Here is a 123,100-nt window from a genome sequence, read left to right on the forward strand (position 1 = left end):
ACAGAAATTTAATAAAGTTATCAAAGTTATATGCAGTCTGCACTGCATAAACTATAAATTAAATAGTTAATCCTTATTAAAGCTACAAAAGTTATTTAGTCAAGAGCAGTGAGTCATTTTCTCTGTTCCCTTTGTTCTTTAACTTTACTGACAGGAAGCTTTATTGGCTGCTGTCCCTTTAAGAGCCGACAGACACGCGGATCTCACCGTTTATATACTGTCTATGGATCTCGCCTCATTCTCTCACAACTCTTTTTGTTCATTTTAGACTTTATATAAATCATTTAAGATTGTTCTTATGAGGATAATCGACAAAACTGGCACTTTGGGATGTTTATTGTTAGTTCAAGCGCTTAAGAGAACTGGATTCTGGCGCCCTGTCTATGCATTGTGTGTGTGTGTGTGTGTGTGTGTGTGTACGTGTGTATGTGTCACATAAGGACAATCAGAGACAGCGCATTCTCTTTTGTCTTGCCGCGCTTGAAATGTTTAAAAGCATTTAAATGAATAAGAGCGTGATCATATAATGTAAAGCTAGCCAACGGATGGCAGAAAATACGGATGCTGCGTTAATTGCGTTAAATATTTTGACACATTAAACCAGACAAAAATTAATCGCATGCGTTAACGCGTTAACGTTGACAGCACTAATATATATATAAAATGGGGGAAAACTCATTAAATAAATGTTTTTTTCTTAAATACATGATGGACACAATTACTGCTACCCCTAGATAAGGTAATTCTTATGAGTACAATATTTTTGAAGTATATTCCCATTCATAATTATAAATTTGAGCAAACCAGGGTGATCATAATCATGAAATTATCCAGCCATGGCTTTCTGTTTCACAGGAATATAAATAGAAAGGCCAAATTCCCTTAATCATCCATCACAATGTGAAAAATCTAAGAATATATTTTTCTGATTTGCAGAAAAAGATAATTGAGCTTCACAAATCAGAAAGTGACTTTAAGAAAAGAGCTATGAAAATGAACAGAAAAAACACAAAACCAGCCTCACTGGGGTATATTTTTAGCAATAGCCAAAAAACATGGTATGGGTCAAAATTATTATTATATAAAAACTTTGCATTGCTAAGAACTTAATTTGGACAACTTTAAAGGTGAATTTGTCAATATTTCGATTTTTTTGAACCCTCAGATTCCAGATTTTACAAATAGTTGTATCTGAGTCAAATTCTGTCCTATCCTAACAAACCATACACCAAAGGAAAGGTTATTCAGCTTTCAAGTGATGTATAAATCTCAATTTCAAGAAATTGCCCCTTATGGCTGGTTTTGTGGTCCAGGGTCACAAATCATGCATCTGCATTGTCCTAATGCATGCTGAGGAGTAGAGTAAAAGACTCTCCAATGACCACAGCTTGCACAAATTGCACAGAATTGCACAAAATACTTAAGCCTCAGGGTCAGAAAACCTTAAAAATCAGTCAATCAATCAATCAATCAATCAATCAATCAAACAAACAGCATTTTGTTTGGGAGGGTTTCAAAAATAAATAAATAAATAAAAAATCTCATCCAGAAAATGTTTTCATCCAGAAACAATCCCCAGCATATTCAGTTGTCAGACATGACTTGAACTTGAACAGGACTGGCTTCTATGGTCAGATGTACCGGTAACTAAAATAATATGCTTTTTAGCTGCAAACACTCAGTATGGGTTTGGTGTACACAGGGATAAAAGTATCCCAGGTGTACAATGAAATATACTGCTGTATTTTTAATGTTGTGGGCCTAGTAGTGGAGTGAACTGAAGGGAAAGTAGCATGTCATGGAGCTGGGAATCTGAAGGGTCTGGAGTGTTTCTGGATGAAGGAATTGTCTGTTTACTTGTCAGGTGTTCTCTAACCACATCAGGCATTATAGGAGAAAACTCAGAGCTGTTATTTAGGCAAATGGAGGTTTCAAAAAGTACTTGGACAAATTGTGTCCAAAGTGTATTAGCAATAAAACATTTATTTCATAATGATATTTGCCCCCATTTAAAATTTTTATTCTCAAATTAATAAAATTGAATTTGTAAATTTGTAAAAACAATTCAGATTTACTTTCACCGCCTTATTTGATCATATTTAACATGGGTACCAACAATTCTGACCATGTGTGTGTGTTTGTGTGTGTATATATATATATATATAAGTAGTAAATAAATTGTGATAATAAATAAATGGAGATGTTAAAGCGCCTTGTAGGTATTTTATGAGTGAATCTGTTAAAATAGCCTAATGAAGAGACCATGAGCTACTCCCACAACTATGCCTACAGTGAAAAGTACTAATTACAACAAAGAGAAATATGAGCAATATGAAATTCCTAAAAAAGTCAGACAACAAAAGCAACAAAATAAAGGCAACATTTTGTAATTTATTTGTAGTTGTTAGCCAGCTAGCTAGCTAGTTAGTCTAATTAGCATGCCCATACCTTACATTTAAATTTTGTGCATACAGTGGAAAATTGCTTAAACTTAATTTAATTTTATGAATGCTAATTATAGTCCTAGTCATGGTCTTTTTCACATTTAGACACTTTTTGGTGAATTAAAAGCAAGCAGTAATGTAACTGAAATTAAAACAACATTACAAAAGCTTTCATTTATTTTAAGGAAAATAAAATACAATTTAAATAAGCAGTTAACTCAAGCAAAAACATTCCACGTTGTCAGTTTTGGCAGTTAAGATGTTCTAAAAAGGCTATTTCAAAATATAACATAAACGTCACGTGCAAATACACAGTCGTTAACTTGTGATTTTTAGAAAGTGAACAAAGAGATCGTCCTTTTATAAGGAAGCTGTCAATCACTTCAGTAAAGCGCAAACTTTCTTTTAGGCTGACAATGACAAATGAGGAAATTAGCTTGTGCCTTACACCAGACGCGAATGGCGCAGTGTGAAAAAACATTATAAGACTCAGTGTTGGGCTAGTTACTCAAAGAATGTAATATATTACTCATTAATAGTCACTCCTTTCAAAAGCAATATTGTTACTTTATGTATCACTTTTTGGCAACAGTAATTATAAAAAAGTTATTACAAACCCAATTCCAAATGGGACACTGTACAAATTGTGAATAAAAACAGAATGCAGTGATTTGGAAGTTTCAAATTTCAATATTTTATTCAGAATACAACATAGATGACATATCAAATGTTTAAACTGAGAAAATGTATCAAATTAAGGGAAAAATAAGTTTATTTTAAATTTCATGGCATCAACACATCTCAAAAAAGTTGGGACAAGGCCATGTTTACCACTGTGTGGCATCCTCTCTTCTTTTTATACCAGTCAGCAAACATCTGGGGACTGAGGAGACAAGTTGCTCAAGTTTAGGAAAAGGAATGTTGTCCCATTCTTGTCTAATACAGGCTTCTAGTTGCTCAACTGTCTTAGGTCTTCTTTGTCATTTCTTCCTTTTTATAATGCAGCAAATATTTTCTTTGGGTGAAAGATCTGGACTGCAGGCTGGCCATTTCTGTACCCGAATCCTTCTTCTACGCAGCCATGATGTTGTAATTGATGCAGTATGTGGTCTGGCATTGTCATTTTGGAAAATGCAAGGTCTTCCCTGAAAGAGACAACGTCTGGATGGGAGCATATATCGTTCTAGAACTTGGATATACCTTTCAGCATTGATGGTGCCTTTCCAGATGTGTAAGTTGCCCATGCCACACGCACTCATGCAATCCCATACCATCAGAGATGCAGGCTTCTGAACTGAGCGCTGATTACAACCCAACCCCATCCCAGTTTTCCAAAAAGAACTTAAAATTTTTATTCGTCTGACCACAGAACAGTTTTCCACTTTGCCACAGTCCATTTTAAATGAGACTTGGCCCAGAGAAAATGCATGCACTTCTGGATCATGTTTAGATATGGCTTCTTTTTTGACCTGTAGAGTTTTAGCCGGCAACGGCGAATGGCAAGATTGAATGTGTTCACCGACATTGTTTTCTGGAAGTATTCCTGAGCTCATGTTGTGATTTTCATTACAGTAGCATTCCTGTATGTGATGCAGTGTCGTCTAAGGGCCCGAAGATCACGTGCATCCAGTATGGTTTTCCAATTGTTCTAGATTCTCTGAATCTTTGGATGATATTATGCACATTATGCACTATAGATGATGATAACTTCAAACTCTTTGCAATTTTTCTCTGAGAAACTCCTTTCTGATATTGCTCCACTATTTTTCACCACAGCATTGGGGGAATTGGTGATCCTCTGCCCATCTTGACTTCTGAGAGACACTGCCACTCCGAGAGGCTTTTTTATACCCAGTCATGTTGCCAATTGACCTAATGAGTTGCAAATTGGTCCGCCAGCTGTTCCTTATATGTACATTTAACTTTTCCGGCCTCTTATTTCTACCTGTCCCAACTTTTTTGGAATGTGTAGCTCTGATGGAATCCAAAATGAGCCAATATTTGGCATGACATTTCTCACTTTCAACATTTGATATGTAATCTATATTCTATTGTGAATAAAATATAAGTTTATGAGATTAGTAAATTATTCCATTCCTTTTTTACACACAATTTGTACAGTGTTCCAACTTTTTTGGAATCGTTTTTTTACAAACACTCAATAGTGATTGATAGTGACATTCAAGTAGAAGTGTTGTATTAATCTCATTAATTTATCATGTGTAGCTTGAAGCTAATTGTAATTTCTCAGTTACCCACATACAATTATATTTCATTATGTATTTTATCAAATCACATAAGTTTGTAAGAAACTGTTTAATTTTCCAAAAAGATATTTAATTATAGTAATATAATGTACCACATGCTGATCAGATGGATGTGGGTGGGATGTGTGGGATTACAAATTTATAAAATGTTAAATCTAGGTTCCAGTGTAATAGCATATGAACTGAAAACGTTTTGATATACATTTTGAGGTAAATCAGGAAAATCAGGTGTCTGAGATAATGTCCTTTTGTCTTTGTGCTCTTCCTTGCCATCAAGTCATACTCCACATTCCATACCAGATGGGGGCAGCATGCCTCAATAAAGTGAATTGGTCTACTCTAGAGTAACAAATGAGAAACGGCATAGTCTCTATGCTCCGCCCCTACCTTCACAACAACAACCCTACAGCCATAGCCGAAGCCTAAGAGGAAGTTTTGCCTCCAGAGGAACGTTGGGTGATGTCAAGTGATTTTGAAACATGACATCTTCAAGCTACTCCCCTTCACCTTTACCAGTGAATATGTTCCTATTCGTTTTGTTCATATTACATTTTGAGTTGTATATACACATTTTTTTAATTAAATTAATTTGACAGACAGCTTTCTGTCAACATCATTGGTCAACATCAGACAGCTGATGTTGACCAAGCTAGCGCCAACCAACGTAACCAGAGCTGCCAACTCTCAAGCATTCACCGTGAGACACACGCAATTGACTCTTTTCACACACTTTCACGCCACACATCAATTTTCTCACGTACAGAAAAACCACGAAGCAAAGAGGACACGGAGACCAACAGACTAAGTTAGACAGAGCAGGTTAGTAATGATATAAAAAATGGGTAAGTTATAGCTAACGTTAGCTAATTATTAAACGCAGCTACGGTTAGCCATTGCTAACATTAGCACGTTTATCGAACAGCCTTCGATACATTTCTATGTTATAACTTCCCTGAAAAAAAATACACAAAAATAGAAAGCAAACTTCTAGCGAAAAAACTAACAGCATCTAACTTACCAATCCAAAAGAAATGTTGCAAGTTCGGTGTCGAACCTCATTTCTTTCAGGTCCATCAGTTGTCTCCAGCGATTGAAAGCAGTGCCGATGTTTACTCTGGTTCGGCTCCTTTTCTTATCGGATTTGATTTGTGATTCCGAGTGCGGTTGTTTCCCTGTAGCGGGTGGTGGTCTCTTGCCAAGGGCTTCAGTCATCCTTCCGCTCTCTTCCCTGAACTGAAATGAAGTAGTGGGCTGTACTTTCCACACGATTGACATCAGGTATAAGTACGCCCACAAGCCGTGCAAGTTATTCGTGTATTGCAGGTTGGCTGGTGGTTATGTTGCCCGCATACCGCCTCCCATGGCCGAAACTGGTATTACGACACCTGTCGGGCCGGGGCTAGTAATGCTAATGCTAATTGAGGTTGATATCTCTGCAGCACTATAACTTGAAATTTTTTTAATGACATCATCGCCATTATTTCTTCTCATTCTTTTGATGCGTGTAGGTCATTTTTTGGATATTTTTACCTAAATTTTTGCACATGGCACCTTTAAGGCACAGCTGTGCCTTTTGTCTTTTGTCTCCCTGTTATGTTTGTACTGGCTACTGTATACAGGCCACCAGGGCACCATACAGACTTTATTAAAGAGTTTGGTGATTTTACATCCGAGTTAGTTCTGGCTGCAGATAAAGTTTTAATAGTTGGTGATTTTAATATCCATGTTGATAATGAAAATGATGCATTGGGATCAGCATTTATAGACATTCTGAACTCTATTGGTGTTAGACAACACGTTTCAGGACCTACTCATTGTCGAAATCATACTCTAGATTTAATACTGTCACATGGAATTGATGTTGATGGTGTTGAAATTATTCAGCCAAGTGATGATATCTCAGATCATTATTTAGTTCTTTGCAAAATTCATATAGCCAAAATTGTAAATTCTACTTCTTGTTACAAGTATGGAAGAACCATCACTTCTAACACAAAAGACTGCTTTTTAAGTTATCTTCCTGATGTATCCAAATTCCTTAGCATATCCAAAACCTCAGAACAACTTGATGATGTAACAGAAACTATGGACTCTCTCTTTTCTAGCACTTTAAATAAAGTTGCTCCTTTACGCTTAAGGAAGGTTAAGGAAAACAGTTTGACACCATGGTATAATGAGCATACTCGCACCCTAAAGAGAGCAGCCCGAAAAATGGAGCGCAGCTGGAGGAAAACAAAACTAGAGGTATTTCGTATTGCTTGGCGGGAAAGTAACATATCCTACAGAAAAGCATTAAAAACTGCTAGATCCGATTACTTTTCTTCTCTTTTAGAAGAAAACAAACATAACCCCAGGTATTTATTCAATACAGTGGCTAAATTAACGAAAAATAAAGCCTCAACAAGTGTTGACATTTCCCAAAACCACAGCAGTAATGACTTTATGAACTACTTTACTTCTAAAATCGATACTATTAGAGATAAAATTGCAACCATTCAGCCGTCAGCTACAGTATCACATCAGACAGTGCACTATAGACCCCCTGAGGAACAGTTCCACTCATTCTGTACCATAGGAGAGGAAGAATTGTATAAACTTGTTAAATCATCTAAACCAACAACATGTATGTTAGACCCTATACCATCTAAGCTCCTGAAAGAGGTGCTTCCAGAAGTCATAGATCCTCTTCTGACTATTATTAATTCCTCATTGTCATTAGGACATGTCCCCAAAACCTTCAAACTGGCTGTTATTAAGCCTCTCATCAAAAAACCACAACTTGACCCCAAAGAACCAGTTAATTATAGACCAATCTCGAATCTCCCTTTTCTGTCCAAGATACTAGAAAAGGTGGTATCCACACAATTATATTCCTTCTTAGAGAAAAATGGTATATGTGAGGATTTCCAGTCAGGATTTAGACCGTATCATAGTACTGAGACTGCTCTTCTTAGAGTTACAAATGATCTGCTCTTATCATCTGTTCGTGGGTGTATCTCTCTATTAGTTTTATTGGATCTTAGTGCTGCGTTTGACACAATTGACCACAACATTCTTTTGCATAGACTTGAATACTTTGTTGGCATCAGTGGAAGTGCATTAGCATGGTTTAAATCGTACTTATATGACCGCCATCAGTTCGTAGCAGTGAATGAAGATGTATCCTATCGATCACAAGTGCAGTATGGAGTACCTCAAGGCTCAGTACTAGGGCCGCTAGTCTTCACGCTTTATATGTTACCCTTGGGAGATATCATCAGGAAACATGGTGTTAGCTTTCACTGTTATGCTGATGATACTCAGCTCTATATTTCTTCGCAGCCCGGTGAAACACACCAATTTGAAAAACTAATGGATTGCATAGTCGATATAAAAAACTGGATGACGAGTAATTTCTTACTGCTAAATTCTGAAAAAACAGAGGTGTTAATTATAGGACCTAAAAACTCTGCTTGTAATAACCTAGAACACTGTCTAAGACTTGATGGTTGCTCTGTCAATTCTTCATCATCAGTTAGGAACCTAGGTGTGCTACTTGATCGCAATCTTTCCTTAGAAAGCCACGTTTCTAGCATTTGTAAAACTGCATTTTTCCATCTCAAAAATATATCTAAATTACGGCCTATGCTCTCAATGTCAAATGCAGAAATGTTAATCCACGCATTTATGACCTCAAGGTTAGATTATTGTAATGCTTTATTGGGTGGTTGTTCTGCACGCTTAGTAAACAAACTACAGCTAGTCCAAAATGCAGCAGCAAGAGTTCTTACTAGAACCAGGAAGTATGACCATATTAGCCCGGTCCTGTCAACACTGCACTGGCTCCCTATCAAGCATCGCATAGATTTTAAAATATTGCTTATTACTTATAAAGCCCTGAATGGTTTAGCACCTCAGTATTTGAATGAGCTCCTTTTACATTATAATCCTCTACGTCCGCTACGTTCTCAAAACTCAGGCAATTTGATAATACCTAGAATATCAAAATCAACTGCAGGCGGCAGATCCTTTTCCTATTTGGCGCCCAAACTCTGGAATAACCTACCTAACATTGTTCGGGAGGCAGACACACTCTTGCAGTTTAAATCTAGATTAAAGACCCATCTCTTTAACCTGGCATACACATAACATACGAATATGCTTTTATTATCCAAATCCGTTAAAGGATTTTTAGGCTGCATTAATTAGGTAAACCGGAACCGGAAACACTTCCCATAACAACCTATGTACTTGCTACATCATTAGAAGAATGGCATCTACGCTAAGATTTGTCTGTTTCTCTCTTGTTCCGAGGTCACCGTGGCCACCAGATCCAGTCTGTGTCCAGATCAGAGGGTCACTGCAGTCACCCGGATCCAGTACGTATCCAGACCAGATGGTGGATCAGCACCTAGAAAGGACCTCTACATCCATGAAAGACAGCGGAGACCAGGACAACTAGAGCCCCAGATACAGATTCCCTGTGAAGACCTTGTCTCAGAGGAGCACCAGGACAAGACCACAGGAAACAGATGATTCTTCTGCACAATCTGACTTTGCTGCAGTCTGGAATTGAACTACTGGTTTCGTCTGGTCAGAGGAGAACTGGCCCCCCAACTGAGCCTGGTTTCTCCCAAGGTTTTTTTCTCCATTCTGTCACCGATGGAGTTTCGGTTCCTTGCCGCTGTCGCCTCTGGCTTGCTTAGTTGGGGACACTTCATCTACAGCGATATCGTTGACTTGATTGCAAATAAATGCACAGACACTATTTAACTGAACAGAGATGACATAACTGAATCCAATGATGAACTGCCTTTAACTATCATTTTTGCATTATTGACACTGTTTTCCTAATGAATGTTGTTCAGTTGCTTTGACGCAATGTATTTTGTTTAAAGCGCTATATAAATAAAGGTGACATTGACATTGACATTGACATTGATAATGTGAAGGTATCAGCTTACTGTCAGGCACCTCTGTATTTAAATGACACTGTTAAGCTGATGAGTTCAAGGCTGGGAAGATGCCAGTTACTGGCACTTTCCTGATTGCATTTGCATGCTTTGTTCAAAGTGTCTCCACCTCTACCGAATGGATCACTCCCACTTGAATGTATATAATCTACAATGTCTTAAGGACAAGTTAGACTTTTGATGACTGCAGCGCCACGCATAGCGTTCTCAATAAAGAATCCTGCTGAAGATTACCCAAGAGTCTCCTGGTCTTCGTTTCTGAGTTCTCAACAGGTGTAAAGCCAGAGTAAAGTAAAGCCACAAATTACACAACAGTGTTCAGATCATAATTTTTCCCCTGACAAAATCAATATAATGCAATATTTCTATCTGCTGAATGTAAGCTTTTTCATATTCCAAGCTTGCCTGCTGCACTGGAAACATCACATGCAAGTGCAAGTTGTGAAAATTACGAAAATAAATCTAGGAATTATTTGATTGTTGGATTTAAAATCAATGGGGTTGAGGCATCAAAAGCAACTAAGTAACTAAGCTGTTTTATGGGTGGTAACTGTACTATTATTACTGAAATCGTATTAGTAATTAGTTACACAACTAGTTACTGCAAAAAGTATTATTATTACAGTAACTAAGTTACTAGTAACTAGTTACTGCCTGAGACGAGTGGGGCAGGGACGAGAGCCGTGGGAACGGAGCGAGGCCGGTGGAGTGATTGGAAATCATCGACACCTGCGACACTCACCGGTCTCGAGTCCCATGGAGGAGATTGGAAGGATACAAAAGAGGAGCGACGACAGTGAAGGACAAGAGAGGACCAGGCCTGGATTTTATTTTGTGTTTTGCTTTTGTTTGTGCGCAGCAGTCGTCCACGAGGGGCTCTCATGCTGTTTTGTGTTTATTTTATTATTAAAGACTTTATTTGATTGTCCGCCGGTTCCCGTCTCCTTCTTCCCGATGATTATGAAGTTTTACATTATTACACTGCCCAACACTGACAGGACTTTATTGACAAAACACTATAGGATACTATAACAATATAGGGCTCAGTGATGCTGTCTACACTGGATATGGTGCAGTGCAGCACGATGCAACATGATGCAACACGAAAAATCCCTGACAGTAAACTGCAGCCTTGTTCTATTTATGAGGTACTGACACAAAGTTCAAATGATTAACAACGTCACTTCATTGCATCCAGTGCAGACAGACTTTAGCTGTTGCATGACAACGGTCACATACGGTGTAGTTACGGTGTTACAGTAATAGAAAACAAAACAAAACTTGAATATAAAGCACAGTCCAATGAATTAACTGTTACTGATTTTATGATAAGAGGTTTCTGGTATCCAGTAATGTTTTAGTCATTTAAGAGTCAGTTCATTCAGTCTAAAATAGTAATCTAGTTCATTATTTACATTTACATTTATTATTACATTATTACATTTTGCAGACGGCAATTATTCATTCTTATAAGGAGTAAGTTAGATGCTTATTTTATTGACATCTCAATAATAATAATAAGATTTTAATATATTATAAACATTAACATCATTGTCTGTAAAGCTCATTTGAAACAATGTGTATTATCAAAAGCCCTACACAAATAAAAAAAAAAAAGATTTGACTGCAAAAACAAAAAAGCAACATTTGGAAAAAATATGCCTCGTAACTAAAGACAGGATTATTGAAAATATGTAATTTGGTTGAGTTAACTGGTCTAAATTTTTGTTTAACTTCTAAAGTGGTCAACCACCTAAAAAAAAATAAAAAAATTAAGAACCACTCCTTTGATTGGTATATTAAAAGCTAGAAGCATTTCACCTAGCACTTACTGCAATAATTACAAGCTGGTTCTGAGAAATTAAAAGATTGGGAAAAAAAAGCAAAACTTCCTCTCACAAGTCCTTCTCTCCAGTAACAGAGCGCATATGGAAGAGCAAAGATCAGAATATCAGACAATGTATGACCTGCACAGAACAAAGCGTCTTCATGCAATCTGCTGTATCTTGTACAAAATTTAAGTACTGTGAGGTGCATGGCACACATGTTGATGGGTGTGACCAGATGAGAGGCAGAGGAAAAAAATTCAACAGGGGGAAAGTGTGGGGAGGGCTTAGTGGTGGTAGGTGGTGGGGGGGCGGGGTCAATGACTGTGGGCCTGAGCAAAAGGGGAGGGCACAGCACTCGTGAAAATATATTTAAGCTGCATCCACTGCAGGCCCTCAGTGTGAGCAGACATCTGATTCTAAAGTGCAGAGAAGAGAAACCTGGTCGGAGAATATTCTACAGTACTAAACTTCATTCTAAAGAGTTCTTCTCACATTTTTCTCCTGTCCCCTCATCTGACAAGTATTCAAGAGAGAAACACAGTCAGGATCGATCAGCGTCTTCCACAAAAGACAGACAACTCAAACTTTCTCCGCACATAATAACGAAGATGACAGCTACATCCTTGACTCTTTTGCTGCTACTCCTAGGTCAAACGATGGCTCAGAGTTCCTTCAAGAGAAACTTGGCAACACCCAAACCAGCAAAACCAGCACAATGCTGTGATGAGGTGCGCTCACTAAAGGTTCAGATGGCAAGTCTGAGCAGCATGCTGGAAGAAATGAGCAAGAAGCAGGACTCTGATCTTATGAAGGTTGTGCGGCAGATGATGGAGTTGGAAAAGCTTAACCAGCAGCACGAGGCCCGGGTCACAGAGGCCGAGAGCAAGTATTCAGAAATCTACAATAAGATCGAAATCATGCAGCTGCAGGCCGCCCAATCTGCTCCACAGCAGAGCACTTCAGGTGAGTCTTGACACACTCTCATAACTCAACATGTGCTGGTGAGCTTAGTTTCAAGCACACCCCATGTGTTACTCTACTTTCTGAACTCAGCAGGGTCACAGGCCACATATGCTGGCTGTTGACATACCTTAGAGCATCGATGGATGTCCTGTTAAGTCAGGGGATAGTGTAGACCATCTAAACCTAATGCCCACCTCATGTTTAAGGAAATATTAATGTAAATATGGTTTCAGTGATTATTCTAGCTATAGGTTCCTTGTATTTTTATTTCTTAGACATTTTTCTCAAACAATTACATGATTATTTATTGGGTAATTTCGAAAATTCAATCTTTAATCATGTTTTAACATGGAGGAAACAGCCCTCAACCTCTAGAACTAGGACAAAATTTACAGCAAAGTGTATCATACTGTAGCATGTGACAAGAAAATTAGGTTTTTTTTTTCATCTAAACAGAATTTAATGCAAGCACATGGAATTCTTCAAACGCACACATTTTAATTTAGGGAACCATTAATAAGGAGCTGTGAAATGTCTGGGCAGCAGTTAGAGGTAATCAGTAGGTAATAATCAGTATGTGCAGGAATGTCTGGCTTTACAACAGTTGTCAAGTCACAGCAGGTAATTTGTGATTCCTACTCTGAATACACAAGAACGATGGAGCATTTTTCCCCAAAACTACTTGGCTATTAATCTTTCAAACCAGAAAGAGATGTTAAATGAAGCAGGATGCAAAGCTGTACTTGAATATCCAATTTAGTCATTTGTCATGCAGTGTTTCCTTTTTCCCACTTCCAACCATGCAAACAGTGAGCCTTTGTAAGGAAAGTGCTAGCTGCACAGACACACATACTGTAGCTTAAAGCACACTGAAATGTCTTCTATTTGTGGATCCCACTAGGTTGAAATCCCTTGTTTTTCAAAAGCACCTGGCTTTAAAAACCTAAACAAAGAATTCTCTCTCCCTTAGATGCAATCTATGATTGTGCATCCCTTTACAACAAGAACTACAAAATTTCTGGAGAGTATAAACTACCAAAAGATGATTTCCTTGGAACACCTGAACTAAATGTAAGTCTGAATCTTCAAGAAGTTTTCAAACAAGAAGGGTGTTCAATTTGAAAAAAGATATGTCATGAATCCCCAGATGTTTTTGGTTTCTCCAGGTGTATTGTGACATGGAGAACAATGGTGGTGGCTGGACCGTCATTCAGAGACGCAAGATAGGACTGACAAGTTTCAACCGCGACTGGAAGCAGTACAAGAATGGTTTTGGTACAATCCGTGGTGACTTCTGGCTTGGCAATGAACAAATCTTCCGTCTAACCAGACAGCCAACAGTGCTGAGAATAGAGATGGAGGCAAGTATGCACATAAATGAAAGCAAAGTAGAATGTCTCAAAGAAATATGAATCCATAAATATTAAAGGTCAACATCGCTTAAAGCAAGCTTTCTTATATGACACAGTCTGTTTTTTTTTTTTTTTTTCTATTCTGGTAGGACTGGGAGGGTAAGACACGCTACGCCGAATATGGCTTCTTTACAGTGAGCAACGAGATGAACAGCTACAAGCTTTTCATTGCCAATTACAGTGGAAATGCTGGTGACTCTCTGCGTTATCACAATAATACCAACTTCAGCACTAAAGACAAAGACAATGACAAATGTGTGGACAATTGCGCAGAACTTCGCCAAGGTAAAACAAACTCCCACCACACAAGATTCTGTTGTTTTAATGAACTCTTTGACTTAACCTCACTGGGGTTCTTTCACAGGTGGATACTGGTACAACTGCTGCACTGACTCCAATCTAAATGGTGTGTTTCACCGCTATGGGTCACATACCAAGAATTCAAATGGCATCTCTTGGTACGGATGGCATGGACCAAACTACTCACTGAAACGCATGGAGATGAAAATCCGACCACAGAGCTTTGTACCATAAAGACTTGGCAAAACTCAATTTATGTCCCTGCTCACCACTAAACCTTGGCATCAACGAATCCACATTATCTAAAGCTTAAACTGGGCAAACTTTTTCAGGGGGAATGCATTTGTATAACAGAATGATAGGACTGAATATGTTTGATTGTAAATTGCATTTTATACATGGTATTTATCTCTTAAATATTTTATTTTCTTTAGCTTTTTCTAGAGGATTTTATGCACATGATCACTAAAAGACTAGACAAGACTAAGCAACAAGCTGATGTAAGCCATTCACATAAAATATACAATTACAAACAATTTGACAGTTCAGAGACATTATAGTACATTCACTGGTACAGAAAATTGAACTGTAAAATTTTTAATATTGGATGATTAATAAATTGTATAAAAAAATAAAAAATCCCTTTCTGTGTTACCTAAAAACTGTGTGTCTGCTTTATTACAAAAAGAACAAAAAGGAATTCACAATTAGTGGGAGTGACAAACACAAATAAACACAAAATACATACAACATACTAAAATCACATTGCCTCCAACTAGAAGTACTAGAAGTGCCATTCAAGAACAGCCACTCTATTTGCTTGACCACTTCATCAAGCAGTTGTTGCCTTGACTGTTGATCACAGAATTCATATGACCTTTGTCAAGATTGATTCATACAACTATTTAGTCCAGGTTATGCAGACAGCATCCATAGACTCCTAACAGACAACCACAAAATGAAAAAAAAGCAAAAACAAAAGTGACCAGCAAGGTTAAGATTATTCATAAAAAAATAACCATAAATATCAAACCATCACCTGAAAACATTAATAGAATAATTTCTTCCGATAATACACAAAACCTAGATTAACATGAACACACTCTATTTCATTTTAGCTAGTGCAGAATCTCTGTGCATTTTGGGAGGTCCAGTTAAGGTTATGCTTCCAGGAACTGTATGGCCTTACATGACCTTTCAGTGCATTGGAGGACTTCCTGTGTTCCCAACTGATTGACATCATTTGTTTCTCAAAGCTGTTCTTCATGTCATATTAGACCCGACATGAAACTCTAAAGCATAGGTGTTTGTCACTCAAGAGTCCCTTCAGAAACAGCCGAGCGAAAAAATATGTGCTAGTAAATGTACAAATCTTGTTCAACCGAAAGCACTAAACTTAAATTAAAACACACCAGAACAATAAGCAAATGTATATACTTAAAGTATATAAAATGATTTAATGGCACAAAAGTAAAAAAATGAACCATTAATAATTTGATTACTATTAGTAATGGTTTTAGAGGAAACTGTCATCATGTAATTACCCTCATGTCATTGCAGACCCTTTTGAGGTTATTTCTTGATCTTGGTATTTTTATTAAGGACCCCCCCCAACCCCCCAAAAAAGAAAGAAAAAGTCATCACAAATCACGAAAGACTAACAAATCAGTCTTTCTCTCTAACTTTCTCAGCATTTCTTAGCTTCTTTGTTCTTTACCACACAAAAGATTGTTCTTGTTTTATTATGATTAAACACAAACAAAACAATAACAGAAACAGAAAACAATCAGTACCAGACCCGAGGACTGGTTAAGTTGAAGTTCCATGAGAAAATGCCTTATTACTAATTCAGAGATGCATTATTTAGACAAAGGTGGAGCACATTCAGTAACAAACACAGACAAACACTGCTCAGAAACATATAGAAAAACACACAGAAACAATATAAAACAAAATTTAATCTACATGGACCACAAAGTTTTTTATTTTATTTTTAATAAATAATAATAATAATAAAATCACCAACAAATGTTTGTCTATCAGGAGGCACTAATTTAATATAAAGCATGTGCATGTGTGACAAAAAAATAAGCACTTTCATAACACTGGAATGGCACAGAGCCATGCAATGGCCACCTGTGTTCTGTTTCACACAGATATTCTTCATAGTTTGACGAGATAAAGGTTGTAAAGTAGATGTCCCTGGCAATTTATTCTGACCATGAAACGGCAATTACTCTAACCATTTCTGTGTGCAATATGAATTAGCCAGTGAGTGAGTCTCGGGTTTGCTGTCTGGGGGATTGGAAGATTCGTAAGATGCATAGTGTAAGGGTTAGACAGGAAGTCTATTTTCCACAATAACAAGCTTTTTGACTAGACAGCTGATCATTATTAATTCCATTCTGAAATGTACTGAGAGTTTACATTTGTGGATAATGCAAAGATAAATCAATTCTACCTATTCTACCTAACTAAATTAGCAGATGCTTTTCAAGCAATGTTTGTGTTTGTGAGTATTCAGAGTTTTCCAAAAAGATATTAGCTCAATCAAGCAAATTAACCCTCTGTAGTCGATTAACGCGTATACGCGTTGAGGCATTTTCTCCTGATAACCCCTAGTTCTAGTTTTCACATAACGTGTACATTTTACTAGTTAGACTTTTTCCGAACTATAATTCCTGACTAAATGATGCAAAAAATTCAGCTTTGAAAGTCAGCTTTGATTGTTCCTAATAAACTGTTTAACTGCACTTGCAAGTGAATATTACATTATTTTGTGGGATAATTAAATATATTCTAAATAAACTACAAACATAAAATTATATACATTCTTCTTTCTTGTAACTCTTCCCCCTCAGTCACACACCTGACGTAAAGGCTGATTATGCGGGCCTTAAATCATTATATTGTTTTCTGTGAGTTAGTAAACAAGATGATTTTCACATCATTTAAAAAGAAAAATTCTAGGATACAAGCTCCAGTTCTCAGAGGTCCCGGGAACCAATCAATGCTCTTTATGTGTTTTATGGCCTTATTCAAGTGATTTAACATTTTTAGTTTTTCACTAACCACTCACCCAGTTTGTGCTGATTACAGTGAGATTAGATTTTAGCCATTTAGATGTGTATAAGCAACTGAAAAAAGCACAAATGTCAGGGCATGACAAAACTTCTCTAGGCCCCAAAAATACCCTTAGACCTCAGAGGGTTAAAGTGCCCTAAAATGATTTTTTTTTTAAAGTGAGTAAAGTGACCTGAGACTAAAAATATCTCTTTAACCACCAATTGACAAAAGGGCAACCATCATAATTCTTTCCAAATTCAAGAAGAAATATAGCTGCAAGCAGCAATAACGGGGCCAAGCACTACAGAAGCAAGCTTCAGACGAACGGCAGGAATGAGAAATTAAAACCGTTTTAAGATTATTTTAGGCAAAATGGCTTGAAAACAATAAACACAACAACTAGTAATAGGATTTATTGGCTTATCACATGTAACCAATAGGTGGCGCTGTTACCAAATTAGTTTGGAATGGTCAGTGTGAGATGACAATGACACATACAAAGTTTGGTGCAAAAATGTCAAAGCTTTGCTGAGATACAGCCTCAAATGCATGTTGGCATCCTTCCAGCAAATTCGTTGATGCGCTAAATGAGAACCGTTTTGTATATCGACACGAAATCCATATCTTTTAGGTGGCTCAGTCTGAAGATGATATGATTCAATTTTGGTGAAAATTGGACCAACGGTTGATGAGGAGTTCGAAAAAGTAGGTTTTGACTTAAAGTCAAGATGGCGGACAGGAAGTTTGGCCAAATAAGGAAAACTTGGTATATATGATCTCGGCTTGATCCAAGGAATCTACTAAATCCAGCGACATTTCAATAGCCAGATTTATTCAAAAGTTATTAGCCTTTTTGGAAATTTTGTTATAACTTTTGCGCTGTTTCGAAATATTTTGAGTACCTTCAGGGGATGGTGTTGTTGGCACATTCTGAGTTTCGTAATATTACACCAATGCATTTGTTTAGTATAGCATTTTATTTCACAAAACTGTATTGAAGTCAATGGGAATTTCATGTTTTGTTCTGTTATAGCGCCACCAAGAGGCTCAGTCCCACCATTTTTTTAATGTGTCATCAGAATGAGCCCATACATATGTGTGTCAATTTTGGTGAAAATATCTCAATTCACTTCAGAGTTATAGACATTTATATGAAAAAACACGTAAAAAATTACTGACTCTTGACTTTGATTGAATTTTACTACCCCTTACTATCTATATTTTGGCATTTGGGCATTGGTATATGGCTATCGACCTATGTTTACGAACTTCTGACGGTGGTTTCGTCTCGATCAGACAAGCGGTTTCGAAGATATAGCCAAATGTTTTTTAAGCGCTAAATCACAACGCTACACAAACCGTAAGGCGAAACCTAGCATGTTTGGTATTGTAGGACTCGGTAAGGATTCAGGAGTCTAATTCGATGAGTCTCGTGAAAATAAGTCGAACACACCCAAAGTTATAAGCATTTAAAAAAAGATGATCACCCCTAGGTGGCGCTGTTTCAAAACTTCTCAAGCTCCTTCAGGACATTGTGCTGATGACCCATACCATGTTTCGTAACAATCCGTTGATGCGTTCTGAAAATACAGCATTTTAGCACAAAATTCAAAATGGCCGACAGTCAAAATGGCCAAAATGGTAAAATTGGATATCAGTTGACTCGGCATGTTGCCCTGCATCTAACAAGACCAATTATATGATTTTTGGACAAACTGTTTAGAAGTTATAAGCAAAAAGAGCAGTTTTTCATATCTCCGGACCAGTAGGTAGCGCTGCGCTGAAATGCAGCATGTATCCTCAGGTCATGCTTGTGATGACTTGTACCAAGTTTGGTCAGAATACGATAAATCGTTGCAGAGATACAGCCTTACGACTGTTTTTGTAAGCGCTACGTAAAATTTGTTTGAGCGTTTATCGAAAATTATTTGACGAATCAACTTGAATTCCATAACTTTTGGTCAGCACTGCCTGAAGATGATCTGGTTCAATTTTCGTGCAAATCGGACAAACCGTCTAGGACGAGTTCGAAAAAGTAGGTTTTTCAAAAAATTTAAAATGGCGGCCATGTTTTTATGACGGAAAATGACGTCATAGGGTGTAATCGAATCGTCATGAGCTCAGGGATCAGAGGAAAAAAGAATTTTGTTGATTGGCCTTACAGTTCAAAAGTTATTAGCAAAATAAAAGTGAAACTTTGGACAGTTGGTGGCGCTAGAGAGAATGACTTAGACACACCAAAATTGGTGTATTTAATGTTGGGACTGTCCTCTATCAGACTGTCAAACCAAAACAACTTTCCCACAATCGGTTTTATGGGCTGCCATAGACTCCCAGTCGGAAGAAGGAAGAATAATAATAAGAACGGGAACAAACACAATAGGGTCCTACGCACCTTCGGTGCTTGGCCCCTAAAAATAAGTTCACAGCTAACAAAGGCCTTTGCTAAGACTGAAGTGTGTTGAAGGGAAATACTGGAGAGGTGGAAGCAGCTGGGATGCATTGAAATTATCTTCAAGCACTCCTTAAGTCCTCTGGAATTAAAAACAGGTCCATAGGAGGCCCGAGCCAGATAATGAATAGATTAAAAGAGGAAGAAGTAAAATTAAAAGGTTGGGAAAAAGAAAAGGAAAAAAGGGACTCTGTAAGGCTGCTGTGTAAAATAAAAAGGTGTATGGAAACAATGACGAGAACAGACATCACTAAAACATTAGGATGAGCTCAGAATTGAAGATCAGTCCATCTTAGATTAGTTAAGACTTAGTCAAACATTCCTAACTATATGCTACTCCATAATAAACACGCTGTTCTAGTTTTGTAGAGCAGGTCAGGCCCAAACAGTGACTCAAAAGCAAATGAAATTAGGTTTTGCGTCATGCAATCCACTTGCATTACATGAACTTATAGTTTGATCTGAAGAAAGAGAGTAATATATTTCTAGGATGACATGAGGGTGACTAAATGAAAGAATTTTCACTTTTGGGTAGAGTATCCTTTAAAATATGGTTCATGGTTCAGCAGCCTTGACACTGAAGCACTGAAGAGCAGACGAGGAGGAAGCACCAGTGCCATTCAACACCATAAATTACACCCTTTTTTAAACTATGCACCATTAGCCATGCTACATTTATAACTGTTTGATTTTTTCGAATTAGTTTTCAATACAGTCATCAAATGTACATTTGCTTTTTTTTTTGTACTTCGATATGTTCTGCCCAGACTAATACATCAGGGAAACTGTGCTTATCAAGACATATCAATAAAAGATGCATCACTAAGCATCTTTTATTGTTTTTGGACATCTTAATTCTATTCTTGAAAAGCCATCAGATCAGATGAAACAGTTATTATTTTAAAACTTTGAACAGAACACACTAGCAAATGTCTCTGTAAAGGACATTACACCTAAACCGTTATGGGGGAAACAAGGGAAACAACTCAAATCCTAAAGCACATTCCAGAAAATCACAAACCACATTTAAAATGAAACCTGAAGACATTTCAAAACAAACAATCAATTCAGGAACAGTGGAGGAAACTTGAGACACTTCATGGTTTGGTGCTTAAAATGGCAAAATATGTGGGGTGCATACAGTGTAATTGGACCTTTTAAATATACAGTACAGCATGTAGGTGTCACGGAAACACCAGGCTCTCCCATTCATCAACAATCCCAATCACCGGAGTTCTGATCAACCCGCACCTGACCGTCATTTACTAATCTCCAGCACCACATTGTCTGGTCTCCATTGTGGAAAGGACTCATTGCTCATGCTAAGCAACTGACCTGAACTATCACTCCAAGTCTCCCGATCTCCTTTGTCTCTTCGTAGTGTTCCTGTGTTTGTGTGTTCCTACCATTTATCTACCGGCAATCCAATTCCCACCACCAGCTCCACCGCAAGCCTTCCATCATTCCACGCTCTACGATATCTGGTAACAGGACAGCTCAGCCATCAGTATCCTTGCTCACCTCAGTGACATACCTGCTTCTGCCATTTACCCAGATCTTTACAATAAACCTGTCTGTTTAATTCTAACCTGTCTGTGTCCAGAGTCTGTCTACTCATTACAGTAGGTGTGTGTATTTAAAAAATGAGGGCAGAGTCCATATTTCAATTTCTGCTTAATTTTCAGGACCTTGGGGTGACAAGCTTTGGAGACTAAAGCCCTATTGTTTGTTATTGTTTTTTTGTAACATATGAAAAGTATCATCTGCATTGATCCTTTGATGACACTGAATTTAGACAGCAACACTTCTAAGAGAAATTCATTGTCTGAAAAAAACCTAGAAGAGTTTATTCTTCTAGTTGTCTAGACAATTCCATTGTCATCTCTCAAGGGAAGTGGGCCCTAAGGAAAAACAGAAAAGCAAGACTTTAGATATAGAAGAGAAGAACCAATTAGAATAGTATATTTAACGGGCCAGAACGGAGCATCTAACCCAAAAAATGTTTATATAACATGAACTCTTTACTTCGCAGCTCTCTAAATTTACTGCCCATTTGCTATGTCACTACTGAAGGGTGTGAGCTCTATTTGTTGTGCTGGATAAAACTGAACAAATGCACCATTCATTCGGTCTTCAACAATGAGATCATACTAAATATGGAAAGAAATGTGATGTGAGCAGGAGAAGAATAAACTATAGTGCTCCATTAGGGTTTACTCATGCTGTAAAACCGAAATAATTACATTTATTAACATTAATGACTTCTCTGGATAGGATACAGATATTGAACCAGAGAAAATCAGTACATCTGAGTCTCAGATTTGTTTGTTTTTTCCACCATGAAGAAAAAAAATATATAAATCAAGTAGCAACCTTCATTTGCAAATGATATAAGCATTAAATAAGAGAGAGTAAACGTATGTTCTTTTTAGGATAGAAGTGTCCAAACTTGCAAAAACAAATTTAAAACCTAAATATAAAATGGAAACGTGTACATAATTTTGGTATTTTTTAAGCCTTTGCCCTCCTGGTTTGATTTGAATAAACTTAAAATTCTGACCTGATTATTGACCTGGCATTGTCAAATGTCTATAGACTTCATTACTGACCTTATCACTGTGCTCCATGGATTCTGCAAGATTAAGTGACCTCAAGATGTGTGACCTCAGCGATATCTTGAGATGTCAGAGCAAGCTCAATACTGAAAATTAGTTCATCCTGCTGATCTTCATTCTGACCAGCATGATAAAAAAGCAGCATTAACTACCTACAAGGAAGAGAGAACATACACACTAGGGGTGTCCCCAACTAAGGATTTTCATAGTTGAAACGGAATTTTCAGATCTTGCTGATATTCGACTAATAGTCGAATCATATGTTTGGGGGCGGGGCAAACTACATTGAGTCAAGTCAGACATTCGACAGTCATAATAACTGATGTTAACACACAGGGAAAATGTGTAACAAATGCCTCACAGATACAAACGGGGTAAATCACGTTTTTATGTTTTGATTAAAAGATAGTTAACACTAAACGTCAGAGTAACCCTAACAGTTCACAATTTTTACAGTAGTTATTAATGTTCTGCATTTCTGTTAAGAGTTGTGCGCGCTGAAGATGACCAAAAGAGTGAGCATTTGATAGCAAGTTTTTAATCAATGGGATTAAACTCATAATTTCATGTAGAATATGCTTTGTTATTTATACAACATAATGTTAATATTAGGACTTATAGGCTACAAAAAGAGCCCGAATGCAAATGAACGTGTCTGCGGGGCTCTGAATGAACTCCTTTTGTGGACGTGTTCTTCATGTGCAGAAACATGACAGCTAAACTCTAAAAATTCACAGTGTTTTATTATAATGGTGTTCTCATTATAATGGTATGTGTGTGACAGTCCAGTCATAGTTATTAATATTCTGCATTGTAGTTTGACCTGCTCGTGCTGTGTGCTGAAGAAATATCACCGTAGTGATACAATGAAGTGCTTGACTCAACCAAACGCATTTTATATCAGGTAAATAATATATCCACGATATACAACCCGAATTCCGGAAAAGTTGGGACGTTTTTTAAATTTTAATAAAATGAAAACTAAAAGACTTTCTAATCACATGAGCCAATATTTTATTCACAATAGAACATAGATAACATAGCAAATGTTTAAACTGAGAAAGTTTACAATTTTATGCACAAAATGAGCTCATTTCAATTTTGATTTCTGCTACAGGTCTCAAAATAGTTGGGACGGGGCATGTTTACCATGGTGTAGCATCTCCTTTTCTTTTCAAAACAGTTTGAAGACGTCTGGGCATTGAGGCTATGAGTTGCTGGAGTTTTGCTGTTGGAATTTGGTCCCATTCTTGCCTTATATAGATTTCCAGCTGCTGAAGAGTTCGTGGTCGTCTTTGACGTATTTTTCGTTTAATGATGCGCCAAATGTTCTCTATAGGTGAAAGATCTGGACTGCAGGCAGGCTCTTAGCACCCGGACTCTTCTACGATGAAGCCATGCTGTTGTTATAGCTGCAGTATGTGGTTTTGCATTGTCCTGCTGAAATAAACAAGGCCTTCCCTGAAATAGACGTTGTTTGGAGGGAAGCATATGTTGCTCTAAAACCTTTATATACCTTTCAGCATTCACAGAGCCTTCCAAAACATGCAAGCTGCCCATACCGTATGCACTTATGCACCCCCATACCATCAGAGATGCTGGCTTTTGAACTGAACGCTGATAACATGCTGGAAGGTCTCCCTCCTCTTTAGCCCGGAGGACACGGCGTCCGTGATTTCCAACAAGAATGTCAAATTTGGACTCGTCTGACCATAAAACACTATTCCACTTTGAAATAGTCCATTTTAAATGAGCCTTGGCCCACAGGACACGACGGCGCTTCTGGACCATGTTCATATATGGCTTCCTTTTTGCATGATAGAGCTTTAGTTGGCATCTGCTGATGGCACGGCGGTTTGTGTTTACCGACAGTGGTTTCTGAAAGTATTCCTGGGCCCATTTAGTAATGTCATTGACACAACCATGCCGATGAGTGATGCAGTGTCATCTGAGAGCCCGAAGACCACGGGCATCCAATAAAGGTCTCCGGCCTTGTCCCTTACGCACAGAGATTTCTCCAGTTTCTCTGAATCTTTTGATGATGTTATGCACTATAGATGATGAGATTTGCAAAGCCTTTGCAATTTGACGTTGAGGAACATTGTTTTTAAAGTTTTCCTCAATTTTTTTACGCAGACTTTCACAGATTGGAGAGCCTCTGCCCATCTTTACTTCTGAGAGACTCTGCTTCTCTAAGACAAAGCTTTTATAGCTAATCATGTTACAGACCTGATATCAATTAACTTAATTAATCACTAGATGTTCTCCCAGCTGAATCTTTTCAAAACTGCTTGCTTTTTTAGCCATTTGTTGCCCCCGTGCCAACTTTTTTGAGACCTGTAGCAGGCATTAAATTTTAAATGAGCTAATTAAGTGGATAAAAGTGTAAAATTTCTCAGTTTAAACATTTGCTACGTTATCTATGTTCTATTGTGAATAAAATATTGGCTCATGTGATTTGAAATTCTTTTAGTTTTCATTTTATTAAAATTTAAAAAACGTCCCAACTTTTCCGGAATTCGGGTTGTATATAAACCAGCTGAAATGTTTTGAAATCACTTGAACCCTACCTGATCGAAAAAATCCAGTCTCTGCCTGTGTCAGTTTGAGTCTTGGTAAAGTTTTAAATCCCTGCCACCAAGATGCTCCTCTGTCGGTCACGGATTAGGGAAAGTGAAACATAAATCCTCAGGGGTGGTTGCATTTATTCACGCACTTTAAAATATTTATTTGAAGCTTCTTTCTTTTCAGATTCTTATTGACGGCTTTATCATAATAGGCTGTATATTAACTTATTGGGAGAAAACCGCAAGTTCTATGTGAAATCAGACATTTGAGCTCCCCCATATAGTCAGAATGGCATAATCATCACAGCCCGCAAATATTTGACTGTTAGATTGGTAGTCGAATCAGGCTCCTCAAATCGAAGCAGTGAATCATCGACTATTTGGGGTCACCCCTAATACACACATAACTTTTTATTGCCCCACCACTAATACTGTTTGAACAACATTTAGCAAAGAATGCTGTACAGCTATTTAACTGGGATTCACCTTGCATTCTGTTGTCAGTATATCACTACAGATAAGAGTATATCAGTATATCACTACAGATAATGCCCCTTGAGTCATCAAGAGCAGTGAGTGATTTTCTTATTTTCTTTTGTTGTTTAAATAACATTGATGATACTATTGTCAAATGAGGACACTAAATTTCCAGCGATATCATTGACTTAATTTCACAGAAAATATTTAAACTGAGCTAAACTGGATGATGACATCACTGAATTCAATGATGCCTTTAACTGGAAAATGTAATGTTTACTATTGTCATTTTGCATTACTGACACATTATTTTCCTGTTTAATGGAGTCATGTAAAGCTGCTTTGACATAATCTGTATTGTTAACTATATAAATAAAGGTCACTTGACTTGACTAGACTGTGTTTATATGAGCTAAGGGGGACCTCGGATAGTCGAAGATTAGATGCTTCGATATGAGGAGACTGTGATTTGACAACTATTTTTAACGTGCGTGAATAAATCCAACCGCTATAGTTTTACTTTCCATAATCAGTGACTGACAGAGGAGTGTTTTTCTGTGAGGAACGGTGTGTTGTCATGTTACTGGATTGAAATATGCTGTCTGTACTCACAGCAGCTGTACTCTTTTTATTCATTATTTTCTCACAGCCCTTATTATGAATCTACCAAGATGGCGGCGCGTCCACACGCAGTGGCTGCTCTCTGTCCCAACAGAATGGTGTTTTCGTGTTTTTTGTTTTGTGAGTCGCAGTGTTTTTGTACGTCGTCATCGCGTCTACCTATCTGTAAGTGCACATACAGTCAAGAGTTTCTGCTCAATGTCGGCAAAACCGCATTTTAAAACTTAAACTCCGCGCACGCAGAACAGCTGCGGGATCTCGGTCTGCTACGGAGGCCTACACAATCACCGACCCCCACTACTGCCCCATCACCCACAGCGGAGGCGCCACAAGCGTTGTGAGAGGAAGCAGAAGAGGGGTAAGCGCAGAGGTATCCGGGCTAGGCTAACGGCTACCCACTGCTCTGCTTGTGCCTCAATAAATTATGTTTTATTAACAAGATTCGCGAGGAGCGCGTCAGATACTTAGCCTAATCAACACAGGTGGACCATAATCAAGTAATCAATCCCATAGTATAAATATCGCTGACTTACCTCTATCCATCGACGGTTTATCAGCATTTGGTCCGCATGAATATCACCATGCCGGCAGCCATATCACCCTGGAGCCCAAGACCGGTTTCCCACTGAAGCTAAGCAGGGCTGAGCCTGGTCAGTACCTGGATGGGAGACTGACTAATGAGAAAACTAGGTTGCTGCTGGAAGAGGTGCTAGTGAGGCCAGCAGGGGGTGCTCACCCTGTGGTCTGTGTGGGTCCTAGCGCCCCAGTGTAGTGATGGGGACACTATACTGTCAACAATCACCGTCCTTCGGATGAGACGTTAAACCGAGGTCCTGACTCTCTGTGGTCATTAAAAATCCCAAGAAGTCTTTCGAAAAGAGTAGAGGTGTGACCTCGGCATCCTGGCTAAATTCACCCATTGGCCTCTGACCATCATGGCCTCCTAACAATCCCCATATCCGCTGATTGGCTTCATCACTGTCTCCTCTCCACCAGTAAGCTGGTGTGTGGTGGGCGTTCTGGCGCACTATGGCTGCCGTCGCATCATCCAGGTGGATGCTGCACACTGTTGGTGGATGAGGAGATACCCCCTGACAATGTAAAGCGCTTTGAGTGCCTAGAAAAGCGCTATATAAATGTAATGAATTATTATTATTATTATTATTATTATGTCCCAAAACAGAGATTCCTCGTCCGAACACCCATCCAGTTCTTCTCCGGCCCAATCACCGCAGCCAGTCGGCTCTAAGGCCACCCCTACCTGGCGTGGCAACCAAATCGAGCCCCAGGCTCCAACCCACGGGCGGGGTATGACGCGAGCAGCCACTCGCCTCCCAAGACGCCAAGGCCTACCCTCGCCGCCTCCGGCGAGAACTGCCGACTCCCCCGCATTCTCCTACCGCTCGGCCAGGCCTACAATTCCGCCAATTGAAAAATGGACGGTGTCGAGTCTGAGGCAGGCCCTGTCCAAAACTGATGTCATACATTCAAGCAAGTTGAATAAGTCTGAACTTTACGACTTGTACTCAAACATTTCTCCCCAGTCAACCCCAATCTCAAAGAAAGGAAAAAAAGAAAGGAGTAACTCGAAATAAGCCTCACGGCACTCCACCATCCTCCGCCGCAAGGCCTAGCTCCCAGCGGCTATCAAGCCACAGCAACAGGCCATCAGCAAGCCTGGGCCGTGCCCCGAATCCTACCGCCGGGGTGCCCCCGATGTCAGCTACCCAGCCTTCCACCGCGGCTTCCATCCCAACAGCACAGGGGGCTGTAGCTCAAGGAGGCTCCTGGCCGCCTCCTCCACCCATCTCAGCCCCATCGCACGGAACTTTTAATCCAGACCTTGCAGCCCAGGCAAGCGCTTGGCCGAACTGGTCGGCAAATACAGCGCCGCCTCCCACTCCTTCCAGCTTCATGCCCGAGGCTCAAGCTAGCGCTTGGTCGAACAGGCTGTCGCATACTGCCCCACCTCCCGCTCCTCCCAGCTCCGAGCCCGTGGCTCACGCTAACGTTTGGCCGAACTGGCCGCCTAACACAGCCCCGCCTCTCACTCATCCCAGCTTCGGGCCCGCGGCCCAAGCAAATGCCTGGCCATACTGGCCGCCAAACACAGCCCCGCTGCCCGCTCCTTTCAATTCCAGGCCCGCGGCTCAAGCAAGTGCTTGGCCGCAATCGCTGCCAAACACAGCCCCGCCCCTAGTCACCGTCACCACCCTCCTCCAAGCAAAATCCCCCTATTCACTCTTCATGGCTACAATCCAAAACCCCTTTCATCTCGATTACTTTCCTTTTCCGAATTCACCATCGCATTCAACCATTTCACTGAGATAATCTGTTCAGCATTCCCTCACAGGCGACGCGAACTCAACGACTATTTGTCTATAATAGCCGAGCTTGTGTTGTCCTATGGAGGGGGCCACTTTTATACATATCACAAGCTTTTTTCCACTAAGTGTGCAATCCGAATCGCTCAGTGGAACCAGTGCCCTTATTGGGGAGCCCTCGACTCAGACTTGCACAGCCGCGTATTTCTAGGCTGTAGGAGCATTTCTTGTGCAGTCTGCAGGTCAGTGGCTCACTCCACCATAACCTGCCCACAAATAAATCCCGATGCACCCCAATACTCTGATAGTCCTCCGGCAAAATCCACCAGCTACATCCCAAGATCAGCGACTTCAGCAAACTCGCGTCCAGGCCAACCAGAAGCAGAAAACAGGCAGCTATGCAATGCTTTCAACAGCGGGAGATGCACCAGACAGCACTGCCGCTAACTACACACCTGCAAATTTTGTGGCTGTGCTCACACACACTTAGTTTGCCCCGTGTCTAAAGCCGTGAATAAAAAAGTCAAAAAAATTACCTATCGACTCCTGTGAATATCTTTCGCATGACCATCGATCTAGCACACCATCCCGACAAATAATTTACAAATTATCTCCTGTCTGGCCTCAGACATATTAGTTAACCTTATCAAAAAAGAAGTCGAGTCAGGCTTCATGATCGGGCCCTTCAATAAACCCCCCTTCAAAACGTTCAGAGTCAGCCCAATCGGAGTGGCTACTAGAAAATTTTCAGGTAAGAAACACTTAATAGTAGATCTGTCATCCCCACATAAATCCACAGTCCCGAGCATCAATAGTTTGATACCTCTCTACGAATTTTCGCTCAAATACCAAGACATAGATCAGGCAGTCAAACTGATTAAATTTGCGGGCGGAGGAGCCTGGCTTGCAAAAATAGACCACTTCTGTTCTCACTCCCCTGCCCTCATGCCTCTCCTTAGACGTCTAATATGGATCGCAGCATGCGACCAATTTATAATTATCGCGAAGCACGTTCCAGGTACAGTAAACCAAATAGCTGACTCCTTGTCTCGTTTTCTGTTTCAAAAATTCAGGATGCTGTCTCCAGAGGCAGACAAATTCCCTACTCCGGTTCCTCACTATTCAGAGTTAATATTCCCGTAACTCACCCTCTAAAACTACTTCCCGAAGCATCGCTCAACTCTATTCTCCAGGCAGTTTCTCCCAGAACCCTCCAGTCATACGTGACTGCGTGGAGATGCTTTAAGACATTTCACCTCACTTATAACATCCCTTTCCCGGATTTTTCCCTACTCTCTATCACCTCTTTAATTTCGTTTCTCAACGGTGTCAAAAGCTACCTTTGCGGAGTCCAGTTTTTTCACAAACTGATGACCGGCGCTCCCTCAACCGAAATAAACAATTTGCAAACCTCCCTTTTAATTAAAGGGATCCAGCGATCCCAGCCCACCCATCCAGACACTAGAAAACCCATAACGCTAGATATCCTCACAAATTGTATCCACACCCTCCGCACAAATTACCAAACCCTTAGCATTGCCCACATGCTCGACGCTGTGTTCATCCTAGCTTTTTTTCGGTTTTTTTAGGTGCTCGGAGCTTACGATCTCGTCTAATTTCAATCCGAAAATCAAACCTACTGTATCAGACCTAACTGTACTCGATGACGAAACGATCACTTTTTTAATCAAACAAAGCAAAACAGACCAAGCCAAGAAAGGGCATTTTATATATATTTTCAATCTCCCCTCCCCAATCCAGCCTTACCAAAGCTATATCAGAACAAATTAGTTTCACATAAAGAAAGCCAACCAAACCCTCATCGGCCACCAAAAAAAAAAAAAAAAAAAAAAAAGAAATTAAAAAAAAAAAATTCTTCCAGTCAGCGACACATACCTATTGAACACCAACGAGTACATCACAGCTAAAACAAATTTTCCCTGCAATGGCAAGACGTACCCATCCAATACCTGCAAATTGAGCTTTCGCTGAACACCAACGGGTGCTTTGCAGATAAAACAATCTTAATTTTCCCTCGGATGGTCGGAGAGACTACCCATCCGGTGTCGCAAATTAAAAAAAAAAAAAAAAAAACCTCCCACCGGATGTCAGCCATAGCCTTCCGGCCAGATAACCTTACCATTTCTATCCTATGGTCGAGGCTTCTCTCTTCCATGCTCTTCCAGCTCGAGCTCCCATCGGATGCTGACAAGAGCCTCCCGGCCAGACAACTTCACCTTTTCCATTCTGCGGCCAGCAAGGCTTACCCGTTTGTCGCCAAGAGCCCACACTCCATTCGGACGTAGGTGAAAGCCCCCGGCTACCTTTCTTGCCGTTCCGTCTTACGTACGGAGAGGTTTACCCATTCAATGCATGGAGTCAGGGCTCCCATTGGATGTAGGTGAGAGCCTCTCAGCTAGACAACTTTACCATTTCCGTCCTTTGGCCAGCAAGGCTTACCCGTTCGATGCCGGGAGCTAAGCTCCTATCGGATGTCGGTCAGAGCCTCCCGGCTAGACAACCTTTTCCGTCCTTCAGCCAGAGAGGCTTACCCGTTCGATGCCGGGAGCTAAGCTCCAATCGGACGTTGGTCAAAGCCTCCCGGCTAGACAACCTTACCTTTTCCATCCTTCGGCCAGCGAGGCTTACCCGTTCGATGCGAGTGCTCCCATCGGACGCTGACCGATCTACCAATATGCAAGCCATCCGATGCCGCAAGTATCAAACACACAAACAAACTCTCCTTCCATCCTACGCTCGTCGAGGCTCACCCGTCTCATGCCGTTAGTAGCGAACTCCCATAAGACGTTGACGAGAGCCTCACGGCCCCACAAACTTACCTTTTCCATTCTACGGCCTGCGAGGCTTACCCAGTCGATTCCGGGAACAGGAAATCCCCGTTGGATACTGGCGAGAGCCTCCGGACCACTTAATGTTACCTCTTCCATGTCACATCCGGAGAGGCTTACCCGTTCGATGCGTGTGCTCCCTTCGGACGCCGGCAAGAGCCTCCCGGTTAGACAACCTTACCTTTTCCATTTCTACGGTCAGCAAGGCTTACCCGTTCGATGTGTGTGCTCCCTTCGGATGCTGGCGAGAGCCTCCTGGCCAGACAACCTTTACCTTTCCATTATACAATTGGCGAGACTTAACCAGTTCGATGCGTGTGCTCCCTTCGGACATCGGTAAGAGTTTCCCGGCCACGCAACTTACCTTTCCATTTGACGGTAGGCGAGGCTTAACCGTCCGACGCTACGAGTCTTGACCTCTCTGCTTGACCAAATTCTGCAAAAAAAAAAAACCCTCTCAGCTATCCTCACATCTTTTAACCCCGCCTGGCGAGGCTTACCCATTCGATGTTCTGAGTATGATGGCCCATCGGATGCCGCGAGAGCCCTCCCAGACGTGTTTTCCTTTCCACTCTCCTCGTCCGACAAGGCTTCCCGTCTGATGCGTGCACTCCCTTCAGACGTCTGGCGAGAGTTCTCCCGGTCGGTTTCTATACTTGCCTTTAAATTGGTGGCTGTCCTCTTGCTCATTAGCTTTTTGGGGGGTACTCTAGGTTCGGGCCATTCCCGAGCTCAGAGCCCTTCCCCGGACAGCACGCCAAATATGCATACCATACCTCAGCTAATTATATGTAAGTGTGAACTCGTGAAATTATGTTTTATTAACAAGATTCGGGAGGAGCGCGTCAGATACTTAGCCTAATCAACACAGGTGGACCTGGTTGGGCTCTCTCATTTGAGACAAATCCAAATGTTTCCATATTGGTAATGTTGCCCATTTGAAGCTTAACTATTATTCATTAGGTAAAATAGGCTTTGCAGTTCACACGTGTTTCAGCATTGACGGAAAAAAGTCATAATGAGCAAAAATATGCCAAAGTGGACTGCTGCTCACACCGAATGCCACTGAATGGCTGCGCTGTTTCCAATGAATGAGTGTGAGGCACCAGTGCGTTCAAAAAGCTGAAACAGAAAATACAAAATTTTTGGTCACATTTAATTTCCCATTTCGCTCTGCATATGGAACCTGAAGATTTTCATTTTTTTTTTTACCAAGAACGAAATGAAATGAAAACATTTAGCTTTTAATCCGTGTATTTAAAAAAATAATATATACTGTATATATATTATATTAGGTGGCCTTAACTACTATGTACAATGTACTTATTGTGTTCATATTGTATTGTAAAAAACTTTTGCTGCTATTGAGGTGGGATACGGGTAAGGTAAGGGAGAGGGTTGGAGGTATGGGTAAGTTTAAGGGTGGGTTAAGGTGTAAGGTATGGGTCAACTGTGTAATTATAAATGTAATTACAGAAATTAAATACAGATGTAATTACATGTAGTTTTTTTAAACAATATAAGTACAATGTAAAAACATGTATGCACACAATAAGTACATTGTACTAAATTATTAATTAAAATGTAAGTACATAGTAGTTAAGGCCAATTAATATAAAGTGGGTCCACATTTAGTTATTTAGCAGACGCTTTTATCCAAAGCGACTTACAAATGAGGACAGTGGAAGCAATCAAAAACAACAAAAAGAGCAATGATACAACAATGAAACAACAATGATATATAAGCGCTATAACAAGTTTCAGTTAGCTAAAACACAGTACACATAGCAAGGGCTTTTAAATAATATAATAAATAAAAAGAAAACAGATAGAATAGAAAAAGAATAGAGCAGGCTAGTGTTAGAGGTCTTTACATACACACACACATATATATATATATATACTTGTGACGAGTGGGGCGGGGCCGAGGGACGTGGGAGCGAGGCCGGTGGAGTGATTGGAGATGAGCTACACCTGTTCGACCCACCGGTCTCGAGGCCCACGGAGGAGATGGAAGGATATAAAACTGGAGCAACGACAGTGAAGGACGAGAGAGGACCAGGCCTGGGCTTTATTTTAGGTTTTGGTTTTATTTTGTGCGCATCAGTTGTCCGTGAGGGGCTGGTGCGCTGTTTTGTGTTTATTTTGTAATTAAAGTTTCATTTTGATTGTCCGCCAGTTCCGCCGGTTCCTGTAACGGTTTTATCGTTACAGTGGTGCCGAAGCCCGGGAGAAGGAGGGACACGTTGCTGAAGATCCCTCGCCGCTGTGGTGAATCCGCGGTGCCATCGAGCAGGCGAGGAGTGTGCCGCCATGGACGCTCGAGGCGGTGGGCTGGAGTGAGTTGCCGGGGACGGGCGAGCTCGCTACCGGCCACCCGCAATGTGGAGGGGCGGCTGCCATCCGTGAGGGAGAGGAGGAGTCGGCGCCGTTCGCCAGGTGGCCGGAGCCTGCTGACAATCAGATGAAGGTTTTATCGTTACAGTGGTGCCGAAGCCCGGGAGAAGGAGGGACGCGCTGCCATCCGCCGGAACGGGGAGGAGCAGGGAACGGGGGACTCCTGCCGGCTGCCCAAAACCGGAGGAGCCGTCGCCGTCCACCGGGCGGTGGAGGAGTGTCGTGCCATCCGCCGAGGGCCATCCAGTGCCACCGCCAGGCACCGCGGAGGAGATCGCCCAGCTGGTGGAGGGCCGAGCAGCAGTGCGTCTGGGAACCGGAATTATATATATTTTTTCTCCTCTCTCCCCTCTCTCGTCTCTGTCGCTCCTCCTTCCATCTCCTTTTCTCTCGCCTTGTCCGTCCTACCCCCAGGTTCCCGCAGTTCCCCATGATTGGTCCCCCCCGGAGGGAGGGGGGGGGGGGTAGAGCGCAGTCTCGTGTGGTAACCCCCGGCCTGTGAGGGGCGATGGGGGTATGTGACGAGTGGGGCGGGCCGAGAGACCTGGGAACAGGAGCGACTTCTTCCCGATGATTACGAAGGTTTTATCGTTACAACCTGCCAATGAAGCATTGCCATAGTCCACCCTGGACAGAACAAGAGCTTGAACAAGGAGTTGTGCAGCATGTTTTGAAAGAAAGGGCCTGATCTTCTTGATGGACAGTTTTAGCAATGTGGTCTGAGAAAATTAGCTGATCATCAATCATTACTCCAAGGTTTCTGGCTGTGTTTGAAGGAGTTATGTTTAATGTGCTTAACTTGATGGTGAAATTGTGATGAAATGATGGGTTTGATGGAACCACAAGCCATTCTGTCTTGGCAAGGTTGAGTTTAAGGTGATGGTCCTTCATCCAGCAAGAAATGTCTGTTAGATAAGCTGTGATGCGAGCAGCTACCGTCGGACCATCAGGATGGAATGAGAGGTAGAGTTGAGTGTCATCAGCATTGCAGTGGTATGAAAAGCTATGTCTCTGAATGACAGAACCTAATGATGCCATGTAGACAGGGAAGAGAAGTGGTCCAAGAACTGAACCCTGAGGCACCCCAGTAGTTAGATGTTGTGACTTGGACACCTCACCTCTCCAAGATACTTTGATGGACCTATCTGATAGGTAAGACTCAAACCACTGGAGTGCGGTTACTGAGATGCCCTTTGTCAGTAGGGTTGACAGGAGGATCTGGTGGTTAACCATGTCAAAAGTAGCAGACAGATCAAGCAAGATAAGTATTGAAGATTTGAATTATGCTCTTGTCAGTCTTAGGGCTTCAACAACTAAGAGCAAGGTAGTCTCAGTTGAATGTCCACTTCTGAAGCCAGATTGGTTGCTGTCAAGGAGGTTGTTCTGTGTGAGAAAGACAGAAACTTGGTTGAAAACATCTGTTAATGATGTGAGTGAGTGCAGGTACAACTGCAGGAGAAATGGCTTGAAGGAGATGAGATGGAATAGGATCAAGTGGACAAGTAGTAGGATGATTAGAAAGGATGAGTTTGGAGACTTGTGCCTCAGAGAGTGAAGAGAAGGATGTGAATGAGTGTATGTTTGCTGGTGAGATGTGCTTGATGGATTGTGGTGTGGAAAACTGTGCACTGATGTTTTTAATTTTATTAATAGAAAAAGTGGCAAAGTCGTCAGCTATTAGAGATGATGCAGGAGGGGAAGGAGGAGGACAAAGGAGCGAGGAAAATGTTTTAAAAAGCATGCAAGATTTAGACGAATTGTTAATTTTGTTATGGTAGTATGTCCTTTTAGCAGTGGAGACATTAGCAGAGAAGGAAGAGAGGAGTGACTAATACACATTAAGCTCAGTAGTATTTTTTAAGTTGCACCAAACCCTTTCAGCAGCTCTAAGTTTAGAACAATGTTCGCATAGAACATCAGATAACCAATGGGCAGAAGGGGTGGTACAGGCTAGCCTGGAAGACAAGAGGAAAACAGTGTCTAAACAAGATGTAAGAGTGGAGCAGAAAGTCTCAGTAGCAATGTTAGTATTAAAATGTAGATATAAAATATCTGGCAGATAGTAGATAATTAAAGTTGAAAGCAGCTATGTAAGGGCCCTGGCACCCAGGATCAACAGCAAACGTTGGGCAACATACATTTAAAGTGGAAAATAGAGTAGGAATATGTAAAAGTCAGTTATATGTGGCAAACATCCTGCTGCCAACTGGTGGTGCTATGGTTTTAACTGCAATTTGGCATGTAAACATCTTCAGGCCAGGACTTTTAACTAACATGTGAAGCTTGGTGAAAACTGAACATGGGATGTGTTTGAGTTATGCTGGGTACACCCCAAAAGATAATCAGGCTGATTTTGGGCCGACTTCCCCCCTTCCGAAAATCCTAGCTATGTCCTGATTATCTTGATGGTTATACAGATTATTTTATCAGATTTTCCCTTATTGTGAGGTGTGTTAAGAGTGTCTGAACCTAATCGGTAGAACGTCGGAGCATATATATATATATATATATATATATATATATATATATATATATATATATATATATCAGTATGATTTTGTGACCATTGCTCACCTTGAGCTCACTCTGTAACTTGTACAGACCATGTCCCCGCCGTCTCCACAACTTTACCCAAAGCCTTTTCTTTTTTTCCCCATGAATATTCTGTAAAAATCATTCCAAACACTATCATTGCAATTTTTTCCTGCATATCGTACGCAATGCTTATTCTGATTTCCTGTATTCATTGAAAATCTTTGATTTCCTGGTTGAACATCTGTTTGTCACATCATGGCACACCACACAATATAGAAGCAAAACAGTTAAATCTAGGATTTTTTATCCTCATGTTTGTGGTCTATCACATTTTGAAAATCTTATAAGATGTAAAAAATATTTTGGTGTATACCCAGCATTAGTGTAAAGCATGGCATATTCTGTTGCCAACAGGTGGAGCTATAATTATAACTGAATATTTAGGTGTAGATGTCTTCAGGCCAGTAGGAGGTGCTATACAGGTGCTTTTCATATAATTAGAATATCATCAAAAAGTTGATTTAGCTAATTCCATTCAAAAAGTTGAACTTGTATATTATATTCATTCATTACACACAGACTGATATATTTCAAATATTTATTTCGTTAAATTATGATGATTATAACTGATAACTAAGGAAAATCCCAAATTCAGTATCTCAGAAAATTAGAATATTACTTAAGACCAATACAAAGAAAGGATTTTTAGAAATCTTGGCCAACTGAAAAGTATGAACATGAAAAGTATAAGCATGTACAGCACTCAATATTTAGTTGGGGGTCCTTTTGCGACATGGCATGGAGTCTGTCAGTCTGTGGCACTGCTCAGGTGTTATGAGAGCCCAGGTTGCTGTGCTAGTGGCCTTCAGGTCTTCTGCATTGTTGGTTCTGGCATATCACATCTTCTTCTTCACAATACCTATATAAGGCTAGGCTAGTTTGTTGGCCAAATAAGAACAGGAATACCATGGTCCTTAAACCAGGTACTGGTAGCTTTGGCACTGTGTACAGGTGCAAGTCCTGTTGGAAAAAGAAATCTGCATCTCCATAAAGTTGGTCAGCACCAGAAAGCATGAAGTGCTCTAAAACCTCCTGGTATATGGCTGCATTGACCTTGGACCTCAGAAAACATGGTGGACCACCACCAGCAGATGACATGGCTCCCCAAACCATCACTGACTGTGGAAACTTTACACTGTATCTCAAGCAACGTGGATTGTGTGCCTCTCCTCTCTTCTCTTCAGACTCTCGGACCCTGTTTTTTGAAGGAAATGCAAGTTGTTTCAGTTGTTTCTGTGATGTACTGAAATATAATTACAAGCACTTCATAGGTTTCAAAGGCTTTTATCGACAATTACATGACATTTATGCAAAGAGTCAGTATTTGCAAAGTTGGCCCTTCTTTTTCAGGACCTCTGCAATTCGACTGGGCATGCTCTCAATCAACTTCTGGGCCAAATCCTGACTGATAGCAACCCATTCTTTCATAATCACTTCTTGGAGTTTGTCAGAATTAGTGGGTTTTTGTTTGTCCACCCGCCCCTTGAGGATTGACCACAAGTTCTCAATGGGATTAAGATCTGGGGAGTTTCCAGGCCATGGACCCAAAATTTTAACATTCTGGTCCCCGAGCCACTTAGTTATCCCTTTTGCCTTATGGCACGGTGCTCCATCGTGCTGGAAAATGCATTGTTCTTCACCAAACTGTTGTTGGATTGTTGGAAGAAGTTGCTGTTGGAGGGTGTTTTGGTACCATTCTTTATTCATGGCTGTGTTTTTGGGCAGAATTGTGAGTGAGCCCACTCCCTTGGATGAGAAGCAACCCCACACATGAATGGTGTCAGGATGCTTTACTGTTGGCATGACACAGGACTGATGGTAGCGCTCACCTTTTCTTCTCCGGACAAGCCTTTCTCCAGATGCCCCAAACAATCGGAAAGGGGCTTCATCGGAGAATATGACTTTGCCCCAGTCCTCAGCAGTCCATTCACTATACTTTCTGCAGAAGATCAATCTTTTCCTGATGTTTTTTTTTGGAGATAAGTGGCTTCTTTGCTGCCCTTCTTGACACCAGGCCATCTTCCAAAAGTCTTCGCCTCACTGTGCGTGCAGATGCGCTCACACCTGCCTGCTGCCATTCCTGAGCAAGCTCTGCACTGGTGGCACTCCGATCCCGCAGCTGAATCCTCTTTAGGAGACGATCCTGGCGCTTGCTGGAATTTCTTGGACGCCCTGAAGCCTTCTTTACCTCTTTCTGAACCTCTTTCCTTGAAGTTCTTGATGATCCTATAAATTGTTGATTTAGGTGCAATCTTAGTAGCCACAATATCCTTGCCTGTGAAGCCATTTTTATGCAAGGCAATGATGGCTGCATGCGTTTCTTTGCAGGTCACCATGGTCAACAATGGAAGAACAATGATTTCAAGCATCACCCTCCTTTTAACATGTCATGTCTGCCATTCTAACCCAATCAGCCTGACATAATGATCTCCAGCCTTGTGCTCGTCAACATTCTCACCAACATTTGAGTTAACAAGACGATTACTGAAATGATCTCAGCAGGTCCTTTAATGACAGCAATGAAATGCAGTGGAAAGGTTTTTTGGGATTAAGTTAATTTTCATGGCAAAGAAGGACTATGCAATTCATCTGATCACTCTTCATAACATTCTGGAGTATATGCAAATTGCTATTATAAAAACTTAAGCAGCAACTTTTTTTCCAATTTCCAATATTTATGTAATTCTCAAAACCTTTGGCCACGACTGTATAACCGTGTACGATCATGTAGATGTCTTCAGCCCAGGACTCTAATCAAACATATGAAGTTTGAGGAAGATTGGACATTGTAATAATAATTATAATAATTCCTTACTTTTATATATAGCCCATTTCTGGACACTCAAAGTACTTTACATATAAGGGGGAATCTCTTCAACTACCATTAGTGTGCAGCATCCACCTGGATGATGCGACGGCAGTCATATTGCATCAGAATGACCACCATGCACCAGCTTATTGTTGGAGAGGAGACAGAGTGATAAAGCCAATCAGAAGATATGGGGATGGTTAGGAGGCCATGATGGTCGAAGGCCAATAGGCAAATTTGGCCAAGATGCCGGAGTTACACCCTTACTCTTTTTTGAAGGACATCCTGGGACTTTTTAGGGCCACAGAGAGACAGGACCTCGGTTTAACATTTCATCCCAGGAGGTCTCCCATCCAGGTAATGACCAGGCTCAAACCTGCTTAGCTTCAGTGGGCAACCAGTCTTGCTCTGCAGGGTGATATGGCTACTGCTGTATGCATTGTATGTATAACTTACAACAAGTTTCCTGTTTGGTGGAATTAATAGCATGTTGTAGCCCTTAGTAAGTGTTGCTAGCATGTTTAAGCATGTTTCTTCCATGTGTAGCACACAATGGCATATTTTACTGTATTGCTAATGGTGCACCACAGTGTTAAACATGTAACTTCCTGTTGACACAAGGTGGTTCTTTGACTATAACTGAATCTTGGCATGTCGATGTGCTCAGGCTAGGACTCTTATCAAACTTGTTAAATATGGGGCAGGCACTGCATGCCTGAGTTACAGCAACTTCCAGTTTCACTGCATTAATAACATGCTTTAGCACTTAGCTAAGTGTTGCTAGCATGTTTTAGTATGTTTCTAGCATGTTGACAGCCTATTTAACACTTGCTGACGCTTTTTAATATGTTCTTAGGTGTCCAAAACACCGTTAACATGACACTTCCTGTTGCCAGCAGGTGATGCTATGACTATAACTGAATATGGGCATAGGTATGTGTTCAGGACAGAACACCTATCAAACGTTTCTAGTTTGGGGCAGATGGGATATTGCTTGCCTGAGTTACAGCAACTTCCTCTTTTAATGTCGAAACATCAAACTTTGTCAGGCTGCCAGGGACATGCCCTTTGACAAAAACTCAAGATCTTCGCAATTTAACATCGCAAAGGCCTTATTATAACCCTCCTTGGGAGATGATCCAATTAAAACTGTAGGAGGAGATTGTCAAAGTACGAGAAAAAAAAAAAAAAAACAGTACAAAAATCATACAGTAAATTCAAAATATCGTACTTCCTGTTGGGTTTAAGATTTTGTACCAAGAGACTATGGACGAATTTTAAACGGAAGTGAGCATCCCTATGCACTACTCCCTTCGAAGGGCAGAGCCCTTGAAGTGTGTTCTTTGAAGTGTGCAGCATTCAGCACTGCACCAGTTGTTGCAAATAAATATTTCTTCTTATTATTATGAATCTATTTAAATATTTTCTAATTGTGTCTTATTTACTTAAGCTTTTTTCAAACTAAACTTACTTACACTACCATCTTGATATTTCTATTTGTGTATCTTCTGGAAGGGCCCATCACAAAGGGATTCAGTTGTTCACTTTCCTTTGGAACGTCCCTACAAATGGCATCCCCTTCCCAAAGTGTCCTTCAAGGGCACAAAAAAGCCATTTGGAATTTGCCTTGTGTGTACCGATTTTTGTACATTTACATTAAACATAGCTCAAGGCGCACTCTGTTGAATGTGTACCCCTAACAGATGTACATTTTCTCCAGTTTCGAAGCATGTGCTAAGTTTCATGAATTTTGGAGCATGTTTAGGCCCTTTGAAAATGCAATTCACTTAGAAGAAGGAGGAGGAGGAGAAAGAGAAGAAATAGTAGAAGAAGACGAAGAAGGAGGAGGAGGAGAAGAAGAAGAAGGAGAAGAAGAATGAGAAGAAGAAAATGTGTATATCAACAAAAACATTCAGACACATTTGTGTGTTTTATTTAAAAAAAGGAAGACAAAAGGCAAGCCACTCTAGCCTTGAGTCCACTCATGGGTGAATGTTAAATATTTGGGCAATAGATAGATGAGTAGATAGTGGAAAGACCTCTCAGACAACACCTGTGAATCATTATGATGTCTTCACAAATCACAGAGAACAGACAATGCCTTAAGCAGTGTGCCCACAGGACACATGAATATAATCTCTGTCTGAATAGGATGATTTATTGTGGTGGTGAAGACAGACGCAGCTATGGCTCAAATCAAACAAAACAGAAAAACAGGAGATCAATAAATATTCTGGGCTCGAATACATTGGTACTCCTACTGTAAAGAGGTTTCAAATTTTTTACAAACTTGAAACTTTCTTACAAAGTTGAAACTATGCTTATGAACAGTGTGATACTATTTCAATATTTCAAGATGTGATAAATGGGCTAATTCAACCAATACACCACAAAAAATAAGACTATATTTAAAGTACAATTTATATATATATATATATATATATATATATAAACATACACCCACACAACACACACACATACTATATTTTAGTTTGTATGTTGGGATCAGAACAGGATTGGGACATTCCTTTAATACCAAACTATTATTGGCATGTGCACATGTTTACCACAAACCCTCTAATATGTGAATGTGAAGTTACACGTCATTCTACAAACCTTCTGAAGAGCAGTTGTGCTGACGTGGAGTTTCTTCATTGGTCCCGATTCGACAGAGGGTCAGAGGGTGCTCTTTCTCTTCTTCCAAAGTATAGCCCTGAGCGAGACAAACACAGGTTAGCAAGACAACACACTCACAAATCAACATGTGTGCTCCGCTTGAAAAAGCATGCAGGCACCAGAAAAAAGGGCTCCAAAATATGTCAACACTTTCCAGAGACAGAATACATAAATAAGGTTAACAATAAAATTGGCAAGTTTTAAATAATTTTGTTACAGGATTTGTACAGAAACTGCTAAATTTAATTCCAGGACTTTCAGGGACTTTTCAGGGGTCATTACAATATAATATAAAACATTACAATATAACTTTTCTGTAATCTAAATAGCCTACGAGTCAACAGTTTTTGAACAGTAATAATTTTAATCTCTTCTGCTCACCAAGCCTGCATTTATTTGATCCAAAGTAAAGCAAAAGCAGTAATATTGTGAAATATTTTTACTATTTAAATAACTGTTTTCTATTTGAAAATATTTCAGCTTTGAAATCTCAAAAAATTACATTTCGAAATATATTCAAATAGAAAAGTTATTTTAAATAGGCTAGTAAAAATATTTCTACATTTTACTGTTTTGCTGTACTTTAGATCAAATAAGTGCAGGCTTGGTGAACAGAAGAGACTTCAAGCTTACTTTTCAAAAACTTTTTACTGGTAGTGGATACTACAGGAAACTTATTTTTTTCTCTAATTTCTAGCTTTTAAATGGCTTAGAAATCTATAATTGCTGGACAATAACAAATAATAATTATTTGTTTATATACTACAAGCACTTTTTTTATCACATAATATGGCAGAATAGTTTCTATACTGCATTAAATTCTGTGTCAATTAGCCCTGCATTCTTCATATACTTTATTTTAGGGGTGCTCCGATCACGATCGGCCGATCGTTATGCGCATCTCGTCAGTAAAGCCGGTTCTCTAATCAGCGGTAAATTCCATCAGGTGCGTGATTTCACATAGAGCAGCTGTTACTACACAGAGCCGTTGTTAACTGAGAAGATGCGCAAATAAACGCTGAAAATGAACGTGGATTTGCGCATCTTCTCAGTTAACAATGGCTCTGTGTAGTAACAGCTGCTCTATGTGAAATCACGCACCTGATGAAATTAACCGCTGATTAGAGAACCGGCTTTATTGACGAGATGCGCATTAATGATCGGCCGATCGTGATCGGAGCACCCCTACTTTATTTATCACCTGATGGAGATGACTTGAAAAACCATATATTGTCATAATCGTATGTTTATGTCCTCGTATTTTCAAAAGATTCTGTTTTTCTATGAAAACAACTGTTTTCATACAGTGAAAGCTGGATGCTTTTGTCCACATTAGGAAATTTCCTGGAATGACTTTCTGCGTGAGAGCGCCACCTGGCTTCGAGTATGAATGAAACACACACTGCACAAGTGTTTAGCGCTCTGTGATGTTGGTCATCTCGCCTTCTGGGTCCGAAAAAAAAAATATATCATGTCATGTGCAGACTATCCTGTCTCTTTAGACATTTAGATTTAGATTCAATCTAAATTTTTTTAACCAGCTCTTGAAAACCTCTATGCGAACACACTTGACCGAAAAAGTGCGGGAGACGAATTTCCCCCGCATAATCTACGCCCGTTTTCAAGGACTAAAATCTCAGAGATCTCACTTATCAAACAATATTGTTATTGTCTTTCAAATTGTAATAAACTAATAAAATGAATAAAATGTTATGCATGTCAAAAACAAAGAAAAGAAAAATTTGTTTTGAATGCCAAGAGGCCATGTGTTGAAGCAGGAAGTCTGGGTTCACTAGCAAAGAATGAGCGATGGTTCACAGAGGGGGCCAAATACAGGAAACTTAGGCAGGCTTCTCCATCAGAACACAAGAGGCGTTTGTTTCAGACTTACTCAAACATGACTGAATTGTCATCAGGGACCTAGTCTATGTGGAAAAAATATGATTTTGCACAAAAATAAATATGCATGCAGGCGTGGAGAGGGCGGGATGCTGACCTTGACGATTCGACAGATGAGAACATCGTAGCGCTGGTGATTGATGCAGTGTTTCAACATCACTTTGTTAGGGATAAAGATCTAGTACTGTGAAAGAGAAATAAGCTGACATATTCTTTAACATATGAATACTAATTTTCACTACACAGCCAAATTTTATTATGATATTAAACACACAACTTTATTAAAAAGTTAAATGTTAATATGACTACTAATGAATGAAATTGAAATTACATCAAGCCTTCAAGTACTTCTCAATTAAGAAAACACTGCTTCATGTGTTTTTTGTAACAAAAGCAAAAAGAAAAAGTCAGATATAACGTGTAGTGAATTAAGTCAGTACTTTATTGTAGACAAATTAGTATCAGGACTTCTTTTTATTTTAATATGAACTTGGTACAGGAGGAGCAAACGCATGAGGAGCAAAGCAAGCTTACTGGAATGATTATTTTGATTCCTTATGGTATAATAAAATGCTTTTGAGAGTTGGGAGTGAATGCGTGCACATGTGTGTACATGTGACTAAACCCCTTCAACTAGTAAATACACAAATAAAGTGTTGCTCCTCTAAACAGGAAACTGAAGATTGTGGCCTGCAGTGATCAAAGGATCAGAAATTGCATCTGGTGTTCATGATGCCCACATGCTGAGTGGTAATTCTAAGAGGGTTTTAGGAGGAACGGTAAAAGCAATGACCTCATCCTTCTCTCTGACTGGAAGCCTTTTTTGTGCATTACAGAGACACTAGGAAATCATTAGAGGTTACTTCAGAACATAAGTTCATGACATAAATTTTGGAAATTATGGCAAAAAAATAGTTTAATAGTTTTTTTTTAATGATTAAAAAATAAATTACAGATCACCCTCTACCAAAACAGCTAAATTATCAGATAATACTGCCTGATTTAAGCTTGTACCCTTTTGCCAAGCTGAAAAACCAGTGAGGACAGTGTGTCCATTGATGTGTTCCACAGCTCTGGAGTAAGGTCGAGAGTTCGCACAATCGGGTGAATAAATCTTGAGGCATAATCCGTGAAGTCCAAAGACTCAGTCAAGCGATCTAACGTCTCCAAAGCAACCCTAAACACCTAAATTAAAACAAAATGTGAATAAAAATTTTGAGGTGACAGACTAATAATATTGGCCAGTTCTAAAAGAACTAAGAAAAAATTATTTTAGAACTTTGAGTAAAATTTAATTGATGATCTAAAAAAAATATTTTACTTTGGTATATTAATATTAAAATATATATATAAAAATTGTAATTGGATGTTTTAAAACTCAGTTTCCCTAGAAACACATCTGCATAGTGTTACAGCCAGCAAACTATACATACAATACAATCCATGTCTAACTTTCTCTTTAAAAGTCTTTCTTTAACTCAGTTAAACACTTTATCAGTAAAACAATAGGGATCAAAAGGAGATTCTTGTCTGTAAAAAAAGGTTTCACTGAGAGTAATGAAGGGGTAACTTCTGGCTAAAGCCTCTGTGTTAATGTGATCATGTCTTCATAGATTCTAGGGTTAGCTGATTCGCATCTGTCCTTACCATGGCTGTGAAAACAATTTCACTACCTCCACTGACCTGTGCTTACTTTTCAAGTCAACATGAACTTAAATTTGAACCAGTTTACTTTCATATACAGTGCCCTCCATAAGTATTGGAACAGTAAAGAGAAAATTATTCTGTTTGCTGTGGAGTCAAGAAATCTGTAAATATGATTAAAAGATGAATATGAGACAAAACTACAGAATGTCACATTTTAGTATTGGGTTATATTACATTATAATCCTCCACGTCCACTGCGTTCTCAAAACTCAGGCAATTTGATAATACCTAGAATATCAATATCAACTGCGGGTGGCAGATCATTTTTCTATTTAGCGTCTAAACTCTGGAATAACCTACCTAACATTGTTCGGGAGGCAGACACACTCTTGCAGTTTAAATCTAGATTAAAGACCCATCTCTTTAACCTGGCTAACACATAACACACTAATACACTTTTAATATCCAAATCCATTAAAGGATTTTTAGGTTGTAAACCGAAACCGGGAACACTTCCCATAACACCTGATGTACTTGCTACATCATTAGAAGAATGTCATCTACTCTAATATTAGTCTTTTTCTCTCTTATTCCGAGATCACCGTAGCCACCAGATCCAGTCTGTATCCAGATCAGAGGGTCACTGCAGTAGGGCTGCACGATGTGTCGTTTAAGCATCGATATTGCGATGTACGAATCCACGATAGTCACATCGCAGGATGTGCGATGTAGGCTGTCGTAGTTGATCCGTTATTCATTAACTGTACGGGCCAGCTGATCCCCGGCCCTTGACGAATGTGATTTGCAGAGAGCGTGAGAGAGAGAGATCGAGAGCGAGAGCGCGCACACGAGAGAGAGAGCCCGCAAGAGAAAGAGCGTGCAAGAGAGCGCACGAGAGAAAGAGCGCGCAAGAAAGAGCGAGAGAGAGAGAGAGAGAGAGAGAGAGACAGAGCTCCGCCCCGCCCGCACGGTCACCGTCTTCAAACAACACGAGAGCTGTCTTGCTCTCTCTCCCTCGTGCATATTAATCAATTGACACGATGGTGTCGATGTTTAAATCATTTAAAATGAGAATGTAAGTGTGCTCACCCCATTTTTGTTTGTAAGAAAAAATTAGATTAGATTTCATAACGCAATACATATCGCAGAAAAATAAAATATCGCAATGTCATTTTTTCCCAATATCGTGCAGCCCTACACTGCAGTCACCCGGATCCAGTACGTATCCAGACCTGATGGTGGATTGGCACCTAGAAAGGACCTCTACAGCCCTGAAAGACAGAGGAGACTAGGACAACTAGAGCTCCAGATACAGATCCCCTGTAAAGACCTTGTCTCAGACGACCACCAGGACAAGATCACAGGAAACAGATGATTCTTCTGCACAATCTGACTTTGCTGCAGCCTGGAATTAAACTGAAGGTTTTGTCTAGTCGGAAAAGAACTGGTCCCCCGACTGAGCCTGGTTTTTCCCAAGGTTTTTTTCTTAATTCTGTCACCTATGGAGTTTTGGTTCCTTGCCGCTATTGCGTATAGCTTATTTAGTTGGGGACACTTCATTTACAGCGATATCATTGACTTTATTGCAAATGATTGCACAGATACTATTTAAACTGAACTGAGATGATGACATCACTGAATTCAGTTAACTGCCTTAACTGTCATTTTGCATTATTGACACACTGTTTTCCTAATTAATGTTGTTCAGTTGTTTTACCAGCTAAGAAGATCAGCACTTTCAGTTTCATCTCCCTATTAGATGTGAGCATAAGTATTGGAATAGTTGCCTCACAGGACTTACTAAGTCTTCAGCTGTGTCCTGTTGCATTAATTCATCAGATATTAAAAGCAGGGAATGTGTCTGGCCGGTGGAGTGATTGGAAATGAACGACACCTGCGACACTCACCGGTCTCGAGTCCCACGGAGGAGATTGGAAGGATACAAAAGAGGAGCGACAACAGTGAAGGACAAGTGAGGACCAGGCCTGGGTTTTATTTTGTGTTTGGTTTTTGTTTGTGTTTATTTTGTCATTAAAGTTGTTATTTGATTGTCCGCCAGTTCCCGCCTCCTTCTCCCGGGTGTCGGCACCAATGTAATAATATAAAACTTCATCTTCACGGGAAGAAGGCGGGAACCAGCGGACAATCAAATGAAAACTTTAATACCAAAATAAAGACAAAACAGCACGACAGCCCCTCACGGACGACTGTTACGCACAAACAAAAACCAAACACAAACTAAAATACAGGCCTGGTCCTCTATTGTCCTTCACTGTCGTCGCTCCTCTTTTGTATCCTTCCAATCTCCTCCGTGGGACGCGAGACCGGTGAGTGTAGCAGGTGTCGCTAATTCCCAATCACTCCACCGGCCTCACTCTGTTCCCATGGCTCTCAGCCCTGCCCCACTCGTCATACAGTTATATCCATTGCTTCTCCATTCTAAGTCTTGCATTCAATTATGCATTTTTATAAATGTAATTATTAATGGTTAATGAATGGTTTATTACTCTTGACCAATAGGTGGTGCTCTAACCAAATTGATGTGGCTTGGTCAGTGTGATGTGACAATGGCACATACAAAGTTTGGTGCAAATATATCAAAGTTTTGCAGAGATACAGCCTCAGATGCATTTTGGCATATTTCGATTCTTGATGCGCTAAACAAAAACTGTTTCATATATAAACACGAAATCCATAACTTTTTGGCAGCTTGGTCTGAAGATGATCTGAGTAAAATTTCGTGACAATTGGACTAACGGTATAGGAGGAGTTCGAAAAAGTAGGTTTTCAACATCAATCAAAATGGCGGAAAGGAAGTTTGGCCAATTTTGGCATAATTGGTACCGATGTTCTCAGTATGACCCAAAGAATATAAGCAGACCACTTTCATTCAGTTCAGTCAAGGACTTTATCAGGGCAAAGAAATGTAAAGTCTTAGATTGCCCAAATCAATCTCCAGATTTAAATCTGATTGAACATTAATTTTACAGACTGAAGAGGAGAATAAAGATGGAAACTCTACAAAATGTGATATTCTGTAGTTTTTTGCATATTCATATTTTAATCATATTTGCAAATGTCTTGACTCAACAGCAGTGAAAGCAATTTTGACTGTAAAGGTCCCTTTCTCCGTGATCCCATGTTTTAAACTTTAGTTAGTGTGTAATGTTGTTGTTAGAGTATAAATAATATCTGTAAAATTCTAAAGTTCAAAGTTCAATGCCAAGCGAGATATTTTATTTAACAGAATTCGCCTACAAAAAACGACCCGTTTGGACTACATCCCTCTAGTTCCTGCAGTAATGACGTCACTAAAACAGTTTTTTGACTAACCTCCACCCACATGAATTCACAAAAAGGGGGGCGTGGTCTTGTTGCGCTCCGACGGAGAAGAAGGAAGAGTTGCGTTTGAAGAGTGTGTTTGTTGCCACGTCGTCTAAACGCTGTTATTTTCATCTCGGAGTCCAATCACCTTTGTTTGGCCTCTCCAGGGACGCTGTACATGGAGATTAATGGTTACAATTTATGTTTAACTCGGTTTCCGAAAACTATAATCCACATGTAAAACTACGTGCAGCACATTTTGCTGTGGACAGCTTGCTGAGGACTACTTCCTGAATCTCAATCAGTTTTAATGCCGGATTCGCACAAAGATTATTCTTGAAAGATGGAGCAGTTCCCTCTTTGTCTGGAGAAGGGTGTTGTTTATGGACCACAACCAGTAAGTGTATTTTATTATTTAAGTTGGTGCGTTTAACAGTTTCTGTAACTTATTACACAAAGGGCAACGCTGTTTAGCTTTGTTAACTAGATAATAGGGCTGTGCAAAAAAACGAATGCGTTATTCATGCGCATCTCGTCAGTAAAAACGCTCCTGTGATTATAAGTAAATCTCCAGCACATGCTCCAGCCCACTTGCTTCTCAAAACTAGTCCAATCGCATTTCCAGGAGGGCAGCATGCTCTAAGCTGCTGTCGAATCACAACACAGGAACCGCTGGCACAATCAGAACTCGTTACGTATTTCTGAAGGAGGGACTTGATAGAACAAGGAAGTCATCAGCCCGTTTTTATTTTAGTGAAAACAGCGGTATACAAATAGGTGAATTGTGTGAAAAATACTGTTTTTTTTACACGCGAAACATGAACACGTTATATTGCACACAGTAAACACAATCAAAGCTTCAAAAAAAGCACGAAAAACGGGACCTTTAATGTTCCAATACTTATGTAGGGCACTGTGTATTCCTGATTTCATTGTTTCTGAGTTGTTCAATCACATTATTTCAAAACACACAAACAAACCTCTGAAAAACATTTTTTGAAAAGGAAAACAAATGGCCTTTTCACTGCTAATGTGCACTAACAGCAAAATAAAGTGCTTTGGAAAAGTGTTTGCCCCGTCTTCTGCTTTTGTGTGTATTTCTTACTGATTTCCAAAAGACAAAGGCAAACTAAAAAAAATAATAATAATGATATAATTATTTACTGAATCAAAAAGTTACAAGTTATATAATACCAACTGGTCCTGGGTGAAATCGTATCTGTCCCATAGCTACCAATTGCCAAATCTATGAATCTGCATTCAAAATTGGGTTCAGATGGACTAGACTCCACCAGGCCTGACTATTGCCAGCCCTGTTCATTATCTCCAGTTAGAAAAAAACCTTCAGAAAAGTTTTACCTTTCAAAATTCCTCCCAGAGCACAGTGATGACTCATCCAGGAAGTCAAAAAAGACTCGAGGACAGCATGGAAATAACTACATGCCTCTCTTGCATCAATAAAAGTCACTATCCAAACACTGGTCAAGAATGGCATCCCTGGAAGAGTGGTGAGGCGAAAACCATTACTAACCCATAAAAATATTAAGGCTTATCTGAATTTTGCCAAAACATACCTTGTTGACATCAAACATTTTGGAAGAATACTGTGTGAGTGAATGAAGTGAAAGAATGAAGAGTCAATTTTTCAAAACTGAGATTTATACATTGTCTGTCTGAAAGCTGAATAAATAAGCTTTTAAATAAATAAACATTTACTTATGTATGGTTTGTTAGAATAGGACAATATTTTGCCAAGATACAACTATTTGAAAATCTGGAATCTGAGGGTGCAAAAAATTGAAATATTGAGAAAATCGCCTTTAAAGCTTACCAAATAAAGTCCTTTGCAATGTATATTACTTTAAAATAATAATAATAATAATAATAATAATAATAATAATAAAAAGTTCGCTCACATTTTATTTTAGGGTCCAATTCACACTATAAACTAACCATTAACTATAACTTTTGCCTCAATTAACTCCTTATTTGATGCTTACTTATAGTTTATAAGGTAGTTGTTGAGTTTAGGGAATTGGGTAGGATTATGGATTATTAATATTTATTTTTTCCACACCACAATCAGTCAAGCTCATATCACCAGCAAACATACACTCATTTACATCCTTACGGCCTTGCTCTCAGTTGTTGAAGCTCTAAGACTGGCAAGAGCAGAATCAAAATCTTCAGTACTTATCCTGCTTGATCTGTCCGCTGCTTTTGACACGGTTAACCACCAGATCCTCCTATCAACCCTACTGGCAAAAGGCATCTCAGGAACCACACTTCAATGGTATGAGTCTTACCTATCAGATAGGTCCTTCAAAGTATCTTGGAGAGGTGAGGTGTCCAAGTCACAACATCTAACTACTGGGGTGCCTCAGGGCTCAGTTCTTGGACCACTTCTCTTCTCTGTCTACATGGCATCATTAGGTTCTGTCATTCAGAAACATGGCTTTTCATACCACTGCTATGCTGATGACACTCAACTCTACCTCTCATTCCATCCTGATGATCCGACGGTTGCTATTCGCATCTCAGCTTGTCTAACGGACATTTCTTCCTGGATGATGGACCATCACCTTCAACTCAACCTTGCCAAGACAGAACTGCTTGTGATTCCAGCAAACCCATCGTTTCATCACAATTTCACCATCAAGTTAGGCACATCAACCATAACTCCTTCAAAAACAGCTAGAAGCCTTGGAGTTATGATTGATGATCAGCTGACTTTCTCAGACCACATTGCTAAAACGGTCCGATCCTGCAGATTTGCTTTATTCAACATCAAGAAGATCAAGCCCTTTCTTTCGGAACATGCTGCACAACTCCTTGTTCAAGCTCTTGTTCTGTCCAGGCTGGACTATTGCAATGCCCAATTGGCAGGTCTTCCAGCCAATTCTATCAAACCTTTACAATTAATTCAGAACGCGGCAGCAATATTAATTTTTAATGAGCCAAAAAGAATACACGTCACACCTCTGTTTATCAATTTGCACTGGCTTCCAATAGCTGCTCGCATAAAATGTAAGGCATTGATGTTTGCCTACAAAACTACCACTGGCTCTGCACCCATTTACCTAAATTTGTTACTTCAGACTTATGTGCCCTCTAGAAGCTTGCGTTCTGCAAGTGAATGTCGCTTGATTGTGCCATCCCAAAGAAGCACAAAGTCACTTTTACAGACTTTTAAATTAAATGCTCCCTCCTGGTGGAATGACCTCCCCAACTCAATCCGAGCAGCTGAGTCCTTAGTCATCTTCAAGAATCGGCTTACAACACATCTCTTACATCTTTATTTGACCCTCTAACTTTAACACTCACTATTCTAATTCTATTCTTTAAAAAAATCTAACTACCTTTCTAATATTTTTGTATTCTATTTTCTTTTCATTTATTATGCAAATGTATGTGTGTGTGTATGTGTATGTGTAAATATCTCTAACACTAGCTTGCTCTATGCTTTTTTATTCTATTTTCTTTTAATTTATTATGCAATTGTATGTGTGTGTGTGTGTGTGTATGTGTAAAGATCTCTAACACTAGCTTGCTCTATGCTTTTTTATTCTATCTGTTTTCTTTTATATTTATTATATTATTTAAAGTCCCTTGCTACGTTTACTGTGTTAACCTAACCGAGACTTGTTTTAGCACTTATATATCATTGCTCTTTTTGTTGTTTTTGATTGCTTCCACTGTCCTCATCTGTAAGTCGCTTTGGATAAAAGCGTCTGCTAAATGAATAAATGTAAATGTAAATGTTATTTAATTATATATATGAAATGATGTTGTTATGACTTTTATTTGTATTTTTTACATATATTAACAATATTATTATTTATTTTAATGGTAATTGGCGGCCCATCTGCAATACCATCGCGACCCACTAGGGGGCCGCGGACCACAGGTTGAAATCCAATGCAGTAGACTACTACACAAGGGCTGATTTTGTCCAGAATATCGATCTATCGATAGCTACACACATCTTGTGGCCTGTAGCTACACACATCTGTCAGGGTCTTAAGACTAGCGGAGAAGACGTCTAATGATTGAAGAGCTCTAGGAAAACTTTCTTTTGAAGTGTGAAGGGGGATTTCACAGGTCACAGTCTGGCCAGGAACACACATTTATATATGTAATTTGCTGCAAATTAGCTTGATTTATTACATGTTTTTATTGAATGCTTGACTCTGAGGCTGAGGAACAAAAATAAAAACACTATTTTTTATGTTATTTTAGTTTGTGAATATTCATTAGTCTATGAATGCAATATATATATATATATATATATATAGGTTTTGAAATACAAATCATCAGACAGAAGGGAACAGTACATTCAAGGAGGGTATGCTGGTTGTCAAAAGAGCACATAAGAAGGTTTTATATGAGATGAAATCATCTGACACCTGAAGGTGAACTCAGCACATATTGAAATAATGTGAAACAGGTGTCAGAGACAGCAGACATGAGATTCTTTCACACACTGAATTTGGTCAATTACCGTAAAACGTCCAGATCCACTTTTCTGGTAAAACACAAATGTGCAATTCACACATGCAATAATGTTTTATCTTTCTACTATTAAAATACTCACATAAGTACCAAAATATAGGTAAACTCTGTGATGTCCATCAATAGACAATTATCTATAAACACTGTGCTGTTTTCTTCATCCATCCGGATGAGCAGAAGCGATGCATGCCATCTAGGGCATGTTTATTTCTAAAAACAATTACAATTATTCAAGGAGACAATGCGGTTTCAAAATTATTCTAAATGTACCTCATTTTCAGCAACAGCTTCATGGACAATTCTTTGGTGAGTGCGAACAGCTCTGTGAAACCTAAAATCTGTTGTCAATCAATCAAAACATTAACAATAAAAATATATAAATGTTCAAGCTCTGCAGTGCTAGCTTTATTAGTGATAGTGACTGAAATAGTTAAAGATAGGGTAGGTGAATTCAGAAACAGTAATGCAAGATTTGCAATTGTGTTTGGATTATGTCACAATTTATGCATCCACATGTGGAAAATGCAACTGAAAATACAATTTGCAATTCCTTTTGAAAAACCCTAAATATTATTCCATAATTAACAGCAAGCTAGCTTTGAAACCATGATTCCACCCTCCCCGCAAAGCCACGCCTGTTCCAAAACACATGAATGCGCACAGGTAGACCAGAGGCTAACCAGCTACATGATGAGAGACGCTGTTGTTGAAGGGCTGAATGCAAAGCTGTCAGACTACCTCATGAATTTTAGATTGTTGGTGGTTCATGCTGGCTGTTGCATTTGACCAGTCTGCAGAGAGTCTGATTTTCAAGCAATCCTAGTTAGAAGTGCTGCTTTAACACTCATATCCGAGCATGCATATACCTTCATAGTGACGCTACGTCCAGTGCTGTTGTCATGCATGAAGACTCGCAGCATATGTGGGATGACTTGTGGCAGATAGAGTTTGAATTCTCCACCTAGAGCTACCACAATCTGCTCGATCAGCAAAATAATGGTGTTCTGTATGGGATTATTTGGAGTCCAGTATTCCTGGAGAAGAGAAAATACAGAATCGCAGTGTTCCCTAAATGACCAAGATCGAATCCAATTTTTTATACTGTAAAAATGTTTTTTGTATTTTTAATAATAAAATACTATTTATACAATCAAATAAAACACTCAAACTCTGTTATACAGTACATGCTTTCTTGCACAACTACTAATTAACAAAAATTATGTGCATTAAAATAATACAAATTTAAATGAATTACCAAATAATTTTATAAATATCTTAGAGTTATGGAGTCAATGTCAAGTTCAACGGTGGTGCTGAACAGCAGCAAAAAAAAAAAAAAAAAAAAAATCGTGAATTGGGAATAGTGATGATGCAAGTGGAAAAAGTGAATGAAGCACCTTCATTGAGCAGGTGGAGTACTAAGAGAGCCAAAAAACGACAAAGTGTCATAGACACTAGGACCTGCCAGCAGTTTTATTTGGGTTTTGAGGTACCCATTTCAGGCTGCAGGGTGACAGAAGGGATAAAAAAAAAGAAACAAGTCTTTGTCTAGCCCACTTAATTGGACTAACATCCCCTGACTTTAAGCACAAAAAAAGAAAAAGAAAAAACATTTTTAACAAGCATTTTTAAGGGTATCAACTAAGTGCACATTTTTGTCAGCGTCGCCTAATACTTTTTTTCAGATGAGAATCAGGAAGGTGAGTGAATAAGTCCCTCACCCGGATCAGTGTGCAGCTATCATCCATATATGGCCGGATGTGGATCTTAACGAAGCACACAACCATACCCATCTGCTGGCAAATAAACTAAAGAAAAAAAAAGAGATGAAAAATAAAGAGAAAGATGCATATAAAAAGAGATGACAGGACAGGTGCAACAAAAATAATCAGATGGCTGTACATGAAACTTTGATGTAGGTTAAAGTTAAAGGAATATTCCAGGTAAAGAATAAAAATTTATTTAGAAAATTCTAATTAAATCCGATGATCAAATAATAAATACAGATTTCAAAATGGTAGCAAAAACGATTAATCAAATCTTAAATGAAATTGTATTTACTCATTTGAGAAATAAAATTAAATACAATGTGATTTTTTATTTATCAATCCAGTGTTCAACTGACTAACTGTTTAAAACAAAACACAAACATCTAATTGCTGAAATAGACAATGCAACTGTTAAATTAAAAATCAAATGAGATATCCCCTGAGGCATCAATCAAACTGGTAGAATCCATAAGGTGGGGGGCACAGGGACCAAAGTGGTTGGAGCAGGGCCCCTTGGGGCGCCGACACTGAGCCAGTGCAATGAATTTTCAATGTTATTTATTGGTCCCAATTTTCAAAGACCAACAATATTCCTATGTAGACTACATAATTAATCCTGAATGTTCTCTGTGAATCAGAATCTAGTTACTTATTCCATTTAGACTACTTCACAGTTGCTTCCTTATATTGAGCCTGGTGGAGCATGACACAAAGCTAATATGATGGTTTAATGAAATTTAAAGTTTGAGAAATTTTACTGTACCAATTATTTACAAACCACAGAACTTCACATAAAACTAACAAGCTTGTATGTTTTGAGAAAGCTTGAGAAACCCAGTTCATAAGAGTCATTTGTTTGTATACTGGACAATGCTGGTTGCACTTTATGTTTTTTTTTTTTTTTTTTTTTGATGACTGTGGTTGATTTGGGGGAATGTTAGAAGTGATAATGCACTAATTACATGAAACAATAACTAGCTGCACAAAACATCATGGTATGCAGTTAAAAACATGATAGTAGATACTGACTTCTGAAGCAGCAAAGTAAGGGAGTAAACTATTGATCCTCAGAAGTTATATACGAACAGCCCATGTTTGTTTGTGTGATTTGTCTATTGCAATGTCAATTTCAGCATTTGATTTATCATCTGAGAACTGATTAACAGTTTAATTGACAGGTTTACACTGAACTGATAATGATAATTTGATTGTAAAGTTACACAGGATAAACATTTGTAGTTGTTTTGACAAAGCCTTGTATAAGTGTTTTAATAGTTTTAAGATTGAAAACAGAAAGCCAGAGAAAGACCAATAAAAATGCAACTATGTTGTAAGGCACAGCTAGTAGAATTTTGGTAGCTTGTTTTCAACAATTTAATCAAGTTGCAACTGTTGTAGCATTTACATAAACATGATTATACTCATGTATGATAAATATGGTGACTGGTGTTTTTAATGTGTGTTCCATTTTTAAAATATCCCAGCCATAAATGAAAACTACCTCAAGCTATGGCTTGAGATAGATATAGAAGGCATAGATAGATATAGGCAGATATAGGAGGAGTTATGGTCTAAATAATAATACGTTTAAATGGCAATCTTTGCCAAGTCATCATAACATTTACATTTATTTTTGTTACGGCTTATGCTTATCCAAATGAGGAAATGAAATTGAATTTAAGAATTTAATTTATTTGAGAAGCTAGAAGTATTTAATTTAATATCTGATAATTTGAGCATTTAATAAAAAAAAAAATTAGGACAAAACGTCTAAGGTTACGTATGTAACCCTGGTTCCTCGAAGGAACGAGACGCTGCATCGAGAACGATTGGGGAACGCGTCCAGCGTGACGTCTCTGAATAATGTGTATAATCAGTCCAAAGGAAGGGCGTGACGTCATAGGCGGGTGACGTCAGAGACCAGGAAGCATAAAGCATGAGCGGCAAAGCCGGAAGTCAGCCTCAAAGGATGAAGCAAGCGCCAGCTAGAGATGCCGGAAGTGTGGCACTGCGACGCAGCGTCTCGTTCCTTCGAGGAACCAGGGTTACATACGTAACCTTAGACGTTCCTCTTCAGGAACTCGAGCTGCGTCGAGAACGAATGGGGAACGAGAATGCCCACGCCGCCAGACTTTCAAATCTCTGCCTAGTGTGGAAGAGCACAGCTAAAGCAAGAGAAGGAGCCTGACAGAATTCGGGGACAACCCGTCCAATGGCCAAACTTCAGAAGGAGTGAGTCTTGACCCCCAGGAGAGGGGAGATCAGAGGACTCGAGGCTTAGGATAACACCCTGATCAGTTGATGTGCCATTTTAGATGGCAACCACTCCACAGACCGCGGGCAGGGTGGCCACTCATGACCGCACCCCAGCCGGTGAGGGACGCGCCTGTCGCTAGCATCCCGCGGCTACAAGGAGCTCCCAGCACCGGGCCCTGACACAAGAACCAAAGCTTCCTCCACATATCCAAGGCACGTAGGCAGCGCTGCGTGACCTTTAGCATGCGAAGTGGGCTTCCCTTCAGGGAGAACCCCTTGGCCTCGAGCCACCACTGTAGGGGTCTCATGTACAGCAGGCCAATAGTATTCACGTTGGACGCAGCTGCCATCAGACCCAACAATCTCCGTGATTGCTTGACAGTGAGTGACCGGCCTTCTCTCACTCTCGCGACTGCAGTGAGGATCGGCTCGATCCGAGCAGGTGACATACGTGCCTGCATCGTGGTCGAATCCCACACCATGCCCAGATAAGTGGTTCTCTGAACTGGAGAAAGCACACTTTTCTTGGCGTTAAGTCTTAACCCCAGCTCTTTCAAGTGAGCGAGAACGACACCTCGGTGCCGAACCGTCATCTGCTCAGATTGAGCTGATATCAACCAATCGTCAATGTGATTGTGTCGTGAAAGTGTGGGGTGAGAGTGCAAGGCCAGAGGAAGATCCGTATTGGTAGGCTTTTGCCCCCAAAAGCAAACCTCAGGAACTTCCAATGAAGAAAAGGAAACTTTTCTTAGAAACTTTTTTAGAAAAGGACACAACACCTCATCCTTCCTTGGAACAGTGAAGTACCGGCTGTAGGACCGGACTCTGCAACCCAAGGAGGGACCACATCGATGGTCTCCATCCTCAGAGAGAGTCTACTTCTGTTCCATTACCAGAGCCTGCTTGGGGCCCACCAGAACTGGATTCTGTGGCCTCTCACTACAATGTGCAGGACCCACTGAGACAGCCAAACTAGCTGCTCTGGAAACCTCCCAGGAGGTCACAAGCCTCTTAGCACCGCTACGTTTCCGGGCGGTAACTGAGAGAAGCGCTCGCTGGAGACCGCTGCGCCCTGGAACACCGGCAGGGTTGGCAGATCGATCTCCTGAGGGCACTGAGGAGAGACGGGCACCGTGTAATGCGGTGTATACCGCTCTTCCCCAGAGGGGCCTGCCCTCCGAGGTCCTGAGCCGCAGCCTCAGGACTCTCGTAGCTGAAGTATCCTAAAAACGACGTGCCTCAGACCCACGTCGTCTGCTAGGAAGACTAGACCAGAGCCTGCTCGGGGCAGGACCCCGTGAAGTACACTTGGCAGGGGCTCCCACACTGCCATGTGACCTCCTAAGGGAACCAGTCTCACGAGACTGGCCTCTGGTGTGCTTAGAGTCACTAGCTCGGAGTCCTGAAGCGGCGGACCAGCAGGGGACGACCATACTAGCTGCTCTAGAGACCTCCGTAGAGGTAACGAGCCTCTCAGTACCGCTACGTTTCCGGGCGGTAACTGAGAGAAGCGCTCGCTGGAGACCGCTGCGCCCTGGAACACCGGCAGGGTTGGCAGATCGATCTCCTGAGGGCACTGAGGAGAGATGGGCACCGTGTAATGCGAGAGAGCTGACGAGAGCTGACACTGCGCGCTTCACTCTCAAGCAGACAACACACGAGCTGCGTGTGTCCCTCCCTTTTTTTTTTCTGGCAGGGAAAACACACAGCTTGAACGCTGCCTGCTCTCGCCCAAAACTTCTCTTGATTGAAGCTTTGACAATGGAGTTTATCAGTGGACAAACGACACTAAATAAGACTCACAAACAGATAGTGACTGACACACACACACAGAGCGCTTGCTGAAGACACAAGGCTGACTTCCGGCTTTGCCGCTCATGCTTTATGCTTCCTGGTCTCTGACGTCACCTGCCTATGACGTCACGCCCTTCCTTTGGACTGATTATACACATTATTCAGAGATGTCACGCTGGACGCGTTCCCCTATCGTTCTCGACGCAGCTCGAGTTCCTGAAGAGGAACTTCCATATTCAAATTCAGCTCAACCGATTTTAATTCAAACAGCTTTATACCTCAAATAATACCTTTTTTAACAAAATAATTAACACCGTTATGAAACTATCATCTTCACATTTCTGCATATAAATCCTTCAAAACTAATTCACCTAAAAAATCACTTTCATTGTTATTGCCTTAGTGTAACCTTATTTATTATTTATTAAAAAAAAAAATTAAGGAGGGAGATCAAACAAGGTTTTATTTATTTATTTATTTACTTTGTTATTAACATGATGCCAAAAATTATGTTGACCCAGCCTAACATCTAATAAACTTGAATACTTCTATGGAAACCTAGTAGAACCTTATTTTATTTTTTAATTAACCTGATTTATTCTCGCTTAGACAATAGTTTTGTGAAGCACTGGCAAAGCATCAACAAGTATGTTTGTGCACTCTGGCTTTCATCTGATTTATGTTTTAACATTCGATTTAAAACAATTTTTTAAGAAAATACCACCTCATTTCTGTGATAGCAGCATACCTCTCTTATGCTGGTATCACACACTCTGATGACAGTAAGAAAAGTGGGCATAACTTGAGGCAGGAACTGCACACATTTCAGTCCGAGCGATTTGAAAATGAAGGTGACGGCCTGCACCACCATGGTGTGATGATTGAACAGCGATGGGTCATGCAGGATGTGCATCAGAGTCACTATGGCAACTGCCGGGTAAAACTCATCTAGTGGAAGATTGCCCATGTTGACCAGCATCTCACTGGTACTGCAGTGAGCTGAAATGTCAGAAATTATTATATTTTGCAGAAAGAATATTAAGCTTTTCATGTGGGTGTCCAGAGTTCCTTGTTTGCTTACCTTATGTTTTAATTTTAACTGAAATGAGTAAAGTAATACTCTCACAAAGGTACAAAAGGTACATTTAAGGAACTAAAATGCACCCTTCAGGGGTAAATAAGGTACAAATGTGTATTTTTTTAAAGGTACTGCCCAATGTTCCCAACACCTTTTAAAAAGTAATTTAAGGAAGCAAAAAACATGATATCAGAGGAGTTAACAAATTGCAGGATCTACTACAGTACACAGCCTGCTACTGACAGCTTCCTACATTCATAAAACTCTACCACACATACCTCAGAGAAAAACAACCTATATCTGTGTGAGTGTGTGCATCTGAATGACGTAATGCAGTCATCTGTTTCCCATACACAGCAGGCCGTACCCTAAAATATATGTGCCATTTGATGTGGAGTTAACAGGCGATCTGGAATTGTTTGTCTACGCTTAAGGGTTTCAAGTCCTTTAATTTGGTTTACAGTGGCAGACAGCATGATGTCTAAGGACCTGTTTCCACCTGGTATTCATATGAATTGTCGGAGATCTGATCACAAGGGGTCAGCCAAGACACGTTGCTGTTTCTACCTGTTGTTAATATGCGTCTCCAGTGACCACTCATTTGCTTTAGAGAGCTTGCATGAAAGACGGAAATGAATGCAACAGACAGACTCTTTAAGAAAATAACTATGTAAAATACACTATGCATTAAAAACGAGACGCAGAGTGCTGAACTCCCATCAAGCCAGCTGCAAAGAAAACAGTCACCACAATTATTAGCACTATTATCTTAATCTACAGACATGGCATAAAGATGGCCAGAACCATATGCTTCTCATGATGTTTTGTTAGCTTTAAATATGCATTCTTCACCCAACCTGGGCAAAATAGGTAGGTAGATAGATAGATAGATAGATAGATAGATAGATAGATAGATAGATAGATAGATAGATAGATAGATAGATAGATAGATAGATAGATAGATAGATAGATGTGATTTAGTAAACGGAAGTTAATAGAAGTAACAACACAATCGCCGTGTGTTTCAGAAGTGTTTTACTGTACTGTAGCTTCGCACAGATTTCTCCAATCATTTTAGAAAGGCTGCCAAAGTTCTTATGGAGTCAGCCTGTCTCAGTTTTCTTCTGTCCTCACATGAGTCTCATATTGTGCATTGGTATTAAAGAAATAAAATACCAGTAATAAAAGTATTCTAAGAAAGCTCCTGACCAAAATGATTCAAGGTTCTGACAGCTACATACACACTTTTTTCTGTCCACCATTAACATCACTCACAGACCTTACCTTTGTCTCATAAAACCCATTGCTATATTATTGCAATAAAAGGGCCAGCAGGCAGTTCTCTCCCTGTAAGGACAGTTTTCTCAAAGTGGGAGTAGATAAAAAGTGCAGGCCCAGACAGAGTTGCCCCAGACGGTAACCTGTACTTTATCCCTAATGCATCACTCGGGAGATATCCACACTTCCTGCAGCATGCTTCTTTATGAGGCCCTGCTGTTAAAACTATTCATTTTCTCTGCTGCATAACAGTAGATGAAGGTCTGGTGGACTCTGATACTCTGAGGCCAGAGGCATAAAAAGCTTTAATGACCTTCCCAATCTTCTATATTTGCTCATGAAACTACAGAATATTTTAAAGGCAGTCATAAATGTCAAGACAGTAAAAGTAAATAGATGTGTTTGACTGCGGTGCTGCATGGACTGATTGGCATCTAATTTGAAGCAGTGCATGCTATTAAATAATTTATCCGACTTGACACCCATCTAAGTACTGCAAAAACAATTTGAGAGCTGTTCATTCTGTGCAACTTCTCCAGGGTGGACACACAAGCTCTGATGACAATTGTGTGTGTTCACAAGATTCACATTTCATTTATGTTAAGTGTTTATTCTGACACCTTCAGTTTCGCCAATCTCTTAAATCTGTAAATTTATCAGTAAAAACTATTTAGAATGCAATATCAATGTTATATTGTCATGCTTTTCAAAATAAAAATATGCACTTAGAACATAGGCGCGCATTATGCAAATGTGGGATTCAAATTACTAACGACTCGTCTAGGCTGAGTCGATCTGCAGATCGTTTACATTAACATACATCTACATTATACACTGCATGAAAGGCAATATTGGAAATGTCGTAATATGAATAAAAAAAATAAAACATCTGAAAAGTCTGTGTATTCAAAAAAATATTGCATCCAATCCAGCTCATCTGTAATTAAGTGTGCAAACACACCACAAGTATCATTATGGTAAGCAAAAAATGAGACTAACATAATGGCTTCATTTTTTTTAACTTCTACCCCAACTGCAAGCGACAAATCACGGTGTTCGATTAAATCCAGCTGCAGCTGAGTTCAAACATACCTTGGTAATTGGCTGATGGCACCTCAAGATCTTGCACAGTCCCAAACCCTTCACTAGAAGCATGTTGTAAACTCAATAAACTTGATCCCTTGGTTAAACTACAAGTAGTATCTACAGTAGTATGACCCTAATAATGATGATTTAGACTAATTTAACATGTTTGTACAGAAAAATAGTACTATATAAATAGTTATATTGGAGCTTTATATTGCTTTTTATACTCCAGAATGTCCCACTAACTTTCATAATTAAATGAGAAAGAAGATTGTATGGGTGGGAAACGAGTGGGACTGTAATGAAAACAGCACTGCAATCCGATATATTTTAAATCCTACTTTTAAAAGACATTGTGTACACAGGCAGTGTATGGACTTGCAAAAACATTTCTGAAGAGAAAGTCACAAAGAAAAGAATGAAATGTGTACAAAGCTTTCTGAAAGGCAAAACAATCAGAGCCAACATGTGAGAGCAAGCTACCCAGGAGATCTGGCTCTGTCTTTGGAAAGGGAAATTTGTCTATGAAGATGTGCTCTGTTTGCTCTGGAAAATGCCTGTGTTAGATGGGCAAAATCTTCTGTGCATCTGTAATTAATTGCGTTGATGTGAACTCAGAGCCCACTGTGTTTAGGCATGCATGCTCAAACAAGTATACAGGTGCATCTAATTACCTGAATCCTGGCTGGACTTGGATTCTGAGAGGCTGACAGTTGAAGCATCATGAGACTGGTCAATTATACCGATGTTTACCTTGTGTTTGTAGGGATCCAGAGACCTAACACACGTATGGCCTAACCAAGGGAACAGAATCACAAGGCCAGTTTAAAAATACAAAAGGATTCATATTCAAGAGCAGTGGTTCCCAACTAATAAGCTGAAGAGTAGGGATGGGCGATATTTCGCAATGAATTACGATATTGCATAGCTTGTCAGTGATCTACGGCTCTGTCTATTAAATGCCACTCCATTTGAAAGCAGGTGATGGCGATCTACCACTAATCAGGGAACCGGCTTTACTGACGAAATGCGCGTGACAATCACATGCGATATATCGCCCATCCCTACTGAAGAGTTGAATTACTGTAGGTGTGTTTGATTAAGCAGACAGTGTTGGGATACTCCTGGAACAAGGTCGGGAATCGCTGCTCTAGGGTATAAATTGCAGGCAGCATATGGAGTTAGGAAGGCAACATGAGTAGGATATGACATGAGCATTAGGTTCAGACATTTCACATCCTGAGCATTTTTCCTTCCTGCCTTTTTATGCTGCCTAAAGAGGCAGGATTTTTTTCATCTTTTGGACACCGCCTTGGTGTCCCACAAAATGTTTGAAACAAATCCCATGTTCCACTGATCCAATGTTTTATCTAACATAGATAACAAGTAGTCAGATAACATATAGTTTCAAGCTTATGAAATGCATGTAAACTCTTGTATAAGCACTAAAAATGGCAGAAAATCCTGTTCGACTTTTAACCAATTTATGGTCAAATAAAAAACAAAAGTAAAGATTAACTATAATTACCAAAAACTTTTTAGCCATCTCATATTTTACATAAACCCATGTTCCTGCTTAGTTTTTCCCCCATTATAAAAGTATACAAAAATAATAAATCAATATATAAAGTATATATATATATATATATATATATATATATATATATATATAATTTTTTATTTATTTTTTTATTGTGCTGACTGCATTCACCTAGCTCAATAAATAACTAAATAAATAAATACAAATCTGTAAATTATATAAACGCATCAGTTAAACAACTACAAAACATAATTAAGTCCCAAGCTAGCAAGCCCCTACTGATTGAGCTTAATTTAAGCTTAATTTAAGCTTCATATCCTCTGTTACCCATATCCATATTGTTTTATTTTATTGCACACATTTTCTTATTTTTTTTAAGGTCATTTAATGATCATTGCTAGAAAATAATTAAACCTGGACGTGAGGTGGAACTATCTGAAGCACTTAATTTCAAATAACTGTCCACATTCATGGAAACTGGTGTTTAATGACAGGAGTAGAAATCAGTACCTCTCTCCTAATCCCCTGGTTCTGTTCTGTCTTCAGGAAGTTGAGTAGCACCTCCAGTAGAGACATATACTTCATGTATGGCTCCACCACATACCCAGCACTGGCAACTTGTTGACCCAGAGTCCAAAGTGCCACATGGTAGGAGAGTTGATGAACAGTGTGTTATTGTGTGCATTAACATATGTGCATTTACTTTTATACAAAGTGACTTATAAACGAGGAATACAACAAGCAAATTATAAAGATTCAATAATAAAGTGTTAGCAATAAGAGTTGCAATCACAGTCCAGAATAGTAGAAAATAGAGAAAAGCTTGAGAAAAGAGGGAAATAAGAATAGTTTAGTTTTTATTTATTTATATATTTATTTGTTTTCTGTAGGATGTGGCTAAGTGTTCACAGAAGATACATTTTTAAGTTGAATATTGTCAGGGAATCGGCCACCACCTGGACAGTTGTTTTTGTGCATTTTGACTATTTTATTTATTTTGTATGTATTTTGTATTTTCTCTCTAACATTCCTTAATCCTGCATCATTAAATTAGCTTCACTATCTATTTGTTAGTTTTAATAAATAGTGTTTTTAATGAGGAAGTGTGCACCAGTGCACTTTACTTTTAAGCTGTTTTATTGAGAAAAGACTTTTAAGATTGATCCAGAAAGTCAAATAAAGCCCGAGACACAGTTCATAGCAGGTAAAGTATTTAGTTACATGAGCTTCTGTGAACCTCGGGTAACCTAAAACGAACCTAAATCATCCAAACTCTATAACATCCCTGATTGCTAAAGCAGAAACTGACAACGTCATACCAAGAAAGAAAGCCTTGTGCAAAGTTGTGTAAACGTTAAGGACATTTGACTGCACCTCATAACAGTACTGTAAAACCTATCAGATTAAAAGTATGCACTCTAGAATCCCTCTAAATATTACTGAAATACACAAGTATATCAGATTGTTTCCACTGTCGTTATGGAGGAAAGTGGAAAGAAGAGTGCTTTTCATTATTGCTTCATTCATATTGCTTTGCAAAAGACAAAAAAAAAACTGCTTCACAGATGGAGGAAAATAGATGTTTAAAAATACAAATTATGTTCAAATCTCTTGATCATAAGAACCATCAAAATGTTCACACAAAACATATTAACTCAATTTGCTGAAACAAGATTGAAAGACATTGGTTTAACCTCACTAAGGTTAATAATATTGTCAAATCTTAGATCACATTACCAAACAAAATTAAAAAATTAAATAACGATGGACCAAAAGTTTAACATGGCAATCAGCAAACCTGTCTCTTAGCTAATGAAGACGAGTCCTGCAGCATGTCCATAATAATGGGGAACAGCTCATCCACCCATTTCCTTATCTCCAGTCCACTCACCTGGTACAAATTAAAGAAACAGACACACTCAACAGCACTGCAACTGAACAAATTAAATGACCTTTCTGGGTTCACTTGATTTTGAGTGTAATGTAATTTTAAATGCAAATAAAATAAAACTCAAGTGTCTGGAAAGAAACTGCTGGTGTGTGTGTCTGTGTGTGTGCGTGTATATATATATATATATATATATATATATATATATATATATATATATATATATATATATATATATATATATATATATATATAAAATCTGGAATGCGCTCGTGCCATTGGCGGATAGCTATTTACATGGCGGAATTTGTTGGCAGAAAAGCTGAATGCTTCTCAAGCGAAGAAACCGATCTGCTCGTGTGCGAAGTTAAAGATCCCGTAAAGATCATCTACGGGACAGGCAGGGATCCACCAAAGCTCCGTGCGATGAGTCAGTTAATATGTATGTGTGTATTGGCACGATTGTTCAATTAATTAGCCAATTTCATTCATCATTATAAGTAGTAATAGGCTGGATTGCAAATAGGTAGCCTAATTGTAATACACGCAACGACTATCCATCATTACATTTTTACATTTATGTAGCCTACACAATAATATTATTTTACACTGTAATCCTTTTGTTTTTAATATTTGGCATTTTTGTGTGATCCGCATCCCTGTGTGTAACAAGAAAAGTCAACGCACACTATGGACCCGCCCAGAGGCGCATTTTCTACCAACGCGCTCTGTAAATAAAAAAAATAAAAAAATTGCGCCATTGACTTTAGACCAGGTTTGAGTTGGTCTATTTTCAGCTCCTCTTTTTTAGACAAGCACACGAATGGGCGCCCAAATGGGCGCAAATGCATTTGCTAATTAAACGACGTGGCGCTGGACGGGAAAATGCGAATGGCGCCGAACTGAAACTAGCAAACACACTTGTGCTGCATGATAGGGCCCTGTATCTCAATAAATTAGAATGTCGTGGAAAAGTTCATTTATTTCAGTAATTCAACTCAAGTTGTAAAACATGTGTATTAAATAATTTCAATGGATACAAACTGAAGTAGTTTAAGTATTTGGTTATTTTAATTGTGATGATTTTGTCTCACATTTAAAAAAACCCCACCATCTCAACAAATTAGAATATGGAGTCAAACTCTCTAACCACTAGGCCACGACTTCCCCTATGTGATCATTGACATCATTGACAACTTACACCCTTCATTGACACTCTTCACAAGGAGGGTAAGCCACAAACATTTATTGCCAAAGAAGCTAGCTGTTCACCGAGTGCTGTATCCAAGTATGTTAACAGAGAGTTGAGTGGAAGGAAAAAGTGTCAAAGAAAAAGATGCACAACCTACTGAGAGAATGTCTTGGTTACGTACGTAACCCTCGTTCCCTGATGGAGAGAACGGAGATGTTATGTCCAACGACATATGGGGTCTCACTTGGGAGGCCAATCATCTCTGAGTTTAAGAGAAAACGGCAATGAAAATTGGCTAGTGGATTTTACATACCTGAGCCACTCCCCGTGCCAACGGGTATAACTAGGGCGACAGGTGCATCCACTCATTAGGCTTTACGCTGAGGAGTCAAGAACGTGTCCCGGCAACAGCGACCAGTTCAAGGTTGTGGCATGTGGACATAACGTCTCTGTTCCCTCCATCAGGGAACGAGGGTTACGTACATAACCGAGACGTTCCCCTTTCTGTCGGTCACTACGAGTAATGTCGAACGAGTAATGTCAAAGGGTGAGTACCTCGCTGCTGGAGAAGGCCACGCTGCTGTTCCACCCACATAAAGTTAATGGAAGTGATTTCAACCTTCAGTGAATGGAAGGGGTCTCTGAGGCAGGTCCTACCTTAGAGTAGGGATGGAACGGCTGCCAGAAGAGACTGACAGAATGGGTCTGTCAAGGGAAGACACGGGTTTGCCAAGAGGGAAACCTTACCGTGGAAAAATACACATATGGGATTACCTGTAGGGAATCAAGCCATATGGACACCTAGCCCAGTACAGTCTGACTGCCGAGGGTGCTGAGGATGCTCAACCAGGGTGCGCCAACCGGGGAACTCTACTGGGAGAAGAAAGGCGCTGGCATCCCTGTGTTAGGGGGAATGGCGCAGCAAGCGTGACACCCAGCCAGCCCATCCCGCCTTCCCGACACACGGGAAGAAACTTGCTTTACACGAAGGTTGCAAAACCTCGCGAAGGTGTTAGGTGTCGCCCAGCCCGCAGCTCGACAGATGTCTGCCAGATAGGCGTGGTGCACCAGTGCATAGGAGGAGGCCACACTCCGTATGGAGTGGGTCCTCACCCCCAGAGGGCATGGCTCGCCTTGGGAACGGTACTCCAAGGCGATGGCATCCACTATCCAGTGGGTCAACCTCTTCTTGAAGACAGCCTTCCCCTTCTGCTGACCTCTAAAGCAGACCAGGAGCTGCTAAGAGCTTCTGAATCTCTGGGTGCGGTCCACGTATATGCGAAGTGCTCTTACGGGACACAGCAACGCCAAAGCTGGATCTGCCTCCTCCAGGGGCAGTGCTTGCAGGTTCACCACCTGTTCTCAGAAGGGAGTGGTGGGAACCTTGGGCATGTATCCAGGCCGGGGTCTCAGGACAATGTGAGAGTAGGCCGGCCCGAACACAAGGCACTCTTCACTTACCGAAAATGCTTGGAGGTCCCCGACCCTCTGATGGAAGTGAGCGCGACCAGGAGCGCTGTCTTGAGAGACAGGAACTTAAGCTCGACTGAATCCAGCGGCTCAAAGGGACCCCTCTGAGGTCCTGCCAGGACAATAGAGAGGTCCCAGGAGGGAATCAGGGGTGTCCTAGGAGGATGTAACCTTCTGGCACCCCTCAGGAACCTAACAATCAGGTCATGCCTCCCCAGGGCCCGGCCGTCCACTGCATCGTGATGGGCTGCAATGGCAGCCACATACACTTTCAGGGTGGAGGGTGACAGCCCACGCTCCAACCTTTCTTGCAGAAAAGAAAGCACGACTCTGACCAGGCATCTCCGGGGGTCTTCTCAGTGAGAAGAACACCAATTCGTGAACAGACTCCACTTCAGAGCATAGGCCTGCCTCTTAGAGGGGGCTCTAGCCTGAATGATAGTGTCTACCACTGCTGGTGGCAGATCACTTAGGTCCCGTCCAGAAGCCACACGTGGAGGTTCCAAAGATCTGGACGCGGGTGCCAAATGGTGCCAAGCCCCTGAGAGAGGAGGTCCCTCCTCAGGAGGATGCGCCAGGGAGGGGCTGTCACGAGGAGCATGAGTTCTGAAAACCAGGTCCGGGTGGGCCAGTAAGGCGCAACCAACAGGACCTGTTCCTCGTCCTCCCTGATCTTGCACAGCATCTGTGCGAGCAGGCTCACTGGGGGAAACGCATACTTGCGTAGAGCCCGAGGCCAGCTGTGTGCCAGTGCATCCGTGCCCAGGGGGGCCTGTGACAGGAAATAGTACAGCTGGCAGTGGGAGGACTCGTGGGAAGCGAACAGGTCTACCTGGGCTTCCCCAAATCGACTCCAGATCAGCTGGACCATCTAGGGATGGCGCCATGCCTGATCTCGGGACTCGGGAGTGCAACCAGTGCTGAAGTGGTCTCACATGGAGCAACCCGAGCGGCGTGACTGCGGCTGCGGGTGCCATATGCCCCAGGAGCCTCTGAAAGTGTTTCAGTGGTACCACTGTCCTGCTTCTGAAGGAACTCAGGCAGTTCAGCACTGACTGGGCACGCTCGCTGGTGAGCCGTGCCATCATACTCACCGAGTCTAACTCCATACCAAGATGAGAGATTCTCTGCACAGGGGAGAGCTTGCTCTTCTCTCGGTTGACCTGAAGCCCCAACTGACTGAGGTGCCGGAGCACCAAGTCCCTGTGACCGCACAACTGCTCTCGGGACCGGGCCATAATGAGCCAGTCGTCGAGATAGTTGAGGATCCTGATGCCCACTTCCCAGAGTGGGGAAAGGGCGCCCTCCGCGACCTTTGTGAAGACACGGGGGGACAGGGAGAGCCCGAAGGGGAGGACCTTGTACTGCCATGCCTGACCCTCGAATGCAAACTGCAGAAACGGTCTGTGGCGAGGGAGGATCGAGACATGAAAGTATGTGTCTTTCAGGTCGATCGCTGCAAACCAGTCCTGGGGCTGAACGCATTTTGAACGGGAGCTTGTGCAGGGCCCGATTCAAGACTCGCAGATCCAGGATAGGCCGAAGGCCACCACTTTTCTTGTGTACGATGAAGTAAGGGGCCCTGTCCTCATCTCGGTTGGAGGGACCGGCTCGATTGCATCCTTCGCCAGCAGGACATCAATCTCCTTGCGCAAGACAGAGGCGTCCTGGACTGCCACTGAAGTCTCGAGCATGCCCTTCAACTTGGGAGGTTACCGGGCGAACTGAATCGCGTAACCCAGTCGGACCGTCCGAATGAGCCAGCGTGACGGGTTGGGCAGCGCAAGCCATGCTCCCAAACTCCGTACAGATGGCACCAAAGGGACAGTCGACATACCCGCAGTGGTGCAGCGATGGGGAGTTGCGTCGGATGGCCCAAAAGGCATTGCGTTCAGAGTCATCATGGGCACACTCCTCGTGTTCCCAGAGGAGCTGGCCAGAGACGCATTGAGAGGCGTTGCGTCTCCGAACCGCGACCTCTTGACTGCTGGCAAAAGGGGGCGTCGTGGGTGAGGAGGCAGTGCGTCGCTCATCGTCAACCCGCGAGCCTTGCATCTCGGAGGAAAGGGAAATTGCTCTTTTATGAAAAAGTGGAAACAAAAACTGTGGATTCTCCACCCGGCCCTCCTCCGGGGGAAGGAGTGGCGCTGTCTCCGCCAGCTCCTGAAGAGCAGTCTCACACATCTCCGAATTGCATGTGCCAGGGCCGCTTAGTCGTCTTCCTAGAGGTCTTCGCAGCCGGAAGTGACACGGGGGGGGGGGCGCCGCTCTCCTGCACGGGGCTTGACGCGCCGGCCTAGAAGAACTCTCAGCACGGGGCGGAGCTGGTATGGAGGATGCAGGGGGGCACCCACGGCAACGAGCAGGCTGAGACACTGCCCGCAACGGATTGGTGGCAACCGGAGGATCACGTCGGGGTGAGATGTGCTGAGCAAGTTTTTTATTTCATTTGGAAACCAAGGTCCTAGAGTATGGAGGAAGGGTGGAGAAGCTCATAGCCCAAGTTGCTTGAAGTCCAGTGTTAAGTTTACACAGACTGCGATGATCTGTGGTGCAATGTCATCTGCTGGTGTTGGTCCATTGTGTTTTTTGAAAACCAAAGTCACTGCAGCTGTTTACCAAGAAATTTTGGAGCACTTCATGCTTCCTTCTGCTGACAAGCTTTTTGGAGATGCTGAATTCATTTTCCAGCAGTTTGGCACCTGCCCACACTGCCAAAAGTTGGGCTCCCATACCACCACAGCAGTGCCACAAACTGATCACCTCCATGCCACACCGAATTGAGGCAGTAGTTAAAGTAAATGGAGCCCCTACCAGGTATTGAGTACATGTACAGAAGATGAACATACTTTCCTGAAGGCCAACATTTTTTTTATTGGACTTGAAGTATTCTAATTTGTTGAGATAGGGAATTGGTGGGTTTTTTGTTAAATGTGAGCCAAAATCATCACAATTAAAAGAACCAAAGACTTAAACTACTTCAGTCTGTGTGCACTGAATTTATTTAATAAACAAGTTTCACAATTTGAGTTGAATTACTGAAATAAATTAACTTTTCCACAACATTCTCATGTATTGAGATGCACCTGTATATATTTTGTTTCGTATACATTATATTTTTTTTACACTTAATTCCTCTCTTCCAATCTTATTTCATCTTCTTCTACCAGTGTCCACAAATATTTTATCTCTATGCTTGCATTCTCAAACCTCTCCTGCACAGAGCTACTCTGATGCTACTCCTGAAGGTTTCCTAAATACTGTGCAGTAGGAAGGAAGATCTGGTCATCTGAAAGGTCCAGTAGATGATTTCAAAATATTTCAGGCTAGTAAATGATCAGTTACCTGAGCAAGTTCTCCAATAGTAGCTAAAACACTGATAACGACTCTAGGGTTTAGATCGGGATCTTTCAGCTGCAATATGAGGGCCTGTGTGAAAAACAGAATTGGAAATATACATAATAAAAAAGGTTTATCTTTGGCAACACATTTTTATGTGAATGAGTTTGTAATTTTTATTTTGCTAAGTCCTGCTTTACAAAATATTACTGACCAATCCTACATAATATATATATATATATATATATATATATATATATATATATCGCCTTTAAACGAAAACTCCTTTAGATTAGACTGACCACAAAAAAGACAATGTCATAAAATTTCTAGGGGTAGTTCATCGCAGTGTAAAGTATGTCACTTCCTGTTGCCAAAAGGTGGCGCTATGACTATAGCTGAATATGGGCATGTCAATCTTTTCAGGTTAGGAGTCTTATCAAACATGTGAAGTTTGGGGCAGATTGGACATTGTATGTCTGAGTTATAGCAACTTCATTTTTCATGGCGAATCATCGAAATTCGCCAGGCCGCCACAGACACGCCCTTCAACGAAAACTCAAGATCTTCGCAATTTAACATCGCAAAGGCCTTTAGATTAGGCAGGCCAAATTTGGTCAAAAATTACACAAAATTTGCTCATAATATTAAAAATAACCGACTTCCTGTTGGGATTAGAATTTTGTTCCAAGAGTCTTTTTTGTAGGTATTGGTGTGTTACATGTGTGTGCCAATTTTCGTGCATGTACGTGAAACATAGCTGGAAGGTTGTTGATTTTTTTAGTATAGGTGGCGATGTTGAGCCATTTTGCCACACCCTCTTCTGAATCCTATATCAGACGAAAATTTTCACCAGGTTTGACGTTTCATGACTTTTTGAGCATGTTTAAGCCCTCAAAAATGCGATTAATTCGGGAGAAGAAGAAGAAGAAAAAGAAGAAGAAGCGGAATAATAATAATAGACAAAGCAGATACAAGAGGGTCCTCACACCATCGGTGCTCGGGCCCTAATAAACAAAAAGATGTAAAAGAGCCCAATTCAGCACCGCATTGTTCTGTTGTTCAGGGCTCACACAGAGAAAGGCGTCTCAAAACACTTGAACATCGAATCTGCTTTTTGCTCTTGTGCCGACAAATACATACAAAATATGTCAAAATACCAGCCTTAGAAAGTATGCTCGAAAAAACTGTCAGTTATTACTTAAGTGAAAGTAAACAGTTGAGGAAAAAAATGTGATGTGTATTATATTGGATGCGTTCATCATCTCTTAAAGTGACCTTGCCTAATTTAGCTATAGCTGCTGTAATGTTAATCCAAGAAAATGAAAGAAAATCACTCTTACTCACACTGCTCTTGACTGAATTAGTTTGTAGTTTTAACAAGAATTAATGCACAGTCAAACCAAAAATTATTCAGACACCAGATATAATTTTTGATATATTTGACTAGGTACAGGACACTATAATACATTTATGTAAGTGAGTATAGCAAAATTAAGTGAACTGTGACATGTTATACCCAAAGAATCTTCATACAGTGAACTACTAGTGAAATTGATAAAAAATTGTATATCAAACATTATTCAGCACCTTATAAAGCACCATGTATTGCTTATGTGTTTTTTTTTCTGAATTGCTAATGCAACCTTTTCACACCACAGTCTGAACAAAATTAAGCATTGCTTGGTAATTATTCAACAAAGTATTGATGGTAGTGTAAATATTGTCATAATAACAGTTGTCTGTAGTTTTGGTTGATTGTAATCCATTACATACCTTTCTATCAAAGTTATGACATTATCAAGACAAATTTGTTCTGACAGTTTAACTCTAAGTTCTTGTCATATTTTAGAACCATTTTACAAGCGATAGCAAATAAACTGTAATAATGTGAGAAATGTTGAAGGTGTCTGAATAATTTTGGTTTGATTGTTTATTTCATTTTTACATTGAAGACTATCCAATGCTATTTTACATTTAATTATTCGGTTTCTGTACCTTGACACCTACAAACTTGACAAAAAAAACTTAAAACATTGTGTAAATAGCACAAATAAATAAAAACGAACGAACATACAAATTAAACAATTTCAAACAGGGCCCATTGGTACAACCTTCACTGGGGCCCTGCTGACCCCAGCTACGGCCCTGGGTGCAGAAGCTGCACGGACTCATACTCATTGTGCTTTCACACAGGATGCATACACTATGCATCATATTACCAGGAATATTTTTCTCTGTTCTAATGAAAGCCTGTATGTTTAAGTTAGTTTAACATGAACAATCTAAATATATGTGAAAATAATGTTTACAGGGCACCTCAAGATCCAAGTTCATCCTCTGGATTAAAACACGAAATATAAAACCTTCGTTCTGAAATGATGAACATTTATAACATCAGCCAGAACACTATGGAATCTTACCTGTACAAATCATTATGGGTATAAACAAATAACCTTCCTGTTGCTGAAGCTTACAACACATGTGAAAACACACCCCAAAAAACATCAAGAGAACAGAGGAAGTGAGGGTATCTTGAGAATGGGCTCCATGTATAGGCGGATGAGTCAGGGGGCATTAGACACCAGGTGACCGAGCATGCGGGCACTCTGTTCTTTGTTTCGGCCCACACCACTATGTTCCAACTCAGTAAGGATCTGGAAGGGGTTTTATTGTATTGGACAGTACCACAAGTTTGATATTTGTCAGTTTTGTCACTTTAGACACATTCATAACATACTGTATGTGTGACATAATATATGTTGTACAATAAAACAAATAAAAGTGAACTCTTCTATTGATAGGGCAGCAGCACAATGTAAAGGTTTCCATGCAATATGCATAGGCACACGTTGCTATTCAACAGAAAAAAGGCTGACCATAGCTGCAGTGAAACAAAAGAGCAGCTATTTCAGCAGAAAAATATTTGTTGACTGCCACCTGTTGGTAGCTGAGAAAAACGGCTATAGCGTCTCATAACAATTTTTCAGTGTACAGATTATGTACAGTGTGCACAGTATGAAGTCTACATAAACATAAAAAAAATAATGTGTTAATATTGTGCTGTAGCACACGATGCATCATCTGACCTTTTTTATTTCCTATTTAACTCTCTTAGCCATTTACAACTTTGTGGATTCAATAAGTATCTTACTATGGTCATATTCTGTCTAAAGAAACAAGATGCGTTTAAAAATGCTGCAATAGCTTTGTCTCCAACTTAAATATTGATGTAATTTGCCCTGCTATCTATCTATCTATCTATCTATCTATCTATCTATCTATCTATCTATCTATCTATCTATCTATCTATCTATCTATCTATCTATCTATCTATCTATCTATCTATCTATCTATCTATCGTTTAACACTATGGGATTTGGGGATGGGGTAATTCAGGAAGGTTCTTGTCACTGTGTGCCCTTTTTCATTTAGTAATATTTATGTGGTTGGTTTGGTTGATAAAGTTAGACTTTTAAAACTTACTTATATTTTCCTTTGCAACAATGAAGTCTGCACAGCAGTATTCAGAAAGTGCTAAGCATTAAGTTTGCTCCTCTGTATAACTATCTTTTCAAATGTAGGTCATCTGGGTATTTCATGTGTACATATATGTACTCAAGACACCATATTTTCACTAAATAAAGGCATTTTGGAATTATTTCTTCTGTCAGTGAGCCTACTTTGCTTGAAGTCATACTGGTACCACAAAGTTGGCCAACTCTCTTTGATTTTAGTTGATATATGAGAAATATTAAACCATTAAAACTTTTTCTAATGATTTACTGTAGTAAACAGTGACATTTACTATTGCTAAGCACACTTTTGGTTCCACTTCTGCATTATTTTTCCTTACAATAGCCAGTAAATTATGATCAGTGGTTTAGTCTCACATGTAAGATGTTAGTGTGATGCCCTGATATTTCAAATGTGTGATTACGAGTAGTGGAATGCGATTTTAAAATATAACCAAGTGCTGTAAAACATGCAAATTCCAATTTTATGAGCATAAACAGAAAATGTGTATACACATAATCTATAAGCTACCATGGATTTAAGCAGTTGTCTCTCTCACCTGGGTCAGTGATGCCAACCACCAGTAACTTGCTGAGAACGTAGGCCACCACCTGCACAGCGGTTTGACTGACCACGTGTCCGTGGCCACTGATCAGGTGGATAGAGGGGTGAGCAGATGTGAGCAGGTCCACGCTGCCTCTATGCGGATCTTCTTGTGCTCACTGTTCAGAAAGTGGTCAGCACAGTGGCGCACAAACTGGGTCAATGAGTGACCTAAAAATAAACCAAACAGCAACAAAAAAATATTTTCTGAAGAACATTTAAGTAATGCTAGCCTATACAAAAGTCATTGCAATGCAGAATAGCAATATTATTGCAAATAATTTAGGGAACATCATGATAATGTTAAGTTTAGCATAACAAGACAGAAAGCCAAAATAAATCCTCTTTTTTATCTCTTGAATATAAAAGCTATCAAATACTCCTGTGTGTATTTAAGCGTTCTATGACGAGGATCAAAGGCTTTAATTTACTTTTTGTTTTTGCTGAATTGAGCACGACAGCTGATTATTAACATGTATGTTAATGTGTTTTGGCCCAGAGGGTGTGCCAGTACTTTTGATGGTGACCAGGAAGATTTGGTTCCTCAAGTAATCCCTCTGTGAAAAACCTGGGTGTTATTTTTGATTCTGCCCTCAAATTTGATAGACAGATACATTCTGTATTACATCTATTTTTTACAATTAAAATGAGTTTCTTAAAATTTGCAGTTTGAAAGAGTGAGTCATGCATTAATTTCATCAAGACTTGACTATTGTAATTCTCTTTATATTGAAATGATGGTTCAAAAAGCAGCCGTCAGACTTTTGACTGGCATTCAGAAATATGATCATATTTACCCAAAATAATACAGACTTTGCACTGGCTGCCAATTTGTAACAGAACTGATTTCAAAAATCTGTTTTTTTTTTTTGTTGTTTTTTTTAAAATCTCAGAACGAATCAGCTCCAAAATATCTCCCTTTTCTTCTGTCATCTAAACAAAGATTGCTAATGGTTCTGAGATCTAAGTTGAGGACTGACCAACCTTTTTTAATTGCTGGTCCAAATTGTGTAATTAGTCTCCCTTAGTCTAAATTTAAAAGTGTATTTAAGTTAAAACCTATCAGAAAGGACCTTCAAAGTATCTTGGAGAAGTGAGGTGTCCAAGTAACATCATCTAACTATTGGGGTGCCTCAGGGCTCAGTTCTTGGACCACTTATCTTCTCTGTCTACATTGCATCATTAGGTTCTGTCATTCAGAAACATGGCTTTTCATACCACTTCTATGCTGATGATACTCTACCTCTCATTCCATCCTGATGATCCGACAGTAACTACTCGCATCTCAGCTTGTCTAACAGACATTTCTTGCAGGATGAAGGACCATCACCTTCAACTCAACCTTGCCAAGACAGAACTGCTTATGGTTCCATCAAATCCATCGTTTCATCACAATTTCACCATCAAGTTAGGCACATCAACCATAAATCCTTCAAAAACAGCCAGAAACCTTGGAGTATGATTGATGATCAGCTGACTTTCTCAGACAACATTGCTAAAATTATCCGGTCCTGCAGATTTACTTTATTTAACATCAAGAAGATCAGGCCCTTTCTTTCAGAACATGCTGCACAACTCCTCGTTCAAGCTCTTGTTCTGTCCAGGCTGGACTATTGCAATGCTCTCTTGGCAGGTCTTCCAGCAAGTTTTATCAAACCTTTACAATTAATCCAGAACGCAGCAGCAAGTTTAATGTTTAATGAGCCGAAAAGAATACACGTCACACCTCTGTTTATCAATTTGCACTGGCTACCAATAGCTGCTCGCATAAAATTCAAGGCATTGATGTTTGCCTATAAAACCACCACTGGCTCTGCACCCATTTACCTCAATTCATTACTTCAGACTTATGTGCCCGCTAGAAGGTTGCATTCTGCAAGTGAACGTTGCTTGATTGTGCCATCCCAAAGCAGCACAAAGTCACTTTTACGGACTTTTAAATTAAGTGTTCCCTCCTGGTGGAATGATCTTCCCAACTCAATCCGAGCAGCTGAGTCCTTAACCATTGTGGCGGGGGAGGCGCGGTTTAGCGAAGTCTGCAAAGGGAGAGTGAATGAAGAGACGAGCGGCGGTAAGTGGTTCAGGTGGAAGACAATTAACACCTGGATCTCGTTGCAGTGATTGGCGTGGGGAACCAGTATTTAAGCAGCGCGACAGCCGGCGAAGGAGGAGAGAGGTACCCGGAGGCATTTCTCGACCTCCAGCTGATCTCCAACTGGCGGAGGATCAGCTGGTGGCGTGCTCCGGGGTCGGTGAGCCCCTCCCTGCTGTCTCTCTCTCTCTCTCTTCCTCTGTCTCCCCCTCCCCCCCTGCTCCGAAATCTATCCCTCTCCCTAGGTCCCATTGGGTGGGGCCACCGAGGGCCGCGCCCCGCTGGAGGACGGGGATGGAGCCTGCGGCCGGGGCACGAGGGATGGAGTGAGGACCCTCCTGCTGCTTCCCCACGCCAATCTTCTGAGCCACTTCCTGCCACTAGGGCGGCGGGGAGGCCTGGGCCGGCCTGCTGGCGTTGCGGGGATCCGGGCCACTTTGTGGACAGGTGCCCAGTGATGGAGGTGGGGACACTGGTCCGGATCCCGGACGACCCGCAGGCCACCCCCGATCAAGCCGGGCTGTACCAAATACCCGTGAGTATTAAGGGGGGTACCTATCAGGCTCTGGTGGATTCAGGTTGTAACCAGACCTCCATCCATCAAAGCCTGATACAATCCGGGGCATTGGATACGGGCCGCATGGTTAAGGTGGGGTGCGTGCACGGGGATATAGTGGAATACCCCGTAAAAGCCATAGGCATTAAATTTAGGGGCCAAAAGCATAATGTGGAGGTGGCCGTTAGTCCGCGTCTCCGGCATCCGCTAATCTTGGGAACGAATTGGCCAGCGTTTCTGCAATTACTGCGGTGTTTGACAGCGGGTGCCGTCGGGGGAAAGAACCGGCCGGGGGGCGGGGCGAGCGCTCAGGTGGGAGAATCTGTCCCAGGACCTAGCAGGGCGGTCTCAGGGGATCCGAGCGGCGTGGCGAGGCTGAAACTTTCCAGTCGCTATGACTTTCCCCTGGAACAATCCCAGGACGAGACACTTAAACATGCCTTCGAGCAGGTCCGCTCTATCGATGGGCAGGTCCTCCACCCTGAGCGTCCGCTATCCCACCCGTATTTTGCCATTATCAAAGACAGGTTGTATCGAGTGACCCACGACGCTCAGACAAAGGAAGATACAACCCAACTGTTAGTACTTGTTTCGTTTAATCTCCCACGTGGGAATCCCAAAGGAAATTCTCACGGACCAGGGCACCGCGTTTATGTCACGCACGTTAAACGAATTGTACGGATTGTTGGGCATTAAAGCGGTGCGTACCAGCATCTATCACCCACAAACGGACGGACTGGTCGAACGGTTTAATTGCACATTAAAAACCATGATCCGGAAGTTCGTACAGGAAGACGCGAAAAATTGGGACTGTTGGCTAGAACCCCTGTTATTTGCTGTGCGCGAGGTCCCCCAAGCCTCCACGGGGTTTTCCCCCTTCGAGCTTCTTTATGGACGTCAGCCCCGGGGGGTGCTAGACGTCCTGAAAGAAACTTGGGAGGACGGACGCTCGGACAGCAAAAGTGAAATTCAATATGTCCTGGACCTGCGCGCAAAACTCCATACACTGGGGCGGCTCTCTATGGAGAATTTGCTTCAGGCCCAGGGCAACGAGAATGTGCACCGGGAGATAAAGTGCTCGTGTTACTGCCAACCTCTAGCTCCAAATTATTAGCCATGTGGCAAGGACCCTTTGAGGTCACACGGCGGACAGGAGATCTCAATTATGAGGTAGTACGAACAGATAGAGGCGACTCACGGCAAATCTACCACCTCAACCTCCTTAAAAAATGGAGCGGGGAGGAGTCAGTGTTGCTAGCGACGGCAGTGAGTGGGGAGGAGGATCTCGGGCCAGAAGCGATTATTAAAGAAAAATCCCTCGCACTGGCCCTAGGAGGGGACCATATCTCGCCCTCGCAGCTCACTGACATTGCGCGTTTGCAGGTAGAATTTGTAATCGAGGAGTCACACAGTGATTGGGCGAGCCCGATAGTTTTGGTGCCTAAAACGGATGGCTCGGTACGGTTCTGTGTAGACTATCGCAGGGTGAATGCAGTATCCAAATTTGATGCTTATCCAATGCCGTGAATTGACGAGTTGCTCGATCGGTTAGGTACGGCTCGCTTTTACTCGACATTGGACTTAACAAAGGGATATTGGCAGATCCCCTTATCTCCCATGTCCAAAGAAAAGACAGCCTTCACCACGCCGTTTGGATTACACCAATTTGTTACGCTTCCTTTCGGCTTGTTCTGGGCCCCGGCTACGTTTCAGCGCCTCATGGATCGAGTGCTGCGGCCCCATGCTGCATATGCCGGGGCCTAGCTGGATGATATTATCATCTATAGTGGGGACTGGCAGCAGCATATGGAGCATGTGAAGGCGGTCCTCAGGGTGCTGAGACGGGCGGGGCTAACGGCCAACCCGAAGAAGTGCGCAGTTGGGCGGGTGGAGGTAAAGTATCTGGGCTTCCACTTGGGCCACGGGCAGGTGCGTACCCAAATCGATAAGACGGCAGCAATTGCAACCTGCCCCAGGCCCAAGACCAAAAAGGAGGTGAGGCAGTTCTTGGGGCTGGCGGGATATTACAGGAGGTTTATTCCTCGTTATTCGGACCTCACCAGCCCGTTGACTGACCTCACTAAAAAGGAGGTGCCGGATACGGTCCAGTGGACGGAGCAGTACCAACAGGCCTTTACCCGAGTTAAGGCTGCCCTGTGTGGCGGGCCGCTCCTGCACTCTCCTAATTTTGCTCTCCCCTTTTTCTTGCAGACTGACGCGTCGGACAGGGGGCTGGGCGCGGCCCTGTCCCAGGAGGTGGGGGGGGGGGGGAGGGGGGGGGACCGCCCGGTGCTGTACATTAGTCGAAAGCTCTCGAAGAGAGAGACTAAGTACAGCACCATAGAGAAGGAGTGTTTGGCCATCAGGTGTGTGGTTCTCACCCTTTGCTACTATCTCCTGGGACTAGAGTTCACCCTCTGCTCGGACCACGCGGCCCTCCAGTGGCTCCACCGCATGAAGGATACCAACGCGCAAATCACCCGTTGGTATCTAGCTTTACAGCCATTTAAGTTCAAGGTGATTCACAGGCCGGGGGCGCAGATGGCTGTGGCCTGTGTCGGGCGGCGGGGGAGGCGTGGTTTAGCGAAGTCTGCAACGGGAAAGCGAATGAAGAGACGAGTGGCGGTAAGTGGTTCAGGTGAGAGACAATTAACACCTGGATCTCGTTGCAGTGATTGGCGTGGGGAACCAGTATTTAAGCAGCGCGACAGCCGGCGAAGGAGGAGAGAGACGGGGACTCGTGAGTGTGTGAAGCTGGTGAGCTGTCAAGGACGGAAGACTGCAGTACCGAAGCAGAGAAGAGTTTTGTGAAGTGCGCGCACCTGCCGCATTTGTTTGTTTTGTTTGATTAGTGTTTAAATAAAGTCTCTCACGAGCCCCGTACGCCGACCCTGGTCTCCTTCCTCTACATTAGTCAGAACCTCGTTACAACCATCTTCAAGAATCAGCTTAAAACCCATCTCTTCCATTTTTATTTGACTCTAACCTCTAGCACTCACTATTCTATTTCTATTCTTTAAAAAATATATATATATATACCTTTCTAATCTTTTTGTATTCTATTTTCTTTTCATTTATTATACAATTATATAAAAAAAGAACTCTATCACTAGTTTGCTCTATTCTTTTTCTATTCTATCTGTTTTTTTGTTTATATATTACAGGTGCTGGTCATATAATTAGAATATCATCAAAAAGTTGATTTATTTCACTAATTCTGTTCAAAAAGTGAAACGAATATTATATTCATTCATTACACAGAGACTGATATATTTCAAATGTTTATTTCTTTTAAATTTGATGATTATAACTGACAACTGAAAATCCCAAATTCAGTATCTCAGAGAATTCGAATATAACTTAAGACCAGCACAAAAAAAGGATTTTTAGAAATCTTGGCCAACTAAAAGGTATGAAAATGAAAAGTATGAGTGAATATAAAGCACCCTTGCTGAATAAAACTATTAATTCCTTTTGAATGGTAATGTATACATATAATTTAGAGACTAAAATGTATGTATGTATTGAATTTTGCAAACAAACAAAAATTCTGGGTCCCACTTTATATTAGGTACATAGTAGTTAAGGCCACTTAATATAAAGTGGGTCCACATTATATTACAATTACATCAGATATATTACATCTGATAAAATGTACTTTTATTACTGCCATTCATAATTTCTAAATATAATTTAATGAATACAAAAATATATAGGCTATATTAGGGAGTGGAAATTCCCAATAAGTACTTCTATGCAGCCATCTACTAGTGGTAATTAAATACATCTTTTTTTTTTATATAAGAGTTTGCTTTTCTTCATTATAAAACTTTTAGTTTTATACATGGGGGAAACCTATTAAAGATTAACAAATATCCTCACATTAAAAAAAACACTTTCAAATTTGGTAATACTTAAAGCATTTGAAAAGTTGTGTGAAGCATTTCAAATCACTCGAAAACATTAGACCATTGTCACGCTGTCTGGTCTCTGTTTCCCTGAGTCTCCACTAGTGGTCTCACTTCCCCATAGGCACCTCACCGTAGGCACTACAATTCCCACAAAGCCTTGTCCTTTCATCATAGTAATTGCACTCCTGTTAATTGCACTCAGGTGTCTTCACTTGTTAGTCATTATCCTCCCTATATTAACCAGTCTTTTCCTGTTTGTCTTCATGGAGTCCTTTCCTTCCGTTACCCAGTTTCCCCGTCTTCCGAGTTCCTCCAGAGTCGAGTCAGGTTCCCGGTGACCCTCCAGAGTCGAGTCAGGTTCCCGGTGACCCTCCAGAGTCGAGTTAGGTTCCCGGTGACCCCTCCAGAGTCAAGTCAGGTGCTCGGTGACCTTCCAGAGTCAGGGCTAGTCACTGTTGACCTTCCAGAGTCAGGGTTAGTCACCGTTGACCTTCCAGAGTCAGGGCTAGTCACCGTTGACCTTCCAGAGTCAGGGCTAGTCACCGTTGACCTTCCAGAGTCAGGGCTAGTCCCCGTTGACCTTCCAGAGTCAGGGCTAGTCACCCTTGACCTTCAGGAGTCAGGGCTAGTCACCGTTGACCTCCCGGAGTCAGGGTTAGTCACCGTTGACCTTCCAGAGTCAGGGCTAGTCAACGTTGACCTTCCAGAGTCAGGGCTAGTCACCGTTGACCTTCCAGAGTCAGGGCTAGTCACCGTTGACCTTCCAGAGTCAGGGCTAGTCACCGTTGACACTCCAGAGTCAAGTAAAGTCACCGTTGACACTCCAGAGTCAAGTCAAGTCACCGTTGACCTTCCAGAGTCAAGTCAAGTCACCGGTGATATTCATGGACAAAGGCAAGTCACCATTGATCTTCATGAACAAATGCAAGTCACCAATGGTCTTAATGAGCAGAATCAGGCCACCAATGATCTTCATGAGCAGAGTCAAGTCAGCATTGATCTTCTTGAATCCAGTCTAAACACCACGGAATTACCAGAGCCTCCCCACGTCTCTGCTGAACTACCAAAGCCTCTCCACGCCTCTGCTGAACTACTAGAGCCTCTCCTCATCTCGGCTGAACTACCAGAGTCTCTCCTCGCCTGTGCGGAACTTCTAGAGCCTCTTCACGTCTCAGCCGAACTCTCTGAGCGCTCGACTGATCCTGTCGTGGCCACGGAGGCCACCCTTAACTTGTTCATGTTCTCTGTTTCAGACTTGCCTAACCAGACTTGCTCTCTTGTGTCATCGATCCCACTGTGGTGGTCTTCTGCGCCGCCCGGGTGGGCTCCTGTCTGGACCGCACGGATGTGGTGGTCTTCTGCGCCACCCTGGTCGGCTTCTGTCTCGACCGCACGGATGTGGTGGTTTTCTGCGCCGCCCTGGTGGGCTTCTGTCTCGACCGCACGGATGTGGTGGTCTTCTGCGCCACCCTGGTGGGCTTCTGTCCCGACCGCACGGATGTGGTGGTCTTCTGCGCCACCCTGGTTGGCTTCTGTCTTGACCGCAAGAATGTGGTGGTCTTCTGCGCCGCCTTGGTGGGTTTCTGTCTCGACCGCATGGATGTGGTGGTCTTCTGCGCCGCCCGGGTGGGCTTCTGTCTCGACCGCACAGATGTGGTGGTCTATTTTAGGCTATATAAAAATCCTGGAAAGGACGTGTCCTGGGAAAATGACTCAAATGTTCACCCTAGATAAACGCAGCCCGAACTAGTAGCGCGGATTGGTTCTGCTTTCGGTTTGTTTATCCAATGTAGCTGTTGTACATCGGTCATGATGAGAATGCAAGGCCTTTCTTTGACTGAATGCACATTGTGATGACATCACGGGACGCTTCTAAGCCCAGACTCTGCGTAGTTTTTTTGCCAATTACGAAAATTTGCTATCTTTTGCAAAAAATGGCATGAAAACTTGCATTTCCCCAAGTTTTAATTACTGAATGGAAGCGAGCTCGCGTACATATTTTGCACGTGCAAACGAACACCTCACATGATATCATTCAGGTCCTACTCTCAACATATAAATAAATCCACGCGAATTTTAGAAGAAAGGCCTGCACTTAATACAAATTGAAAATGTATCTAAAAACATTGGGCTCGAAAATTTCATACCTCGTCAGATGACGTTTATTACTTTATACTACTTTTTAATGCCCTTAATTTTTGCTAATTTGGCTAATTTCATTTACTACCTTTTACTACCTGCGGACACCCTGTTAAACCAGGTACTGGAAGCTTTGGCACTCTGTGCAGGTGCCAAGTCCTGCTGGAAAATGAAATCTGCATTTCCATAAAGTTGGTAAGCAGCAGGAAGCATGAAGTGCTCTAAAACTTCCTGGTATACGGCTGCGTTGACCTTGGACCTCAGAAAACACCAACACCAGCAGATGACATGGCACCGCAAACCATCACGGACTGTGGAAACTTTACACTGGATGAAAGTGGCTTCATTACTTTTCTCATGCCATCAAGTGAAAATACTTGAAAAAATCTTATGGGAACCTGAATTGTAGGAATTATTATTAATAATAATAATATACTGAACATTGTTCATACTGTTTCAGTAGTTTTTAAACAATCAATAAATTGCTTAAAGCTGTATGGGTCAACAGCTTAACTGTGGTAAAAATAAAACAATTCCCTCTTGTGGCTTAGAGCTTACATTTTTGCAGGTCTCTGGTGTTTGTACTTGAGCTGTGTGCTAACAAAGTTTGGATTTGAATGGTTGAAGGTTCTTACTTGTGTTCAAAGTCTTTAGGTGGCAGTGCAGTTTTGATGATCTCCAGGATCTTGCAAAGGGAGGTTTGAATTTCGCCCCTAACAGCAAACACCAGCAACCCCAACACTTGAAATGCTGCCATTCTCTCCTTTTCTTTTTTTAGGCAGACCAGCAGATGCCCCATGGTGTCCTGTAAATACTGATCTGAGGGCAAAATAAAAATGTTTAATATATATAGCCAATCAATACAGCAAAAACTGAAGCCAAAAAAGAGGCTAATATGCACAGTTGGTCCACAATGTATTTGAAAACTTAAGCAATAATTAAAAATATCTGAATGTCACTGAACTGGTAAAATATATAATAACTGAAATAGTTAAACATCAGCTTTGGAAGTAAGGCTGGAATGTAATCACAAGTCAGTGTACCAGTGAAAGTGTGAGGCTGGAAGGCAGCAAGTCGGGGCAGTAGGTTTAGGATAGTCATCTGAATGAGCAGATACTTTCTGATCCTGTATTTCAATACGGTTAATTCCTTAAAAATATATATAAAGTAAAATTTGACAAATCAAAACATTGTTGAAAACTTTTTATCAGGAGAATCTTTTGATACATGCCAAATCCTGAGTTAACTGGAAAATCCCCCTAAGAGTTCGGAAAATTTGGACCATTATGGATATTCATGCAGTTTCAGCACTCAGCATTTTGTCTGTCAAATACAGACAAAAATAAAATCATACAATAGTGTTCACATGGCATTGTATATCAGCCTCAAATAATAATGGGGTGGTTCTAGCGCAGTGGATAAGACACATGTCTTTGGTGTGAGAGACCCGGGTTCGAATCCACTGTGAGACACCAATGTGTCCCTGAGCAAGACACTTAACCCCTAGTTGCTCCAGAGCTGTGTGACCTCTGACATATGTGGCAATTGTAAGTCGCTTTGGATAAAAGCGTCAGCTAAGTGAATAAATGTAAATGTAATAAATGTAATGTAATTAATTATAGTTTTTCTTTTCCATGGGAGTTGCCCCTGGGACGTTAGACAGCTGTCTGTGACATTATCCCTTACGGATAGCCTAGCCTAGCATTTTATACTAAGTCTTGCACGTCACACAGGGGCTACCGCTTGCTGTTGCATAGGCTTGCTGAAGGAACTGTCTCAACAGATCCCTAGTAGCAACACCCTGTTTAGATATATATCCGAGGATACATAGGTGGAGTGGTGCCAAAGATGAACAGTGCTTTACCATCTCAAGAAAGGGCAAATAGCAACTCTGCTAAGCCCTCACCATATAGGATTTTAGAAAGAACGCAGAGCCCTAGCGTGCAAACTTGCAACAGTGTGGATTTTAGAAAGTGCCCAAAGTGCTAGCATGCACACTTAGCACTTACGTGGATTCTAGAAAGTGCGCAAAGTGTTTAACATGCACATTCACCACCATATGGATTTCAAAAAGTACACAGAGCTTAGCGTGTGTACTTAAGATGAGATTAGATTCAACTTTAGTGTCACTGCACATGTAAGGTACAAGGCAACGAAATGCAGTTAGCATCTAACCAGAAGTGCAATAAGCAGTAAGTACAGAATATACAAGGTATACAATTTGTACAATAACTATACATAAGTATTATGGTCATAATTTAAAGATTCTAAATACTATCAGCATGATATACAGATAGGTGTACTATGAACATATTATACAGATGGATTATGTAAATGTACACTATAGGCAGAACTATGAACATATGAACATCATTTACACTATTGCAATGGACAGTAAAGTGCATAGACAATATTTCAGTGTGCAAATGGATTACTCAGTGTTCCTGGATAAATAGACAGTAGTGCAAGTAATAACAAGTTTACTGTTTTTTGCTTGTTGTAAATAAATAAATCAGATGTAGTGATGAGGAGGGGGAGGCGTCTGTGTGCATGTTGTGGGGGGTGTTGAGGGTTGTCAGAGGGCAGAGTTCAGCATGGAGACAGCTGTAGGGAAAAAGCTGTTCCTGAATCTGCTGGTCCTTGTCCGGAGGCTTCTGAAGCATCTCCCGGAGGATCTTAAAGGTTCCTAAGCATCATAGAGGTGCCGAACCGCAGGGGAGAGGGAAGATGAAATTTACAAACCTCTGGCGAGGGAAGCATCGCCTGAGGCAGCATATACAAGAAAATTCTCACAACTGCCACCTCCACTTCCCACTCGATGCGTCAGCAAAGCGGGATAGCCAAGCGACCAGTAAGCACCTCAGGATGACCTGGCCGGACATCCAGGAAATTCCTTGCAGTGCCCTGCCGGGCCTGATGATCAAGTCTCCTTCTCACAACGGAGGTACCGACAAGTTTGGAAAGTGAAACCAGAGCATCGAGAAGAAAGCCCCTTTCTTTCTTCCTGATATCTGCCAGGTTCACCCACAGATGTCTCTCCATTACCATCATAGGTGCCATAGAACTGCCCATGGCAGAGGGAGCCTGCTTTGTAGCACGGAGAGAGAGAGATGTGGTGCGGCACAGCACAACTACCTGATCAGGGGAAAGGCCCTTGCCTTTATCCAGGTCTTTCAGCAGGTCAGTCTGATACACTTGAAGCACCGCCATCATGTGCATGCTGCGGCATATGCCTTGCCATTTAAGCAAGATGTATCCTCAAGGGGCTTAGATGGCAAGGAGGGAAATTTAAGAGAGGATGTCTCCCCCACAGAGAGATAGTTAGACAGTGTCTCTTCTACAGGGGGCATCCTCTCATAGCCGCTTTCGCGCATCTTTTCGATGTTGGCATAACTTGTATGCTGAAATCAATGGATGCAGGAAGAAAATGGTCTCTTCCATTCCTTTTCGATCTCTGTATGGAGATCAGGTAGAAATGGAAGACTCACCTGAGCTGGAGGGCTTTGGTTGGAAAGATAACACTCGTCAAGATGACCTCGCGGCGTCACCTTGCCAGCGCGCTACCATGGCCAACTTTGCCATGGCGTGATCCATTCCTGGCTGGTTATGTACTTGCTAAAATACAGCTCTACATACTGTATGCAGGGCAAGAGGATTGTGAAGGCTCAGCCTCAGCTTCTTCGCCATCACTGGACATCTCCTGCTATGGTTGGAAAGATAACACTCGTCAAGATGACCTCGCGGTGTCACCTTGCCAGTGCGCTTCCATGGCCAACTTTGCCATGGCGCGATCCATTCCTGGCTGGTTATGTACTTGCTCAAATACAGCTCTACATACTGTATGCAGGGCAAGAGGATTGTGAAGGCTCAACCTCAGCTTAAGCCTAAGCTTCTTCGCCATCACTGGACATCTCCTGCTCTTCCTGGGCTGAACCCAGCAGAGCACTAGCCTCTGTATCAGAAAGTGTTAAAAGATATAACATCATCGTCTCTCGTCCACCGCCGACAAGCGAGAAAGGGAAAGTCCCTCTCTAAACTCCTCAGCCAGATCCACCTGTGATCTCCACAAGCTCATTCTCTTCCATGCCTCAGCAGCGGCGGATTCTGAACCGCAGGAAGCAGATGGTTGCCCCTCTTTCCTCGAAAAGACAGACAAATGAGAGAGTAGCTTTTTCATTGAAAATTGAAAACAAACAAACAAAGCAGGTTTTTAGGGCTGCACAATTTGGCAAAATGTTGTTTATATATATCTATATGACTAATTCTGATTATTGTTATAAGTAAATAAAACATTAAACAAAATAATTATTGATAATGATTATCAATATATTTTACAGAAAACTGCAGCATGACCTGTTAACATGTAGGAGGCCTATAAATGTTTAGAGGTCTAAGGATTTATTATAAAGCAAATTATGATTACACATCTTTAACAAAAAAAAAAAAAAAATTATCAGGACATCTTATGCATTCACTGAAAGAGAGAAAAAAAACTTTTCTACACTGGAGAAAAACTTAGAGAGAAGTATTATTATTCCTACTTTTACCCAAAATAAGATGTTGTGAGCATTAGTGAGTACGTACATGTAATATGTTTAATTCCTACTGGCAGCCAGAGGGCTCCCTCACACAGTAAATCAATAAGTGCAAAATCCATAACTCAAAGAAGCTTTAAAATATATGATGTTCCAGGAAATTCCTAACATTGACAAAGGCAAACACTATCTCCTAGCTGAATGAAAAGCAGATAAAGACGTTTTAACTGATGAAAAATTTATACATACCTGTACTGATTGTGACTAAATTGTTTACCTGCTCTTCAAGCCATCTCTGGTATTTGTATATGAATAAACTAATATATATATATATATATATATATATATATATATATATATATATATATATATATATATATATATATATATATATATATATATATATATATATATACAGTCGTGGCCAAAAGTTTTGATAATTACATAAATATTAGTTTTCAAACAGTTTGCTGCTAAACTGCTTTTAGATCTTTGTTTCAGTTGTTTCTGTGATGTACTGAAATATAATTACAAGCACTTCATACGTTTCAAAGGCTTTTATCGACAATTACATGACATTTATGCAAAGAGTCAGTATTTGCAGTGTTGGCCCTTCTTTTTCAGGACCTCTACAATTCGACTGGGCATGCTCTCAATCAACTTCTGGGCCAATTCCTGACTGATAGCAACCCATTCTTTCATTATCATTTCTAGGAGTTTGTCAGAATTAGTGGGTTTTTGTTTGTCCACCCGCCTCTTGAGGATTGACCACAAGTTCTCAACGGGATTAAGATCTGGGGAGTTTCCAGGCCATGGACCCAAAATCTCAACATTCTGGTCCCCGAGCCACTTAGTTATCACTTTTGCCTTATGGCACGGTGCTCCATCATGCTGGAAATGCATTGTTCTTCACCAAACTGTTGTTGGATTGTCGGAAGAAGTTGCTGTTGGAGGGTGTTTTGGTACCATTCTTTATTCATGGCTGTGTTTTAGGGCAGAATTGTGAGTGAGCCCACTCCCTTGGATGAGAAGCAACCCCACATATGAATGGTGTCAGGATGCTTTACTGTTGGCATGACACAGGACTGATGGTAGCGCTCACCTTTTCTTCTCCGGACAAGCCTTTTTCCAGATGTCCCAAACAATCGGAAAAGGGGCTTCATCGGAGAATATGACTTTGCCGCAGTCCTCAGCAGTCCATTCACTATACTTTCTGCAGAAGATCAATCTGTCCCTGATGTTTTTTTTGGAGAGAAGTGGCTTCTTTGCTGCCATTCTTGACACCAGGCCATCTTCCAAAATTCTTCGCCTCACTGTGCGTGCAGATGCGCTCACACCTGCCTGCTGCCATTCCTGAGCAAGCTCTGCACTGGTGGCACTCCAATCCCGCAGCTGAATCCTCTTTAGGAGACGATCCTGGCGCTTGCTGGAATTTCTTGGATGCCCTGAAGCCTTTACAAGAATTGAACCTCTTTCCTTGAAGTTCTTGATGATCCTATAAATTGTTGATTTAGGTGCAATCTTAGTAGCCACAATATCCTTGCCTGTGAAGCCATTTTTATGCAACACAATGATGGCTGCACGCGTTTCTTTGCAGGTCACCATGGTTAACAATGGAAGAACAATGATTTCAAGCATCACCCTCCTTTTAACATGTCAAGTCTGCCATTCTAACCCAAACAGCCTGACATAATGATCTCCAGCCTTGTGCTCGTCAACATTCTCACCTGAGTTAACAAGACGATACCTGAAATGATCTCAGCAGGTCCTTTAATGACAGCAATTAAATGCAGTGGAAAGGTTTTTTTGGGATTAAGTTAATTTTCATGGCAAAGAAGGACTATGCAATTCATCTGATCACTCTTCATAACATTCTGGAATATATGCAAATTGCTATTATAAAAACTTAAGTAGCAACTTTTCCAATTTCCAATATTTATGTAATTCTCAAAACTTTTGGCCACGACTGTATATATAATGCAATGATAATCAACAGCTTTTATGACTGTAAAGAAAACTATATAAAATTATTTAATATTTAAGTTTTTTTTCCTCATTCTGTGATGTGAATCCATGCCAGATCACAAAAAGTTTCAAACACTTGACCTAAGTTATGACAAATGTTCTCCTTGTTTGACAACAGGTTTGTAAACAGACTCAAACCCATGCAAAACCCATGCATACGTTCTACTGAGGTAAATTTTCATCATACAGACTGATTTATTCATATGTTTGACACATATGCTGCACTGTACACAGCCCTGGTTATGCAGTCAGAGGTGTGTGCGGCTTGAAGTTGCACTCCGATTGGTGTAGGACACGGTCATCCTTATTCATGCCTTTCTCTTTAGCCAGAGTCTCATCAAAACCCCTCACGGCTTCCTCAAATTTTTGCTGTTTATGACAACAAAGCGCATGTAATGTGTGAGGGCCCATACCCATAATACACACAGGCACAAATATTTAAAGATATTTAAAGCTGCAGTCTGTACGTTTTACTTGTTTGTCGCCATCTCTGTTTGAAAACCTGCAATTGCAGCTGTGTGCGGAATTATCTTCCTTGCTGGGTTGTGTGCTGGCACGTGGATTAATCTAATGTTTTGATGAGTATGTGTGGCAGTCAGTCACTGCACCGGTGTGGATATTTACTGCAGTGGCGAAGCTAAGGGTTGGCCCGGGTGGGCAATGGTTGTGTATACTGTATATGCTTTAAAATATACTTAAAGGGTTAGTTCGCCCAATTTGCAAAATTACGTCATTAATAGCTCTTAGTCCCTCCATTGAAGCTGTGTGTACGGTATACTGTCAATGTCCTGAAAGGTAAGAAAAACATCATCAAAGTAGTCCATGTGACATCAGAGGGTCGGTTAGAATTTTTTGAAGCATCAAAAATACATTTTGGTCCAAAAATCAGTCAGCTGTTGTCAGCCATATTAAATAAGTTAACAGCTTAAGTCATTTGTTGATTAATGCGTATTGGTGACACGAACCGTTTAAAACGATTCAGTTTGATTTGGTGAACTGGTTCAAAAAGATCCGGTTACATCGAATGATTCGTTCGCGAACCGGATATGAGAAACTGCTTTGTTTTGAACTGTCTTACAACAGACATGGAAGAGAAGACAATGCTGAATAAAGTCGTAGTTTTTGCTATTTTTGGACCAAAATGTATTTTCGGTGCTTCAAAAAATTCTAACTGACCCTATGATGTCACATGTGTCACAGTTTTGAATAGAGGACCCAAAAGCAGAGGTTATGCAGTACAGTTTATTGTTCAAACACTTCAAACAAGGAGACTGCCGTCAACAGACGCAGATCTGTGAAATAAAAAAATGAAGATCCTTGCCGGACAGATGATAGGGACCGGAGTCCAGTGCCAGAAGATCAATGAGCAACAACAGTTCTCCGCCCTCGTGTCCGGTGCAAACAACTCGCAGACGGCAGGTGAGTGAGGGTCCACAGACAGAAGGTGAACTGGGCAGAGAACAAAGGTGAATCACCAACTCTTACTCACGTAACAACAGGAAAGGACAAGACAAGACTAGGGAATTCTCAAGAGAATAAATGCTGATGAGATCGTAACGAAGAAACAGAGCGTAAGCTCAACGTTCAACAATAACGCGACAAAAGACAGAGCAAACAGTGACTAGAAGTATCCGAGAGAATTAGAGAGAGAAAAGGATCAGGTGAGAGATAATCAGTGTAAGTGTTGATTCTAGTGGGAAACAGCTACGAGAGAGGTGAGGGGGAGAAACATGAATGGGAATGATTAGAGTGTGTGCGCAGCGCGAGCGCTGAGATAATAGTAATCAGCTGTGTGTGTGTGCGCGCGTGTGTGTGAATGAAGGTAAACAAACCGAAGGAAGAGACCGGTTTGTGACAGTACCCCCCCTTCAACGAGCGCCCCCTGGCGCTCCCAAAGGTGAAGTCTGGCGAGAGCGATGAAAATCCTCGATGAGCGAGCGGTCCAGGACGTCCCGAGATGGAATCCAGCTTCTCTCCTCAGGGCCGTATCCCTCCCAATCGACCAGATACTGGAAACCGCGACCTCGAGGGCGAACATCAAGAAGCCTGCGGACGGTATAGATAGGAGAACCCTCAACAAGGGTAGGAGGCGGAGGGACAGGGCGGCCGGGCATCCGAATAACGGACTTTAAGCAAGACACATGAAACACGGGATGGATGCGTCGAAGACTGGGAGGAAGTTTGAGTTTGACAGTAACGGGGTTGAGAACCTTAATAATGGAAAAAGGTCCTATGTACCGAGGCGAGAGCTTACGGGAGCTGGACTGTAGAGGAAGATTAATGGTGGATAGCCAGACTCGCTGGCCGCAAATATATCTAGGGGCTTTAACTTTAAGCTTTAACCTTGGTCCGATAAAGGGCAGTTCTCACCCTCCTCCATGTACGATGGCATCTCTGAATGAATGCCTCAACTGACGGAACGGAAACCCCGAGCTCCTGAGAGGGGAAGAGCATGACGGTAACGAATTATGCGCATACTCAGCCCACGGCAACTGTTCGCACCAGGATGAAAGAGCCTGGAATTCTATTCAATTCAAGTTTATTTTTTTATAGCGCTTTTTACAATACAAATCGTTACAAAGCAACTTTACAGAAAATTATGTTTCTACAATATTTAGTAGTAGCTAGTAGTTTGTGCAGGTTTGACAGGATTTTAGAAAAAATAATAATAATAATACAAGATGTAGTCAGCTAGACGATGAACTATCAATATTATTAATTAATAGTAATTATATGATGCAGTCACACATGTAGCAATAATTGTTAGTTCTGTTTGTTGATTCAAGGTTAGGATCATCTGGGGTCCTCTGAGGGTCAGTATCATCTCTTCTCAGGTGTTCTGGAATTCAGACTGGAGCTTGTGTAAATTCTAGTTACATCCCGTGGCGAAACATAGAAACAAAATAGAGACATCATTAGCATAGCTGCTGATCCAACAAAGTAAAATTAGTTTAACCCAAGCTAAAGAATAAAAATGCAGATGCAACTACACTCACAATTTAAGAGATACATTATTCGAATGCTTGGCGAAAGAGATGCGTTTTTAATCTAGATTTAAACAGAGAGAGTGTGTCTGAACCCCGAACATTATCAGGAAGGCTATTCCAGAGTTTGGGAGCCAAATGTGAAAAAGCTCTACCTCCTTTAGTGGACATTGCTATCCTAGGAACTACCAAAAGTCCAGAGTTTTGTGACCTTAGGGTGCGTGATGGATTGTAACGTGGTATAAGGCTAGTTAGGTACGCAGGAGCTAAACCATTTAGGGCCTTATAGGTAAGTAAGGATAATTTGTAACTGATACGGAACTTAATAGGTAGCCAGTGCAGAGACTGTAAAATTGGGGTAATATGATCATATTTTCTTGACCTCGTAAGGACTCTAGCTGCTTTATTTTGGACTACCTGTAGCTTGTTTATTGACGAAGCAGGACAACTACCTAGAAGTGCATTACAATAGTCCAGTCTAGAGGTCATAAATGCATGAACTAGCTTTTCTGCATCAGAAACAGATAACATGTTTCGTAGCTTGGCAATGTTTCTAAGATGGAAGAATGCAGTTTTTGTAACATTGGAAATATGATTTTCAAAAGACAAATTGCTGTCCAATATAACACCCAGATTTCTGACTGTAGAGGAAGTAACAGTACATCCGTCTAGCTGCAGATTGTAATCTACAAGATTCTGTGTGGTGTTTTTTAGTCCAATAATTAATATCTCTGTCTTATCCGAATTTAATTGGAGAAAATTATTTGTCATCCAATCTTTTACATTTTTAACACACTCTGTTAGCTTAGATAATTGGGAAGTTTCATCTGGTCTCGTTGAGATATATAGCTGAGTATCATCAGCATAACAGTGGAAGCTAATTCCGTATTTTCTAATAATATTACCAAGGGGCAACATGTATATTGAAAATAGAAGGGGACCTAGGACGGATCCTTGTGGCACTTCATATTTTACTGATGATAAATGAGATGACACCCCATTTAAGTAAACAAAATGGTAGCGATCGGACAGGTAGGATCTAAACCATCTTAGAGCCTGCCCTTGAATACCTGTATAGTTTTGTAATCGATCTATGAGTATGTCATGATCTATGGTGTCGAACGCAGCACTAAGATCAAGTAAGACTAGAAATGAGATGCAGCCTTGATCTGACGCAAGGAGCAGGTCATTTGTAATTTTAACAAGTGCAGTTTCTGTGCTATGGTGGGGCCTAAAACCTGACTGAAATTCTTCATACAGATCATTTTTATGCAGGAAGGTGCTCAATTGAGCAGACACAACTTTTTCTAAAATTTTAGACATAAATGGAAGATTTGAAATAGGCCTATAATTTGCCAGTACACTAGGATCTAGTTTTGGTTTCTTAATAAGAGGCTTGATAACCGCCAGCTTGAATGGTTTTGGGACGTGACCTAAAGATAACGACGGGTTAATGATATTGAGAAGTGGTTCTTCGGCTACAGGTAACAGCTCTTTTAGTAATTTAGTGGGTACAGGATCTAATAAACATGTTGTTGGTTAAGATACAGTGATAAGTTTATTTAGCTCTTCCTGTCCTATATTTGTAAAGCACTGCAGTTTATCTTTGGGTGCGATGGATGAAACTGAAGTGTTAGACGCTGTAGAATCTACATTCGCTATTGTATTTCTAATGTTATCTATTTTATCAGTGAAGAAATTCATAAAGTCATTACTATTTAACGTTGGTGGAATATTTGAATCAGGTGGCGTCTGGTAATTTGTTAATTTAGCCACTGTGCTAAATAAAAACCTTGGATTGTTTTGGTTATTTTCAATGAGTTTGTGGATATGCTCTGCCCTAGCAGTTTTTAGAGCCTGTCTATAGCTGGACATACTGTTTTTCCATGCAATTCTAAAAACTTCCAAGTTAGTTTTTCTCCATTTGCGTTCAAGACTACGAGTTACTTTCTTGAGAGAGTGAGTATTACTGTTATACCATGGCACAGTACGTTTTTCTCTAACCTTTTTCAATTTGATGGGGGCAACAGCTTCTAATGTATTAGAGAAAATAGTGCCCATGTTGCCAGTAATTTCGTCTAATTCATGTGTATTTTTGGGTACAAATAGCAGTTGAGATAGATCAGGCAGGTTATTTGCGAATCTTTCTTTGGTGGCTGGAACAATAGTTCTGCCCAGACGGTAACGCTGAGACATATAGTTAATATCAGTTATACGCAGCATGCACGATACAAGGAAATGGTCTGTAATATCATCACTTTGGGGTACAATATCTATAGCAGTAAGATCGATTCCATGCGATATAATTAGATCTAGTGTATGATTAAAACGATGAGTGGGCCCGGTGACATTTTGCTTGACTCCAAAGGAGTTTATTAGGTCAGTAAACGCAAGTCCTAATGTATCATTTGCATTATCAACGTGAATATTAAAATCTCCCATGATTAGCGCCTTATCAACTGTAACTAGAAGGTCTGAGAGGAAATCTGCAAATTCTTTTAGGAATTCTGTATACGGCCCTGGTGGTCTATACACAGTAGCCAGAGCAAGAGATACATTAGATTTCTTTTGCATGTCTGACAGTGTAACATTTAGCAGAAGTATTTCAAAAGAGTTAAACCTGTATCCTGTTTTCTGGGTAACATTGAGAATATCATTATATATTGTTGCGACACCTCCGCCACGACCAGTCTGACGGGGCTCATGCTTATAACAGTAGTTCGGTGGAGTAGACTCATTTAGACCAAAATAATCATTTGGTTTTAGCCAGGTTTCAGTCAAGCAGAGTACATCAAAACTATTTTCTGTGATCATTTCATTTACAATAACTGCTTTGGGTGTGAGTTATCTAATATTTATGAGCCCAAACTTTAAAAATTGTTTTTGTTCATTTACTTTAAATTTTTCTGGTTTAATTACGATAAGACTTTTTCTAGATCCTACATTATATTTTGACCTCACTATTCGAGGAACAGAAACAGTCTTAATAGTTTTTACAGCGCAAGTACTTTTATCATTTAAGCGGGTGGAACAAAACTCATCATAATTGTTATTAGAGAATTGTCTTACTAGTCACATGGAGCGAAGTGTCCTGGAGATGTTGTCAGAGAGCAGCTCCGCTCCGACTCTGCTGGGGTGTAATCCATCAGCGCGAAACAGCCTAGGACGCTCCCAGAAAAGATTCCAGTTATTAACAAATAGCAGTTTCTGTTCTTTACACCATGACAACAACCATTCATTTAAAGCAAAAAGTCTACTGAACCTTTCGTGTCCTCGTCGATACGTGGGCAGTGGTCCTGACACGACGATCGTCGCCGCGGGCGTCGTGCTGCGAACCGTCTCGATCAGGCTGCTGAAGTCCCTCTTCAGCGTCTCCGTCTGCCGCAGCGTGGTGTCGTTAACCCCGGCGTGAAGCACGACCGCTCTGGGGCTCTCGTCGGCCTTCAGGATCGCGGGTATCTGCGCAGAAACATCGAGAACACGAGCACCAGGCAAACAATGAGTGTGCACTTTACCTTCAGCTAACGTAGCACTTACGTGTCCGACGATGGAGTCTCCGAGGATCACAGCATCGCGTCCTGTCTCGCGGAGGGGAGCGAAGCGGTTCCGGATGGAGATGTCGAAGGCAGGAGGGGGAGAAGTCGTCGCCCGGGATCCGGCTCGCGTCCTCCGCTGTGGATGCACCCAGGGTCCGTGGTGTCCCGGCGTCGCAGTGAAGGACATCTGGGAAGATCGCGTCCTGGGTGCACCGGGCCTGTGCAGAGAAACACACGGAGTAGACGTGGTGGGACTGTTAGCAGCACGCTGTATACTTACCCCGGACTTGTGAGCGTCAGCCCGGGATGATTCATGCGCGGCTCTCCGCTCTCTCAGCTGGGCCTGCCTCACCTCCAGGTCGCGAATCTGCTTTCCCACGGCCTCGAGCTCGAGCTGCACAGAGTGGAGACATTCATCCGCCATTAAAGCAAGTAACAGTGAGTACACCAGTGGTAATGTGTGTGAATAGAGTATTAGCAATGTAAGCGCAGTTAGCTGCAGCCACGCTTGCTGATGCTAACGGGCTAAAAGCTAATAGCGGACCTGGGAGATCAAAATAAAACTAGTGATAGCGAGGCGCTCTGATTGTTTTTGTTGTAGAATACAATAGAGGATATATTCACACGTTATATAAACGGAAACGATGATGTATAAAATTGATTTTTGAGTTAAAAATAGTCAATGAAAAGAATATAGTGACGGAGCTCAAACGCAGTACAACCGCCAACAACAAACAGCAAGAGTTGGTAAGAGTTGTCAGACCCCTCTAGACTGCGGAGCATACGACCTAAAATCTGATTGGCCCGTTCGGCCTGCTCGTTAGTTTGGGGGTGATAACCTGACGACAATCTGGCGGTGGCGCCGATCTGCCGGCAGAACTCCCTCCAAAATTGAGAGATAATTTGCGGACCCCTATCAGAAACAACATCTGTGGGGAGACCATGGAGTTTGAATACATGATCTACTACCGCCTGAGCTGTCTCTTTAGCAGAGGGTAATTTGGGAAGTGGAACGAAGTGGAGCGGCTTTAGAAAATCGATCCACCACTGTGAGGATGACGGTATTCCCCATGGAAGGAGGGAGACCCGTAACGAAATCTAAGGCGATATGCTACCACGGACGTGGGAGTCGGAAGTGGCCGAAGTAAACCGGCGGGAGGTGAATTGCCAGACTTAGTCTGGGCGCAGACAGGACACGCGGATACGTAGCGGCGAATATCACGTTCTCTATTAGGCCACCAAAATCTTTGACGAATGACGGCGAGCGTACCCCTGACACCAGGATGAACTGAGACTTTAGACGAATGCCCCCAACAGAGAACTGCCGGACGGACAGGTTCGGGAACGAATAATAATTGCTTGGGACACTGTCGTGGAGTAATAGCGCGGTTAAGAGCCTGTTTGACTATCCGCTCAATCCCCCAAACGGTAGCCCCAACCACACACTCCCGGGGGAGAATGTTCTCCTTGGTTGAGGCATCCTCTGAGGAGCCGAACAGACGAGATAAAGCATCAGGCTTGGTGTTCTTAGAACCAGGTCTATAGGAAATCGTGAAATTGAATCGACAGAAAAAGAGCGCCCAACGAGCCTGACGAGCGTTGAGCCTCTTAGCGGATTGAATATACTCAAGATTCCTATGATCTGTCCAATCAATGAATGGCTGCGAAGAGCCCACTAACCAATGGTGCCACTCACCTAACGGCTGACGAATGGCCAATAACTCGCGGTTACCCACATCATAATTGCGCTCCGCGGAAGAGAGACGATGTGAATAGAATGCACACAGGTGAACCTTATCGTCCAAAGGTGAGCGCTGTGAAAGTACCGCCCCCACCCCCACATCCGACGCGTCGACCTCGACGATGAATTATCTCTCGACATCAGGATTGATAAGAATAGGAGCGGAGGAAAATAATGTCTTCAGACGGTCGAACGCAGACTGGGTCGCCTCGGTCCAAGTGAAACGGGACTTGACCGAGGTGAGCGCAGTAAGTGGGGCAGCTACCTGACTAAAATTCTGAATAAACCGTCTATAAAAATTTGCAAAACCTAAGAAGCGCTGAAGAGCGACTCGGGAATCGGGTACAGCCCAATCAATGACGGCTTGAACCTTGGAAGGGTCCATACTTATTCCCCCAGCGGAAACGACAGATCCCAGAAACGTAACTGACTGAGAATGGAATGTGCATTTTTCAGCCTTTACAAAGAGGCGGTTCTCTAAGAGACGTTGCAGGTCTCGACGAACATGCTGGACGTGCACTTGGAGGGAGGGTGAGAAAATTAGTATGTCATCAAGGTATACAAACACGAAGACGGACCGATCCGAAAGGAAGAACCCGGTATTCAAAGTGACCGAGGGGCGTGTTAAACGCGGTCTTCCATTCATCTACCTCTTTGATTCGTACTAAATGGTACGCATTGCGTAGATCTAATTTTGTAAAAACCTCGCCCCCTGCAAGATCTCGAAGGCTGAAGACATGAGAGGCAAGGGATAGCAGTTCTTAATAGTGATGTCATTCAGCCCCCTGATAATCTATGCAGGGACGTAAGGAACCGTCCTTCTTTTTCACAAAAAAAACCAGCACCAGCGGGAGAGGAGGAAGAACGATAGTACCAGCCGCAATAGACTCGGAGAGATACTTCTGTAAGGCCTCGCGTTCGGGCGCAGACAAAGAATACAACCGACCGCGAGGAGGAGTAGTACCAGGAAGAAGATCGATAGCGCAATCGTATGGTCGATGGGGAGGAAGAGAAGTGGCTCGGGAGCGACTGAAAACCGCTCGCAGATTGAGGTACTCCCCCGGCACTCCAGACAAATCCCCGGCCTCTTCCTGAAACACAGAAACAGAGGAAACAGGAGGAATAGCAGACACTAGACAATCAACATGACACGAAAGACTCCAAGAAAAGATAGAACCATTAGTCCAATTAATATGGGGATTGTGTTTAGCTAGCCATGGGTGGCCAGCGGAGAGTCACCAGGAGGGTAGTGCGCGTCTTGGACGAGGGGAGAAGAGTAGTTGCGCTCGCCAGAACTCCCCTGGTTACTAGCAGGGTTCTAAATTAACTTTTTTGATCACTAGCCAATGTGGCTGGTAACTTTCTAAAGTTACCAGCCAATCAGAATATCCACTAGCCAAATTTTTTCCGGTGAAATTATGAGTGCCACTGAATGCATTTGATTATTTTATTAGCATTGTTGCCATGAAAAACAGAAAGTACAATACATACAACAAAATATACATAGAAAGTGCAAACATTTATTTTTAAGATTGGGATCTCTATCTATCATTTGAATCGCATGTCTTCAGAGCTCCTCTTCTTCTTCAGAGGTGCCATCAGAATCTGAGCCACCCTCTGTTCCTTTTGTTTCATGTTTGCGCACAAAGTCAGGCCTGCGTGAGCACAAACTGTCAGCATGCCAGATGTCAATGGCTTTGGTTGGATCAAAGTCTTTGATGTCAGGAGAGCACAACTGGGTTTTAAGGAGGTCAGAGAGGGTCTCACCTTTTAGGCGTGAGCGCCAGTCACTCTTTACCTGCTTCATAGCACTGAAACCTCTTTCACAGTCAGCTGTAGTTGCAGGGATGGTGAGGAGAGCATCAAAAAGATCAAGAACATCAGGACACCGATGGCGCAGCATTCTGTTCACAGTAGGCCAGGTCTTCTCAAAGGTTCCTGTAGCAGGGTGAGACAGAAAATATGCATTATGCATTTGCCAACTATTATACATTTTCAAATGCAACTTTAGTTATTAAAAGATGGCATTCAAATTTGGATTTTGCCTTTAACAAATGATATTTAATAAATGATATAAGATTTGTTTATTACATTTGAATTGCTAACCTGAACTTGTGTCTGCCTCTGGCCAGCACTGGAAACTGGTCAGCCGCATAGCATGCAGGACACCACTGTTCACATCACTAAATCTAGCAGTTATGCACTGGGACAGAGAATCAATGAGCTCATTCTTTGCCTTGTCATGCTGGTCGGCATCAGTAGGCTTCAGGAGAACTCCCTCATAGGTGTCTGTGTCCAGCACTGCTCTCAGCTTAGGCCCGGGTCTACAGTTGTGCAGAGATGGAGGGATGAGTATCTTTTTAATTATTTTTTATTTATACTGAGATGAAAACACACCAACACAACCTAAAATCAAATCATAAATTGTAGGATATATAATACATACCTTGACTTGTACTTTTCTATGACAGCCTGAGTGGAGGAAAGGTAGCTCTGAGCTTCAGCCAGGGTTGACACTGACCTCTGCAGTGACTTGGAGAGGTTGCTCAGTTAATAGATGGTGTCATGGAGAAGGCAGCAAAACCTGAGCACTCCACTGTCCTTGCCTAAGTTGAGGAACCCCTTTGCTTTGGCCCTCAGAACAGCGTTAATGTTCGTGGCCTCCTGGGACTACAAACAAAACAACTGCATTATATCAGACAGCATTTAAAACAAACATTAAATAATCCATCTACACTGCTGGTTTTAGTAGACTATACATTAACATACCTTCTCCTCTAAGTGGTGTACAACGCCAGCATATCCCCTGAGAAAATGGTCAAGTGCTTTAAAGAGATGTGGTAGCCACCGGGTTCCACCTACTCTGGTTGGCATCAAAGCCTTCATGTCGAGCTCCCTGAAGTGTTGCTTTAGGCTGGCCCTGTTCACTCCACTCTTATAATATAAGGTGTAGAGTCCACTTAACAGGTCCTCAACTTTCCTGGCCATCACATTTTTCCTTATTCCGTCTGAAAAGGCAAGCTCTAGCTTATGGGCCATGCAGTGGATCCCCAGCACATTTGGTCTGTCTGCACGCAGTTTTGTAACTACACCATTTTTTACCCCTGTCATTACAGATGCTCCATCTGTGGTGATTGCAACTAGCTTGTTCTTCCAAACAGTGCTGACTCCATTTTCCATTATACTGCACACTGCTTCAGCTATATTTGTAGCATCTGGCTTTGAGACAGCTTTTACCCCGACAAAATCAACTTTGACCTTCCCCTCACTAGCACTCCTAACGTAGACCATTTCTTCTTCCATCACTGCACTGTCCAGGGATCCATCTGACATGACCGAGATGAACTTGCCATCTGATAATCTTTCCCTCATCTTTCTTCTCTCATCCTCTGCTATGTAGTGTATGAACTCTTTTGCCTGGTAGTCATTTGTGTATGTCTCTCCTATCTTCAAGCCTTTCTTCCTGTCCACCCTGAAATTAATTTTCGTGTAAAACCACTGTTAGCGCCTACAGTAAAATACATTTCAGTGAGATTGTTTTTTTCTTTTTGAAACCCCCAAACGTAAAGTTTCATCTGTGTCTATGTAAGTACTTTGAATCGTATTGAATGCACTGTTTCTGAAACATGTAACGTTAAATAGTAATGTTAATTCACTTACTCGCACATCCATGCGAAGTCGGTGAAAGGTCTGCCCTTCTTTGCGATGGCGTGAGCATTTCGAAAAAGTAGCTGCATCTTCTCCAACTCAGACGTCTTCAATAAAGCGAGGCTTCTTCCAGCAAGGCTCTCTTCAATACGACCTGTCTTGGCAGTTTTAATCCTTAGGCTCTCCTGATGACTTCGGGAACTCTCGTGGTCCTTTACTGCCTCTACTTTAAAATGTTTAGATCCTACTACGAAATTGTTTGTTTTGTTTTTTTCTTTTGCGTACATGCGGCAATCCTGACAATACATGACGACATTATTGTGGTCAAACACTAGCCATTCACGACCCGTCAGCCATTTGGGATTAAATTTTCTTTTCTTCGTTTCTCTGCCGATACCCTCCTCATCCCCTGCCTCGTTCCTCTTCTCGCCACCAGAAGTCTGTCCTAACCACCGCCGCATTTCTTTTAATATTAATCACTTTACTAGCCAACTCCGTTCGTCTTATATCTTGTGTTTTCTGTGTCCGTTCGTTTCCATGGTTTCTCGTGCTGGTTTCACTGCAGCCAATGGGCGTATGAAACGTCATCAAGTAGCATTACGGCACAGTGTTCATGGGAAATGTAGGAAGTACTGCCAGGGAAATAAATGACCGAGAGCATGTATCGCGCATGTAATGCCTCATGCATCACCGGCCAAACTGGCTAGTAAGTTTTTATTAACACCCGCCAAAATTAATTTTAACCCGCATTTGGCGGGTTGGCGGGTGTTAATTTAGAACCCTGGTTACTAGCGAGCTCTGGCTTTTACAGAGCAGGACACAAAGTGGCCATCGGAGCCACAGTAGAGACAGAGATGGTTTATTATCCGTCGCTGACGTTCATCCGCCGAGATCCGAATACCACCCAGCTGCATAGGCTCCGTTTCATGATCGCTCCGAACAAGAACAGAGGGTGTGGGCGGAGTTACTGGTCGCTCGGTCCTCAGACAGTGAGCGCGACAACGCATCTCAAAGCGCTTGTCCAGATGGATCGCCAACTCCACTAGCTGATCAAACTGCTCAGGAATCTCGCGTGCATAAATCTCGTCCTTAAAGTTGGAATTGAGACCCTCAAGGAAGTGAGCAATAAGAGCAGGTTCATTCCAGCCTGACGAGGTTGCTAGAGTACGGAACTCGATAGCATAATCAGCCACCGAACGTCTTCCCTGTTGAAGCACAGCGAGCTGGCGAGACGCCTCTTGACCATGGACCAAGCGGTCAAACACCTTAACCATCTCCTCTTTGAACAGCTGGAAACGATTAGTCAGGTCGGAATGCATCTCCCAGACGGCGGTTCCCCACTCACGTGCCCTGCCAGATAGTAGTGAGATAACGTAGGCGATGCATGCTCGATCCTGTGCATAGGTGGCTGGCTGCAAGGAGAACACAACCTCGCATTGAGTGAGAAAAGCACGGCATTGTGTGGGCTCACCGGCATAGCTGGGAGGATTGTTAACCCTGGGTTCAGCAGAACTCCCACGAGGAGCGGAAGCCTCAAGCTGATAGAGATGAAGACGTGCAGTTAAGTCAGCAACCGGCGCAGTCAGGCTCTCCATGGAGCGACGAGTCTCACAGATCTCTGCATCGTGCCTGCCCAGCATGACTCTCTGCAGCTGAATAGCCGCACGAAACAGTCCTTCCTCCGCTGGTTCCATCCGGGTCAGATTATTCTGTCACAGTTTTGAATAGAGGACCCAAAAGCAGAGGTTATGCAGTACAGTTTATTGTTCAAACACTTCAAACAAGGAGACTGCCGTCAACAGACGCAGATCTGTGAAATAACAAAATGAAGATCCTTGCCGGACAGATGATAGGGACCGGAATCCAGTGCCAGAAGATCAATGAGCAACAACAGTTCTCCGCCCTCGTGTCCGGTGCAAACAACTCGCAGACGGCAGGTGAGTGATGGTCCACAGACAGAAGGTGAACTGGGCAGAGAACAAAGGTGAATCACCAACTCTTACTCACGTAACAACAAGAAAAGACGGGACAGGACAAGACAAGACTAGGGAATTCTCAAGAGAATAAATGCTGATGAGATCGTAACGAAGAAACAGAGCGTAAGCTCAACGTTCAACAATAATCCGACAAAAGACAGAGCAAACAGTGACTAGAAGTAGCCGAGAGAATTAGAGAGTGAAAAGGATCAGGTGAGAGATAATCAGTGTAAGTGTTGATTCTAGTGGGAAACAGCTGCGAGAGAGGTGAGGGGGAGAAACATGAATGGGAATGATTAGAGTGTGTGCGCAGCGCGAGTGCTGAGATAATAGTAATCAGCTGTGTGTGTGTGCGCATGTGTGAATGAAGGTAAACAAACCGAAGGAAGAGACCGGTTTATGACAACATGGACTACTTTGATGATGTTTTTCCTACCTTTCTGGACATGGACAGTATACCGTTCACACAGCTTCAGTGGAGGGACTGAGAGCTCTCGGACTAAATCTAAAATACCTTAAACTGTGTTCTGAAGATAAACGGAGGTCTTTGGTTTGGAACGACATGAGGATGAGTTATTAATGACATAATTTTCATTTTTGGGTGAACTATCTCTTTAACGTGAGTTTTCATGGTCAATTACAGGCAGTTTATTAATTTTCCCTCTTCCTATATGTTCTTACCATATGCTTGTCAAAATAATGATTGGTCAGTTTCTGTTAGTCCCACCCACAATTATGTTAACTATGTGAGGACGCGCATGTTTGAAAATAGTGAAATAGTGAAAAAAATTAAACCAGACCAGCGGGTGATGGATTTATAAATTAAAAACTTCTGAGCCAAATGTGTTTAAAGCATCATATTACCATAGGTACAGTGTTTGACTCGCTAAATAGCTGCATTCTTTGTGTAAAGTAAAGAAAAAATAAACATCGTACTAGATACTCTTCTCCACAACAAACTGCATATTTGCAGTTCTCGATATTTACTCTCCTTTAAATGCGAACTGAGACAGTTGATTATGAAATAATCCGCGAAGCCCCATCATATAAGAAGGTAATGCTCTGTATACAGTAAACTTTAGTTAATATTTGTCAATGCCTTAACTAACATTAACAATGAGAAATACATTTGGTAAAGTATTAATTACTCTTTGTTGACTGATCAAATTTCAACTTTTCTTTAGCTCAGGTACTGTTAACATATAAAACTTAGTTTTAATAATGTATTAGTAAATGTTGAAATTAAAATTAATTTATTCAGTGCGTTAGTAGTTTTGTGTATTGAATCTTTGTGCTGTATTTTCTGTTGACATAAGATATGCAGTTTTCAAATGCTACACTTTGCCCACCCAGTTTTATGTTGGGCCATCCACCTAAACATTTCTGGCCTCGCCCCTGATTTACTATACTTCACAAACACAGATTCTAGCTTACATCTTGAAATATATGACGCAAATAAGAATTTTTCACTGCATAGTGTCATCCGATCACGTAAGCAACAAGTCTACCACATTTGTTCTGACCAACTGAGGAAAAAAGCATTACAATATATCGTGCTACCGAATGGTGATTAAGTGTGATAATCAATTAGACTTATCTCATATCACATCAAACCGTGCAAATTATTATTAATGTTCAACTTTATTCTCAAACAACATTAACAACATCAGCATTGTGTGGCTATGTGTGCAGTGTGTATCAGCATTTAATTTCAGTTTCTGTACAGTCTAATCTCTAATTGTCATACCATTCGACCTTCATATTAAGAAATTCTTTTAACCCAAAAAGCAAATTACTTTCCCTTTAAACTTGTTGTCTTTAAAATACAGATCTTGTGTAATCCTAGGCCATCTGTAATCAGAAGCACATTTAAAAACTACCATATCATTTAATTTCATTCACATGTGTTTCATAAACACATAATCCTTTCTGGATTACAATCTGCCATCAAAATGTATTATTCTAGCTGCTGTGAGAAAAGGCTATAAATGATATTCCACCTGCAGGATCCTCACATGCGATAGCCTAGTAGCCGGGACAACTTCTTTGTTTACAGATGTGACATAATGACGCAGTGCCAATGCTTGAATTTCCAGCGAAAACCTACCCAATACTACTCAAATTAGAAAATATTATTATAAGCTTATCATTGTGAATCGGGCTAAAGTAAGGCGATAGTTTTGAACATTGGCTGGTTATGTACTTGCTCAAATATTGATTTCAGATCATTTTTAACCAAAACAAAGTTACGGACTGTAGCTTTAAAGGTGATTAAATTCTGACCTTGTACCACTGTGGTTTCTGCATCTCTTTCATCTCTCTCTGGGTAGTGAGGATCAGACAGGCTCTGAGTGCAGATACTGCTCCCATACTGATCGGCTGTTTGGAGTCCCACACGGCATAGAAAATGTTATCAAAAAATGGCTGTACCTGCTGGAAGAAGAATGTGAGTGTGCTAACAGCGAGCTCTCATAAAACCAGCACCGAAAACAAAAACACAATGGAAAGGTGGTCCAGTTCACATTAGACAGAAAAGAGCAAAGAGACAACACACTGAAGAACTGTTAAGGAAGCTAAAAGCCACCAGTAACAAACAGTCAAGTGTAACAGTCTAATATAAGGTTTACAGTGGGTAAAAAAAGTATTGAACACATCACCATTTTTCCCGGTAAATATATTTCTAAATGTGCTGTTGCCATGAAATTTTCACCAGATGTACAATACAAGTAATCCATACATACAAAGAAAACAAAACAATTCTATGTAAAACAATTCTCAATTTCTATGTTCAGAAATTAAGTTTTGCGTAATAAAATGGAATGACACAGGGAAAAAGTATTGAACTACTGAAATTTATATAATCCTTTGTACAAAAGCCTTTGTTGGTAATGACAGCTTCAAGACACCTCATGTATAGAGAAAATAGTCACATGCATTACGCAGGTATGATTTTGGCCCATTCTTCCAAAGAGTCTTCAAATCTTGAAGCTTTCCTTTCCTTTTTGCACATCCCTTTCTTCATGTGTTCAATACTTTTTCATTCCATTTTATTACAAATAACTTATTTTCTGTACTTATTTATTTGGTTTTCTTTCTATGTATTACTTGGATTACTAGGGTTGTTACCAACATCTGGTGAAAATTTCAAGTCAACAGCACCTTGAGAAATATATTAACTGAGAAAAATGGTGATGTGTTCAATACTTATTTTACAACATACTGTATAAAGGGACAGAGGAGAACTGGCCCCCCAACTGAGCCTGGTTTCTCCCAAGGTTTTTTCTCCATTCTGTCACCGATGGAGTTTTGTTTCATTGCCACTGTGGCCTCTGGCTTGCTTAATTGGGGACACTTCATTTACAGCGATTTCATTGACTTGATTGCACAGATACTATTTAAACTTAACTGAGCTGGATGATGACATCATTGAATTCAATGATGAACTGCCTTTTTGCTTTATTGACAAACTTTTTCACTATTTAATGCTGTTCAGTTGTGTTGTTACAATCTGTATTGTTAAAAGAGCCATGTATATAAATAAAGGTGACTTGACTTGACTTGACATAGGTGCCACTACAAGCAGTGTAAACCTGGACTGATTGCGGACTTGCAAATACATATTCTGCATCTCCCTGTATGTATAATGTTTTTAATGATCGAATCACAAGTGGTCAGCACTAAATGCAAATGGAAAAAGGATCTAAAACATTTTGTGATCAGACCACAGAAACCATCAGTGTCAAGTCAAGTCAAGTCACGTTTATTTATATAGCGCTTTAAACAAAAAACATTGTGTCAAAGCAACTGAACAACATTCATTAGGAAAACAGTGTGTCAATAATGCAAAATGACAGTTAAAGGTAGTTCATCATTGAATTCACTGATGTCATCATCTCAGTTCAAATAGGATTTGTGCAATCATTTGCAATCAAGTCAACAATATCACTGTAAATTAAATGACCCCAACTAAACAAGCCAAGTGTCAATATTTTAGATTTGTGTTAAACGTTTTAGACTTAATGTGCTTTTGTAAACTGTTTTATTTGTTTATTAATAACTTTTGGTCTTTCATAAGGTTTGAACTTTATATAGTTAGGCTTTAGTCATGTTTTGTTTTTAAAACTGAAATTGTGATTATGAAATTTCATTGGTATCTAAAATGCAGGTGTCATAACCGAATACAAGGTTACACTCTTGGAAATAAAGGTGCTTCACAATGCCATAGAAGAACCTTTTTGTCTAAATGATTCCATAAAGAACCTTTAAAATCTAAAGAAGCTTTCTTTTTCACAAAAGGTTCTTTGTGGCGAAAGAAGGTTATTCAGATTATAAAAAGGTGAGAAAGAGATGGTTCTTCGTGGAACCAAAAATGAAAAAACTTTATTTTTAGGAGTGTACAAGAGTCAATACCAACCAAAACAACTACCTTTCTTTTTAATTATTTATTTGCTTGCAGTAGGGCTTGTGAAAAATTTTGGCAGGGTAAGTAAAAATCTGAATTGCTGGACAAGGCTAGCAGAACAATGCTCCTATAGTACTAAATCATCCTACTGAAATACTACTACTTTTCTAGGTTTGATGAACTTCAGGCAGTATTCCTGTTTGCAGTACTTGCAGTACATCCACAAAAGTGTGTGTGGTCATGAGGTTTCGCTTCCATTATTCTAGTGTTTTTCTGTAAACATGTTTCCTTTCTTCTTTATTAAAACACACTGCAGGACAAATAACTTGATCGTCTGTATTAACACAAGTGTGGTAACAAGACATTAAATTTAGGCAAAAATAAATATATAGAAATTACTCTGTCAAAGTAATGCTTTTGACTCTCCAAATGAAGCTTGATATAATTGCAAATCCTTGTATCAAACATCAAAGTAGTACAGTTTACCTCTCTTAGTTCTGTGGTAACATAATGCTGGAGGTCTTTGGCAGCTTTGGCCTGTGTATTTTAATTTCGACTCTTAAGGCCACTCACAAACTGCAGCAGGACTGTAGCAGTGCCAGACATGCTGACGGCTGGGACGCAGCTGCCTGTAGATCTGCCTGCGATTCAAACACCCTGCCATATGAGAAACAACTTTGTTAATAAGGGAATGCAAAAAATTATAGATCTTAATATCCAGTGTACAATATTGTACTAAGCAGTGCTGTTTGAGGTGACACTTCTGGAATTAAGAAACAGTTTTTCATTAAGCATCCCTTTATTTAGAAATACATTGCCATATGGCAACAGTGTACCACAATGGAAAATGGCCAAAAAAAGTAGTTTTTCTATTAAATTATGATTTTCTTTTCTATTAAAATTGTAATTTATTTTAGATACTGATAGATTTTCATACTTGGAACTCATGCAAACCAAAAGTAAGTAGGTTCCTATCATATAAACCTTCTAAATGGTACTTAAAATTATTATAATAATGCTTGCAAACAGACAAAAATTTTTGCTTTTTATTGTTTTACATCCACAAAGTTTCCAACAACAAAAACAAATATTTTTGAAAGTATTTTATACAGGTTAAGTAAATATATGGTAGTTTGGAACATGCACTAATAATATGTAGAATATGGAAACATAAAATACAGGTATTACGATAGGCAGCTCCCTGAAGTAAAGTGTGTGTTTTCCCAGTCCATCCATGTGCACCTGTCTCAATCCAACTCATGTCATTTAATGACATCCCGTGAAACTGCAAAAAGCAGTTCCTTTCAGATGTGATGCAAAGGTGCAAGTCACATTTGCTACACTTAATGCATGATCCCCCTGCAGCCTTTCTTCTCCATGACAGGCCAACTCTGCACTCTTCCGATTGGCCTTTCCATAAAAATATTGCTGTATTCATTTTCTGAAAAGACACAATTTTCTTATTTATACATAAATACAACTATACTACAATAAACACTTCAAATCAATAAATAACTGTGATAATTTTATTGATGCTACTATCTATAAAAACTGTGGTACAGTGCTGCCATATGGCAATGCACCTATTTTTCCATAGTGCTACAGAGTTGCCAAATGGCAACCTTGATATTTTCTTAATTTAAAGTATGTTAGACAAACTTGATTTGTGAATGAAAATATCTAATTTACTTGCCAAAGATGTTGCAAAAAAAATCCCCCTTGAGAAAATGTTTATTTTATTAAATTAGGTTAATAGAACAATTTCTAGAGCACTTCAACAGGTGTCTTCTGTGTCAGAATGACAGTGGGAAAAGGAGTTTTGGAGGGACATTCAGTTGTCATGTGACTTAAAAACAGCACATTATTTGCTTCCTTAAGGCCTACCCTTTTAATTCCCATAATGCGATATATTGTAGTTTTTCAGAATAACAAGGAAATTAGTAGAAATTAATTGTTGCCATATGGCAACTTCGTACCATAGAGGGTTAAAAGTAGAACAAACCATCAAAAAAATTGTGAAGTGGGAGTTTTCTGTTATTCTGTTTTGTATAACCTAATAGTGATAATACCATTTACATGTAAATGTGCTGAAGCCAGAATATACAGAATATGTACAATACTATCACCAAGCATCAAAAGACCCACCTCCATCTATCTGAATGACACTGTTCCCCCAAACCGTTAAATACGTGTCAATTCATGAAATTACACACTGTCATTATTGGACAGAGTCAATAAACTGCTCGCACTGTAACAAAGATCATTCATGCTAATGGCTACAGTAAAAGTTATTAGCTCAGATCTTCACTACTACACAGCAACATCAACATTGAATAGATAAATATACAAATGAAGTAGCTTACAATGATTAGTGATCCATACTTCCAAGTTGTGTTTAATCTAGGATTCAATCTACAAATGTACAGCTCAGATATTTTAACCCCAGCTGTATACCAGGCAATTTTATTATCATTAATGAATGCTCACCTGTTCCCACCTCTGATAAAAATAAGAGAAAATCATGTAGTTATTCGTCAGAATAATGGAAGAACACAATTAACAGCACGTATAGCGCGGATCGACAGATAGGTTGGTTGGTTAGTTAGTTATTTAGCTAAAGGTGCAACCTACAACTATCGTCGGGTTATTTTAGCAAGTGACTGTGAACAGCTTACGTCATATCAAACAAAACATTTAACTGTATTACATGTATTCTGAAAAGCAGTAATAAAAATATACTTGTGCAAAAGGTTTCCCACTAAATGTAATGCACTCGTAAACTAAAAACACAGAGTGCTGGCACAACATTTGAGGGATGTCCTCCACCAATAGACAATCACTTGACTGCAGAGTTTAACCAATCATTCGATCAGACGGAAGCATTTCAAGCCGGAAAGAAACATGGGGTAAATTCCAATTCACATACGAGTAATACGTACTAAGATTGCGTATAAAACCGGTTATGGCGTAGAAATACAATAAGATAGTAAGTAATGAGCAGAGATTATTAAGCCTTAGTGTTTGAATCATAAAATAAGCAAATGTCTTTTGTTTACGATCTGGCTCTGTCAGTTAACTGTAAAAAGACATCTCAAAAGAGATCTCTTTTTCTCTCTCGGAATATCATTATTTTAGTCTTTTTACAGTTAACTGACAGAGCCAAATCGTAAACAGAAGGCATTTGCTTGGAGTGTCTAATAGAGTAAGACTGGTAAGACAATTTCAGAGACTTTGCTAATGCTAGTTCATTGGCAACTTCACATTAAAAGCATTTCCCTTAGCTTAGAACACATAAAAGCCAGCAACAAGGTGTCAATGACCTTAAAAAAATAAAATAAAATCGCCAAATTGGCATACAAACCAGAGATTTGAACATATTCAGTTGGTTATAGAACCCCAAATCAAATTATTAATATACAAAAAGAAAACACTGGATAGAAGCAACAGCTCAACAAAATAAATTAGAATGTTATATGTCCCAAAACAACATAACGTTAAACATAAATTGGTCAATATCAACAAAGAAAAACTATAAAAACAAACAAACAAATAAACCAAACACATACATAATCTGAAATTGTATCAATCGTTTTTGTATGAAAGAAAATGTGCATGTCTGTAATTTAATGTTACCCATGCTTTGGCAAAGTAAAGCCAGAGAACGCTTTGTGGACTCCAAATAAGTCCTTGAATTCTCGCGAGAGTTTTGCGTAGGACGGTTACCTTTAGACCCGATTCGAGAACTTTAGCTCTCCGGCTGTGCTGAGCTGCTCAAAATGACACTATTAAAATGTCAGCATTGTATTGGAGAGGATAAAGCATCAGAAGATACAGATCATGTGGAGGTTTGTTATAATTTATATTAATAGCAGATGATGTTTTCACTATTAAAGAGCGACCTGAGTTTGTGTGAGCTAGTTGGCTAATGTTAGCACAGCTGACATGATTAATGTATAATATTTACCCCTTGCGTTTATAAATTACATTAACTTTGTACGGCTCGGTAGCCTATAAAATTGTGTTAATGCTTTAATTAAAGTCTTGCTAACCCTTATAAATCTATATCATAGTTATAACATAGTTATACCATTGTATGTATAATAACCGTAAGTTAGATATTACCTTTGGCTCCATGTGGTTCCTCAGTGTAATTGTATTTTCTATAAAATAGGTTAATAAACAAACGCAAATTGTCTAAACACATGCAGAACCAATCACCACTGCTGCCAGTCAAAATGAGATCCACTATATAGTGCTATAATTCTTGCTAAAAAACACAATAGTTACTAAAGCTAGCCTGACTAGACTTTTTTGTTTATTTGCTTCAGGGGGAAAAAGTATTTGCCCTTTATTTTGAATATTTAAAAGTATAATGGTATCCTTGGTAGCATTTGTTGTACTGCATTTAAAATTATACTGCAATATCTAAAAACACATTGTTTACAGTAATTAAAATTTAATGCAAATCATCATTATGAACAATTATTATTATTATAAAAAAATGAAATTGAAAATTGAAATGACAGAGCAAAAAAATAATAATTCGAATTTAGGGTGAAATGTGACTTGGACATATTCTTGTGATATTGTGTGTGTGTGTGTTTTATTGACTGAATTTTTTTATTGTAGAAAATCTTGCCACCCGGCTACAGTCATCTTCTTTGTCATCATGAACTGCTGGAAATGTCGGGGGATGTTGAAAACTTCAGAGCGGCTCTTAAGTTGCAGATGACTACAGAGGAGCAAGTCCAGAAGTGGCTGGAGGACTTCCAGAAATCCTCAGCTTTAACATGGAGGAAATCTAGGACATACCCTGACTCTGGACGCTACAACAAATACAGAGTATTTATGTACACTTTAATTGAATTATGTACACTTTAAAGGCAACATGATATCAAAACAGAGCCTGATTACCTTTCACAACAGACATCCCTGTTCTTATTGTGTGTAATCAATAAGTGTAGTCACATTCTCTAAAATTACTTAAAAGGTGACCTTGGCTAAGCAGTGTGTTTGTTAATGTAAAGCTTTAGTGAAAGTTATTGTAATAAAGAAATTAAATGAAGATTAACAATAATATAATAATAATAACAGGATTAATGGTAAAGGTGATAAAAAAATAAAATAATGTTCAGTATAAATTTGAGAGTTTGTGTATATTCCACAGGTGGATCTGAGATGCCAGCACAAAACATACAGTTCATCATCCAAGACAAGCAAAAATACCAACTGCCCTGCCACCATGTTTCTGATTCTCAAGAGATTTATGTGTGAAAGAAAGTCCAGGTGAGACCAGAAACACAATACAGTTCAACAGAAATTTGAACACCCAAACTTTTATTTTATTTACAATTTATTTAATTTGCAGAAAATCGTGCAATCTATTTTAAAACTCTGCATTACAACATAATACTTAATCTGTCCTTCCACAGATCAGGAGATCCACACATTGAAGAGGGCTATTTCCTTCATGTGAACTTGAGAAATGAACATAATCATAGACTGAACACAGCTGAGGTCATGAGGTGGAGAGATGTGTCAAATGACACCATTGAAAAGCTACAGCAGCTCTACAAAAGCGGTCACTCTCCTTCATCTGCACTCAAAACTATTAAATACAACCTGCAGGAAGAGGAAGGTGATAACTACACTTATGCTATTGCAGATCGATCCATTTGCCCAGACCTTCCGTTCTGCTACAGGTCAGTCATTCAGTAAAATAGTAAAATCTGTATTTAAAATGTGTAATGTTAATGTACAGTAGTGAAGCTGTTTATGAGTCAATAATAAAACAATTAGTTTTCATATTTTTAAAAAATCTAGTCCCAAATCTAGTTTCAAGTTCTTAAGACTCTTTGTAATTGTGGAAAAAGTTACACATTTTTCTAATGATTTTAAAAAATTTAAGAGGTAAACGATCAAGTAACAAAAATATTTTATATATTTACATTTACGTTTCGTCATTTAGCAGACGCTTTTATCCAAAGCGACTTACAATGAGGACAATGGAAGGAACCCAAATCAACAAAAGAGCAATAATATGCAAGTACTATGACAAGTCTCAGTGAGCTAAACGCAGTACATATAGCAAGGTTTCTTTTTTTTATTATAATAAATAAAAAGAAAAATAGATATAGGAAAAAGAATAGAGCAAGCTAGTGTTAAAGGCCTTTTTAGATTTTCTCATAATAATATAATAATAGTTTAATATATTAAATCCTAAATGTTGTGATGTCTCTAAGAATTTCATCATTTGACAAATTGAATTAAGCCTAAAGGGATAGTTCACACAAAAATGAAAATTGTGTCATCATTTACTCACTCATCTCTTTCCAAACCTGTATGAGGTGCTTTCTTATGTTGAACACAAAATAAGATAGTTTGAAGATTGCTGGTAATCAAACAGTTGGTGTTTGCCTTCTATGGAAGTCAATGGGAACCACAAACTGTTTGATTACCAGTAGGGCTGCACGATATTGGGAAAAAATGACATTGAGATATTTTATGTTTGTGCAATATATATTGCGATATGAAATCTAATATAATTTTTTCTTACAAACAAAAATGGGGTGAGCACACTTACATTCTCATTTTAAATGCTACACATCGTGCAGCCCTAATTACCAGCCATCTTCAGACTATCTTCTTTTACATTCTCATTCAGATTTGGATGAGTATGAGGGTGAGTAAATGATGACAGAATTTTCATTTTGGGGTAAAACTATCCCTTTAAGAAGACAAAAAATTCAATATTTTTATGAATATTATATATGAATATTGAATCTTGACTTGTATTATATTTCTCTACAGATTATACCACAAGCTTTTTCAGAAAACATGTGCTGAACCGGCAGGTGAGACAATTTTTGCAAAAATGGAAGCACACACACACACACACACACACATATATATATATATATATATATACAAACCCGATTAAAAAAAAATTGGGAAACTGTACAGATTGTGAATAAAAACAGAATGCAATGATATGGAAGTTTCAAATTTCAATATTTTATTCAGAATACAATCAAATGTTTGATACATCAAATGTTTAAACTGAGAAAATGTATAATTTTAAGGGAAAAATACCTTGATTTTAAATTTCATGGCATCAACGCATCTCAAAAAAGTTGGGACAAGGCCATGTTTACCACTGTGTGGCATTCCCTTTTCTTTTTATAACAGTCTGCAAATGTCTGGGGACCGAGGAGACAAGTTGCTCAAGTTTAGGAATAGGAATGTTGTCCCATTCAACATGTTATATGTTATCTATATTCTATTGTGAATAAAATAAAAGTTTATGATATTTGTAAATTATTCCATTCTTTTTTTTACTCACAATTTGTACAGTGTCCCAACTTTTTTGGAATCGGGTTTGTATATATATATATATATATATATATATATATATATATATATATATATATATATATATATACACACAGATGTGTGTGTGTGTGTGTGTATACAGGTCCTTCTCAAAAAATTAGCATATTGTGATAAAGTTCATTATTTTCCATAATGTAATGATAAAAATTAAACTTTCATATATTTTAGATTCATTGCACACCAACTGAACTATTTCAGGTCTTTTATTGTTTTAATACTGATGATTTTGGCATACTCATGAAAACTCATGAAAACCCAAAATGCCTGTCTCAAAAAATTAGCATATTTCATCCGACCAATAAAAGAAAAGTGTTTTTAATACAAAAAAAGTCAACCTTCAAATAATTATGTTCAGTTATGCACTCAATACTTGGTCGGGAATCCTTTTGCAGAAATGACTGCTTCAATGCGGCGTTGCATGGAGGCAATCAGCCTGTGGCACTGCTGAGGTGTTATGGAGGCCCAGGATGCTTCGATAGTGGCCTTAAGCTCATCCAGAGTGTTGGGTCTTGCGTCTCTCAACTTTCTCTTCACAATATCCCACAGATTCTCTATGGGGTTCAGGTCAGGAGAGTTGGCAGGCCAATTGAGCACAGTAATACCATGGTCAGTAAACCATTTACCAGTGGTTTTGGCACTGTGAGCAGGTGCCAGGTCGTGCTGAAAAACAAAATCTTCATCTCCATAAAGCTTTTCAGCAGATGGAAGCATGAAGTGCTCCAAAATCTCCTGATAGCTAGCTGCATTGACCCTGCCCTTGATAAAACACAGTGGACCAACACCAGCAGCTGACATGGCACCCCAGACCATCACTGACTGTGGGTACTTGACACTGGACTTCAGGTATTTTGGCATTTCCTTCTCCCCAGTCTTCCTCCAGACTCTGGCACCTTGATTTCCGAATGACATGCAAAATTTGTCCAAAAGTCCAGTGCTGCTTCTCTGTAGCCCAGGTCAGGCGCTTCTGCTGCTGTTTCTGGTTCAAAAGTGGCTTGACCTGGGGAATGCGGCACCTGTAGCCCATTTCCTGCACACGCCTGTGCACGGTGGCTCTGGATGTTTCTACTCCAGACTCAGTCCACTGCTTCCGCAGGTCCCCAAAGGTCTGGAATCGGTCCTTCTCCACAATCTTCCTCAGGGTCCGGTCACCTCTTCTCGTTGTGCAGCGTTTTTTGCTACACTTTTTCCTTCCCACAGACTTCCCACTGAGGTGCCTTGATACAGCACTCTGGGAACAGCCTATTTGTTCAGAAATTTCTTTCTGTGTCTTACCCTCTTGCTTGAGGGTGTCAATGATGGCCTTCTGGTCAGCAGTCTTACCCATGATTGCGGTTTTGAGTAATGAACCAGGCTGGGAGTTTTTAAAAGCCTCAGGAATCTTTTGCAGGTGTTTAGAGTTAATTAGTTGATTCAGATGATTAGGTTAATAGCTTGTTTAGAGAACCTTTTCATGATATGCAAATTTTTTGAGATAGGAATTTGGGGTTTTCATGAGCTGTATGCCAAAATCATCAGTATTAAAACAATAAAAGACCTGAAATATTTCAGTTGGTGTGCAATGAATCTAAAATATATGAAAGTTTAATTTTTATCATTACGTTATGGAAAATAATGAACTTTATCACAATATGCAAATTTTTTGAGAAGGACCTGTATATATATATATATATATATATATGTAGTATATATGTAGTATATATACTGTATATATCACCTTTAGCAATGACTTCATTCATAATACAGCATTGCATCTAGTTCATTATTTTAGGGCTGGGCGATATGGACAAAAATCTCCATATTTTTAGGCTGAATAGCAATATACAATATATATATTTTATATATTTTTTTACAAAGTGAGGTAAATGTTGCGATTTCTTTACATAGACTCACCATAGGTTAATGGAACTGTGTCTCAGGTTAGACAATGCAAATGGAAGGTATGAAAACAAATATAGTGAATGTATCTGTGTAGACTGAGCTATAGGTTACAGGCTACGTGAAGGGATACATTCTAACCTGTACTACATATAAAATTCTTCATAAAACATCTGTTTTTAAGGTAGAAGTTAAAAAGTTAAAATAAATAAAAAACAAAGCACATAGTAAATGTTAAATGGAAGACCTTTTATTTACCCCCATTACAATGGTTCCTTTGCAGTTACTGACTGCTCAATGACTTGTGCCATGTGTAGAATTTTAGACCTACTTATAACATCACATTTGTCTAACAACAGATGTTTAACAAAATATATAATACTTTTTAGTCAGAAATACCTGTGCCATCATAGCTGGCTATCAGGACAAGCCTTTATCCATCCGTTCTCCAAACTGTTAATCCTCTCTGCATCCTTTATGTAAAATGGAAATACACTCGTCTTTCTACCACTTATATCGTTGACTTGACACTATTTAAACTGAACAGAGATGACATCACTGAATTCAATGATGAACTACCTTTAACTGTCATTTTGCATTATTGACACACTGTTTTCCTAATGAATGTTGTTCAGTTGCTTGGACGCAATGTATTTTGTTTAAAGCGCTATATAAATAAAGGTGACTTGACTTGACTTATAGATGAGAATATGTTGGTTATGAATGAAATGTGAATGAATTGTAAGGCTAAGGCACTTTAAACTATATGCTAATGAAGTGTTATTAAAGTCTTAAAATAAAGCAAGTCTAATGTTCAGGACAGTTTGGATTTTGTACTTGCTTGCAACATCTTGTGTTTTTGAAAAGACTATTTATGCTATTTTTTACAAAGTTTTACAATGTCAAAATACTGTCCAGCCCACCTTTTTACTTTATTGTAACTCTCAGTTACACAAAAATGTATACTTAAAATGTACAAATTGTTACAGATATATTCAAAATGTTTGCCTTTTTATCTAAATTAAATCATTAATTTGAATGCAAATGCAGAAAACTGTTGTTTAATTTCATTTTTTTTTTCTTTTGTGCAATATATGGGTGTCTGTTCAGAGAAGGACATTTCAGATGAGCTTTTTAAACCCTTAGAGTTGGAACAGTCATGGGAGACAGCAGCAATAACAGGTGAATAGGAGCGTAATTCACACACCTGTAATCAATAATTGTTTATAAAGAGATACTGATTTCACAACTTTGTCCTTTGTCTAAAACAAGCAGATGGACACACCACGTGCATTGAAGATGGAGTTTCTGTTGATGCTGTTCCAATCATCACCACAGGTGAAGCGACTCATATTTGGTCACTTTTCAATATAAAACAGACCAGTCAAAATGTTATTACTCTGGTCTTGTGTATATGAGTTGTGTCTCAGTGTTTTCCGAGATCAAGATTTAATATTGATTAATACATTTGGTTATGTGATTATTACATTGGCTATTATAGTAAGTATACAAACAGTCTTTTATGTTTCAAAGCAGAGGATTTCACAGAAGACGAGCCAGGAACAAGTATGTTATTTTCAAGCATCTTAAATTAATCTCACATTAATCAGACTAATACTGTTAACAGTCAACTGTCATTATCATTGTATCTGTTTGCTTAGGTGCAGCTGAAGAGGTTGTTGGTTCTTTAGATGGACAGCTTGAGGAGATCTTTGGGATGCTGAAAAAGAAGCTAAACGAGGATTCAAGTTTTACTCCGCCTATAAGAGCTTTTGTGTCCAGTTTCTTTCAGATAAAGACTGATAGTGCTCTTCAGGCATCACTCTTTTCCTTTGGTGAGACCACTCCGATCATCAATCAGATCAATGTACTACCAGCTACAGGTCCACGGAGGAGAGGGGCTTTGGCTGGACGAAGAGCTGTTGGCAGACCCCCGAAGAACTCAAGAAGAGAGCACCCATACTGCAACAGCAGATCCAACAACACTCCCCAAACTCTCACTTTCTGTTTGCAAGACAATAACACCCTTGAGAAAACCGAATAACTGTAGAGGTCTAAAAACTGTGTAGAGACTATTTAATCAATAAGCAATGAGAAGCTTGGTATGAACATCATGAAACCTGACCATTACAAGAATAAATCAGTGTTTACCCCATTTACTTTTAATGTTTAATGTGTACTTGATGTGCCAGATTCAGCAGTGCATGTTATAAGAGAAAGCATTTGTGGTTGTAATTTTGATCCTAATGTTATGTTACAGACTCCACACAGGAATGAAACACCCATAAATCAACCAAAAATCAAGTATCACCCTGTGTTTCCCCCCCTCATTGAAAGTTCTGTTTCAGTTTGTGTTGTCACAATATGTATAATAACTGCACCTATGCTTGGCCAACATATATTTCAAGGTGTCCAGAGTAAATGGATAACTTTAATGTTAACTGTTAAATGTTAACTGTTAAATGTTAACTTGAATTTTAACAAACTTATAAAAAGAGAAAATGTGCTTCTGATATCTCCATCTCCATCCACCCATGTAATGTGATTTACTGTCATATATGTCCAAAGTTTATTTATATTGAATACTGCATCAGTTCAGTTATTTTATTTAACCAGGTTAATTATCAGGGCTCTCTGTGGTGGCCATTTTAATGTGGTTTAAATTCTATTAAATGTTTTGACTAAATTCCACTTGCCATCACAAAAAGTCAGGGATTTTGAGTACCATGAATAGGATGGTTTAAATAAAAAGTGTAGTTGTTTTTACTAAACAACGTATGAATAGCCTGCACTATTTTCATTGAAAAACACAATAAAATCCTGTTTAAAGTATAGTTTTAGGATTACTACTGGCTTTTGTAAAGTACATTTAACAATAAACCTATACAATCATGATTAGTACCTATATAGCTGTGACTAAAATCATTTAGTTCTGCAATCTCTTTAAATGCAGTTATAACAAATATACAGGTGCTTCTCAGTAAATTAGAATGTCGAGGAAAAGTTCATTTATTTCAGTAATACAATTCAAGTTGTGAAACTCATGTATTAAATAAATTCAGTGCACACAGACTAACGTAGTCGGAAGTCTTTGGTTCTTTTAATTGTGATGATTTTGGCTCACATTTAACAAAAACCCACCAATACACAATCTCAATATATTAGAATATGATGACATGCCAATCAGCTAGCTAATCAACTCAAAACACCTACAAAGGTTTCCTGAGCCTTCAAAATGGTCTCTGACAATCATTGATACCCTTCACAAGGAGTGTAAGTCACAAAAATCAATTGCCAATAAGCTGGCTGTTCACAGAGTGCTGTATCCAAGCATGTTAACAGAAAATTGAGTGGAAGAAAAAGACAACCACAGCCGAGAGCACAACCAACCGAGAGAAGCCTTGTGAGGATTGTCAAGCAAACTGGATTCAAGAATTTTAGAGAACTTCACAAGGAATGCACTGAGGCTGAGGTCAAGGCATCAAGAGCCACCACGGAATTTGGCTACAGTTGGCGTATTCCTCTTGTTAAGCCACTCTGAGGCATCTTACCTGGGCTAAGGAGAAGAACTGGACTGTTGCCCAGTGGTCCAAAGTTTGAGAGCAAATTTTGTATTTCATTTGGAAACCAAGGTCCTAGAGTCAGGAGGAAGGGTGAAAGTTCATAGCCCAAGTTGCTTGAAGTCTATTGTTAAGTTTCCACAGTCTGTGATGATTTGGGGTGCAATGTCATTTGCTGGTGTTGGTCCATTGTGTTTTTTGAAAAAACAAAGTCATTGCACCCGTTTACCAAGAAATCTTGGTAAAGATTTCTCTTATCTTCATGCTCCCTTCTGCTGACCAGCTTTTTGAAGATGCTGATTTCATTTTCCAGCAGGATTTGGCACCTGCCCACACTGCCAAAAGTTGGTTAAATGACCATGGTGTTGGTGTGCTAGACTGGCCAGCAAACTCACCAGACCTGAACCCCATAGCGAATCTATGGGGTATTGTCAAGAGGAAAATGAGAAATGAGACCAAAAAAGGCATATGAGCTGAAGGCCACTGTCAAAGAAACCTGGGCTTCCATACCACCTCAGCAGTGCCACAATTCGATCACCTCCATTATACGCTGAATTGGGGCAGTAATTAAAGCAAAAGGAGCCTCTACCAAGAATTGAGTACATGTACAGTAAATTAACATACTTTCCAGAAGGCCAACAATTCACAAAATGTTATATATATATATATATATATATATATATATATATATATATATATATATATATATATATATATATATATATATATATATATATATAATTGGTTTTATGAGGTATTCTAATTTGTTGAGATTGGTGGGTTTTTGTTAAATGTGAGCCAAATTCATCACAATTAAAAGAACCAAAGCCTTAAACTACTTCAGTCTGTGTGCATTGAATTTATTTAATACATGAGTTTCACAATTTGAGTTGAATTACTGAAATAAACTTTTTTTCGACAT

The 123,100-nt window shown here is 40.4% G+C and overlaps 2 protein-coding genes and 2 long non-coding RNA genes across 8 annotated transcripts; 2 read left to right on the plus strand and 2 right to left on the minus strand.

Moving 5' to 3' along the window:
* The first annotated feature begins 11,890 nt into the window (after nucleotides 1-11,890).
* LOC132097379 (angiopoietin-related protein 7-like) lies at nucleotides 11,891-14,772 on the plus strand. Its single transcript, XM_059503047.1, has 5 exons — nucleotides 11,891-12,455; nucleotides 13,426-13,526; nucleotides 13,622-13,816; nucleotides 13,957-14,152; nucleotides 14,232-14,772. Exons 1-5 carry the CDS (start codon nucleotides 12,101-12,103, stop codon nucleotides 14,399-14,401), a joined length of 1,017 nt encoding a protein of 338 aa, XP_059359030.1. The 5' UTR covers nucleotides 11,891-12,100; the 3' UTR covers nucleotides 14,402-14,772.
* A 6,779-nt stretch (nucleotides 14,773-21,551) lies between these two features.
* Nucleotides 21,552-88,098, minus strand: LOC132097380 (uncharacterized). Of its 2 annotated transcripts, none has more exons than XR_009422729.1 (7): nucleotides 87,993-88,098; nucleotides 85,140-85,323; nucleotides 75,763-75,977; nucleotides 65,597-65,689; nucleotides 43,612-43,698; nucleotides 41,556-41,652; nucleotides 21,552-21,586 (listed from the first exon to the last, which is right to left on the minus strand). It is a non-coding gene; the product is annotated as an uncharacterized LOC132097380 (long non-coding RNA). The 2 variants fall into 2 exon arrangements; XR_009422728.1 differs by lacking the exon at nucleotides 87,993-88,098 and adding an exon at nucleotides 85,548-85,640.
* Nucleotides 59,520-64,446, minus strand: LOC132097381 (uncharacterized). Its single transcript, XR_009422730.1, has 3 exons — nucleotides 64,309-64,446; nucleotides 62,933-63,052; nucleotides 59,520-59,815 (listed from the first exon to the last, which is right to left on the minus strand). It is a non-coding gene; the product is annotated as an uncharacterized LOC132097381 (long non-coding RNA).
* Nucleotides 88,099-113,065: 24,967 nt separating the features above from the next.
* On the plus strand, nucleotides 113,066-120,928 carry si:dkey-75a21.2 (uncharacterized protein LOC794385 homolog). 4 transcript variants are annotated; one of them, XM_059503031.1, is made up of 9 exons: nucleotides 113,066-113,196; nucleotides 113,981-114,193; nucleotides 114,519-114,637; nucleotides 114,784-115,053; nucleotides 116,162-116,205; nucleotides 119,729-119,800; nucleotides 119,891-119,956; nucleotides 120,152-120,184; nucleotides 120,280-120,928. In XM_059503031.1, exons 1-9 carry the CDS (start codon nucleotides 113,128-113,130, stop codon nucleotides 120,660-120,662), a joined length of 1,269 nt encoding a protein of 422 aa, XP_059359014.1. In that variant the 5' UTR covers nucleotides 113,066-113,127; the 3' UTR covers nucleotides 120,663-120,928. The 4 variants fall into 4 exon arrangements, with proteins under 4 accessions (XP_059359014.1, XP_059359015.1, XP_059359016.1 ...); XM_059503032.1 differs by having other exon boundaries at nucleotides 120,155-120,184; XM_059503033.1 differs by having other exon boundaries at nucleotides 119,894-119,956.
* The last annotated feature ends 2,172 nt before the right edge of the window (nucleotides 120,929-123,100 follow it).

This window comes from Carassius carassius, chromosome 21 (genome assembly GCF_963082965.1).
Source record: "Carassius carassius chromosome 21, fCarCar2.1, whole genome shotgun sequence".
NCBI lineage: Eukaryota > Metazoa > Chordata > Actinopteri > Cypriniformes > Cyprinidae > Carassius > Carassius carassius.

Coding starts and splice junctions, on each gene's coding strand:
- LOC132097379 (XM_059503047.1), top strand. CDS start 12,101: ATGACAGCTACATCCTTGACTCTTTTGCTGCTACTCCTAGGTCAAACG. Junction 13,527..13,621: donor TTGGAACACCTGAACTAAAT/GTAAGTCTGAAT, acceptor TGGTTTCTCCAG/GTGTATTGTGACATGGAGAA. Junction 14,153..14,231: donor TTGCGCAGAACTTCGCCAAG/GTAAAACAAACT, acceptor GTTCTTTCACAG/GTGGATACTGGTACAACTGC.
- si:dkey-75a21.2 (XM_059503031.1), top strand. CDS start 113,128: ATGACACTATTAAAATGTCAGCATTGTATTGGAGAGGATAAAGCATCA. Junction 113,197..113,980: donor AAGATACAGATCATGTGGAG/GTTTGTTATAAT, acceptor TTTTTATTGTAG/AAAATCTTGCCACCCGGCTA. Junction 119,957..120,151: donor TGTTCCAATCATCACCACAG/GTGAAGCGACTC, acceptor TATGTTTCAAAG/CAGAGGATTTCACAGAAGAC.